General features: G+C 43.5%; 5 protein-coding genes and 4 long non-coding RNA genes across 16 annotated transcripts; 4 read left to right on the top strand and 5 right to left on the bottom strand.

Annotated features, from left to right (window-relative positions):
• The first annotated feature begins 11,058 nt into the window (after nucleotides 1-11,058).
• Nucleotides 11,059-37,002, top strand: TMBIM1 (transmembrane BAX inhibitor motif containing 1). Of its 4 annotated transcripts, none has more exons than XM_072617765.1 (12): nucleotides 11,059-11,126; nucleotides 26,427-26,653; nucleotides 31,329-31,429; nucleotides 31,747-31,811; nucleotides 32,065-32,118; nucleotides 32,688-32,738; nucleotides 32,993-33,032; nucleotides 33,272-33,309; nucleotides 33,571-33,658; nucleotides 33,966-34,061; nucleotides 34,983-35,036; nucleotides 35,459-37,002. In XM_072617765.1, the coding sequence occupies exons 2-12, from the start codon at nucleotides 26,464-26,466 to the stop codon at nucleotides 35,603-35,605; spliced, it is 924 nt and encodes a 307-aa protein (XP_072473866.1). In that variant the 5' UTR covers nucleotides 11,059-11,126; nucleotides 26,427-26,463; the 3' UTR covers nucleotides 35,606-37,002. The 4 variants fall into 4 exon arrangements, with proteins under 4 accessions (XP_072473866.1, XP_072473865.1, XP_072473863.1 ...); XM_072617764.1 differs by lacking the exon at nucleotides 11,059-11,126 and adding an exon at nucleotides 11,453-11,576; XM_072617762.1 differs by lacking the exon at nucleotides 11,059-11,126 and adding an exon at nucleotides 11,902-11,999.
• LOC140509813 (uncharacterized) lies at nucleotides 23,816-25,537 on the bottom strand. Its single transcript, XR_011968928.1, has 3 exons — nucleotides 25,409-25,537; nucleotides 24,733-24,894; nucleotides 23,816-24,175 (listed from the first exon to the last, which is right to left on the bottom strand). It is a non-coding gene; the product is annotated as an uncharacterized lncRNA (long non-coding RNA).
• Nucleotides 37,003-37,844: 842 nt separating the features above from the next.
• Nucleotides 37,845-39,723, bottom strand: PNKD (PNKD metallo-beta-lactamase domain containing; the record flags this gene model as incomplete). Its single annotated transcript, XM_072621520.1, has 3 exons — nucleotides 37,845-38,204; nucleotides 38,620-38,773; nucleotides 39,216-39,723. Coding segments are annotated over 3 exons (855 nt in total), but the record flags the coding sequence as incomplete, so codon positions are not given.
• On the top strand, nucleotides 39,615-44,216 carry AAMP (angio associated migratory cell protein). 2 transcript variants are annotated; one of them, XM_072617756.1, is made up of 11 exons: nucleotides 39,615-39,846; nucleotides 40,242-40,400; nucleotides 40,504-40,623; nucleotides 40,715-40,854; nucleotides 41,037-41,181; nucleotides 42,092-42,175; nucleotides 42,315-42,430; nucleotides 42,711-42,814; nucleotides 42,961-43,051; nucleotides 43,214-43,368; nucleotides 43,749-44,216. In XM_072617756.1, the coding sequence occupies exons 1-11, from the start codon at nucleotides 39,726-39,728 to the stop codon at nucleotides 43,822-43,824; spliced, it is 1,311 nt and encodes a 436-aa protein (XP_072473857.1). In that variant the 5' UTR covers nucleotides 39,615-39,725; the 3' UTR covers nucleotides 43,825-44,216. The 2 variants fall into 2 exon arrangements, with proteins under 2 accessions (XP_072473857.1, XP_072473856.1); XM_072617755.1 differs by having other exon boundaries at nucleotides 39,628-39,846; nucleotides 40,239-40,400.
• A 409-nt stretch (nucleotides 44,217-44,625) lies between these two features.
• On the bottom strand, nucleotides 44,626-47,533 carry GPBAR1 (G protein-coupled bile acid receptor 1). The gene is made up of 2 exons (XM_072617761.1): nucleotides 47,422-47,533; nucleotides 44,626-45,769 (listed from the first exon to the last, which is right to left on the bottom strand). Exon 2 carries the CDS (start codon nucleotides 45,722-45,724, stop codon nucleotides 44,735-44,737), a length of 990 nt encoding a protein of 329 aa, XP_072473862.1. The 5' UTR covers nucleotides 45,725-45,769; nucleotides 47,422-47,533; the 3' UTR covers nucleotides 44,626-44,734.
• Nucleotides 45,995-46,544, top strand: LOC140509816 (uncharacterized). Its single transcript, XR_011968931.1, has 2 exons — nucleotides 45,995-46,076; nucleotides 46,331-46,544. It is a non-coding gene; the product is annotated as an uncharacterized lncRNA (long non-coding RNA).
• A 12,699-nt stretch (nucleotides 47,534-60,232) lies between the features above and the next one.
• On the bottom strand, nucleotides 60,233-99,597 carry ARPC2 (actin related protein 2/3 complex subunit 2). Of its 3 annotated transcripts, XM_072617758.1 has the most exons (11): nucleotides 98,935-99,358; nucleotides 91,478-91,512; nucleotides 89,823-89,935; nucleotides 82,082-82,127; nucleotides 78,808-78,994; nucleotides 76,563-76,656; nucleotides 66,535-66,661; nucleotides 64,521-64,621; nucleotides 63,935-64,035; nucleotides 62,433-62,559; nucleotides 60,233-60,711 (listed from the first exon to the last, which is right to left on the bottom strand). In XM_072617758.1, exons 1-10 carry the CDS (start codon nucleotides 99,006-99,008, stop codon nucleotides 62,445-62,447), a joined length of 993 nt encoding a protein of 330 aa, XP_072473859.1. In that variant the 5' UTR covers nucleotides 99,009-99,358; the 3' UTR covers nucleotides 60,233-60,711; nucleotides 62,433-62,444. The 3 variants fall into 3 exon arrangements, with proteins under 3 accessions (XP_072473859.1, XP_072473861.1, XP_072473860.1); XM_072617760.1 differs by lacking the exons at nucleotides 62,433-62,559; nucleotides 98,935-99,358 and adding an exon at nucleotides 99,465-99,597; XM_072617759.1 differs by lacking the exon at nucleotides 62,433-62,559.
• On the bottom strand, nucleotides 95,374-98,653 carry LOC140509815 (uncharacterized). Its single transcript, XR_011968930.1, has 2 exons — nucleotides 98,565-98,653; nucleotides 95,374-95,464 (listed from the first exon to the last, which is right to left on the bottom strand). It is a non-coding gene; the product is annotated as an uncharacterized lncRNA (long non-coding RNA).
• A 30-nt stretch (nucleotides 99,598-99,627) lies between the features above and the next one.
• Nucleotides 99,628-101,764, top strand: LOC140509812 (uncharacterized). Of its 2 annotated transcripts, none has more exons than XR_011968926.1 (2): nucleotides 99,628-100,032; nucleotides 100,712-101,764. It is a non-coding gene; the product is annotated as an uncharacterized lncRNA (long non-coding RNA). The 2 variants fall into 2 exon arrangements; XR_011968927.1 differs by having other exon boundaries at nucleotides 99,662-100,043.
• Nucleotides 101,765-107,338: the final 5,574 nt, after the last annotated feature.

Here is a 107,338-nt window from a genome sequence, read left to right as displayed (position 1 = left end):
TGTAACCCTAAATGCGCTCCCCCAAGGGCAGGAAGGTATCTGAGGACACTGATTGTTTCATTTGTCTTTGTATGTCCCACAGTGCCTGGATACAGGCTCTGATAAATGCTTGTAGGTTTATTGCTTGATTGGAACTGGGCCTTGAAGTCTTGGAAGTAAATCAATGAGCATTTATTAAATGCCTACTATGTGCCAGGCAGGCACTGTACTAAGTGCTTGGGATACAAAGAAGGGCAAAGAACATTCCTCATCCTCAAGGGTTTCATGGTCTAATAGGGAAAAATAATGTGCAAACAACTATGTATCAATAAAAGGCAGCTAGGTGGTGTAGTGGATAGAGAGCCAGGAGTCAGGAAGACTCATCTTGGGGAGTTCAAATCTGGTCTCAGATACTTACTAACTGTGTGACCCTGGGCAAGTCACTTAACCGTGCTTGCCTCAGTTCCTTATCTGTAAAATGGAGAAGGAAATAGGAAACCATTTCACCATCTTTTCCAAGAAAACCCCAATTGGAGTCATGAAGAATCAAACACGACTGAAAAATGACTAAACAACAACAAAATGTATAAATAACCCCCACACCAGATAAACTAGAGATAATATCAGAGGGAAGGCATTTAGCATTAATGGGGTATCAGGAAAGGCTGATTAGAGCAAGTGGGATTTTAGCTGGGAGTTGAAGAAATCCAGGGATGCCAGGAAGTGGAGATGAAGAGGGAAAGAATTACAGGCATGGGGGACAGTCAGTGAAAATGCCTGCAGGTGCTGGAAGCCAGATGTAGCTGCAGCTACAGAGAAAGGGTACATATTCTCTCTAGGCATTTGGGGTAAGGGAAAGACCTACTTGAGGGAGTGGAAAAGCCTTTAGCCCCAAACACTCAAATAACTGAGGCAGTGGTCCTTCTGGGTTGTTGTTTGCAAAGCTCTTTGCAAACGTTAAAAGTGTTACCTAAATGCTCGTCTTCATAATTATTAGTCATCCAGAACTTTAACAATTCTTGCTTACAGTGTAGAGATTGTTAAGCTAAAGTGGTTGAGTCCTGACCTCTGCTGATCCTTTCAGGGAACTGCTCACAGCTAACTTTGGACCTGCTTCCTAATATTTTGTTCTGGATGCCAAATGGCTCTAGCTTCCTATGACTCCCAACTAGATTCCTTCTTCTCCTGGCAGGGCCCTTCCTGTGTACCAGAACACACCCTTCGAAATCAGAGCATTCAGCTTCACAGAGTAGTCCTTGCCTTTTACATATACCGGCTGTATGACCCTGGGCAAGTGTGACCCTTTAGGGCCTTTAGTGCCCAAAGGCAATTCTCTAAGACCATAAATTGCAGCGAAGGGGCTGACCTTCATTGGTTAAATAAGAATCTCATTGGTCCCATCTCTGCCAAATTTGCCTCAGTAAAGATAGAAAGAACCACTTGATCTTCCATCAACATTCTGTAAACCTCTGTTAAATAAAAAGATAATTTACTGGAAAGAAGTCGAGGAGTCCACCTGCCCTCAAGCAATCGATAGTTCAATTGAAAAGATACAATATACATTTCTAGCATCTAGAGATCATAGATTTAGGCAGATGTCATTGGAAAGGATCTCAGATGCATCTAGTCCCATATCTCCATTTTACAGATAAGGAAAGAAAAGTTCAGAGATTAGTTGACTTTCCAGGGGTCATAAAAATATTGAGGAACAGAGCTCAGATTTGAAATCAGTATAGGACCCTCTCACTCCAAATCTAGCACTATGGATGATATTTAAATGAATATGGACTATTATATTTCCTTCTCACTCAGGTGCTACACCCACCCCTCAAAAAAAACCACTCTGGTTTGAGGTACTTGGTGTTTTACATCCACTACAAAAAACTTGATAGCCCCTGAGCCCTCACCAATGTGTTTACTTTTACTTTTCAGACAGAAGACATTATTAGTTCAAAGCAAAAAACATTTAAGGAAAGTACGAAGTATAAGAAAAGTAACAACAGACCATCTCCCCCTGGTATAATGTGGTATAGACTCAAAAATGATGTTTGTCTTGTGAAAAGAGCTGATACGCACTAGTATGACACAGGAACGAGAGAGAGAGAGACAGAGAGAGAGAGAGAGACAGAGAGAGAGAGAGACAGAGAGAGAGAGAGAGACAGAGAGAGACAGAGAGAGAGAGACAGAGAGAGAGAGACAGAGAGAGAGAGACAGAGAGAGAGAGACAGAGAGAGAGAGAGAGACAGACAGAGAGAGAGAGACAGACAGAGAGAGAGAGACAGAGAGAGAGAGAGAGACAGAGAGAGAGAGACAGAGACAGAGAGAGACAGAGAGAGAGAGAGACAGAGAGAGAGAGAGAGACAGAGAGAGAGAGAGAGAGAGAGAGAGAGAGAGAGAGAGAGAGAGAGAGAGAGAGAGAGAGAGAGAGAGAGAGAAAGAGCTTGTGTAGCCAGGGCACATGAAGGGTTAGCTACGTGCCTGGTACTAAGCACACAAGACTTTTATGGATCTGAAGTGCCATACTTCTCCTTAGCCTGCAGTTCTGTAGATGTCTTATGCAAATAAAAGGGAGGGAGAAAAGCAATGAACACAAATCTTGCATTCAAAGTTCCTGCCTTAATTATGTTCCCGTGGCCAGAAACAAGCCTCCCAGGGTTCTAGGGCACTTTACTTAAATGGAAAGTGAATTTACAGGAAAAGGTCATATAGGAATTGTCAGATAAGTGAACACTACAGAAATTCAGAGGAGGAAGAGGTCACTATGGACTGGAATAGTTGGGTAGGATAGGATTAACAGAGAAGGATGGAGTCTCCCTTTCAGCTTTCTTTTTTGTGGCTTAAGTTCAGTTCTTTTAATCTTATCTGCCTCATTCCCCACTGACCCCCCCCTCCATATCTCCTGCTCTTTAGCAACCCAGTTCAGAATTGCACACAGGACTCTGACATAAGTCTGGGCAGGGTTGGCTATAACAGGAAAATTACTTCACGATCTTTTCATAATAGTGTTGCAGCTCTGACTCATGGTCAGTCTAAGGTCAGCACTATAGTGCCCTTTGACAATTCAGACTGTGGGATCATAGATTTAGAGCTGAAGAGACTTGTGAGGTCATCTGGTCCAACCCTCCTCATTTTATACAAATTAGGAAACTGGAGGCCAGAAGGCTAAGTGATTTGCCCAGGATCACAGAGCCAGTAAATAACAGAGCAGGAAGGGGAACCTAGCTCCCCTGGCTTCAAAAACAACACACTTTTTACTCTACCATGTAGTGTTGTCTGGCCCAGTTCAGGGGTTTGACCCAAACATAACTGAACATTGAGCAAAGAAATAATGTGGTGTAATTTGGGCTTTGAGGAGGGTGCCGTAGGGCATGGGGCACTAGGCTTGGCATCAGGAAGATCTGAGTTCAAATCTGGTCTCAGATACTTATTAGCTGTGTGATCTTGGTCAAATCACCTAACTTCTGTTTGCCTCAATTTCCTTATCTGTAAAATGGGGGTTATAATAGCACCTACCTGTTGGGTTGTTGAGGATCAAATGAAGTAATAACTTAGTACAGTGACTATCCCACAATAGGCACTATATAAATGTTATGATGACGATGACGATGATGATGATGATGATTTCCCCCAACCAGTCCTGATATGCCATGAACTCTGGTTGCCACCTTCTTAACACTCTCCAGTTTATCAATGTGCTTCTTAAACCCTGGTACCCAGACCTGAACATGATACTATAGGTGGGGTTTGATGAGGGCAGAGTACAGTAGGACCGTAGGAGTGAAATGCACCCCAAGATTACATTATACCTTTTTTGGTGGCCATGTCACAATAACAGAAGCATATCATAGCTGTAAAGATGAAGAAAACCCAAGCCGTGCCTTACTTTGCCAAGAGATCTGAACTTGTCACTTGATTAGAAAGTGGAGATCAGAGGTGAATGTAAAGATGTCCCACAGACCTGGAGAACTGTCTTTACCTCCCAGGGCAGTATAATGGGTATGATCAGTCAATTAGAATTTATCAGCTGCCTACTATGTGCCAGGCACTGTGCTAAACTTTGGGGATACAAAGAAAAGCAAAAGATAATTCCTGCCTCTAGGAGGTCAAAATACAATGGGGATCAATGTCCTATGGTATAATGGCAAGCAAAGTAGAATCTTTTGCTGTTTTTGTTTTAGTATAATCAAGTGCCTCTGATTGAATCTTGCCTTTATCAACCAAGAGTCTTTACTAGGAGTAAAGTACAGAACTAGAAACAGTATAGGTATTTGTATTGTTAATTATTTTAATGTGATTAAAGATCATACCCAACCATTAATGGGTCTTTGTAGGAAGGTCTATACCTTTCGTTAATGAGGCACTGGTTCTCAAGGGTTGTGATGCCCTCTGACTAAAAAAAAATGTATAAATACTCTGAGCATCTGGTTTTACTTTGGGGTTTACTGACTAGAAGTGTTTGTTTGGCCAGAGGAGACTCTGGGAAGCCACTAAGGAAACCCCCGGCTTTGAAGACCCAGATGTTGGTGCTTCCCTGTCTAGTAACTATGGTCAGAGAGTTAGATCTGTTTGTTGATCTACAATGTATGTATTGCTTATGTCAGACATTGGAAAGCATGTCTGTTTATTTTCATTTCTCTGTATTTTCTCTGAAGTTTAAGGTGCTGATTTTTTCCCCTGAACTAAGTGATTAGAGTGCTTGTTGACCCCTCAAAAGGTGGCTTTCCTTTTATAAAAGCAGATCTAAGAACCTGTGATAGCAGGCTCCCCCTGTGTATGTCAGGGTGCTTACTGTTACAAATGAAGGTCAAAGTCCAAGGGAGAAGATTACACACAAAAACTACATACATATGACAAATACAAAGGATAAATTAGAGGTTGTCTGGAAGAGAAGGTATAAAGATTAAGGACTAGAAAATTCTTCTAAAGCGATGGATTATTGTTTTATATTTTAAGCATTGTTAATGCACTTTGATGATGAGTGGTTTTTATTTTAAGAATTTTCCTTGTGTGGTAGAATTGTCTGAAACTTGGTATCTACAAGTATATCTTTTCTAGAAAGAATATAGGTTTTGTTTTGGTTTCTTTTAGAGGCCACTGGGTCCTTATAATTTCTCTTTTAGGGGAAACCCTACACGTGAACCATCCTTGGCTTTAAAGAGTTGGGGCACAATAAGCCAGTATTCATGAGAAGAGCCTAACTTTTCTCTCTTTGGGGTCAGGTTCACCCAGGACTGAATCTAGCTCTACTCGAGTCCAGAACTGACTTTCCTCTTATGGGAAGGTGCCTCTTGGTGCCCTGAGTGACAATGAATCATTGACTCACAGAAAGGAAACTGTGGTAGGCTTAGGAAAACACCCGGCCTGCATCAAGGCTGGATAAAAGAATGAGAAGAAAGGAGGCTGGCTAGTCATCAGGAGTAAGAAAAATTTCCTAACTGGGAGAAAAATATGCCCAGAGTTGGGCGGCTGGAATGAAATGGGAGAAGAAGGGAAAGTGAGAACAAAGGTCCAGGGAGTAAAAGAAGAGGGAGGTGTCAAAATAGTCATTCCTGTCCTGACTTGGAGGGCTCCCAAATTAAAGCCTACAGAATTTGTTGGGCTAAGGTAATAGGGCAGCCCAACCCCTGAGGTTGGGAGATGGGGAAAAGAGGGCCAGGCAGAATTTTCATTAGTTGCAAATATATGACCCCCAACCAAGGAAATTCATTAGCAAACTCATTACATCAGCCCGCTTTACCCTTCCCCAACCAATTAAAACAACCTTTGCTTGAACGGAGGCCTCCAGGTTTAGGGCAGCTTGCTAGGATGACGTGTTTATATTTTTCAGGGATGTGTGAAAAGCAATGTAACATGCTTAGTCAATATTAGCATAGCACAAACTGGTGGAGAGAATCGAAACTTAGCCCTCCCTTTATGGAACACACTTCCTGATAGCGAACAAATCAAAGAAGGCCTGATCCACATTAAAATCTGCTCTGCTAAAATTAGCTTTCCAGTGACGCATAGGCTGGAGAAGACGGGATGAAGAAGGGATAGGGGAGAAAGCTCCAGAGAGTAGGAGGGAGTTGATGAGGGCAATCCAGATCAGTGGAGTCCCCCATGGGCTCAAAGAAATGACCTGATGTAAGCAGCCAAGAACAGAAAAGTTGACATGTAAAGGTGTGCCTCTTTCAGACTTTGATTGGCAAACTCGTACATAAAAGATCCTGGAGATCATTAAACATTAGCAGAGAGAATGAACTGGCCCCAGAAATTAAAAGCAGAGGAATTGAGATCTGGTGTCAATAAAAGTCTCCAAACTTTTTCAATTCCATACTGTTTTCAGTTAAAAAAAAAAAAACAAACTTTTGAGCATGAACTCCAAAATTATATAGATAGACATCATTGATATAGACATAGATAAATATATATAGATATGTATCTCGATAAAGATATGTATTTAGATATAAACACACTTACTGATAAATTTCATTTAAATGTACTATTGTGCAAATTAGTGTGTACATTATAAAACACAAAAAGAGAAATTAAAAAGGGGTGACAAAGATGAAATATCTGATCCCAGAATCAGCAGGGAACCATCAGACTTTCTTGAGCAGGTCAGTGACAGTTAGACATGAGAGACCTTTAGGAAAAGCAATCTGGCAGCTGTGTGAAGGATGTTTTGGAGAGGGGAAGACTTGAGACTAAGGGATAGATTAGGAAGTTATTTCAATAATTCAGGCTAGAGGTAATAAGGGTTTGAACAACAGTGGAAAGAAATTGCGTAAGAGGAGGGGAGAGATGGGAGAGATGTGGTAAAGGCAGAACTGATATAATTAGGCAACTTTTACGATATGTGGTATAAGAGGGAGCAGTAGAGGATGACACCAGCAGTACAAACTGCCAGGAGGAGCCCCAGAAAGGCATGGAATGTGATGTGTTTCTTGGTTTGCTAAACTGTTTTCCCCCTTTCTTTACAAGGGAAGGCTCACAGGCTGAGGAGAGGCCTATCAGGAATAAGTGTGACTTTTTTTTTTAAAGCATCAATAAAACTTAAAAAAAAGAAAGATCTCTGGAAACCAAAACCCTAACCTTGGTATACCTGCTACTCACATCTTAAACTCCACCACTCCATATTCATTCCTTTGACTTAAGATCGTCTCTTTTTTATATGAGACAGCTAGGCAACTCAGTGGATAGAATATTAGGTTGGGAGTTCAAATCTGACCTCGGACACTTTAGTAGTTGTATGACTCTGGTAAGCCACTAACCTCTGTTTGCATTAATTAATTAATTAATGGCAGGCTACACCAGTAACTTGGACAAGAAAATCTCATGCCCCTTCAAGCAGAGTTAGACATGACTAAAAAGCAGCAGCAAACAAAAGCTGTTGGGTAAAGGTCCTAATCAAGCACATCTCTTGGTTAATCAATTATTAACATTTTATCAATAAGCATTTCACTGAAGAGATTAGCACACAGAGGGCCAAGCCAGGGATACACCCGTGAATTGCCATGTGTGTTTGTGAAGCGCCTCAAACCCCCTGGGTTCAATTAAGCATCTTTATGAGTGTGATTCTCAGATGCACATACATAGCCCTAAGTTCTCTTCTGAGTTCTACGTAGTCTCACATCAACTGCTTGTTGGACATTACTGGATGTGTCATAGGCATCTTTTTTTTTTTGGAGGAGATTCAAGTTACAAAGCTAGTAAATTGTCTCATACGCACCTTTTTTGGTGGTGGTAGTGCGGGTGTGGAGGCGACCCAAGTTAGGTGATTTGTCCAGGGTTACACAGCCAGTAAATGTTTGAGGCTGGATTTGAACTCAGGTCCTCCTGATTTCAGGGCTAGTACTCTATCCACTGTACCACCTAGATGCCCCCTCACAGGCATCTCAAACTCAACATGTTCAAAGCAGAACTCATTATCTTTATCCCTAAATTGTGTCTTCAGTTCAACTTTTACTGTTGAAGGTACTATCATCCTCCCAGTCACTCAGGACAGTCACTTGACATTGTCCTAAACTCTTCATTCGCTCTCTCCTCCTATATTCAGTCTTTTGTTGAAACATGTCATTTCTACCTTTACATCTCTCAATTATGCCTCAACATAGCCAGTCACATAGTCACCACCTTGGAATGTGCGGGCCCTCATCATCTCACACCTGTACTATTACAATAACCTTCAGGTTGATCTCCCTGTCTCATCTCTCTCCATCTCAATTCATCCTTCAACTAGTTGTCAAAGCAGGAACAGAAGTGAGGCTGGTGACCTGCACAGCCCTCCCTCCCTCAAAACAAAGTCAAGTGCAAGTCATGTCATCATTTCTCTGATGGCATGGTCTTCTTTGGCAACGAAGGACGAACACAATCTTGTGAGTAAATGCAGCTGGCTGAATGGGGACCCAGCTAGCTGAGTAACTCACCTCTTCCTCTCCTGTCTGCCTCCCTCCCCTTCCTTCTCCTCTTCAAAGGAAGGTAAATTTGGATGCCCAAAAGATGCCCTGTTGACTTGGGAAGGACTTCCTTCCCTTCCCTTCCCTTCCCCTGTGCTGTCCTCTCCCAAAACCTTTAACCCATTGCACTCTGAAGTGGCCCTCCTAGCTTTACAGTCATTATCAATAGTAACTGTTGATGTTTTCCTCCCAGACTGATGCTCTGTCTTTTTCTTGGCCTTATTAAAAGGGTCATTCCCTGGCTACTTCTTAAACAGACCTATTCAATGAATGGCCATTGGCTCACTCCAACTGAATACCTGCAAAGACCTTGGCCTAAAGGGTCCAAGGTCTCCCAGTGCATCCTGGGTCATCTCCAGTCATCCTGATGAAAATCTGGTCACTGGATTCAGATGGCTTCTGGAAGAGAAGTGAAACTGGTTACCTGCACAGCCCTCCTTCAGTCAAAACAAAGTCAAATGCAAGTCATATCATTTTTCTGATGGCATGGTCTTCTTCAGCAATGAAGGAGAAGCACACAGTTGTCAAAGCAGTTTTCCTAAAAAACAAACAAAAAACCAAAACACGTTGGACCATGTCACTCCTCTATTCAATAAATTCCAATGACACCCTATCACCTCTCGGATCAATTACAGAACTGTCTGATTGGCACTTCAAGCCCTTCCTAGGAGGTGGCTCCCTCCTAATGTTCTAGTCATTTTATCCTTTGCTCCCCTCCACAGACATCCAGCTACATGGGCTGACTCGTTTCTTACACACAACACTCCATCTTCTGATTCTATCCCTTTTACTGGCTGTCCTCCATGACTTGAATGATCTCCATATTCCCCTTTGCTGCCTGACTTGCTGGCTTCCTTCAAAACCCAGCACACACCTCACCTTCCATGGGTGGCACACTCTCCCTCTCTTCCCCACTCGGAGATTACCTTGTAATTTCATTGTATTTATATGGATGTGCAGAAGTTCTGTAAGGGCATGAATGGAGATTCTCATCTTTCTTTGTTTGCCTACCACTTAGAACAAGACCTAGCAGTAACAGGAACTCCATAAACATTTGCTGACTCCTGCCTACACACAAAGGAGACGTCACCAGGTGTACAAAGGAACAAGCACAAAAGACAAGCTATCTCTCACTTCGAAGTTGTGCCTATAGCCAGCTAAGGAATCTGAGAAGGAACTGAGACAGGTAGTAGAAGCAATAAAAGAAGGTAGTGTCACCAAAACCAAGGTAGGTGGAGGGGCTGATCAACAGTGTCAAAAGCTGCAGAGGGGTTACAAAGGAGGAGGACTGGGAAAAGGTCATTGAGTGTAGCAGATCTTTGGAGAGAGCATTTTTAGTCACTTGGTGGAGTCAGAGGTCAGGCTGATTGAGAAATAGCTGAATGACAGAGTAGGAAAATGAGGACCCATTTATCCAGCCCAATGGGTAAATGAGGTTGGGGAAGGGAATCTAGGCCCTGGATGTTCTCAGAAAGAATAAATAAATAAGTAGGGTCATGGCCACTCATCCTTATCTATATCTCACAACTGGACCCCGATGGCTCTGGAGTAGAAAGTGAGGCTGGTGACTTTACACAGACCTCCCTCACTTATATCCGATTTACTTGCCTGTCATAGCATCACCTCTCTGATGTTATAGTCCTCTTTGAGAATGAAGGACAAACAATATATAAAGGATAAATAAATGGATAAGTTGATCAGTGAATAATAAAAAAAGGATTGCATACAGTGCAAGAGATGTCTAGGGGATAAAACTCAACCATCTCAAGAGGCATTTGTGAGGTACAAAATGAAGGTCTCTAGTCTCCCTAGATTGCCTTCTAGTCTTTTACTCTGTGTGCTCACTGGTGTTCTGCAGGTTTGGGGTCTGAGGGGATGTCTGCATTAGGTGAATGTATCTATCGTGCAAACAAAAAGTATCATGCTCTATGTATTACACGTAACATATAAAGAAACCATATGTAATATATTGTTGTTAGGAACCTTAGGGATCATTTAACCCAATACTTTCTATATAAAATCATTGAAACTCTGAGAGGTGAAGTAATTTTCCCAAGGTCACACAGCTAATCAGTAGCAGAATCTAGCTTTGCTCAAGGTTGAATTTTAAAGGGTGCTGACAGAATGTGTGTCTAGTTAACAAGAATAACTCCCTCTCTCCACTCAGGGATCTGGCAGCTTCCCAGGTGAGGTCTTCACTAGCCCACCATTTCTGCTTCTTCCTCTCTTTGGCCTCCCTTGGCAGCTTTGAGGACTCTCCCCCATGCTGGGCAAACAGATGCCTTTCATGTTGCTTTCCCATGGTCCCATAATTTCTAGTTATGGCTTTGCTCCCAATAGAGCTCCTTTGCTTCTAAAGCTGAGGCACTTTGAACTACAGCTGCGTGGCTTCTGACTTGCCCTTGGAGAACCAGAATCAAGGGAACATTGAGGGAACCACTCAGTGCTTTACCTTCTTTGGCCTTTCTCCCTGGGTGGGGTGGGGAACTTGCAGCCTCAGGGTCACCGTGACCCTCTAGGTCCTCAGGTTCGGCCCTTTGACTCCAAACTTCACATCTCCACCCCTGCGCCGCACTTCAGGGCCTAGAGGGCCTCCAGGCCGCAGGTTCTCCACCCCTGCCCTAGAGGGTGTTCTTTTTATCTGGCTCAGCTGAGAACAGGAGCCCAAGGGTAGAGACTGATCATCGCTTTTACTAGGAAACGATTCCGGTAAGCAAAAGTTGCTCTGTGATTCTCAAGTTGGGGGAACCCCTTTCTATCCCGGGGGAGGGGGAGAAAGGCTTTGCTGGGAAGGTCCCAGCGACCGAAAATTCCTAGCTCTAGTTATAAGGACGGTCCTTATGCGCTCCTCCTCAGCTTGGCTGGCGTCAAGGAGGGTCTCACTGGAAAGAATCTTCTAGGAAATGCGCAACAGGTTTCTTGCCCTGCCCCAGTAATTTGGGCAGCCCCCATGGAACGTGTGTACGTGTCCCCCAGCTGGTACTCGAAAGCAGCTTTGCGGATGGGATCTCCTCTGCGACCCCTTTGGCTGTGTGCGGAAAAGTGGTAGCTGGAGTCCCTGGAGCCTGGGAGCGTACATTAAGCGATGGCCGTGGCTGGGAAACGGAGCCTCCAAGAAGAAAACCAGACTTGGAGCAGTTGGCTTTGATGATCTAGAAAGTAGGGGAAGGAGCAAAAGGGAGGGACGGGAGGGAGAGTGAATCCGCGGGCACGGGTGGGAAAGACGACCACAAAAGGCAGGGGGAGGGCAGCAGTCGGTAGAGCCGGCTCTTGGCACTCCCGGGCACACACAGGGTGCAAGTGACGGGGCCCGCTGGCACCACCGGAGGCGCGGCCGGGACAGTGGGGCCGCCGCAACAAAGGTCCGGCTCCCTTGCGCCCTCTGCGGACCGAGCGGAGGCCGGCTGTGGCGAGAAGGGCGAGGGGGAGCCGCGTGGGCCCTTTGGCCCCGCCCGGGCCCTTTGGCCGCGCCCTCCTTGGGGCGGCTCCGTGGGTGGGGGCAGCGGAGACCTGGATCCCAAACTGCCCCCAGCCAGAGCCCGAGTGCCGGGAGCCGTCGAGAGCAGCCAGGCCCACAGCCAGGTAGGAAGGGGCTTCCCGGGGGTCAGCCTGGGCAGTGGGAAGGGGCTTCTGCCAGCTGGGCCTCCCCAAACTTTTCCCAGTGCAGCCGCCGAAGTGATTTTCCTAATGCTCAAGTCTGATCACGTCACCCTTAACTCCTACTTCGTAAACCCCGGTGGCTCGCTGTTGCTTCTAAATATTATGAAGTCCTCTTGGTTAGGCCCTTAAAACACCTGGCAGCTTGGCCCCCTCCTCCCTTCCCAGACTTCTGAATACTTTCCTCCATCGACTCTAGGGACCCTTCAAACTGATTTTCTTGCTGGCCTTCCCCCACCCCCAAAACAAAACCAAATTCTCCATTCTCTCATCCCTACGCCACGAAGACGCTGCCCTCTGCCACCGCCTTCTCTTGAAATGCCCAGTTTCCTCTCAGACCCAATTTCAGGTGCGTGAGTCACCAGCTGCTGGGGCGCTCCCTCCCTGGGCTGCTCGGTTTCAGCTTTATCTATATCCCCATTTCCGTGAACGTGGTCACTTCTGTTCGAATATAAGCAACTTGAGGGCAGGGACTTTCGATTGTCTGTGTGCCCCTCTGTGCTCGACTGGCCATCGAGGCTTAATTATAACTTGTTGGCTGATTGGAGCTATGTATGGGAATGAGGCAGGGAAGGGGAAAGGAAAGGGGAAAAGGCCTGGGACGGGTTGCATTTCTCAGCCCTTTCCTTACTCGGAGGGTTACCCAGAATTATATTCAGTCTTCATAAGAGCTGTCAGGAGAGAAGGGGTTCTGGTGTTTGCAAGTAGGGGCTGGCTTTCTCCGTTCTTCTTATTCTTTTGTTTGGATTTTGGGCTTGGATCGGTCGTTCTCCAGTCCTGGGGGCCTCTGGCCTCGAGTCGTCTAGGTGTGTGCTTCTGTGTGCGTGCGTGCGTGTGTCTGTATATTTCTCTGGCTAATATGTTTCTCCCTCTCCCGCAGTCTTTGTTTTTATTTTGTTGCTATTATCCTGTTCCTTTGCCTGACTGGCAGGGTGTGTCTGTCTGGGGTTTTATGCGTCTCTTAGCTGTCTGACTCAGGCCATCCCGTCTTCGAGCTGAAGCTTGGTAGGCTTTAGAGCTCTGGGAGACCTGGTCCTGCCTTTTCATAACGTAGAGCTAAAGAGATGTACTCAGAATCTCACAGATACAGTCAGAATCAAACTCTGGTCCTGGGACTACAATGTTAGTGTTCTTTCAAGGAAATGGGTGTTTGAGTATCATTTTGTTTGTGTGGGATTGGAATGAGAAGCTCCTCACAGACCAGGGAGGAAAGGGCAGTAAATGGAAAAGCCTCAGTTCTTGGAGTGGGCAGGTGGGCACTCCATCATTTGGTTCCAGATTCCAGCCACCCTGGAATGGACTCAGCCTTGGGAGAATGATGCCCTGCTTAGCTTCCTGCTTGGCAGAATTAGGGGTCTGGAAGCAAGTGGAGAAGTAGTCAGGGTAGAGAAAGAATATATAGAAGAGAGGGACTGTGGGTAACTCAGGCTGAATGGAGGGCACATTGTGAGGCCAGGATGAAATGGCTAATTCAGCCCTGATCGGTGGAGTTTGCTGGGGTCTTAATGAGTCAGCATTCAGTCCTGACTCCTCCTCTCCTGGTGCCTCTTTGTAGCTCATTCCCTGCCCCTCCCCCCACCTTAGGTTTGTGTGTGTGTGTTGGGGGTAATGGGGTCATGGCTCAGAATGGGCTCCGTGACTGGGAGCCAGGGGCAGAGTTCGAAGCCATGGAAGGCAGCTCTGGTGTCTGGTTCTCTGAGGCCTAAAATATTCATCCTATGGGTCAGATTTGGTTTCGAGGCTGGTGACTCTGGCCTGGTTAGTGGCTGCCCAAAGAGTCAGGTACTTCTGTGAGATTACTTTGTATTAGTCTGAACATGATTAGGGGGACTCCTTCCCTCCAGTCATAAGAACCCCAGTCTGTAACCTGGGAAAAGGTAGTCCTGTGTTGTCCAGCATCAAGAGTTATGATTCTTGACTTTCTGTGTCTTTACCTTTCCTCATGTCTTGTAAAACCAGGATTTGTAAAATAATGACAGGGTCTGGTGCTTGAAGATCCTTAGATGTCAGAATGAGTTGGGAAGTAATAATCACCTCTGTGGAGTCACCTTATACCTGAGAATAGAGAGAAACTCCAGCTAAGAGTTCACTTTATCAAAGGGAGTATATTCCATTTATTCTCCTTCAAACCCCCAACAAGTGTGTGTGTGTGTGTGTGTGTGTGTGTGTCCGTCCCCACAGTAGCATCTTTGATGACCCAAGGGGTAGGATGGTACCTACACCCATATACCAATGATTTGTGTAGTTGAATGAAGTTAGATTGCCTTAGCAGGAGACATCACCTGTTTCCTAAAGGGTCTAGAAATCTAGATAACAGCATCCAAAATACCAGCTGTTGATTGACTGAGAAAGAGGCAGACTACAGTCATTATGCAGGGAATTTTAACATGGGGTCTATGAACTTGTTTTTTAAAAAATATTTTGATGACTATTTAAAGAGATTTGGTTTTCTTTGTAATCCTATGTATTTTATTGCATGCATTTAAAAATCCTTCTTTCATCCATTTCTTGGCTAACTCTGCCTTCAGTTCTGTTCTTGGTAGAATTGGGGAGGCCAAACTCTTCAGGAATGGAGAAGGGGTGAGCAAAGGGTATTGTTTTCTTTCTGTTTTGTTGTCCATGATGGCCATCCATCCTTCCTACCTTGAATAAGTAAGTGAAGGGAAAGAAGCAGCAGAAATCAGTGGAAAGAATTCAAGTCAGAGGACCTGAAGTTTGAACTGGACTTACTACTTGTGTGCCATTGGTGAAGCCGCTTTGCTTGTTTGGGCCTCAGTGTCCTGATCAGTTAAAATGAGGGACTGGAACTAGGGGCCTGCTAAGGCCTTTTCTAGTTCCCAATTATAGGCTTATGAGGTTCGAAGTTGGAAAAGCAGGAAGGTAGATAGATAAAGAGTAAGCATCGTAGTTTCCCAGTATTTTAGAAATGGCATACAGATAGATCCCTGGAATCTTGGCTTTACCAGTTTGTTGTCAGCGTTCTGTCTAGAAAACTGCCCCTTTATCCTGCAGATTTAGACATTTAACTTCATTGAAAACACCCTGCATGGCCTCACCCCTTCCTGTCCTTATTCAGTCTTCTCTTAAGGCTTTGGAAAATAGCGGCTGGGTGGGAGATGGGATGCCTGTTTATTGGTGGGAGGGGAGAGACACCCACAGTTATACATAAACAGACCTTTCTGACCCTTTGTCAAATAAATGGCTTTAGGCCAGAAAAGGACTGAGTTCTTAACTGAACCATAAATAGTATTAGAAGGAGTGAAGACAATCCTAGTGGTGCTAAGGGGAAGCTGTGTGTTTTTGGCCCCTACCTCTGCCTGTAGTAATTTCTTTACCACCTTTCCTGAGAAGTCTGTTTCCTTTTTTGGGAACTCAGTCTGCTTAGGGGAACCGTCTCTGCTTCCATCTGGGCTGGAGGTAGGACCTCCTTGTCCGTGGACAGAAGATGATTTTTGGAGAAGTTGGGAATACTGTGACATGAGCTGAGGGCAGGAACCAGATGGTGAATACCAGGCTTTAGCCCTTAGTATAGGGAGAGGAACATGTCTGAGCAAGAGGGACACGTGTGAGATGGAAGAGTGGGTGTCTCCCTTCTGGGCAACATTCCTGGCCTCTCCTGGGGGGAGGGGGGAAAGAGAGAGAGAGAGATATTTTTTTTTCAGATTTTGGCCTGCCCTGGGTTGGAAGTGAGAGGAACTTATGGCCAAAGGGATACTTCCTGTCCTGGATAAGAATTTCCAAGCCCCCTGTTTTCCCTCTATCATTTTTAAAAACACTTTTTCTAGATTCTAGGTTCATATTTGAGCCAGGAACTTCATAACCATTCCCCAAAAACTTTATTCGATATGGTTGGCAGTGGGCTTGTGTGACCTGCTTCTGACTCCTTGTGACTCACTTTACCTCCTTCTAGTATTCTTTGTACTAAAGGCAGGTGTGGTATGGTTTGAAATGACGTATTGAGGGAAGTGGGGTAAAGTACTTTGAATTAGGGAGGAAGAATGATCTGTAGGGCTGGGGCCAGGCTTAGGCTTAGGGCTAAGCTTTTCCAAAGGGTAGAGAGGGGTGGAGTTTTTCTGAGAAGAGCTGGTTGACCATTCTGAGCAGCTCTTTCCAGTCCCACCCTGGACATCATGTTTTTGGCAAGGAGGTGGGCAGTTTGCCTGGATGGCTTGGCTGTTCCTTTCACTTCCTCTCATATGCCTTCTTTCTAAACACTAGAAGTAGAGTCCTTATTTAGCAGATTCTAGAACAATAACTCTTCATGTGCCAAAGTTCTTGGGGCTTCCTCTTTCCTACTCAGAGTCCAAGACTCCAAAGAGTCACTGACTTCCCAGGCTGGTTTGGAGACCAGATCACTGTCGTTTGGGAACGTCAGTCACCCCAGATCCCTTCTCCAGGACCGGGAATACAGAGACATTTCTGAGAATGAGACTTTGCCTTTATTCCTTCTTCCATAAGCCTTATGATCTTTGCCTTGGGAAGTTAGTTCTTCCTGCTGTCCAATATCTATCATTTCTGCTGCAGTCGGAGCCTACCTGCTTCTCTTTCAAAATCAGAGAATCTAGAATGTCAGAACTGGAAGCACCATTTGAGATGCACTGACCTGACCATCCATCCTTCCCCTGCCTCCCTTGCCCGTTTGTTAACTCAGGAACTTAAGGCCCAGAAAAGTGACTGTGTAAGAGGAGATAAGAAAACAAAAAATGTCCTGAAGCCTAGTACACTTTCTTGTTCCTTACATTTTTTTTATTAATTAATTCTAAATTCAATTCTTAGCTTAGAGAAATGTCCAAACCTGCATAGTCCTCCCATGTTCTCTCTTCCCCAAGATAGTTTGTGCTAATATTTATAAAAATCTTGACCAGGGGAAAGATCACACAATGTGTTAAAATTAAATACTGAGTTAGCATTCCAGAATAGTCACTCACTCTTCAATTGTTTCTAGGAGTGCGGTTGAGAAATCGAGGAGAAATTTTGGAGGACAGTGTGAGGGGATGGTAGGATATAATGAAAGAAGGAAAGAGACTTGGGCATGTTTTTAGGCAGCAGGGAAGGAACCAGTGGTAAGGAAGAGATTGGAGGTTAAAGAGGGACAGTATGCTGGAGAAGTGGAGAGAGAATGGGATGAAGGGAAAGCATAGAAGGGTTGATCTTGACAAAGAGAAAAGCCACTTCGTTATCAGAGGATAGAGGAGGGGGGGTGGTATCAAGGAGAAGAGAGAGCTCACAGCAATTGCAGGGGAGGTCCTCAGCTGAGAGGGTCGAGGGAAGGGTGGGTGTAGGTATTTGAGAAAAGAGAATTTTATAAACAGGCTTTGTGGGGAATGGGATAGAGCTGAATCAATATTGGAAGAGTAAAAGAATCGTCTTGTAGTGAGGGCCCAGCAAAAGTCAGAGAGCTTAAGTCTTTAGTGGCTTCTGTTGACCAGCCTTCCTCAAGTCCCATTCAGCAGCATGTGAATAAGGAGCAGAGAAGGTTGATATAATTGTAATCCAGGTTTCCGGTTTAGTAAGTCATGAGTGTTCTTGAAGTTCTTTCTTTTTTAACTCATGGACTTTCCTTGTGGGGTAGCATGATGTAATGAAAAGGGCACATGAACTTGCCATGTGATCTTGAATAAGATTAAGATAAGTCTTAAGTAAGAGTATGTTCTCCAGTCCTTGGTTTCCTTATCTGTAAATTGAGGCAGTTGGACAATATGATCCCTGAAGTCTATCTCAGCCCTAACATCCTATCTCTCTTAACTGGCTCAACAGCTTCCTTCTTCCTGCAGTTACTTAGGACATTGTGGGATTGTGAGGATGTCAGCATGGCTGAACTTTCTCTTGGGCCTCTGCTCTTCTGTTATTTATTGTCTCACCCTCAGTATTTTTGCAGCAGCTTGAAAGAATGAATTGATTTCTATGGTAGTGTCACCAAACATATAGCTTTGCTGTTAGATCTTAAGATTTACAGGTGAAAGGGACATTCAAGGTTATTTAGGACAGTCCTCTCCCAATCCTCCTCCATTTTTGAGATAAGAAAACTGAAGCCAGCAAGTGAGGTGATTTGTGAAAGGTCACCCAGGTAGGAGTGGAATTCAAGTTTGGAATCTGAGTCTTCTGTAGATTCCCCATGCTCTTTCCCCATTCTCTTTCCAGGATATTACATTTCTTAACTGACTCTGGTGAGAGGGCTCCAGGAACTGGCAGCCTAGGGCTAGAGCCTGTCTTTTCTTCACTGGTGGTTCCCAGTTCTGGGTCTCCACTCCTGTCACCAATCATTGCTTCTAAGGTCTTGTTTTCCCAAACTAGAAAAGTGAGAGGAATAGGGAGGGGCTGAAGGGATCCTATTATGAGTCAGCAGCCAGGACTGAAGCAGGAACTGAACCTGTCATTCCAGAGGTTAGATTTAGAACCTAGAAGGACTACGGAAGTCATTCAGTCCGAATTTCTCATTTTGTAGTGAAGAAACTAAGGCCCAGAGAGACGAAGAAATTTGCTCAGGATTTCATAAGCAGAAGAATCAAAATTTGAACCCATATCTTTTGACTCAAAATCCAGTGCTCCTTTCACCATGCTGATTCCCCTCTATGATATCCCTGACAAATGACTATTTATCCCTATCTACCCTTTCCCAACAACCAAAAGACCTCCAGAGATGGGAACCTACTAACTCCACTGGGACAATTAGAAGCCTAAATAAAATGGGTGCCAAATGGAACTTACCATTTTCCCCTAAAACATGTTAATTCTTCTGATTTTATTATTTCTCTTGATGTCATTATTAACTCTACCAAGAACTCAGTAAGACCCTTAAGGTTCTTTTAGTCTATGACTTCATTAAAAAGGGGAAGATGGCAAATAACAACCAACAAAAAAACCAAACCAAAACACTGGAAAGTTGGTTCAAGGATTAAGAAAGGACCCAAAGGCTAGCTAAAGGTCTCCCATCTATGGACCAATGGTTTTTTAACCTTTTTTTGTATACTGGACGCCTTTGGCTTTCTGGGGAAGCCCATGGACCCATTCTCACAATAATTAAATACACAAAATAAAGTATACAGAATTACAAAGGAAACCGATTATATTGAAATATAATTATTAAAAATATTTTTAAAAGTTTACAAATCTCAGGTTAAGAACTACTGCTATATAGTACTTTACAAATACCTCATTTTATCACAACTGCCTTGGGAGGTAGGGGCTATTATTGATCCCATTTTACAGATCAAGAAGCTGAGGCAGAGGTTAAGAGACTTATTTGTCCAGGCTCATGAATAAATGTACAAGTTATATTTGGACCCTGGTCTTCCTAATTCCAAGTCCAGCACCAAAATACAGAAGAACTTACAGTCATGAACATTTTCTCCTAGAAGAGAGGGAGTCAGTCACAAGTGTCAAACATTACCACAGGAAATAAATTGAATATATGTTAACAGGAAATAACTGGTTCCTGAAGTGATAGATATTTCCACTTTAGCTTGTTGGAGCAGAGATCAAAATTGATAACAAATGAGAAAAATAAAAATGATAAAAGTGTGGCAGGCAATTAAAATATGACCTAGTTAGACAAGCTGAGGATGGCCTGGGCAAAACTTGTCCCTGTTCCTTCCAGCATTCAGCTCTGTGGGTCACCCCAGGCTTTTATTGGTGTGTCTAGGAATAAGTTTACTACTGTTTTGTCTGGAGAAAGAAGGCTGAATCAGCCTCTAGATAAGACAGTATCATGATCCTTAAGAAAATGTCTAATCACAAAATGTTGGAGCTGGAAGGGATCTCAGAGATTGGTCCAGCCCCCTCATTTAACAATCAAAGAAGCATCTTGAAGGCCTTAGGAGGGAGAGCATTTGCTTTATCCAGGAACACACCACTAGTTAAGGCCAGGGCTGGTAAGTCAGCTTTGTCCAGACTCTAGAGTTCTCTGCAGTGAAACATGGCCCATGAGACTGGCTGCTCATGCACCTCTGCCTTGGAAAGAAGAACTCCATATCTTTGCGGGTAGCAGTTGTGACGTCCCTCTGGCGGAATCTTTAGAGAAGAGTTGGGTTTCCTCTTGGCTGTGCTCTTCTCCCAGGGGTTTTGGGACACCACTTTTTCCTCTATCTCCCTACCTGTCTGATTGTTCTCCTCACTCTCCTTAGCTGGATCATCGTCCATTTCCTAAGGGATGCCATTGCTTGAGCCTGGAACTTCTTTTTTGTGCATTATCTTTTGGTGGTCTTATCAACTCCCATGGATTCAGTTCTCATCCCTATGCTGACAACTGCCAAATCCACACATCCAGACCTCCTCCTTCTCCCAAGATCCCATCCTTCATTACTGATAAATGATGGACATCTTCACTTTGATTGCCTGTGGGACATTCACCATGTCTAGAGTGAACTCATTCTTTTTGCCTCTAAACCCACATCTTTTTTTCCATCTTGCCTATTTTTGTCAAGGGCACCACCTTCCTTCTGGTCATCCTGGTTTGCAGCCTTAAAGAAGATAGCTTTGATTCCTCATTCTAAAATCATCCACTTTATCTATTCAGTTGCCAAATCTTCTCGGTTCTGTCCCCCCCAATCTCCCCACCATCCCATTGTTTCCAACAGCATTGCCCCCACCCTTGTTTAGATTCTGGTTACCCCTTTCCTGGTCTCTTTCAGTAGTTCTGACTGTCTTTTGCCTTTCTTCTCTCCCCACTCCAAACCCTTCTCCACTCAGCTACCAATATGATAGTCCTGAAGCCCAGGTCTGATGGTGTCACTCCTTTGTTCAAGAAACTTTAATAGCTTCCTGTTGTCTTCCATGGCAAAATACAGAATTCTCTGGCATTTAAAGTCCCTCACACTTTGACTTCAGTCTGCCTTTCTTCTTCGACTGTTTTCATTTCACATTATATCCTCTCACAAAGTCTACATCCCAGCCAGACTGTCTCTTGAGCTATTCCCTATACATAACACTTCATTTACTGACTCCACGCCTTTGCATGGATGAATGCTCTTTTCTTCCCATATCCACTTCTCTGACTTCCTAGCTGTCTTTAAGACTAGACTCAACTGCTCCCCTGCCCAGTAATTTACTTTTTTGAAAGAAAAAAAAAGCAGTATGTATGTATATGGTGATGTGTGTGTGTGTGTGTGTGTGTATGATGACGACTGTACATGCATTTTTATTTTATTTTATTTATTTAGGAGACAATCAGAATTAAGTGACTTGCCAGGGTCACAGAGCTTTAAAATGTCTGAGGCTGGATTTGAACTCAGATCCTCCTGAATGCAGACATGGCCCTCCATCCACAGCGCCATCTATCTGCCCCTTGTACACACATTTTTAGAAATGTACTAATCAGTGCACGCCTTTCCTCTCCTCTCGTTGCAATGTAAGGTCTTTTTTTTGGTTTTCATATTTTTATTGCCTCCAGCAGTGCCTGAAACATTATTGTTGTTCAGTTGTTTTCCAGTCGTTTCTGACTCGTTGTGACCCCATCTGGGGTTTTCTTAGCAGAGATACTGGAGTGGTTTGCCATTTCCTTCTCCAGCTCATTTTACAGATGAGGAAACTGAGGCAAACAGAATTAAGTGACTTGCCCAGGATCACACAACTAGTATGTGTCTGAGGCCAGATTTGAACTCAGGAAGATGAGTTTTCTGAACTCCAGGTCAGGCATTTTATCCACTCAGCCACCCAGTTGCCGTGCCCCCCTTCACTCCCAACACATAGTAGACATTAAATGTATGTTAAATTTAATTGAATAGAAAAATTGGATTCTAGGGAACAGCTGGGACTAGGAGAATGTCTGTGGAGTAGGAAAGTGCTGTTTCCACTAAGAACTCCCTGTGAGTCACCTGTGACTTTTGTTAGGTTTCCCCATCCAGTTGAAATGCAAGAATAACCACCCCTTTATTAAGATAAGTATGGGAGGATGGCTTTCTGGGAGAAGGAAAGGAGAAGAGATACTAGGGGAAATCTAGATGATGTAAAAACAAAAGCTATCTACAAAGATCTATTTTTAAAAAGATAATTACAGATCCCCCACCTATATACCCTGCCTCCAGACCATATTGTCACAAATGATTTCTGGAGATTTTAGAGATAAACTAGAGATCTGGAAGAGACCTTAAGGTCATCTCCAACCCTCATATTTTACAGGGGAGGAAACTCTTAGGCCCAGAAAAGGGAAATGACTTCCTCAAAGTCACACAGTAAATAAATAGTAGAACCAGGATTGGAGCCCAGATTCTCTGACTCCAGATATTATTTCTCCTTTGCCTTTCGTTTTCCTTTTTCCACTAATCCAGACAAAGGAATGGGGGGGGGGGCAGTCTGTGGGGAATCCCAGGTCAGGGTGGGATGGATGGTCATGCTCTCTAGGATATAGAGATTTCATGGGCTTTTTAGGGGGAATAAAGGAGAAAAAGCAGTTTTTCTGCCTTACTATGTGTCAGACATCATGCCAAGCACTTTTACAAATATTATCTTATTTGATCCTCACAATAACCCTATGAGGTGGTAGGTACCCATTTTATTAAATTACTCATTAAGTTACAGTAGAGGAAATTGAGGCAAACAGAAGTGAAGGGGTTTGTCCAAGGTCACACAACTACTCAGTATCTGAAGTCAAATCTGAACTTGTGTCTTTCTGATTCCATGACCAGTGCCACTAAACTACCCGTTGTTAAATAAACAGAAAAAAGTACTTATTGTTGTGAATACTTGAATGTTTTTTTGTTCCGCCAAACACTTCCACAAACACTAAATTAATGACAGTTTGGTAGGGGTGGGGGGTGAAGGGTATCTTTGGTTTGCGGAAAGAACTTTGGGAGTTAGGAAGACATGCTTGTAGTCCTGGCTCCACTGTTAACTGGTTCTGACATGGAGCAAGGCACTTAGGCTCTCTTGGCCTCAGTTTCCTCACCTGTAAAATGGAGGTGTTGGATGATATCTAAGGTGCCTTCTACTTGCTTTGGTGGTCTGTGGAAGCAAAGCATTATGGGAGAAAGACTACTGGATTTGGAGACCACGGTGGAGGTTTTGAATCCTGGCTCCGACACTTGATTTCTTGTGGGACCTTGGAGGAGTCACACGAGTTTCCCTGGGCCTCAGTTTCCTCACTGTAAAATAAGAGTGATCCTTTGAGGCCCCATTTGGCTCTGTATGGTTTTTATATCTCAGTTACTTCAGGTTTTCATTCTTGTTTTGTTTGTCCATCATTCTCTGTAGTGCATTCTACCCTCTTGGTCGGTCCATCCTATGACATTTAAAAAGTTATTTTCTTATGTATTTAGGAGTTTCTTTGGTGAAGATGCCAGAGCTTCCTTTCATTCTCTTGTCCTGGTGTCTCTAAACGCCTTGTATTAGGAAGTCCTTCCCCTTGTTTCATCTTAGTGGGCCTGCCTACTCTGACTCTGGCTTATTTCCTCAGAACAGAAGGATGACAGCTACCTCCTGATAATACCCATTCAGAGACTCAAAGGCTGTTATTCAATCTCTTCCCTCCCTCCTAGCCTTCCCTTCTCTGAATCATACCAGTTACTGTGAGTTAGGAGAGAAGAGATGAGATAACCCATTTTTTCGTGAGAGGCTTCATGGAGACCTGGAAAATTATTTCTTGCTTTTTTTATAAGAGAATATAAGGATGGAGCGCTCTTTCTCCCCCTCCCCCTCCCCCTCCCCCCCCCTTCCCCTATGTGTATGTATATATATGTATATATATATATATATATATATGCCTATACATAAACACATGTATACATATACATATACATAAATACACATAATTTTTAAAATGTATTTTATTTTTTCTTCATTATGCTCAAAAAATTAATTTTTAAAAAATTTTGCTTCCAAATTCTCTCCCTTGCTTCCTCCCCTTAAGAAGGCAAGCAATCTGATCTAGATTGTACATGTAGTTTGTAAAACATTTGGATATCAGTCATGTCTGCAAGGATATTTAAAAAATTTTTTTTAATGTACAGTCAAAGTAAAACCACATGTTCAGAAAGTTTGTGTCTTGATGTGATCCCTGAGGCCATGATCCGTCAGGTGCTAGGCAGTGTGTTTCATCTGTGGCCCTGTCGTTGTCACTGGCAAGGTCACTTTCATGAACTCCAAAAGTTTTCCACAAGATCACAGATCTAGAGTGGGAAAGGTTCTGAGAGCTCATCTAGTCTAGCCTCCCCATTTTACAGATGAGGAAACTGTGTCCCAGTGAGGTTAAACGCCTCTTAAGTGACTTGACCAAAGTCACACAGTTAAATGTAAAAAAAGAAAATCACACGCAGTAAATGGCGGAGATGAGATGTGAACCCAGACCCAAGGACTTCAGATTCATGACTCTTTTCATTGTACCACGGTGCTCTTCTGAGGGTGGCCCGTACAAGCGGAGCTCTGTACTAAATCCATGCGCCTCCATCAGAAGGGCTGAGCAGGGCAGATGTTCCACTTGTAAGGGTCCCAGAAGTAATTCCTATTCGGGATGGTCACTAAAATGGCCCAGGGATTTCTCAGGCCTCTTCCTGGCCCCTTAGGCTATTTACATAACAAGGGTGGGAGAAATCGAGACACCTGGGAGGATATCTTTATCTGACAGAAGTAGCTTTGGGAAAGGAATCCTGGAGCCCAGGACCTCATCCCAGTAACCTTTTCTCTGCTCCAATCCCCAGGCCTTTCCCCAGCCCAGATGGCCTCTCACCTGCTGGAAGATCGTTAATATCTTCTTGCAAGTCGTCAGTTGTTTCTTCCAGCCCAGGGTGAGGGCCACATAGTACGGTTGTGGACCATGGAGAGGTTTGCCATGAGCATGGCATCTTGGCATCTTCTCCAGGGTAGTCATGTGTAGTTGTAGTGACTACGACTTCCATGACAGAGAGAAGAGAGATACAGAGAGAAAGAAATGAAAGGACCCTGGCTCTGAATCTCTGGGCCTTAGACTCCCTTGGGCATCATCTACCTTCTAGTCCATCCTCCCCACAGTTGCCAAATTGTATTCCTAAAGCAGTTTTGATGTCCTTCCCTTGCTGAGGGAGCAAGCTTCGTTAGGAGTAAGGTGGTTCCCTGTTGTCTCCACGATAACACAGATTAATCTGTTTGGGTCTCTAGATATCCTAGGTACAGCCCTAAGTAAAATTGTGGGTTCCGTACCCCACACAAGTGACTACTGACACACCCAGATTCAGAGGTGATGGGAATGTCTGCCCAACCTTAGCTTAGCTCCAGCTCAATATTAAAATTATTCATGGAAATAGATACCCCCCTCCCCACCTCCAGTCCCACCCCCACATGCCTGTCAGTTGAGTCACATCTGTTATTTGAAGAAACCAGAAAGTCTTGTCCCAGCCCTACCCTTCCCCACAAACCCCATCTCTCACCTGCCCCAGCCTTCTCAACTGCTCTTTCCCCCAGCTGCCACTTCATGGGTCCCTCCACTCCTTTCTGCCATACCCCGTCTCTGACTAGGGCCTCTCCCACCCTGAGCCTGGAGCTGCTTCTCCTCTTTCTGCTAGACTAAGAGTCCTGGCCCCACCCCAGGCCTGGCTCCCGGCCCTGCAGTTGTCTGCCAGCTGCTGTGGGGGCTGGGCTGAGCCCTTCCATGGGCCTCAGCTAGCTCTGGGATTCACTGCTTCTCCGGGCCAGAAGAAACTGTGACTTGACTGTGGCCCCCCCCCCCCCCCCCCCCCCAGCTTCTTAAAACCCTGCCCTAAGTTGTTTTGGACGTCCATAAGTAAAGCGATCTCATTGACTCAGTGACTGTTGTCTCACGTCACTTATGTTCAGGAATTTTCCACACGTCACCTCCGTCCCATTCTTGCTATTTTCTTCTTGGCTAGCCCAGAAAACTGCTTGGTACAATGGATGGGAATGCCCAGGAAGAAGCTGGGGACCGGGGGACTTTGGGAGAGAGGATTTTGGATTTGGGGGAAGGGATACTGGAGTGAGTGTCAGAGTCTGTGGAGTCCATGAGAAGGAAGCTAGGAGAACACTGAGGCAGTGTCTAGAAAGGATAAGGGGTGTGTGTGTGTGTGTGTGTGTGTGTGCGTGTCTGTGTCTGTGTGTGTGTGTCTCTGTGTGTGTGTGTCTGTGTGTCTTTGTGTGTGTGTGTGTCTTTGTGTGTCTGTGTGTGTCTGTGTGTCTCTCTGTGTGTGTGTCTCTGTGTCTGTGTGTGTGTGTCTGTGTATCTCTGTGTCTCTGTGTGTCTGTGTCTGTGTGTGTGTCTGTGTGTCTGTGTTTGTGTCTCTGCGTGTGTGTGTGTGTGTCTGTGTGTCTCTGTGTGTCTGTGCGTCTGTGTGTGTGTGTGTGTCTGTGTGTGTGTAGGAAAAGCATAGTGGGGAGAAAGACAAATCAGGTGGGGCTGGATACTCATGATTTCTCTCATTGTCTGCACTGTAGGTACAGGAGACTGAGGCCCCCTCAGTCTTGAGCAACCATGTCAAACCCCAGTGCTCCACCTCCATATGAAGACCGAAACCCCCTTTATCCTCCTCCTCCACCAGCGGGAGGTTACCCTGGGGGAGGTTATCCCGGGGGTTATCCAGCCTACCCCCAGCCAGGCTTTGGACACCCAGCTGGATATCCTCAGCCTATGCCTCCCATCCATCCAATGCCCATGAACTTTGGTAAGCTGGTGGGGACGGGAGGGCTGAGTATGGAAGTAAGTGTCTCCATCTGCATCTGTGGCTTCATTCAGACTTTCACCTTTTTTTCTCTCTCCTTTTTCCCTATCTCCCTTTCTCTTTTCCTGTCTCTCCTCCTCATCTCCTTCCGTTCTAGGCTAGAGCTGCTACTTTGTGGGGCAGGTGCTCCTCCCTACAATCCCTCTCCTGTGCTCATTGTGGGCAGCTCTCTGCATGTTCTCTGTAAAGATTACAGTCTCTTTACTTCCAATCAACAAATGTCTGTTATACCCCTATTATGATTATATATTAGCAGTCTATAGTTAGGATGTGATAAATGCAGAGAAGATAAAGAAAAACATGAGAAACTCAAGGAGGGGGAGAAGGATCATGTTTGTGATGACCATAGATTCAGAAATGTGGCAGCAGGGATCACTGAGCCTGGGTCATGAAGGAACAGAAGAATTCTGGCAGACTGAGAGATGGCTTGAGGCCATTCTAGGATGGGATAGGGGAATAATTGGTTTGCCCAGAACATAGAGTATGTGAAAGATAATGCAGACTTCAAAAGCCTGGAAAACTTTAAGTTGCAGCCAGATATGACAGGGGTCATATTATGATTTTTCCTGTCACTTCTGTCGTCAAGAAGAAGTGCTTGGGTCACCTGATCCATGTGACTGCTTACTTACTCCATGAAAGCTTTCTAAGACTGAGCAGAGGAGAGGTGATCACCAGCCTCCCATAGATGTCCCCATCCCTTTCTTCAAGACTGTACCCCATAATTTTCCTGCTTTTAACATATGTGCAACACATAAGGACTGGTGTAAAAAGCTATGACTCACACCTGTATAGTGGGGTGGAGACCAACACTTAGTAGTAGCTTGATGATGCCCGGCCTTCACATATGCTCAACCTTAGTTTCTTCATCATTAAAACTGGGGTAAGAATTGAATTCAATTTAATAAATCTTTATTTAAGTACTAAGTGTTTAAGACAGTGGGGGCTTGTTTAGGATAATAATATTAAAATTTAAATTAATTTTAAATTAAAGTTAAATTTAATGAATGAAAATATAAATTAAATTAATTTTAAATTAATTAATATTAAATTAAAATAATTAAATTAATATTAAAATTATTATTAAAAGGAACTTTTCAAGCCTTCTAGGAATATGCCTTCTTTTTAATTGGCCTACTGGGGGTTGTGAGTTAGAGGCTTTGTTTAACTCTAAATTCCCTAAATGGAAAACATGTCTACAGATAAGTGGATACAAAATTGACGTAAGGTAAATCCAAAGTGGTTGCCAGTTTGGCGCAGGCAGTAGAGCATTGGTGTTAGTCAGGCATGTATAGGTTCAAATCCCATCTAAAACAGTCAGCCCTCTAAAGCTACCGATTATGGAGCAAGTGCAGATCTGCACTGGTAGAGGGAGATTGTAGCAATGAAATCAGAAGTTCAGCTCCCCCCCCCCCCCCACCAAAAGGGCCCTATGTAATTTGGAGAGTAAAGTAGCTTTAACAGCTGAGATGTCTAGGCTTGTATCCTAAAGAGACTTTTTTTTTTTAAAAAACAGGAAACAGGATCTAGTTGTACAAAATATTTATAGTAGCCCTTTTTGTGGTAGCAAAGAATTGGAAATTGAGGGGATGTTCATCCATTGGGGAATGACTGAACAAGCTGTGGTATATGACTGTGATGGAATACTATTGTGCTGTAAAAGAAATGATGAGTAGGATGATTTCAGGAAAACCTGGAAAGATTTACATGAACTGATGCAAAGTGAAGTGAGGAGAACCAGGAGAACATTGTACACAGTAGTAGCAGTATGTTATCATGAAGAACTGTGAATGACTGTTATTCTTAGCAATGGAGGATCCAAGACAATCCCAAAGGACTCATGATGAAAATCCTATTCACCTCCAGAGAAAGAAGTGATCATTTCTGAATGCAGATCAAAGCAGACTATTCTGTGCTTTATTTTTTTGTCTATTTTCTTTCACAACATGACTAACATGGAAATATGTTTTGCATCATCACATATATATAATTACATGAATTGCTTGCCTTCTCAATGAGGGGGTAAGGGAGGAGTAAGGGAAAGAATTTGGAACTCAAAATTAAAAAAAAAACAGGTTAAAATTGTTTTTATGAGAATAAAATAGTAAAACTATATTGTTAGGGGAATAAACAGCTTAAGGCTCTCGGGAAGTCTTTCTTTCAAGGAATGAATCCTTGAAGGGAGCTAGGGATTCTAAGAGCGAGCTGGAAGTGAGGAGGGAGAAAATTCCAGGCATTGGGGATTGAACAGCCTGTGCAAAGGATTGAGCCCAGAGATAGAATGTCATTTAAGAGGAACAACAGGCAGGCCAATTTGGCTGGAATGTAAAGTGTGTAAGGGAGGTAATGTGATAGCAACCTGGAAAAATAAACTGGAGGCAGATTGTGAAGGGTTTTAAATCCCTTTTTCTCATGGAGGCAATAGAGAGCCATTGAAGCTTTTTGAAGCTCCCTGTAGTAATTACATAGTTAGAACTGTGCTTTGGAATATCACTTCGGTAGCTGTGAGGAAGATGGACTGGAATGGAGAGAGACTTTAGGCAGGGAGACCATTTGCAATAAGACTGAGTGAGAGGTTCTTGATTCAGGGCAGAGGTAGATGCAAAAGGGATGTAGACCTAGAATTGGCGCTGCCTTTAGCGTCACAGTAGTCTAGGTTTACACATACTTTCTAACACAATATTAATAAATATCCCTTCAAGCAAAACACAACATTTCTGGAGTGCTGTGAGAGTGTCATAACATTCCTGTGAAGCAGGTTCTCTAGGCACTATTATTCCTATTTCACTGATGAGGAAACTAATTCAGAGAGGTCATAATGTCACATGGCCAGAAACTGTAAGAGGTAGGAGATAATAATAACTCATATAGCTCTTTCTAAAAGGTTTGTTGAGCACTTTGAAAGTATTACCTCATTTGGTCCTCACAACAGCGTTTGAAGATAGACGCTATTATTGTCCCAATTTTACAGATGGGGAAACTGAGAGAAACATGTTAAGGCACTTGCCCAGAGTCATACTGCTGGTAAACACCTGAATCTCATATTTGAACTCAGGTCTTCTGACTCCAGGTCCAGTGCTCAGTACACTGTGTCACCCATCCAGGCTTAGCCCAAGTCTCTCCTCACCCAAGGTATGGTGTTTTCCCACTGTGCTATACTTGTTCTGATCTTCTGATAGCTCCCACCATCTGTCCTTGAGCAGGCCTAGGCAGCACAATGATGAATGAATCCTCCAGTAGGCACCTCCTATCTTCCCCCATCCTCCCATTTGCTTTCCTTCTGGCTTCTCTAGTTTCTGGCAGTAGAGGAGGTTCAGGAATCTCTAATTTATTCTCCAGTTGAATTCCGTTGCATTCTGGGTGCATGCAGCTTATTCAGGACCTGAGCCACCAATTTAATTGTCCTTCATGAATGAACTTAGAAACCTACCACTGAACAAAACATGAAATTTAGTGCATATTGTTCCTATATATAATGGGACTTCCTAATAGTACTGACTGTCCATCCAGTATGCCATTGTTACGTATTGGAATTCCCAAACATCTATGAGACATCTTTAATTAGAATCATGTCAAAGGTCAATTTCTAGCTTATTATTTTTACCAAATCTAGTCTTAAAATTATGACTGGTGATTTTTGGTGAGCTCTGTTTTTATCTGAAAGCAGAATTCATATATCCCTTAGCAACTTGTGTGAAAAAAATTATTCATAGAGACAAATTGATGCATAAATTTTCCAAAATATAGCCTTTTATAAATAATTTTGTGCTGAAACTTAACATTTTACTTTGAGTAGATGTAAGAAAATAAAGAATAAAAATTTTTATGATTTATATCCCTGGGATGATCTTATACACATCAGTATCAGGATTGGTTTTGGCATCAGATTCAGGCCCTCCATAGTTATACCTATAGGTATATAACCTGTAGGTTGCTTGCTAATCTACTATTGTCTTCCACCCAACTCTGGGTGGGTCGATGGGAAAATCTGAGTCATTTCATACCAGACTTATTCTTCCAGCCTCCATTTAAGATTCACTTTCTCCACAAAGCCTTCCTCAGTTTCTCTAACCTATAGTGATCTTCTCTTTATAGGTCCTTTTACAGCATCAAGTGATGACCTCAAAAATTAGACTTAAATGGTTAGTTATTTTCTAATTATTTTTAGGCCAGTCTCTCCAAATAGATTATAAGCTTCCTGAGGGAAAGGCTGCCTTATTTACAATGCTGGGCACTTAGAGGAGGCTGAGGATCAAATGAGATAATGTGTGTAAAGCACTTTGCAAACCTTAAAAGGCTAGCTATTATTGTTATAGATAAGGTGGTGGGTTTCTGTTGTTTGTTTTTATTTATTTTTTTGGACAGGGATCTCGGCTTGCTTGACTTGCTTGGCACTGGAGCATTCCCAGGCCTTTCCAGCAGTACTTTTTGCTTCAGTATTTAAGGAAAATTTCTGAACAGATAGAACTAGACAGGAAATATCCAGATGTTGAAGGGACTTTTAATTTGGCTAGAGAAGGTTGTGTGGTAGTGGTGAGAACAGAGGGTTAGTAGTAGTTGGGAGTCTGTGGTCTGAAGGCATGTCTCAGCCCTCAGATAACTTGAGGGACTGTCTCTACAGGCAGAGCTGAACCCTATGGGGGAGAGGAACCAGCAGTGAGTGACAACTTTGGGACTGGAGAATGGGAGGACAAGAAGGTCCGACACCGCTTCATCCAAAAGGTAAGAAACAGGATGGGGAGAAGATATTTGTTTCCTCTTTGTGGGCCCAAGGGAGGAGTTCCTTATTCCTGTTCATTTGCATAAGCCACCATCTTCTAAGCATGTAATTTAATGCCAACCTGCACCAAAATTCCTGTTTCCTCTCCCCCTGTTCCTCTTATTCCCCTCCTGCTGATCTTTGTATCAAGAATCCAGTCTACAAAAAATGGTTTGCCTCTCCTGACATGTTTTCAATCTCCAGGATAAAAATACTACGTCCTAGGGAAGGTCTTCTGGTCATAGAAGTGGATGACCATCTCACCTCTGATCTGTTTCAGGTTTACGCCATCATCTCAGTCCAGTTGCTCATCACAGTGGCCATCATTGCTATTTTCACCTTTGTGTGAGTCTCTGAGGCTTCTTACCCCATTTTTTTACTCTCTTCCTCCAGTTTTTGAGTTTCTGGGGTTCTTGGCCTTGAGTAGTCCCCTCTCAGGGAGGGAGGGCAGATACTTTCAGGAAGGGGGAGAGTGATTGAGGATTGGAGACTTGATGAAGAGGCCACAAAGAAAGTGGTTGCCTTTGGTAAATTGCCCAGGACAGGGCTGTGCTGACTTTCCTCCTGGTTCTCTCTTTCCCCTTCCTTCACCACACAGGGATCCTGTTCGTGCCTTTGTGAAGAGAAATTTGGCCGTCTACTATGCTTCCTAGTGAGTATGCCTTCTTTCCTAGGCCTAAGGTCAGGTGAGTGGGGGAAGAAAATCCACGAGGCAAGATAGTATGCCTTCAAGTTTCAGTCTACTGATGTGTCCCTTTCTGGTGGTTTATCATCCATCTCTACCACCTAGCTTAGCCATTAGACTTTTTTGAGTGATTTTATAAAGTTGCTGTTGCTGGGTCTTATTCTTAAGTTGTGCTGGTAGATGGGAATATGTGGCCACTCTATTTCTAAAGAAGAAGACTGAGGTGGAGTTCAATGAACAGTCCTGCATGTCATGAAAAAATGATCACCAGCCACATTTGGCATATCTCCATTATGCCAACCCTTCTTCCCTCACTCCTGTGACAGCGGTTTTGAATATTTTCTATTTGGCAGTCTCATTCCTGTGGCCACTATCTTCCCACAAACAAATCCTCATTTTCCAAAGAGCTCCCTGCATTTCAGCCCTGTGGGACTAGTGAGGGCTAACCTATTATATTGGGGGAGTGGGCTGGAAGGGGATTAGAGAAAGCTCAAGATGGGAAAAACAGACTGCTACTCCTTTTTTTTTTCCTATAGTGCTGTCTTCCTGGTTACATACCTGACCCTTGTGTGCTGCCAGGCACCCAGGTGAGTCCTGAGGTTTTGGGGAAAGTGCAGTATGTGTGGTAGTGGGAGGGAGAAGAGAAGGTAAGGCTAGCAGAGGGTAGGATATCTGAATTAGAAGGGGGCCCAAGACAGAAAGGGGTTGATGAACAGATAATCAAGTATGAGAAATGAACCTTGGCCCTACCCTAGGCTTATCCCCCTGTGGACTATGGAAACCTGTTTTTGTTGGGAAAGCATGTGCCTGACTCCTGACCCCTTTTCCTCTTCCATCCTAGGCGCCGATTCCCATGGAACATCATCTTATTGACCATCTTTGTGAGTCTAGAGGAATGGGGTGGGATGGGGAAGGGAGTCTGGGGGGATTAGGCAGAAAGATGGAGGGGAAAGGTTGACTTCTGTGCAATGCCCAATGGGAGAGGTGCTTTGAAGAGGGTCTCTTGTCTACCTCTTCTCACATTATCAGATGATTACCTAGCTTTGATGACCTGGAAGTCATTTTTCTCTCCCTACCTCATGTCTTAGATGTCTTATTCTCCTCTCGGTCTCTCTTTTAGACCCTAGCAATGAGCTTCATGACTGGCTGCATAGCCAGGTATGTATGTTTGGGTAATAGCTCCAACCCATTACCCTTGGAAAATGCATGGTTAGGGGGTGTTAGCTTGAGGACCATGGCTCATAACGTATCCCGAGGCTGGAGAGAATAGTGCCTAACCCTGCTAAATACCGCTGAACTTCTCCCACTCTCTTATACGTACAGAACATAAAATTTCCTGTTTTCACACTGGCCTGGTGGACCAGGAGTGATTTACATGATGGGTCAATCTTTTGGTCAATAATTTCTCTCTTCCCACAGTATGCACAGCACTAAAGCAGTCCTCTTGGCTATGATTATCACTGCCATCGTCACCATTGCTGTCACCATATTCTGCTTCCAGACCAAGGTGAGGGCATTGCACTCTCCTTCCTTGGGCTCCAAGATGCACCTTCCCTTGAGCATGCTCACTCCATTCCCCAAAATCCCAGAGGTGGGAGACAGTCAAGGTTAGGGGATACAAAGGGATCTTAAGTGTAGTCTTAAGATTTCCCTGTCTCTCCCCAAAATCCAACCACTTAACTTTACATAAAGTGGTCCCACCCCTCTGTGACATAGCAACATTTTTTATTGTGATGCAGCTATGAAAGGCTGAGTGTGAATTCATGGCCAGGGTGATCATTTAATAGCTTCCTCCTTTCTGTTTTCTTTGGCAGGTGGACTTCACATCATGTGCAGGGCTTTTCTGTGTGCTTGGGATTGTGTTGACAGTGACTGGGATTATCACTGCTATTGTGCTGGCTTTCAAATATGTGAGTATGATTATCCTCCCTCCTGGAGCTAAGAACAGGCCTGAGTCGAAAAACAGGCCTTAGGCACTGCTGGAGTATAAGAACTTGCCTGTTTGTTGTGAATTTCAGATGTTATAAATAATTGGGAAGTTTGTATAATTGATAAATTGCTTGCCTTCTTAATGGGTGGGGGAGGAATTGGAGGGAGAGAATTCAGAACTCAATTTTTTTTTTAATGTTAAAAATAATCTATTTTTTAAAATCTGAAAGTTTTAGGAAGGCATCTCCCACCCCCACCCCCCATCCCCATCCCCATCCCCACAGCCTTCATTGTTGGTCTGCCATAGGTTTTTTTCCCCCTGAGGCAGTGGGATTAAGTGACTTGTCCAAGGTCACACGGCTAGTAAGTATGAAGTGTCTGAGGCCAAATTTGAACTCCTGACTCCAGGCCTTGTGCTCTAACCACTGCACTACCTAGCTGCCCCCATAGTTTCTTAAAAGACATTATTAGAGGTTTATTCCTTTGGATATAAGACAGAATCTTAGTTTAAATTAAACTTATCAGTAATGCTGTACTAGGAAATAATTTGGATTAGCTGAGACAAGGTGTTGGATTGTGGTGGCACTGAGAAAGAGGGTCAAAGCCTTGGGAGTCAGGCTTGGGTTGAAGGACCCTAAGCTGGCAGGCTACCTGAGGGCATGGGATCTATGGGAGGAGGGGTACCTCAGGAGGGAAAGCCGAACACTAAGAGAGGTATTAGGATAATGAGACAGACTGGGTTTGGAATGACTGGAAAAAGATCCATCTCCCTTAGAGAGAAGTATTGTGGCCCCATTATCCAGAGAGGGGACATGATTTGGTAATTGGTGGTGGGGCTGGCCTCTCATTCCCACCTCCCACCAAACCGCCAGGCCCTTAGCTCATGCCCTTTGCTTTTACAGGTGTACTGGCTCCACATGCTGTATGCTGCCCTTGGGGCTATTGCTTTTACTCTGGTGAGTGACCCTCCACATCTTACTCCCTAGACCCCAAGCCCAGTCCGAGATTCCTGCTTTATTACCCCCTGGACAGCACACTTGTCCCAGCCTTGCATCCTTGCTGAGACTGCCCCCAACTCCTAGAACACATTTTCCTCTGTCTCGCCCTTAGTTTTCTTCCAAGTCTCAGTTCAGGCACCAACCCCTCCCTGCAGCCTTTCCTCATCCCCCAGCTCTAAATTACTTTGAAAACATTCTCTCTGTACTCCTGTATTTGTGTTATTTCCCTCAACAGAAAGTAGAGCTTTTTCAAGGAAAAGGCTGTTTTGTTTTTATCTATTTCCAGTGCTTGGCACATAGGAGATAACTTTGCTGACTTGGGGGAGAGACTCCCGGTCCTTGTGGAGTGGGGGTCCTCATCATTGTTCTTCTCCTTGCAGTTTTTGGCATATGACACACAGCTGGTCTTGGGGAACAGGAAGCATACCATCAGCCCAGAGGAATATATCACGGGTGCCCTGCAAATCTACACAGACATTGTCTACATCTTCACCTTTGTGCTGCAGCTTCTGGGGGATCACAATTAAGCGGGGGGACTTCCCTTCTTGCCCATGCTCCTTCTTTCCTTTCATTCTGGGTTAGCCAGTCATTGCCATGGCTCTTTTCTCTCAGTAACTTCCCCAGGAAAGGTTCCACTTGTTGCTTGTGAGATCTGGGGGAGCAGTCCTGTCTGGGGCTTGTCTGTAGGGAGGGACATGCTGGACTGGAAGCCAGTGAGTGGCTTACTCTCTTCTGACTCGTCCAAGGCTGAATCCTAGGTTTCTTCTCCTTTTTGTCAATACTGCCCTTTCAGGGGTGAGTGATGAGATCATTCTGTCTCAGTAACTAAAGGGAAACAAGGTGCAGGGATGATTTCAAGGAAATGTGATGTCCATTCTCTTCAGGGGATTCCATTCTGAGCTGCTACCTATAATGCTCTTCTTCCCTGGCATTTCCCCCTGTGAGATTGGAGAATGGGGTCAGTGCCTACTCTCTCTCTCACTCTCTTCTCTCCCTCTCTTGCACTAAGCTACCAAATCCTGTCGTTGTCTTTGTCTTTTCCTCACCCCCACCACCCAAACAGTCCTTCCCTCTCATCCTTTGTACAGACACGATCCACTGATGTGTATATATTGTTTAGTGGGGGTTGGGCACAATACATAACAGTGCCCAGCCCTAGCCCTAGCCCAGCTATCATAAACTGTGACCTCTGCCTAAGGCCAGAGGGCAAACCTCAGTCTCTGCCCATCTCCATCTGACTCACCACCTCGGCCCTGGAATTGCTTCCAGGTGGGTGTTTGGCCAGTGGGAGCAGGGATGGTGTCTTCTTTGATCTTCATCTCTGGCGTCCTAGACTTGCAGTGAAGGGATGTGTAGCATGAGTGGGAATGGGTCGGTAGCATGACAGGTGTCCCCCACCCCCACTTCTGAAATCTCACTCGGGGCTCCTGAAGAGGTGGGGCCAAGTGTGGAGCTGGCAGGATGGACAGAGGCTCTCCAGCTCCTTCTCTGGGCTCTGTTCTTCACCCAGCCCCATCCCAGGAGTTTTTGCCTTGGCCTCTTCTCGCAGAGACCAGAGGAAGAACCTGAGGCCCACAGGTGAAATGGCTTGCCTAGACCTCCCGGAGCACAGAGCTGGGCTGGGTGTTTCTTCCTACCACCCTTTAGCCGTGGCCAGCTGCTGGGGGAGACACGGCCCCCTTGCTCTCCCTCCCTCTCAGCACGTTAAAGCTGAATCCCCAGCAGGCCCTCCCTTCCTGCTCTATGAGCAGACTACTGGCTAATCTTCTGACACCACGTGCCTTAGGGGGAGAGGGCCTCGAGGACGGCGCTCTCCACTCGGACCCGCACGAGGGTCCAAAGAGGGCTTTGGCATGTGATTCTTCTGGAGTTTGGAGCACCACGCACAGTTGTAACAGGAAGTAATAAAGTTCTACGTTAGAAACTTGTGCTTCTGGTTCTTCCTGAAGGGGGCAGGAGGGGCCTTTGGCTGGTGGGCTCCGGCCTGGGTTCTCCAGGCCTCCTGGAACATCCCGACTGACCGCTCCGAGCGACCCCACGTGGGCTCTCGTGGCCCAGATGCCGGGAGCGGCCGCTTCCTTCTCCAGCTCATTTTACAGGTGAGCGGTCTGAACCTGGGAAGAGGCGCTGCTCTCCGAGAACGAAGGCCTCGCCGTGGCACGGAAAGCGCCCCGGAGCCTGGCCAGAGTGGCCTAGGGGACACCCGGCACCCCTGGAAGGTGGATCAGCGCTTCCTGCAGAGAACGTGCTGCCCGGGTCGGCCTTGTGTTTCCGCTTCCGGTCCCCTCGGTGGCTCCCCCCCACCCCGGGCACAAGCAGGGGGTGGTGCGTCTTGACCTTCAGTTCTTCCAACAGAAGCTTCTCCACTCCCTCCGTTCTCCCTCTTCTCCTCCTCCCCAACCCTCGGCCCTTCGGGACTGGCCCAAGAACAGCCACGAGGGCAGAAAGGGGCCCGGGACACGGTGGGGGCGGGGGTGGTTCAGGGAGGCTGGTGACGGCGCAGAGCCGGGACCCAGACCGTTACTCTGCCCCCTAATGCTTCAGTTATAAGGGACGTGAAAGCGCCGAGAAAAACACTCAAAGGCCTTATTTGATCAGAGGCCCGTGTGCCTCAGTTTACCCGGGGACCTCGAAAGCTCTCTTCCGCTCTGGGGCAGAAGCCAAGGTAGCTCCGCCCCCAGAGGGCGGGGCGGCCGCGGAGCTGAGAGGTTGGCCCCGCCCCGTCCCCTCTGCCCTCCCTCCCCGGCCCGCCGGGCTCCGGGCTCCTTTTCTGGGAAATCACTTTATTGGCCTGGCTCGCCCCGCCCCCGAGGGCGGGGCCTGGACCGAGCACCTGCGCCCGCACGCCCCCTGGTGGATCGAGGGAGGAGCACAGTGGAGGGCGCCTCCCGAGTCCGCCCACGTGGGCAGTCAGTGCTGCGGTAGGGGCCGCCTCAGGACTGCACTCCAGGTCCAGTCGGGGCCGTGAGGGTCTCCGGGGCCGAGGCCCTGAAGCGCTGCCTCTCGTAGTCGCCGCGGTTGGCGGTGCGCATGTTCTGCAGGGCCTTCATCTGCTTCACTCGGTTCCTGTCCACCTCTCGCTTGGCCAGAAGAAAGAGGACGATCCCGCAGGGAAAGCCGATGGCCCTGGGGGCGGGGAGATGGGGTTCAGCCGGGTCAGGAGGCTCCCCCCCGGCACCGTCCTGAGAGCTGTGCATTCAGAGAGCACCGGGGAGGGAACTTGGGGCCGAAGCCAAGCTCAAGGCAGTATGGGGGGGCACTCCCCACTCTACAGTGGCAAGTGCGTGACACGTGCCCGACACGTGCTGACGCGGCGGACAGTCGCTACTAGAGGCGCCAGTTCTTTCTCAAGGGCAAGGGGAGGTGAGAAGGGGGCCAAGGCAGATTTTTGCCTGGAAAAATAAAACTGTAAAAAACCTCAAACGTGCTTCCGGCGCTTCCTAAATTGGGCCTTTCTTAAGGATCGACCAGGGCCCGGACCCCAAAGGCAGCCCCCCTGGTCCCCCCAGTCTGGACCAGGCGGCTCCAGGAGCGCACTCACCACGCCAGCCCCACGGCCTTCATGGGGTTCTTGGCCTTCTTCTTGGGGATGTACTCCAGCCCTGGGGGCCAGGGCCCAGGCTCGGGCTTGGACGGCGGCAGGCCGGGGTAGGGCCGCAGCGGGTTCCTGCGAGCCGGGGCTCTGCTAAGAAAGCCTGCGGATGGAGGAGGGGAGGGGCAGTGAGTGGCGGAACGGCCCGCGGGGGAGGCCCCGGCCTAGGCCAGGGCGGGGGTTTGGCCAGCGTCATGCCACAGGGCGGTGGCCCAGGTGAGCGCAAGAGAAAGGGCTTCCAGGGGAGGGAGGAGATGGAGGGGATGTCACAGAGACAGACTGCCATGGGGGGGCCGGGAAGACGCGCTAGGGGATAGGGGCAGGGATACGATGACCTCTGACCCCTATGATCGCCAGGGGCGGGAGTGGGGTGGGCGGTGCATTCCTCGGAAGCAGGGGCATGGCCTGGATGACCCCTGGATGAGCGTTTGCCCCTTAGCCCATGATCCTGCAGGGAGGAGAGAAGAGGGAACGGGACCAAGGGCCTCAGACCCGAGAATGGAGAGGATTGTCCGGGAGCCTGGCCCCAGCGCCCCGCCTCTTACCCCCGCGCACCACGGCACCCCTCAGCGCCGGGGCCTTCAGCGCAGCCACCACCGTCGCCATGTTCCCGGTCCCCAAGCCCCTCCTCGTCGTCTGCTGGAAGTTGTAGTTTAGGCGGCGCGGATCCCGCGGGATCCTCGCCCTCTGCTCAGGCCCGCCAAGGGGACAAAGACTACGCTTCCCAGAATTCCGCGCGGCAGACTCGAGAAAACTACCCTTCCCATAAGCCTCTCCTGGCACGCAGACTAGGTTGTGGGCGTGAGGGGGTGGAGCGGGCTTTCGAAGTCTTCCAGTCCGCCCTTTCACCCCGGCGTCGTTGACCAACCGCCCCTTTTGATTGGCTGCTCCGCCGGCCGGGCCCCTTCGCGATTGGAGAGATCGACGTCGCTCGGCGTTGAAGCACCGCCCCCTGCCCCGTCTCGATCTCGGCCGGACCGTGGTAGGTGTCGTCGCGCGGCCGTGGCTCTGGAGGCGGCTGGGCCCCGGCTGCTGGACCGGCTTCGTTGAGTCTCATGGAGCCCGATCCCGATCCCGGGCCCGAGGACGGGGCGGCCTCCCCGGAGGCCCTGCACTTCCATGGCGACGAGGAGATCATCGAGGTGGTGGAACTGGGTCCCGGCCCTCCCGACCCCGGTGAGAGCGGGATGGGGGTGGGGGCGCCCCTTGACGGAACGGGCAAGGTCCTGACCCTTGACCTCACCCTGGTTCCATCACCCCTCCATCCTGCCTTGTGCGGTGACCTAGGGCCACTCCCTCGGGACATTTGGACCCTTGTTTTCCACGCCGTAACTCCCTTTTCTTTATCCCACTGTCACCTTCGAGATGTGGTGTCCTTTAACCTTTCATCTGATGCCCCTTGAACTTTAGTCTCGCTCTCCTGTTCTTCCGTTTTTCTCCCCAGCCGTCTTTAGCGTTCCCTGCCTTCATCCCCATTAAATTCGTGTTTCTTCCCATAAGCAGCCAGACCCCGCCCCCCGGGAAGGAGGAGGGGTTCGGTTATGTGAGCGTCTCCCCTGCCCCCCCAGCAGATGACCTGGCCCAGGAGATGGACGGGGTGGACTTCGAGGAGGACGAGGAGCTGGCGGGGGAGGGGGCGGACGAGGCCTGGGGGGACGAGGTGGACGAAGGCGTGGACGGCGGCATGGAGAGCCCGGACGACAGCGAGGTCACCTTCGGGCATCACTCAGGTAGCTCCCCCCCCATCGGGGGGTCCTCGCGGAGCTCCCAGAGATGGGGAGGGCCCGTGCCGGGGGGCCGTGCTGAGCCCCGCCTCTGTCTCTGTGGGAGCAGCCTCCGTGTTCTGTGTGAGCCTGGACCCCAAGACCAACACTCTGGCGGTGACGGGGGGCGAGGACGATAAAGCCTTCGTGTGGCGGCTCAGCGACGGGGAGCTGCTCCTGGAGTGTCCGGGTGAGCGGGCTGGGTGCTGGAGGCCTGACCGGCCGGTGGGGGCCCGGGGCAGGCCGTGCCCGGCGCTATTCCCCACCATCCCTTCTCTTAGGCCACAAGGACTCCGTGACCTGCGCGGGCTTCAGCCACGACTCTGCCCTGGTGGCCACCGGGGACATGAGCGGCCTCCTTAAAGTGTGGCAGGTGGACACCAAGGAGGAGGTTTGGTCCTTTGAAGTGGGCGACCTGGAGGTGAGAGCTCTGGGGGGCGCAGGCTGGGAGCTGGACACAGAGGAGGACCGCCTCCTTCTGTCATTGTTGTCCTGACGGGCCCCATCACCTATGGACTGGTGGGAACTCCCTGAACTCTGGGGAGGCGGGAGCTGGGGGGCTGCCTTGTCTAACTGCTCTCTCTCCTTTTCTGGCTGGCGCAGTGGATGGAGTGGCACCCTCGGGCACCCGTCCTCCTGGCAGGCACAGCTGATGGCAACACCTGGATGTGGAAGGTGCCTAGTGGTGACTGCAAGACCTTCCAGGGGCCCAATTGTCCAGCCACATGTGGCCGAGTCCTCCCTGATGGTGAGAGCCCCTTATCGGGCACCCTTTCCACATCTGAGAGCCCAGGCCTTGGTGTGTTTAAAGAGTTGTCACATGCCAAAGAGATTTGACCCATTCTTCCTAGCCTCGGAAGACAGAACAGTGGACGGGAGCTGGGAAGAGACAGGCTTAGGCTTGAGATCAGAAAAAGCCTGCTGAACAGTTAGAGCAGGGGTGGGGAAACTGTGGCCTCAAGGCCACACTTGAGGACCTAAAGAGCCACATGTGCCATCGAGGCTGCAGGTTCCCTACCCCTGAGTTAGAGCAAGGCAAAAGGAGAATGAGTGTGCATGAGATGTAATGGGTTCCCCTTATTGGGCTCTGGAGGCTAAAGCTGCTTGACCATTTGTCTGGGATGTTGGAGAATGCTTTCCTTCTGGGTATGGGTTGAAGTAGATGGCCTTTGACACACCTTCCAGTTCTTAGTTGCTGTGCTTTTGGTGTCTGAGTCCCAGTTAGACCACTTGTTAGCTTACTCATTTACTAACTTTGTGGCCTTGGGCAAGTCATTTGACTTCTTTGTGTCTCAATTTACTTATTTGCAAAATAACGGTTATAAGAATACCTGCATAGTCAATTTCACAGTTTTTTTGAAGATTTAATGTGTTAATGCACTTATAAAGTGCTCCACAAACTACAAAGTACAATGTAAACGTCAGCTGTGATCATCATCATCATCACCACACTTGTTGTCCCCAGATTCTTTTCAGGACCTAAAGCTCCCAACAATCCTCTCTGGGCTTTGTGGTCCTTAGCTTCCCTTCTCCAGGGCCACAGTTCTCCCACCCTGCTGCTCACTCCTGGGGCAGTATCTGGCCCTGCACCCTCTTGTTCTTGAATACCTGAGAGCCTGTTTTCTCTTTTTCTGTTGGCTCTGTCTGTGGGGCATCAGGGAGGAAAGCCGTGGTTGGTTATGAAGATGGGACTGTCCGGATTTGGGACCTGAAACAGGGAAGCGCCATCCATGTGCTCAAAGGTACGGGCACCACAAGTGCTTTTGGTGGGGCTGGACAGATCAGATGTAGAAAGCCCCCAAATCTGAGGAAAGGGTGCATGGGGGATAGGGGAAGGAGGCAGCCCCTGCCTTATTTTTCATCCCTTTCTCTCTGTTCCAGGAACCGAAGGTCACCAGGGCCCACTGACATGTGTGGCCACCAACCTTGATGGGAGCCTCATTCTCACCGGTTCTGTGGACTGTCAGGCCAAGCTGGTCAATGCAGCCACTGGCAAGGTGAGTGAAGGAAATTCCTTTACATGGAGTCTGAAGGTCCCCAGAGTAAGCCTGCCCCAAGTCCTGCCTTGGCTACCCTGTTCCCAAAGCTTCCTTTCCCTGGGCCTTTCTCCCCATGTTGGATCACAGGATCATCAAGTGTTAAACCTGGAAGGAGCCATGGAGATTATTTGACCCAGCTTCCTCATTTTACAGATGAGGAAACCGAGGCCAGCTGGTGGGAAGAACACGTCCAAAGTTTTTTATGTCTGACTGACTCTGGCATCTTCTCTTTTCCTAGGTGGTAGGTGTTTTCAGACCAGACCCCGTGGGTCCACAACCTAACCCTGGGGAGGATGAAGAAAGCGAGTCTAATTCCGTGGAATCCTTGGGTTTTTGCAATGTGTGAGTGAGATTGGGTCTGTGAGTGTAGCAGCTCAGGCTAAAGTGGAGGAGATGGTGGGAGATGTGATAGCAGAGTGGAGAGGAGGGCTTCGTAGTGTGGGCAGATGGGTAGAGGTACTTCTGCCTGATACTGCTCCTCTGCCCAGGATGCCGCTGGCTGCTGTTGGCTACCTTGATGGGACCTTGGCCATTTATGACCTGTCTACACAGAGCCTGAGACACCGGTGCCAGCATCAGGTAAGGCACCTCAAGTCTGGGGGTAGGGGAAGCCAGCCTTAGCCTCTTCTCTCCCCTCCTGTTCTCACCCCTTCTCTTTGCTACCTTTCTCTTCCTTCGGGGAGAAGGTAATAGCTCCACTGGCTGAGCAGTGGTTCACGGCCTCTGCCCTTTCTTTTGTAGTCGGGCATCGTGCAGCTGCTGTGGGAGGAGGGGGCAGCTGTGGTGTACACCTGTAGCCTCGACGGAGCTGTCCGGCTCTGGGACGCTCGAACAGGACGCTTGCTTAGTGACTACCGAGGCCACACAGCTGAGATCCTTGATTTTGCTCTCAGCAAGTGAGTGGACATGGGGAAAGGGGATTCTTGGGAGTCATGAGGATCCTGGGGCACCTGACCCCTAAGGGGAGCCAGGATCCCTGGATCCTGAAGAGGCCAGTCAGTCATGTGACATTTATTAAGCAAGCACCAAGGATATGAAGAAAGGTAAAAAAAAACCCAACAACCCTGCCCTCAGGGGGCTTCTGTTTGTAGGAAGCATTGAGATGGTGAATAGAGAGCTGGCAGGAATATTGAGGGGGCCCAGGAAAGGCTTCTTGGAGGAGGTTGGGAAGCTCACTGGGGGCAGAGATGAAGAGGGAGAGGAGCCTTGAGTGCCTGAGGTGGCTGCAGTACCAGCCCTCTCCCCCCAACACTCACTTCTTGTCCTTTCTCTACAGAGATGCCTCCCTGGTGGTGACCACATCTGGAGACCACAAAGCCAAAGTGTTCTGTGTCCAGAGGCCTGACCGTTAGTGTTGATGCCTGTCCCTGGGCTCTCATTTTATAGGGAGAGGGGGAGAGGGAGGGGGGCTGGCTCCCCCCCACCCAGGGGCTGCCAGGGAAGCTGCCCTCTGACTTCATCTCCTAGATGCTGCCACCTGCCCCCTTTCTCCACGTAGACACTGCCCCCCTCTCCTTCATGTTGACTTTCCAGGGGGAAGTTGAGCCTCACTGTTCTCATGTTCCACTTGTGGGGTTTCTTGGGGCTCAGATCCATTCAGGGGTTGTGGGAGATAGGAGCAGCTCATCAGCTCTTTCCTTCTCTCCCCCCTCCTCCAAGGCCTGAGGTGTGGGGGTGGGGATGAAGGCAGAGGGGCTATGATCACAGAGATTTTAAGAGATGTAAATAAAATATGATTCCCAGAGCTGTCGTCTGTAGGAAGTTGGGAGGGGCGGGGAGAAGGGTGGTGGGGTGTATGGGTTGGGGTAGGGTGTAGGCCCTAGCCCTGATGGTCCCCAGCGCTGCTTCACAGGTCCTTTCCCTGGAGTCACCTACTTTCAGCAGCACTGTGCTTTCTGCTGAGGGCTGGTCGCTGAAGTTCTCCTGATTCACCCAGCTTGGAAATTCCATTGCTATGCATACATTGGCCTGCTTCTCTAGGGTCTTTATCCTGAGACACTCTATTCTTTCAGAACTGGGCACTGGGGAAGGCAAGAGAGCCATGAACTCTTCAGGGCAGTGCAGCAGACAGGTGGATAGGCAGCTACATACATGGGAGGGGTGATAACTCAGACTCTGACCTCTTCCAGGGAAAAGGAAGGAGAAGTCTTGGGGGAGATGCAGGAGTCATCAGAGGGAGATGGCACCTTGGAGGTGGGAAATGGAGAAATGTCACAGGGCGCCCCACAGCAGGGTCTTTGAAGTTGCCCCTTGACTCCTGTCTCAGTCATTTCCCCTGCGTGGGCTGCTATCTTGGCATGTGACTCTAGGTCCAGGCTGGGGTCTGCGGTGGGTTGTTGTTCTCTGGATTACTCTCCAGAATCTCAGCATGGCTTTCCTCCAAGGGGCTGTGTATTTCCGGTCCCCAAGCCCCATGGCTACAGGTACAACAGCAGCACTGGTACTGCCCAAAGAGTTGAGTGCCAGGAGGGTGCCAGGCCCAAGGGGAGGTCGATTCTCAAATGCCAACACTGAGAGGAGGAGTGCAGCAATGTATGGGCCCCAGCACAGCCCAAACAGTAGTGTTGCACCTGCCTGTGCCCTCGCCTGCCTCCAGGCTAGGGCCCGTGCCAGTGCTGAAGGGGCATCACGACACACTGCCCTCTCCAGGCGACAGATATCCTGGAGCTGGTGCCGGGCAGTGGCCAGCACCCGGGCAGAGAGGAGGGCGGCAGCCACCACAGAGGGTAAGAGAAGGCCATAAACTTCGAGGTAGAGATAAGGGGCAGGGAAGATGGCCTGGGATGTACAGTTGGCATCAGGTGCCCAGTGATTCCAGCCTAAGGCAGGCAGGCTGGCAAAGAGCAGGGGGGCCGTCCATGCCACCAACAGGGCCCAGCGGGTTCCTCTGGGAGGGCGGAGGGGCCTCAGAATGGCCAGATAGCGTTCACTGTGCACCAGAAGAAGGTTGGCGAGCAGAGAGAGGAAGGAGAAGTTGGGGGCAAGGTGGAGGAGAAGGCAGGGCCAGTAATCATGCCTACTCTGACTCCACAACCCTGGCAGTGTGGGTAGGGCCAGCCCTGTGAGTAGTCCGGCCATCAGCAGGCTTAGGAAGAAACAACCTGCAGGAGGGCTTCGGAGGCGGCGGTCCCGGGCAATTCCCACTGCCAAGAGTAGGTTGGCACCAACAATAAGGCCTGCCAGTGTGAGGGAGAACCAAAGCCCAACCTGGAGCATGGGGCCTGGCTTCTCCCTTGTGGTGTTAGATGCCATCACGGTGCCCAGGGATGGGGGCCCCTGGAGCAGTAGCTACAATTCCTGGGGAGGAGGAAGGGGCCACAGATTAGGTGTGAGGCATTAGTCTCTAATTCTGCTAGAGGGCTAGTTTCCTGAGTAAGGACATATTCCCCAACCATTTTTTCTATTCATTTACTGCCCATCAGGATAACTTCTGAGCCAGGAGAGGGGCTTGGGGCTTTGCTAATTCCTGTTAAAGTCAAGAAGGGACTGATAAGGAAGAAGCCTGAGTCAGGAAGATGAGCTCGGGGACCGGGGCTGTTCCTGGCACCCTCCCCCCTTGCTCCCCACGCTCCCAATGTGTCACAGATCATTGAGCAGCCTCCAGGTCGGACTTCCAGCCCATAAACCTGGCTCCACAATGTACTAGCAACGGGAACAACACAGGGCAGTCCCTGGGGAGGTGGGGGCCCGGAGGGGGAGAGAGAAGAGCAGCAGCCCCGTGGTTCCTGGGTGGAGACCTCAGGGCGGGAGTGGAGAAGTTGAATCTTCCTGATGTGGCCTGACATCCCCATCTGGGGCAGATTCACATGAGCCTGGGAGAGATGGTGCCTGCATCTTATTTCTGTTGTGTCTGACCAGATGGACTCCTCTCTCTGGACCTCAGACCTCCCACTTCTCCCTGATTCCATTTCCTGTGCTTTCTTCGGATGCTCTAGCCAGGCTGACCTCATCCTGGGAAAGCAGGGACCTTGCCATCCCCTCTCTGCCCAGGACGGAGAGTTCACAGCTTCTGTCAATAGGAGGGTAACTGCGTTGCTGGGAACAAAGTCAATAAAACTAGAGTTTCTATACTCCCCTCATTTCCTTTTTAAAATGGTCCCCTCCCTTTTCCTGTTCCCCCCTCAAGTCCATCAGAGAACCAGAAGTACCCCTAGTTAATGGATGGGCAGGCTGTTCTCCTGCTTCTCCCCATCCTGGTCCCCGTCTCACATCCACAGCTCAAACTTCTCCCATGTCTTCCCCTCCAGGGATTCCCTGTCTGGCCTGGGATCCGGGGGCCTTGTGGTGTTACGCACCCCAGTCTCCTTACAAGTATCCCACCCTTTTCTCTTTCTTTCCCACTCAGTCATCCAGGTCTGTTCCTACCCTTGCCTCAATTCCACCTTTGCTCCAAGCGTTCCCCCAATGAGGTCCCACAGAACACTCAGGGGCTCCCACCTTACGTTAAGGTGGAGAAGGGAGAGAAAGTATTCTGCTGGGTTCAAGTGAATCCACTGGAGAACACAGCCACAGCCTGGGCTGCCCTGGCTCCTGGTCTGATTTCTCTCCTCTCCATTAAATGCTACCCCACTGACCTCCCTTTATCCACTTCCTGCTCTCTCTCTCCCCCTTTTCCCCCCAAGGCAGCAGAAAGGATGGAGATTTATGTAATCTACAGCTGGAAAGGGAACAAGTTCAAACCTCAATTTACAGATAAGGAAAACGAGGCTGAAAGAAAGGAATCAGTTTGTTCAGATGGCAGAACGGGAATCTGAATCCTGTTCTTGTGACTTCGATTTCAGGCTACCTTCTAGCGTCAGTTTAGGGACTCCCCACAGATAGGCCCTATGCTGCTGTGTTGGAGGAAGGGGGGGGACCGGTGACAGTGACCTCTTCAGGATCTCATCTGGGATTTTGGGGTAGGTGTCATCTCTCCAGAGGAGTCTTGGGGAAGGAAAATGGATACTTACAAGCCTCAGCTGATTGGAGCTTTGAGTCCTGTTCTCCAGGCCCCAGGGTGCTGCCCTGGGCTCCATCTGGCTGCTGGTACCTTAATGAAGACAAACTGCTGCGTGCCTGCCGGCCTGACTGCCTGGGCTCAGGCTCTGGACTGTGCTCAGCTGCCTCCCAGGCCCCCACCATGGAAGGAGGGAGGGAAGGAAAGGTCCGCCCTTATGAGGCGGGGTGGGGGGTGGGTTCAAGGGAGGAGGCATTGGAGGCATTGGGGAAGGATCTGGCCTCTGGCTCACCCAGGGGGGTGAGGCGCCAAAGCAGCTGGTAGCTGTCCAAAACTGGGCAAACCTGTGAAGCAGGTGAATATCATTGTCCCTCCATCCCTGCTCAGGGTCCTCTCCATTCTCAGTGGCCTGGTTTCCAGCTCTTTCCTTTAGCACTCCAGGCTTGGACCTTTCTGGCCCTAGCTTATAGTATTAAAGCCTGTCTTCTCTCAGGGGACCTACCAGGTGAATGGTTAATTAAACAGATTAATTTCAGTCAGGAAAAGATAAGGTTTAATGTGTTAACTCTTCTCCTTACCCCCTCCCTCTGCCCCAATACATTTATTTCTTAGAATCAATATCTTAATCCAAAAGAGTGATGTGCAGAGATATTTGTGGAGTGGTGACTCTTACTGTCCTTTCTAGTCTTCTATGATGAGGTCTTTGGAGGCTAAGAGAGAGGGAGAGAAAAGGATCTAAAAAATTAGATCAGCCCCCATGACACAGACCAGGGTAAGGTCTACAACAGGAAAAGCAGGCTTGAAACCAGAGGAGGAGGGATAATAGTTGCCTACTTAGATCCTCACACTCATTCCATGAGTTAGGTAGTGAATGAAAATATATGATGATGCCCATTTTACAGATGAGACTGAAATGCTGAGAGGTTGTGACTTGTACAAGACTACACAACTATTAAGAATTAGAGCAGGAATTTGAATGCATGCTTCCCCAGAGCCAGGGTCTTTCACTGCACCAGTATTTTTCTGAAAGGAGATAGGAAAGTTATCTGATTTCTTTTCCTCTGTGCTGAGGGAGGGGTTGAGGCTGGATGAGACCCCTGAGAAGAGTCTTTTTAAATAAATGATAAAGAATTGTGTTAATCATTGGTAAGAGTTCTCCATAGGGTCTGGAGAGGCAGATAAGAGAGACAGGGGTCTGAAGAAAGTGGGAAACAGTTCCAAACATGAATTGGGAAAGAAGAAAATTCTCAGATCTTTACTTATTTTCTCGAGAGTCTGGTGGGTAGGAAGATTGTGGTTCTTAAGAGATGTTCTTTATACTCTCCCATCACTGGATTAGGAAGAAGATGATCCTGGGAAAGTCTCGAATTTAGATGTGGCTCTGGAGAGAAATGTAGGGTATAGGGCTCTTGGATCCCAGGGATAAACAGACCTCCCTCTATTTCCAGCCTTGGCCTCTATCCTGCTGGGACTCAGGATGTCTGCATTTCTTCTCTGCTGTTTAAACATTGTGTGGAGGGTGATGTGGAAACACATCTGACTCAGGGTGCTCCGAGCCAGCCAACATGCTTGGGTTCTGTTCTGGTCTTTGTCCTTCCAGACTCTTGACTGGTCATCTACATGATTCAAGTCTCATCCTCTTATATCTTCTGGAACTGGCTCACCCACCCTTCTCCTGCTGGAAGGACCACACATAGTGGGTTGGTTAAGCTGCTTTCCTAGATGCCAACCTTTCGCCCTTTAGCTTCTCCCTGGTTCCCTCCCAAAGTTAGCTGTCTAGCTGATAGCTGCCAGGGCCTCTATTCCAGACCCAGGTCTTTTGCTTTCTTCTTTGATAATCTCTTTTCATTTTCCTAAATATTTAAATTCCTCTGAGCCATCTGGTTAAGCTTGGGGACTGACTGGGATGTGCTGATGTAATCAATATTGACCATGAAGGACTCTCCCAAGGATTCTGGTTGACGCACATCTCTTAACACAAGAAGAAGTCTAGGGGGAGGGTTGTTGGGCAAAAACTTTTCTGTTCATTAGGCAGTTACTGGCTACTCTTCTCGCTTTATTGTTATGGGAGAAAACACTCTTATAGGGTTCCTGAAGGGAAGAGGAGAGGAAAACATGAAATTCTAGGAGGTCAAGGAGAGGCAGAAGGAAGTAGACATCCATGCCTGTCTGAAAGATTGAGAACATCAAAGGGAATGAGGTTCTTCTGAGAGATGACTTAGGGGAGTAGCGCCCAGAATACCCATAGCTGACATTTCACAAGGCTAAGGTTAGGACTTCATCATTCCCCAATAGATAAATGGTCAAATGATATGAACAAACAATTCTCAAATGGTAAGTTATGAAATATTCACAACCACATGGGAGGATGCTCCAAATGACTAATTAAAGAGGAATGCACATCAAAACAACCCTGAGGTTTCCCCTCACACCCTGCAAACTGGCAAAAATGACAAAAATATGGAAACAGTCAATGCTGGAGGGGTTGTAAGACAGGCACACTAATACATTATTGATTTTGGAAAGCAATTTAGAATTATGCAAAGTGCCTAAAATGCCATACCCTTCAAACCAGACGTTCCATTCCTGGGCTTATATCCCAAGGAAGCCATGAACAAGAAGGTCCCCATGTAATTCAAAATATAACAGCACTTTCTGCAATAGTTAGGAATTGTAAACAGAGTAGATGCCCATCATTTGGGGGAATGGTTATATAAATATATATTTGTGGTACAGGAATGTAATAGAATGCTACTGTGCCGTAAGAAATGATGTGTGATTACAGAAAGGCATGGAAGAAACTATATGAACTGATGCAGAGTGAAGGAAACAGAACCAAGAAAATAATACACTCAGTAACTACAACAATGTAAATAGAAAAAACAACTTTAAAAAATTAGAAAATCAAAAGTAAACGTAACAAAATTAGAGATCAAGCAGGTCTCACATGAAGAGATATGGAAAGACACCTTCAACCTACCCTTGGTGAACGTGTGAGGTTCACAGGTGTTATAGATGGCATTTTTTTTTCTTCTGGGATAAGATAGTAACGATAACAGACAATTTTTTAAAAACATTGCATGTTTTCAGACTTTTTCTAATGTATCGATCAGTTGTGCTGCCTTTTTTTCTCCCTAAAAATACTATCTTTCATGTGGGATGGTCTGGGGGAGAATACTTGGGTAACTTTAGTGATTTAAAGAATACAAAATATCAATAAAAACTTTTTTTAAAAAGATAGGGTTTTAAAATTTGCAAAGCAATTTTTTTTTTTGCATTAGCTCATTTGGACTTCACAACAAACTTGTAATTTATATGAGAGGTATTATTATCCCTCATTTTACAGATAAGGAACAGGCTCTGAGAAGCTGTGACTTGCCCATAGTCAATCATTTATTAAGTACCTAATATATGCCAGGCATTGAGGATGCAAAGACAAAATGAAACAGTCTCTACCCCCCAGGAGGTAACATTATACCAGGGAAAGCAACATATACATCACTAAGTCTATATAAGAGGTATACAAAAATAAATACAAGGTAATTTTGGAAGGGAGGGCACTAAGAACTGGGGTGGGGGTGGTGAGGTGGAATGGAAGTTAAGAAAGTTAAGAAAGGCTTCAGATAGAAGGAGATAAGGAATTCTAAGAGGCAGGTCAGGAGGGAGAGCATTCTAGGCAATTGGTATGAAGACAGGGAGATGGGAGATGGGCATCACATGGGAGAAACAGATGGAAGGCCAATTTTACCATGATGTGGGAACAAAAATGTAGAAAGACAGGAGAGATCAGGTAGGGGCACACTGTGAAGGGCTTTCAGTGCCAAAGAGAGGAATTTATATTTTTTTGGTGGAGGCAATAAGGAATCATTAGAATTTATTGAACCAGGGAATGACAAGTTTCCAAATTTAACATTCTACTGCTCTGCCTCTCGAGAAAAGCTTCCTGAGTTTGAGCAGGATAGATTTTGATTCATTCTTAGTGGTTTGAGACCAAGCCTGACTGAAGCTTTCTGGGGAGGTAAAGTAGGGGGTGGGATAGCACTAGAAAACTGCAAAGGTTTAATAAGCCCCAGAAGGGGGCAGTGTTGTCCTAAACTATCTGCTTAATCTTTTTTCAAAGTTTCAGTTTAGGAAAAGGCAAAGTTGCTGCTGCCTTTGGTGAGGAAGACCAGGGTTTGAATGCTACCGGCCATGTGAACCTGAGCAAATCCCATAATCTCTCTATGCTCTAAATTGCAGACTAGATCTTGCTGCCTGGCACTGGCAGAAGAAATTGTTCCCTGGCAATTTGTAGTATCAGTGAAATCACTGGTCCTCTCCCTATCCCAAATTAGCCAAGAAAGGTCAAAAACCAACTCTTCCAGATTAAACAGTTTGCAAAGATCCCTGAAAACGACTTTTAAAAAATCCATGCAGAAAATGATCCCCACTAGTGGTAGAGACTGACTTTTTGGGGTAGCTAGGTGGCACAGTGGATAGAGTGCTCTGCCTTAGAGTCAAGAGTACCTGAGTTCTAATCTGACCTCAGACACCTACTAGCTGTGTGATCCTTGGCAAGTCACTTAACTTCAAGGGAGAGGGAGACTAAACCTAGGACTTTGTGGTTCTTGGAAAGGAATGCTGAAAACTCTGACTGGGGGGTGGTGGTCGTGCAAAAGTCACAGGCTGTGCATAAACACACATATTGCTTACTGTCAGTAAGACTGCCTATTATATTCCTCTATGCTCAGTTTCATTTCATATGACAACCATTTTTCAATCACTGACTGCAGAGCACTTAGACAGTGAGAATGTGATTCAGTATACTTTGGACAGAGCATCGAATATGGAATCACAGGAGCTTGTTTCAAATATTGCCCCTTCCTACTTGTGTGACCTTGGTGAGTAAATCAAGCACTGGACTTGGAGTCAGGAAGACCTGAGTTCAAATATGACTTCAGATATTTTAACTGTGCCTTTGTTTTCTCACCTATAAAATGTGGATAACAAGAGCACCTCCATCCCAAGGCTGTTGTAAATGAGGTAATATTTGTACAGCACTTTGCAAACCTTAAAGCACTATATAATACTAGCTATTAGCTAAACCACTTAAGCTCTCTGAGTCTCTTTCCTCATCTGTCAAACGATGAGGTTGAATGAGGTCTTCTAAGGTCTCTTACATACAAGAACTATAATTTTATGTTTTATGATTGTATGCCTATAACATAAGATATTGTTCCTATCCTCAAAGAACTTATTGTTGTCCATCATTGTTCCTGACTCTTGGTGACCCTGGGGACCATAGCACTACAGGCTGCTGTCCATGGTGTTTTGTTGGCAAAGATACTGGAATGGTTTTGCCATTTCCATCTCCAGTGAATTACCTTTGACCAGAACTCTCCACTATGGCTTGTTTGTCTTGGGTAACCCTGCTCCTAGTTTCACTGAGCTATGCTAAGCCCCTTTGCCATGACAAGGCGGTGTTTCAAGAACTTACAGCTTGGTAAAGTGGATGTGATACAACAAAACTCAACTTTTCAAGCATGTATTTAGCACCTGTGTGGTTCATAAATGTTTATTGATTGATTGCCTGTGTGCACAGCTGGGTGCTAGGTAAGATAGGGCTTTAGAAAAAGAAGAGCCCTGCCTGCATGAAATTCCCAGTCATACGAATGAAAGAGGCAATGTAAAACATTTATTAAAATGTTTACTATGTGCAAGGCAGTGTAAACATGTATATAGAATGATATACTATATTACATGATGTATGTTAGAGAGGTCCTAATCAAAATGCTATGAGAAATCCTAGGTCTGAGAGGTCAACACTATTATCAGAATCAGCAAAGGCTTCTTAGACAAGTCTGTATTTTGAATTCTGCTTTAAAGGATTGATGAAAATTCAACAGCTGGAGAGGAGGAGGACTAACAACTAAAAATCAATCAGAATGCTTTGGAGAATGGTTCTGTTGCCAAGGTTAGAACCCAGTCTAAGTAATAATGATAATGATGATGATAATCTATCACACCTACTGTGTGCCAGGCACCGGGCTAAGTATTTTACAAGTATCATGTCATTTTATCCTCACAGTTCTGAGTTATCATCTCCATTTTGCAGATGAAGAAATGGAGGTAGACAAAAGTTAGGTGACTTGATCAGGGAAACACAACTAGATAGTGTCTGAGCCCAAATTTGAACTCAGGTCTTCCTGACTCCAGGCCCAGCACACCACTGCTCTATCTAAAAGAGGTGAAAAGTGAAAAATCCTGTCAGTTAGTTGCTAAGTGCCCAGTTTGATGCCCACCTAGGTCCCCCTAGCTGCTAGGGACTTCCCCTTTAAGGTTACACTGTATTTATTTTATATGCATCTTATAAATAATGATATATGAACATGTCTCTTCAGAATGTAAGTGCCTTAAGACTGGAATTAGCCCTAGAGTAGGTACGATGCTTAGCATATATTAGGTACTTTATAAATTAACGATCTGGGAAACTTTCTAATAGTTGTTTTGGCTCAGGGAGAGGGAGGGATGCTAGCAAAGTGACAGAAATGGGGAAGCACAGGATATTTTTCTTCCTCCTTCCCTTCTTCCTCTTCCTTCCTTCCTTCCTTCCCTCTTCTCCTCCTCCTTTCCCACCTCCTTCTCCTCCTCTTCCTTCTTCTCCCTGTCCCTCCCCCTCCTTTAGTACAGTGCCTGTCATATAATCAACATTGTTCATTGAATTGAATTGAATAGGTAGGAGCATAAGAGCAGGAAAAAGAATACAATTTAAGCACATAGATTTAAAGCTGGAAGGGAACCTAGAGGTCACCTAATCAACCCCTCTCATTTACAGATGAGAAACTGAGATCCAAAGACATTAAGTTAACCTGCCCAATGGGATATCCTCTGAGTCAAAGCCAGCATTCTTTCCACTACATCGCATTTCCTTCCAATCTGAAGTGCTACAGCTGAAAACATTTGGATTAAATATTTGTAGTAATAGTAGAATATCCTGTCTTTACAGTTTACAAAGCACTTTGGGCAGCTAGGTGGTACAGTGGATAGAGCACCAATGCAGGAGTCAGGAGGACCTGAGTTCAAATCTCACCTCAGACACTTGACACTCTCTAGCTGTGTGATCTTGGGCAAGTCACTTAACCCCAATTGCCTCATCCTGGGCTATCTCCAGTCATCCTGATGAATATCTGGTCACTGGATCCAGATGGCTCTGGAGGAGAAGTGAGGCTGGTGACCTTGCACAGCCCTCCCTCACTCAAAAACAAAGTCAAGAGCAAGTCATGTCATCATTTCCCTGATGGCATCGTCTTCTTCAGCAACGAAGGACGAACACACAAAGCACTTTATATAGTTTATAAATATTTTGACTTCCATAATTCCATTCAGTCTTCATAATCTCACTCCCCCCGTCCTCATAAGCAAGACAGAGATTATCAAATGAGGAAATAGAGACTGGGAAAGGAAGTCAATTGATTTCCACTGTCTGATAACAAATAGATACTAAGTGGCACAACCAGGGTTTGAACCTTATCCTTTGGACTCCAAGAGATCAGTATTCTTGTTACTATACCAAGTTGCCTTTCATATGGGTTTAAACAATCATTTGCTTTTGTGTCTGTCTTCTAATTGTTACCAGTTCAAACCAGTATAAAAGAGTTTATATGAGTTCAAACCAGTATAAACCACAAAGTATAAACCAGTTCAGTTCAAACCACTATAAACCAAATCAGTATAAATTGAACCAGTATAGGCCAGTTCAAACCAGTATAAAACAGGAATACATACACATATAAATGGTTTATCATATTCTTTTATGCTGGTTTGAACTGGATTAAGCTGGCTTGTGCTTTTTTTGAACTGGTTTAAACTGATTTGAATTGGATTCCATTGGTTTGAACTATTTTATAAATTTTTTATATTTCCTTATCTGTGTATTTGTTATTTTCCTCCAGTAGAACATAAACTTCATGAGAGCAGGGACTGTTTTGTTTTTATTTTTGTATTCCCAGTGTCTAGCACTAGCCACATACGTGGCTTTTAATAAATGCTTGGTGACATGAAATTTATTGAAATGTTGGATTGACTTTTTAAAAATCTTTTTATTTTTAGTTTTCAATATTCAATTTTATAAGATTTTGAGTTCCAAATTTTCAAAAAAAATCAGAAAAGGGAAAAAACGAGAAAGGAAAAATAAAAACAAAAAAAGAGAGACGCTAGCTGAAATCAGGTGACCTCACTCTTAGGGAAGGAGACTTGTCATGGAGGTGAGAGCTTGGTTGGGGGGTGCAAGGAAGAAGACTTGGAAACAATCACTAAGGGGAATGAGGAAGGGAGCTCATGATCTAATCTATGCAGAAACACAACTTAACAAATTCAGCAGATGTTCATTAATTGGCTACTATGTGCCAAGCAATGTGTTAAGTAGTGGATGGTGAAAAACCCAAACAAAAATAGCCGCTGACTTTACTGGGAGATAATAGTGGAACGCTATCTCATAAACACAGACAGCTTCTGTAGTTGAGAGGTACCACTCTGGGCTGGACCTTTGTCTGAAGGGAGGGGCTCCACTGGTCTGATTTCAAGACACTGAAGAGGCCTTTCCCATTCCCCCAGCTGTCAATTCCCCCTCCTTGAAGTCAAATTATCAACCACCTTATAGATGAAGAAACCTAGGACCAGAGTTTAAATGCCTTGCCTAATGCCATACAGGTAAACCAGTGAGCTTGCTGGTATATTCGACCTCTGCCTCTGAGTTAAAGTCCACTGGCTCCAAATCCGGCCTCTTTTCCACTGAACCATATTCTTTAAATTTACACATCCCCAAACAGGATTCCCCCCTTCCCCCATAGAATGCAAATGCTCTCTGAGGGCAGGGACTAGTTCCTTTGTGGTTTTGCATCCCCAAACTTAGCACAGTGCCTTACACTTATTACTCACTTAACCAGCATCTGCTGAATTGAATTTTTTATTGGATATAAATCTTTGTTTTCTTAGAATTGTGAAAAAGTGGGTCTCAATCTTCTTCTTTGTTCATGTAATTCATTGTTACTTTGGCTTTTTGGTAAGGAAAAGCCAGATAATGGCCCACTTTTTCTGTTATTCCCCCTCTTTAGTCAGGTGGGTCTGGCCCCTTTCCTTCTCTCTCGTTTCCTGATCTCAGGCTTCAGATGCTCCTAAACCCAGAGTAATTCATAGTGTGTTGCCTTCAGAGGCCTGGTTTTTAACCAGAGAATGAACAGGAGGGCTAGAACGGCATTAGAACATTTTGAGTGCTCCTGTTAGCTCTTAGATAGAGCCTAAATTGCTAGCTCTTTGATGGTGTTTCTTAAGTCTTCTCCGTCTTCCTGCCTTCTCCTGGTAGGTCTCCTGGTTGTCTCTGGACACAGCCAGGTGCTCAGGACAGCACAGGTAGGGAGCAAGGGCTAATAGGCCCCCTCCAGGAGTTCTGGACTGAGAGGTGAGCCACTTTAAAAAGGGTTACAGAATCTCAGCACCCTCACAGCCACCCTCCACCAGCCCACTGTTGTATGTAGATGGCATAGGAAAAGACCATATTAATTTTTCTTTTTCCCAGGATGAGTAGTGATAACTGACTAAAAACTCTCTTTTCCATTGTGGACCTGGCACTTGAAGCCTAACTGACCAACCCAAACATTCCGTTTACCTCTGCATGATCAATTCCTTCAGATAAAGACAAGATTCAATAATGTCAGGGTTTACACTAGCTATTCCAACAATGATTTAGTCAAGGCACTTAAATAAATATTTTTAGTTTTCAACATTCATTTCCACAAGATTTTGAGTTCCAATTTTTCTCCCCATCTCTTTCCTCCCCCCACCCCAAGACAGCATGCATTCTGATTACTCCTTCCCCCAATCTGCCCTCCTATCACACCCCTCCCTTCTCTTATCCCCATCTCCTCTATTTTCTTGTGGGGTAAGATAGATTTCTATACCCCATTACTTCTATTTCTTATTTTCCAGTTGCATGTAAAAACAATTTTTAACATTCGTTTTTAAAACTTTGAGTTCCAACTTCTCTCCCTTCCTCCCTCCACACCCATCCCCACTGAGAAGGTAAGTAATTCAATATAGGTTATACATGGGAAGTTATGCAAAAGACTTCCATAAAAGTCATCGTGTAAAAGACTATTATTTCCCTCCATCCTAAACTGCCCATTTATTCTATTCTCTTTTGACCTTGTCTTTCCCCAAAAAAGTATTTACTTCTAACTACTCCCTCCTCCCATTTGCCCTCCCTTCTATCATCCCCCCCACCCACTTGTCCCCTTCTCCCCTACTTTCCTGTAGTGTAAGACAGATTTTCATACCAAATTTACTGAGCAGGTTATTCCCTCCTTAAGCCAAATGTGAAGAGAGCAAGCTTCACTTTTTCCCTCTCACCTCTTCCCTTTTCTCCTCTATTGAAAAAGATTTTTCTTGCTTCTTTTATAAGAGATAATTTCTCCCATTCCATCTCTCTTTCTCCTCCCAATATATTCCTTTCTCACCTCTAAATTTTATTTTTAGATATCACCCCTTCCTATTCAACTCACCCTGTACCCTCTGTCTATATGGATATAATCCCTCCAACTACCCAAATACTGAGGCATCTCAAGAGTTACAAATATTATCCTTCCATGTAGGAATGTAAACAGTTCAACTTTACTAAGTCCCTTCTGATTTCTCTTTCCTGTTTACCTTTTCATGCTTCTCTTATTCTTGTGTTTGAAAGTTAAATTTTCTGCTCAGCTCTGGTCTTTTCATCAAGAATGCTTGAAAGTCTTCTATTTTATTGAATGACCATTTTTTTCTTTGAAGTATCATACTCAGTCAAGGCACTTTTAGAACACGTTTTTGTCTTTGCCTAAGGATAAAAACTGTCTAAAACTGATGCCCTCAAGCATATGATCATCACATGCCACTCCCCTACTTGATAAATTCTAATGATTTACTATTGCCTCTACAAAAAAATAAAAAACCCTTCCCAGCCTGGCCTTACCTGATCTCTCCTGTCTCATTCTAAGTTATTCCTGCTCTTCACATGTTAAAAGGAACAATCAGTGGGGAGAATCAGCCAGTGCCTCCTCCATTCTGGGGTGACAAAAGTTTTGGACTTTCTCTGAGCTGTCTCTACCCCCACCCATTTTCTCATTTCCCACTACACTTCAGGTTTGTCTAAGTTCTGGTTAACTTCATTGTGAACCCTGGCTCCATTATGACCATATCTATCTGTCTACAAGCAGTTTGGGGTTAATAAAAGGCCAAGTTTGGTAAACTTTGGTTCCCTGTAAATTTCCTCTGCTCCTGTGGAGAGCACAAGACATCACAATCCAGCCTTTTGTAGCATTGTTTTCAGTGTAAACTCTTAGAACGCAAGGGGCCATCTTTGGGCCCTGTGGAGAAGAGGGAGGACAAGTGCTTTTGGATCATCTGAGATTCCCCCAAGCCAGACTGGTACCTGGGCTTCCAATCCACCACTGGTTTCAGGATGTCTTGACTGCATGTCCCTATCATGTTTTCCCATTCTGTCCTCTCCCCTCAATGAGTAAACATACTGGCTCCATCAAATTTCAATATATGTACTCTGGGCAGGGGAACAGAATGCACACACAAGGCTCCAATGTCTTACATGAAATCAGGTGCATACTATAAACAACTGATCTTAATGTAAATGGAATGGCACCACTGATACTGTTAACACTCTAAGACATCTCCTCACTTGGAACCTTGGTTCTCCAAAGATAAATTTATAATTATGGTCTTTGGAGAGCTGTACTCAACAGGGTGGAAGGGTAGACATCATCTTACGTGATACTCAGCAGCAAGTGTCTGTGGGGAAAAGAGACCCCCCCCCCCCCCCAAATTTCCCCCAAAACCTAGACAAGGTTCTTTCTACTCTTAAAGAGTTGGTTTCTGGGCCAGTGTTCTTTTAAGAATGAATATTCCCTGGGGCCAAGATGTTTTGATGAGTGAGAACATTAATTAACCAGCTCTAGGCAGCCCCAGGCCAGACCATACTCCTGTCACCTACACATCTACCTTGGCAATCTTGCCATCTGTCTGGCCACTACAAACATCCTCCTTCCCACTTTCTGCTCTGGGCACATTCATCAAATCAATGCATCAATACTACTGCTGCTGTAGAGGGCATGGCTAACTGGTTGTTCAGTGGACTGCCATCCTAGGGACTCTAGAATACGACTTTCTTTCCTCCTGTTTGATCATAAATTCTGAGAGAACAGGACTGCCTTTTAAATGTGTATTTCCAGCACTTAATACAGGGCATACAGAAAGCTGATGTTAAAATAGGTTTACATTCTGGTTTGTCAGCTTCATGGAAGCCTGGGCAGAGGGACTATTCTAAATGGAAGATAACAGAGTTGGGGGCAGTGAGAGTGGATGTTTCTAGTTGGCTAACCAACTGGCCTTCTCCTGCAGTCTGGAGGCCACCTGTGGTGCAGCCTTTTGACTGAGTCCAAGTTTTACAGAACAAATCCTTTTATTAAGGGAATTCCCTATCCCTGCTTTAAGATTACTCTAAACAGCTTTATTAGCTAGCTACCTTCAAGTGGCTCAAGGCAAATTCAGTCTCAAGTCCAGCACTCCAGGATCCTAACTTTAGAACTTGAAGGGATGTGAGAGGCTTTAGTCCAACACTCTTGTTTTATAGATGAGGAAAATAAGGCTCAGAGCTAGGTTTAGTGACTTGCTCCAAATCACCACAAGCAACAGAGCCAGTATTTGAACTCACTTTCTAATTTCAAATCCAGTATTCTTTTCATTGGATGAGGCTCCCCTTCCCAGGTCCCTCTGCTTTGCAATCAGACCAGAAATTCATCAACTTCTTGTTTAAGATAGAAAGATTTTTCTTTATTAATGACCCCAACCGTATTTTTAGATACAGGAGTTTTAAACTCAAATACTTAGGAGAAAAACAAGTTAATATTGTACTTCCTGCAACTCATTACCAGTAACGTATTGCAAAGCGAAACAGCTTGGAAAGAGGGTGAGATAGAAGGGAGGGAGGTGATGGTGGTGAGGGAGAGATAAAGAAAAAGAATTAAATTGATCAAAGTGGAATTCTTTTTTTTTTTTTTTTAAATTCTTGGGAACTATGAAGTCCTTGCAAGCACAGCTCGATTCTGCAGATTATTTTCCAAACGTGTACAAAATAGAACCAAAATGGGAGAATTCCTTTAGAATCTGGAGAGGTGCAATATTAAAAGCTACGATTATTCGGTAGCAAGTGCTCCAGCCTTCTGTTGTCAGTCTCCTACTCCTTCTGTTCCCATGAGTTTAGCGGGATGAAAATGTCTTCCCCCTTGGAAAAGAGAAGAAACATAAGGGCTGGTCCCTTGCTGGTTGGTCATCCCACCCCATCATGTTCTTAAGGTGGTCACCCAAGATAACACAGGAAAGAGAGAGGACAATGTGAAGAGAAGAGCCAGGCTTCTTGAACAACCTTGGGTAAAAATGTAAAAGGCATCTGCGTATGAGGTATGTTTTCACTGCCATACAATCAGAGCCAGAGGGAATTTGGAGAAGGTTTTTACCAGCCTTTCCCTCTCCTCACAGAGTCCTTTTCTGGTGCTGCTGAGGCACCTCAGTGGTTTCAAAGAATGACCATGAGAAGCCAGAAAAGATACATAAGGGCTTTAAGACAGGATGGGAGGAAGACTGGGGACAACTCCACATTGGAATCATACATATTTTGGACTGCAACCATCTGTCTTTCTAGGACTCTTTAGTCTTTAAACCAGTTAGGGTATACCCATTTAGTCAGTGTGTATATATATATGTGCACAAATGAGAGATGCCAGTCTTGTATCTTTTACTGTAGGGACAGATATAGGGTTGAAAGGTACCTCAAAGGGGGTCATCCAATGTTATTAAAGAATGAGTTCACAACTCTATATAAGGATGTCATATTGTCATTATTTCTGACTAGCAGATTTTGAGGAAGCCAGCTCTACGAAGGAGCCCCAGATGGTGACTGAAGGGTCTCAGGCTATCTATGGATCTTGTCTTCTGTTCTTCAGTGCTAAAAGGAAGCTTCCCTCTTCCCCATGATTGTGACACAGACTAGGACTGAAAGCACTCCTTTTGTATGCCAGTCTGTAAAGCTTCTCTGCTGAAGCTGAAACCATGGGAAGCCAGATCTTTAGTGCTGTGTACAGTGCCTTGTACTCAGCAGATGCTCTACTTATTTTGATTAATTACTTTGAATTTAGGCCTCATTAAACCTCCTCGACAAAAAAACCTACCCCAAACACATTTTTAAAAAGTTTTGAGTGCTAGATGCTAGTTCAAAAGATCCAGAGTAGTTTGCATCATCCTCTTGCCCCAGTTCCATTTGTACCAAAGAAAGGCCACCCTCTCCTCTTTCCCTTGATTTCCATAGCTGTCCAGTCTCCCTGGGGCTAGACAAGCTGTGGAAAAAGGCTAGCTATGCCTACAAGGCTTCTGTAAGAATTATGTTTTCTTCCAGCTCAGGAAAAAGTCTGCATTTCATTAAGAGGAATCTTATTTTTCATGTGTCTTCAGTCTCCATCTGGGAAGTATATCGTCTGACTCCTAGTTAGGGTCAAATAGTTTGGGAATTACCCATTTCTCTTGCTTCCTCCCTAATTATCTATTGCCATTGTCTTTGACATTTTCCGATTTGTTAGAATTTTATTCAGAATGTAAACAGAAGAAACTGTTACTCTTTAATAGCTTTTGTTAAATGTTTGGTGGGTAGAAAAGTGAAAACCATTGGTACTTATGGGACTTGTGGCCCCAGAGAATACTTGATGGCTATGTGGTTATGTAGGGAAACCTTCTGGAAGGGAGAAAATTTCCATTAAGAGATGCTGCCTGTTTACTGGTTGGCAAAGCAGGTAGTATCTAGTGAGGTTTACATCTGGTCTTCCTCCAGGTGGACAAGCTGTTACCAGTGTAGAACCATCCTGAAGGCAATCCTAGAACTATCTACTTACGCTACCCGGCCTTCCTGTCTGGGTCTTGACAGGCTGACCGACACAAGCTTCCCTTCTGCTGTACCTATCTGCCGTCTCATCTCCTGGCCTCAACTGAACTGACTGGCTCTCCACTGGGCCCTGAATGCAGCTCGAAGTTAGTGGCCTCACGACTGAGGTCACCCATGTGGTACTTGGTGAAATAGGAACTCCTGTGAAGCAAGCAGGGAGAGGGAAAATTGTGAACTTCAGGAAGGGATAAGAACTGCAACAGGCAGTGGTAGGAGTCTGCTTCGGCTACAGGGTATAGCTTATCAACTCCCTATTCTCAGGCATAGATAGGTCACATTGCCTGTCCGGGGATCTGTCCAGAAGTAGCAGACAGGACATCCTGATGTGCCTGCATCAGCCCTCAGTCATCGCTTCAGAAGGATCTACTTAGATTTGGGTGGCAAGTCTACTGAAGCAGGCTTAATTAAAAAACCTGAAAAAGTCTCCCAATATCAATTTATTGCTGTCATAAACTGAACACCCCCTATTCCCCAGAGGTCAAAAATTAAAAGAGTGCTTTGGTCAGAATTCCCAGCACTTCTGTCAATGAAAATTCCTAACATAAACCTCTGATACTGAGACATGCGGTAGGGTAGGCACACTCTTTACCCCAATCAAATGGCAGAAGTAGCAGCTTCAGTTAGAGAGAGCTCATCTCATATCCAGAGCAAGGGGGTGGTGGTTGAGATGGTAGAGTTGGGGTAGGGGAAGAAAGCACACCCCAGAAAGGTCCTAGGCATGTGTCCACTTGCTCAGCAGGTGTAGACAAGGGCAAAGTAAGAGGAACACAAAGATTCAAGTGCAGTAAGGGATAAGGCAGATTCAGTTTACTTTAAACGTCTCACCAAACATGCCTGAGGAGATGACAGCTCTGATAATAAGTCCATACTAGACCACCAACTCCTTGAAGGCAGGAAGCAACTTTTTCATTTTGAATTTTCCCTCCACTACACGTGGCAGGTACTTAATACTTGCTAGGGAAATCTGCTTCTGTTATCTATGGGGCAAACACTGCTGGCACTCTGTAGACACACAGAGGGCTGCTAACTTTTGGTTAAGCCCCTTCGGGGTACCAGTTGACTCTCTTGAGGCTACATGACCTCTGTCCTGAGTGCTGTGACAGGGAGCTTAAACTTCTACTCTGCCTTATCTCCTGTTTGGCAGCAGCAGAAGAGTCAAATATCTTCAAGGGAAAAAGACTTCTTTAGAGCAGTAGCCTGGCTCAGTCCTAGGTGCCAGCCTTGTCAATGAGTCTACTCCCTTGAAAAGGCTTCAGTTCTCCAACAGCCTAAGAGCTACTCTTCAACTGAAGAATGCCTAGTTTATTAAAGAAGGAGCACACAAATTCTCTCTATTTCTCCTTAGTTGATGCTTGAGTTTGGGTACAAGCAAGCTCAGCCTTCCCTCTAAATGTTATCTTAAATCCTTCTTGCAGACTGTGCACCCAAGTCCTAGGAAAGACAGTCAATAGACACAATGTTCTTTTCTAGAGAATGAAGGACAGAAACCCTGCTGATGTAGACCAGTCCTACTTACGTGATTGTTTTCATTTCCTTTTTTTCTGCATCTGGGCGTGCACGATTCAGCACCTTGAGGAAGTCAGATGTTTTTGCCCGCATTCTTGTGTGAATATAAGCCTGAAGGCAAACAAATTATACACTGAAGGGGGGATTCAGCTTTGAAATAAAAATTACATTGTTACCTTGATTATCATTAAGGAAGAAATTTTATGGGATATCTTGATACTAGGAAGTAGTATTCCCATTGGAGTTCTTTCTCTTGGTGACTTTGTCTTTCTCAGATAGATGGGACCTAAACTATGGCAGATACACCTTGGGGTTGACATGGGTTTGGAGATCTGTAACAGCTCTGAAGACATGAGATCCAGGCTGAAGTCTCTAAGATGGAGGTATTTGTAGGAGGTAGGATAGAATAATGCATAAGGGCAAGTGGGAAAACTTTGACAGGAAATAGAAATTACTTTTTGAGGGACTCTATATTTTCCTACAGTTAAGAATTCAAGTCAGTGGCAGGGAAAGTTTCTCAGACTGTCGATGCTGCAGTCTGGAAGACAAGAAAATTTTCTCTTGCTGCTCATTAAGTCCTAGTGGGTCTCTCTTACCTTAGAGCATTTGATGTGATAGTGCAGGTAATCCCGGAATGTGTGAATCAAGTTAATGGTGTTGTCTCTGGCATTAGCATTGGTATGGCGGGGGAACAGCACTGGAGAAGGAACAAAAGAAGTCACCAGTATGCTCTGTAGGATCGCAAGAAGTGTGGAAGGAACAGAAGCTTTCAGCTTGATCCCTTTTTTCTTTCCTTAAGCACAACCCACTCACTTAATCACATCAAAGCTATGGGGGCTGCTTCCTAGGTAATCTCAGTTATTCCTTGTCGCAACGAATGGCTGCATTCTGAAGAGAGGGTAAGGAGGAAGCTCTGTGGATACCAAAGGCAAAGGGAAGCCTAGTTCAGAATCGAACTCCACAAAGAGATGGACTTTCTGTTCTGAACTATCATTCTAGTTCACAATTCTAAGAATGCGTATTTCTTTTTGGAATTTGTCCCCAATTTATGCCAGGGCTACTGGTTCCCATAGAGGCATTAGACAATTCTCTGTGGGGTGGAGGTAGCGTCAGACTGATTTCATGCGAAATAATCTACATTAATCACTCAGGAAAAGAGTCAAACCACATGTCTAGTTATCTTGTCACTGAAGTAAGGAAATGCTCTTGGGAGATACTGTGTATATCCTTTAAAGTTCCATTAGTATTCCCCAGGATCTATGATGAAAAATGTTCTTCACCTCCAGAGAGAGAGAACTGATAAACTCTGAATGCAGACCACAGCATACCTTTTTAAACTTTATTTTTTGTGTTTTCTTTTGCAGCATGGCTAATATGGAAATATGTTTTGTGTGATTTCACAAGTATAATCAATATCTAATTGCTTGCCTTCTCAAGGAGGGGGGTGTGGTAGGAGGGAAGAAGAATGAGGAACGCAAAACTTTTAAAAATGACTGTTAAAAGCTATTTTATATTTAACTGGGAGATAGTTAACAAAATAAAAAAAAATATTAAAACACCTGGAAACCCTACCTAGGAAGGGGGCAAGAGGCACAGATAGCTTGGAGGGCCTTTTACTCCTGTGGTACAGCCAGAGACCTCTGTAGGGCCTTGGTCTCAACTTGGTCTCTTGTTCTTATTTATCTAATGCATCCCGTGTCCCAGTTATGGGGGGTGGGGGGGCCCCTACCCTTTAAGTCCAGGCAATTACCGAAGTGCTCATTTTTGTAGCTATTTATGGTAGGGTTTGGCTTCTACTTTACTTCTGTTCTTTTTTTAACTCCATTGTCAAAACAGTCTTTTCTGTGCTCATGCAAAAATCTCTGAAGGTTCACCTTTTCAGGCATATTAAACACAATTAAATTCCTCCAAAGAATGATCCATGAGAATCGACTCGAGATTACCGTGGAATAACCTTCCAGTTCTAAATGAAAAAGGAAACTGCAGGAAGGGTAGATTCACTACTTTAGTGAAGGGGTTTGGGGTGAATCAATCCTCGCTTTAGGGAGCAAAAAACCAAAACTCTTCAGCTAGGCAGTTATTTTATACATTTCTAAAAGGGAAATAGTTGTAGCTCAGAAATGGTCAGCAGAGGCTGGCAGTTAACATTTAATATGCCCAGCGGATTCAGTGATCAAGTCATTAAAAACAGAGACAGGTAATATGGCTAGAAAGGGGCTTAAAGGACCCCCTGACACACAGAGTATGTGTGACCTTCAACAAATCACTTGTCTTAGGGCCCCATATGGAATGGTCATCTGACCTACATCAGGAAATGGGAGAAGGAGCTTTCTTAGGACTCTGCTATACTGATGAAATCGTCCTGGCTTCCCATCATTCCCTATACAAAAAGTTAAGATTCTCTCCATGTGGCAAGTGTGCAAAGTGGTTAAAGATAAACAGCCAGAGCACTAGGCCTGCCAACTAACTGGAGACTCTTTGCTACAGATCCCCTTCTCCTGGCTATGAGGAGATTTGAGAATTCTTGCTGTTGTCCACTTTGCTGTGAACAAGCTCTATCAGTGCTCAGTATTCTGAGGTTACTTTAGGTCCCAATTTTGTCCAACTCACCAAAAGTGATATAGCCAATATTGTCGCCCACAGCGGCATCTGTGTCTTTCAGTTCTAAAGGAGGTTCCCTGTGGCTGAAGAGGACCTGTGGAGCTGTGTGGCTAGCCCTGCGTCCTTCTTTGAACTCCTTCAAAGATGAAGAGAAGAGAAAGAAGATAACTTAGCATCAGATGGGAGGCAAACCTCCTGAAACTGTTCAGTTAGATGGGGCAGGGAAGGGAAGCAGTTATAGGTTTTTCTGTCCTTTCTGAGAGTGTCACTGGAAAAACTTCTGATGTCTGCTTGGATGTACTACAGGCATACCTCATTTTATTGTGCTTCACTTTGCAGATAAAGCTTTTTTTTTTTAAACAAACTGAAGACTCGTGGTAAATCTGTGGCAGGCAAGTCCATTGGTGCCATTTGTCTAAGAGAAAGCACTCATATCATGTCTCTGTGTCACATGTTGGTAATTCTCACAATGCTTCAAACTTTTTCCATTGTTATTATGTCTGTTACGGTGATCTGTGATTTTTGATCTCACTATTGTAACTGTTTTGTGACAAACTGTGCCCATATAAGATGGCAAACTTCCCTGATAAATGTGTGTTCTAACGGCACCAACAAGCTGGTCACTCATCTTTCTCCCATGCCTATGGTTTCCCTACTCCCTGAGACACAACAATACTGAAGAAAATTACAAAAACTTAATTGATAAAGAAGTGGCAAAGTTCTAGCATCACATGCTACAGAGAAATCTTTCAAGAAAGGAAGAGTCAATCAATGTGGCAAAGTTCACTTTTGTCTTATTGTAAGAAATTGCCACAGCTACCCCAACCTTCAGCAACCACCACCCTGATCAGTCAGTAGCCATCAAGACCCTCCCCCTCACCAGCAAAAAGATTACGACTCACTGATGGCTCAGATGATGGTTAGCATTTTTAGCAATAAGGTATTTCTTAATTAAGGTACATATTTTTTTTAGACATAATATGATCGCACACTTAATAAGACTACAGTATAGTGTAAATACCACTTTTATATGCACTGGGAAACCAAAAAATTCACGTGACTCACTTTATTGTGCTATTTGCTTTACCGTGTTGGTTGGGAACTGAACCTGTAATATCTCTGTATAGGTTGACCACTAGTCTTCTGTTTTTTAAAGGAGAATACAAGTTAAAAACCAAGTGTTTAACAATCAAAGGCTTTTGGACTTCAGGACCTTGGTCAATACAAAACGGAGTAAATGCCAATACTATATCCCAGCAGACTACCAACAAATTTAAAAAAGCCTGTAAGTTCTAGACTGTAATTATCTGCTACTTTTACTTGAAGCAAAAGGGAGGCCTGATTATATTACTCCTCCTGATGGCTCCCAAAATTTCTAGGACAGAAGTTTTGAGTCAGAATTCTGGGACCTATGAACTTGTCTTTTTTTTTTTTTTAATTGCATGCTGTATTTCAATATATTTCCTCTGTAACTATATGTATTCCAAACATTTAAAAATTTGATTCTGGGAGAGGGTCCACAGCTTCACAGAACTGCCATGGGTGTTCAGACACACAAAAATGTTAAGAACCTCTGCCCTAGGATCAAATATAAACCAACTCCTTGGACTGGCATGTGAAACTCTTCTTACCTTCCCAGGCCTTTTCTACTTCCCTCCACTACTCCCATCCTGCATTCTCACTCTGCTGACCTCTTGAGTTGCAGTGGCTTAGGAAATAAAAGATGCCTTAGGGGGATGGGGAAGGCACCAGGTGCTTCCATCTCCTCTCCACTTCCTTACTTCTAAACCTTACAAGCTGATTTAAGATGCCACCATTCAATTTAAACCACCCTCTCCAAGGTTACCAATGATCTCTTTCAAATTAAAAAAAAAAAAGATCCTGGATATTGTTTTTCTATCACTTTTATAGAGACTTCCTCTGTAAATCTCCTCCCTCTTTCCCAGAGAACCATGTCTCATAACAAAGAATTAAAGGGAACAAAACCTCAGTAAAACCAATCAACACATTGAAAAAAAAAAATGACATTACTATGTGTTGTCCAGCGATCTAAGTGCCAAATCTAATGGTCTTTTTCAATTCTGAGCCTTCATGAGCTCTCTTTCTCTGTAGCCTCTGATATTATTTATTCATAACCTTCTCCTTCTGAAGACTTTCCTCTCTTCAGATTTTCTTAACACTGCTCTCCTCTCTCTGTTCACTCAACCCCTCTTTTCCCCAGGGTCTGATTGTTGCTGGTTCTTCATTCATGTCAGGCCTGTTAAATGTAGTCATCTCCAAGATTCTGTCCTGGGCTCCCATTTATTTTCATTCTAAACTATTGCTTGGTGACCTTATCAACTTCTAGGAGTTGAATTCTAGTCTTGCATCACCAATTGCTTTCTGGATATCAACAGCTGGATGTCCCCATTTCAAACTCTACATGGCTCACTATTACCTCCAGGATCCCTTTTTTCCTATTTACAATTTACTCTCCTCCCATTGCTCTACATTATTATGGTAACACTGGTGTACCTGGAATCCCTCAATCAGGATGTTTTACCTCCTATTCTATTATCTTCGCCTTGGCCACCTCTCATTCCTGGAACAACTGAATGCCTCACTTCTACCTCTTGGTTATCTGACTTCCGTCAAAGCCCAGCTCAAATCAGGTTGTGCCTTCCATCTCCACCATATATATCTCTTGCACACACCCTACTATTTACATGCTGTTTCCCCTTAGAGTTTAAGATATTTAAGGCTGTGATTTTTTTGGGGGTGAGATGGGGAAGGGAAGAACTTGATTTTAACTAGTGCTTAGCGCAATGGTTTGGCATATAGTAAGCACTTAATAAATGCTTGTGGACTTGATTTGGGCTTGTTTGGTTTTCTTTTACATGCATTCTCTCCTCAAAGGAAAAAAAATTTCAGAAACAGGCTCACATTTCTTACTCAGCTGTTTGCTGGAAAGGGAACTGCTTTGAGAGAGAGGGAGTTAAGTTGACTCAGAATGGAAATTCCTGTGGCATGGGGAGTAAGTTTTTACAGATGCTTCTGAACAGCTAAATAAGTTTTTCTTGGATTTAACTTGCTCTAAAAAACACATTTTTATTCTGCAAAGGTCTAAACAACTTCTTAACTTTTATTCATTCCCCCTATTATCTGCTAACAGCAGGTCCACTGGCTAAGATTCAGGTTTTGGGTAAATTTCTTTTTGAGTGAGGAAAAAAGTAGTTAGATAAAAGAATAGTGTTAGAGAACATTTCATGTACAGTGGACAAATGGCAGGACAAGAAGTCAGAAAAATCTGGTTTTGAATCCTGCTTCAGTTACTTAACAAACGAGAAAATTTCCACACCTGTAAAATGGAGATAACTCATCTTCTTTATAGGATTATTCTGAAGACTAAATAATATAAAATGTATGTAAAGGACTTCAAAAATCTTAAAGTGCTATGTAAACCTAAGTTAATATTAACAGGATTTAGGTTTTTGGACCAGGACTTAAGATAAAGAAAAGACCAATCAAGAAGAATTTGTTAAGTGCTTATTATCTATGGGCCAAGCACTGCATCATTACTCTATTACATTTAAGAAACTTTAAATATGAAGAAATACAGAGATGAGAGGTTAAGAATGGTTTCAACATAACTAAAATAATAGGTATAAAAATGTGGAATGAAAACTTAATAGTATTATGTCAAACTTCACACAGATATTAACTTCAACTGAGGTTGCAGTTGTTAAGAAACGGAGAGACATTATTTTTTAAAACTCACTGTAATTCCAGCTTTGTGTTTAAACATTTTATACATACACATGTGGATATGAAAAGCAACAACAGAGCCTGCCCTCAAGAAGTTTAAATTCTAAGGAGTACCATCATGTGTATATGAATTGGTTTGCAGAAGATAAGGACAGATTAGATGGAAGGAAGCCTTAGAGGGGAAGAAATTAACAGCTGGGGGAATGGGGAAAAACCTCCAGCTACAGAAGCATTTGATCTGAGTTACTCTTGTTTGGGGATTGAAAGCAGTAATAAAAACTGATGGAGGCATGCAGGTCTGGTCAAGAAGCCTTAAATGAAGGGTTCTTAACTTAAGAGTCCACAACCTTCTTTTAAAATATTTGAATAATCACTTCAGTACAACTGGTTTCCTTTGTAATCCTATGTATTTTATGTATTTAAAAATACTCTTCTGAGCAGGGGTCTCTAGGCTTCAGGCTGCCAAAGACTCCTTGTAACAAGAACAACACTGACTTTAAACTCAAAATAGAGAGTGAAGTGCAAATTGCCCATAAACCTCTCCTAAGTCAAGTACAAACAGGAAAAGCTAGGACATAGGAAGAAGACCATTACTCCAAAGGAGACAAAGACCTTTATTTCCAATGTGACAATCCACAAATGCAGAGGAAGAAAATTAAATGAACTAGAAATCAACACAAAAATTAGATTCAACATCACTGGCACTAATGAGTTGTCTGGATATGACTGGTGACTATAACATGACAACAAAAAAGCACACATCTTATACACAAGAAGCTGGATTAGCAGTGTACCTCAGGAGATGTACTCCTGTGAAATACACATCCACAAAGAGAAAATACACAGTGCACAAGGACGGCTAACAGGAGGAAAAAGTGCTGTTCTGATGGGAATGCAGGTGCTGGAAATGCAAACAGGAGAAGAAAGATGCTGAGCTCTGGAAAGAGACCACAAACTAAGGAAGCAGGACAGAGCAGTGACCTATTGAGACTTTCTGCAAAAAGTAAGCTGTGAATCCAATTTTGATGCTTGTACTCTGTTCATTCTCTTAAAAAGGTTTATTTTTATCCTGAACTTAAATGCCAAAAGATCAAAGTTCTGTAGACACAGAACACAAAAAGAGGATTGTATATGCCATTTCATACCACTGGCTTTTTTGGGAAAAAAAAAGATATAATGCCACATATTACTTTCAAAATAGCCCTGCTTGTCCTTGCTCTCTTCTGAGCTTGTCTGTGCACTAAAAAAAAGTTTTTGGGCATCTCCTCTCTCCCCTCCATTAAAAACCCAGAGAAAGAAAATTAGAACCTCATAATAAATAATTGTCAAGTAAATCGAAATGCAAAGTGGTCAGGTTAAAAAAATGTATATCTTGTTCTCTATTTTGAGTCCGATGCCGGTCAGGAGGTAGGTAACATTTTATCTAAAGCTCACTGGAGACCTAACTGGCCATGCTGTTGCTGATTAGAGTTAAGGCCTTCAGGTTGTTGTCCTCACAGAAATTATTCTGGTTTAGCTCTGGTTTACTTCAGTAACAAGGGGAACTGCTATTCTGTACCAAATTCTGGTCAACGAGGAGGAATTGATAATAGAAGAAATGACAGAATTTTAAGTATGATGTGGCACTCCTTTCAGTTTGTGATTGACAGGGTAGGAAAATAAAATAAAATAACTATGATGGGCATGGATGGGTTGAAAACTGCTTCACTGGAGGGAGCATTCAAATTGCTGAGATCACACATGCCTTTGAGCATATTAGGGGTTAGAAGAAGAACCAAGTAAGAATAGGACTGACTGCTGCTGCTCAGAATGGGCAGGACAGAAAGAACAGATTAAATAGACAGAAAAAAGAACAATCCAATTTACTTTACTGCAAGCTCAATATGATGTCAACTGTTATACAGCACGCAAAAAAAGCGAATGTTCAGTCTGAGGTCAGCCCTGGTCAGACACTGACATGCTGAGGTATGAAAACGGGTGCCTAGAATAAAGACACTCAAATGAGGATAGGAGAAATGAGGCCATTTAGCTTAAAGAAAAGTACAGAGCAGAAACAGGGGGAAGGACAGTTGGGAACAGCTATGCTATTGTGGAATGAATCTAAGATCTGGAAGTAAAAAGTTCAGGCTATAACCTTTCCTAGCTGAGTTAATAAGGGAGGTAGGTGGCACAGTGGATAGAGCACAAGGTCTGGAATCAGGAAGACCTAAGTTCAAAACTGTCCTCAGACACTTACTAGCTGTGTGACAACCCTGTTTACCTCAGTTTCTTCTTCTGGAAAATGGCAAATCAGTCCAGTATCTTTGTGAGTACCTTGTGACCCTCAAAAGGGGTCAAAAAAAAAAGTCATGAAGAGTTGGACATTACTGAAGATGACTAAACCAGAGCTTCTTCTACTGTGTGAGAAGAGCTCACGTGGCTGAAAGTAAAAAAGTTTAAGAAGACCTGGACTAAACAACAGCAGCTGGGTTAATATGAGCAAGTTACTTAACCACTAGGAGCCTCAATTTCCTCATTTGTAAGAAGAGATAATTATACTATCTTATTATAAGGAATTCTGTAAAACCCAGGTAAATCTGAGCTTTTCAGTGATCCACCAGTTTCAGTTTCCCTGGTAGCAGGATTCTAGGCATACGCCACTATGTCTGGCTGATTCTATAAATAAAAATCTATTTGGACAACTGCTGAAAATATAGCATATGGTACTGGCATGGACACTGTGCTCCTGTTTTCTACCAGACTTTGTGACTGATCTCAGGTGGGAAGCATCCAGGAGATATTTCTGGCTGGTAAACATTACTGAACTTACTCACAGGTCTGCAATGAAGTCAGGAACCTGGCTGAACTATCTGTTATTTCCTACAGCAAGCAGAATTGAAATAGCTCAAAAGAAATGCAAGATGTGCAAATTTAGAGATGCCACCCCAAATGTTAACGTGGACTATCCGTGCTTGACTTGTGGTAGAACATTCTGAGCTCATACTGGTCTGATCAGCCACAGTCGGACACACTGTAACTTGACTCTAGCACAGTGATGTCATTTTGGTCCTCTTCGAGAATGAAGGACAACAACCAACTAACAGTGAACACTTGCTATAAATTATACTCTCAATCTGCATGGCAGAATAAGTGACAACACCCTTCTGTTGTCTTCAACTGAAAAAATCTACTAGGAGAAAGAAGTTATATATGTGACTCCATTCTCATTTTCTTTCTCCTCCAGATTTCTTGGTTATTCATTTTATTTTGGTAAGTAATATGTAAGTTCTGGTGGGGGGTTTTTTCCTTACAGGGATAGCCAGGCTTTAAGAATAACTGCTGCTGCAGATAGAACGAGAGAGCTACAAAAAGCTCAAAATAGAACCCAATCATTTTGTAATCATGACCAGCAGAAACAGAACTACAGATAGAATTTTTTGGTAGAGGGATTTTGGAAGATAATTGGTATAAATAGGACATGAAAGTATATTACTACAGATTATCTAATGGGATACACAAATAGTTTTGAATACAAAACCCCTTTGGTTGCAGTAGTGCTGCCGTATCTAGGTACCTGGGAAGAACAAGATGCGCTATTCGAACACAGGAAAACTTCAGCCTTAATATCTTGGCACTGTAACTCAATTACAGTCTCAGTCTGAATTCACATACTTGAGGCTCTGTGATTCACCATGTCAATGTCTTTTGCCTTGTACACCTCAAGACTCACTGACACACTCAGCATTTATGTTCAGATGCAGAGATGTTTGTAAAACATTAACAACTTAGAAATCAATTCTATACATTTTGAAATATACAGAAAGTCTTTGTAAGCACTCCAATCTACTTAGTGTCATTATTTTTAAGTCTTCTATGTGGTTTCCTAAATCACACACTCTCCTCTACTTTCCATCTATTTCTCACTGGCATACTCCACTGTAAACCTGACAATTTACCACTATTCACATTTGGGTACAATATGTCATCTTTTTCCTTCTCCGAAACTGCTATGGCATAGTAAACCTAAAAGGAATTCATTTCTTTAATCCTAGAAGAGACTAGCAGCATTTTTCCTAGCTACTGTAAATTCACTGCACTTTATGATATAAAAGGAAGCACAGCTAACTAAGCCCTAATCTTTAAACACCACAAGACTGTTGTCTCTAAAATTATGAACTTTTTAATAAAATGAACATTTATCAGATTCTTCTCTTAGGTTCCAGATTCCAATTTTAAGTTAGTTCTGCATGACTACAAAGTAAATATACCAAAGTGGAACACTACGTCATCTGAGATAGGGTTAAGAGCATGGAATGCCAGGCCCTTTTACTTTAAGTACAATGAAATGCAACAAAGAGTTCAATTAAGGGGCTCAAAGCAGAAAACTAAACTGTGAGTCTCTGACAAATGATAAGGTCAATTTATTTTGCTCAAGATGTATCCAGACAGCAGTAGGGTAGCTACAAAAAAACCCAGCAGGGACCCTGTCTGAGTCCAACCACATGATTCTCTTGTGCAGCACATCTATCTTTCTCATCTTAAATATTTAAAATACCAGAACCCAGAAGCAGGTTTCGGGTGGATCGTTTTAAAGACTAACCAAACAGCAAGAATGTCTTTTGGTCATTACCAGTAAATTCACTCAGTTCTCTGAATTTGCAGAGAGCAAATGGACAGAAAACTTTATGACAACTTCATATCCATGTTTCCAGATGAGTTTTTTCAAATACACCTCAAAGAAGTTATCAACAAAATGCAAGCAGTTCTTTCTTTTCTTTTAGATAACTATTCTAATGTCCTCACTTTCAAAGATGGGATTTAAACTTATAGACAGAGGTTAAGTATTCCAAATCCTTCAAAGGACCTGATCGTTGATAAACCATACATGGTAAGATCTGTGTAAAGTACAAATAAATTAAGATGTCTCCTGGAATAAACAGACAGGACTGGTAAATGCAGCTAATTCTAAATAGGCACTGAAACATATCTGTGGCCTTTAAAATTAGCCTGTGGTTCTGGATTTAGCCCAATGCCTATGTTCCTGGTCTTAACTCCTCCATCAATTTTGAATAAACTGCTATAAACTGCATAAACAGCCAAGAAGCTATCTTCTAGGTCTGAAAAGGAATATTCACCTTACTTTCTTGTTTCACAGTGCTGAAGTATTCACCTCAATTTTCCTAAATATGGAATGAAACATCTAAAAATATTAGAATTTCTGAGTAGCTCCCCTTTCTGAAGAGAAAAAATAAAGCTGACAATACATTGAAGCTGTACCCAATGGCACTTTTCTCGTTCAAAGAAGAACACATAAATTATTTTTATTATTCTTAATGCAGTTACTTTAATATGCAAGTTTCCCAGTGGCAGAACTAGGTTCCTTTACCTTTCTAAATCTTATCACCTTGTCATGTAAATAAAAAAAAATAGTACTATTTTATTTCCTTAGACTTTAACCACTGTATTGATATCTAAATGATGTTCTATCTAAGAAGAAAAAAAAAGCTTAGATACATGCATTCAATGAGTGACAGACACTACAACAAGGCAGTCATGAGCCTAACGGCTGAGCTTCATAGTACCAAGAATCCAATTATAAAATATCCCACTAAGCCTTTTTTAATCAGACCAGTTTTGTTTTTTTTGTTTTTTCCTGAGGAGGGTGATTCAGTATGCCCTTATGAGGATCTCATTAGAGCTCAGGCTACATCTGTCGAGCAATTCTGCCCTCTTTCTTATTTCTGTGGTGTGTGCTGCTTTATGTGAATATTTTAGAGAATCCTCACATAGGACTGCATTGAGACGTAGGCACACTTTAACAGAGAAATAAAGAACTAGTAAGAAGTAATTCTGGTGGCTTCCTGGGCTCCTGAGACATCACTACCTGGAAAACAAGTTGTGCTGTTAGGTGGGGTGGGCAGGGCTATATCAACTGGTGCTACTTCCAGAACTAAACCCCTAAAGATAAAAACTTGGTCTTTAATAACAGGGTAAACTACTCTTGCTCTAAGGCAGTGAGGTGGCACAGTGGATGGCATACAGGGCCACCAGTCAGGTATCTTCCTGAGTTTAAATCTAGTCTCAGACACTTACTAGCTGTATGACCTTGGGTAAGTCACCTGACCTCTGTTTGCCTCCATTTCCTCATTTGTAAAATAGATAGGAAAAGGAAACAGCAAATCACTCTAATATCTCTGCCAAGAAAACCGCAAATGAGGCCAGGAAGAATTGGACACAACTGAACAACTGTTACTCTGACAGTATAAAAGCATATCCTTGGGGTGCCTTATTTCCCCCAAGGCTATTTTCCATACCTGCATGAACACCTTTCCAATCACCACATCGTCATCGTCCTTAAATACTGTGCTAAAGACAACGGTGACTCGATCCTTCTTTGACTCAACATACCTGAAGAGAAGAAAAAAACAGAATGATGAAAAAAGCAAGAGTCATCAAAGGGCCATTTCAAAGATTTTATCAATGAAGTAAAGTAGGTGGAACTGTGGAGAAATCATGAAGGTGACAGCCAATTTACTTCCACAAACTACAGAGTATGCTAAAAAGGTGACATCAAAAGCTTTTCTCTATTAGACAATAGTGAGATATGTCTATGCATTAACAGAGCTTGGAGAGAGGGATTATATGATAAATCACTAAAAAAAGCAAATTTTCATTTTATATGCACATTAATTATGACTATAAATGAGCTATATTAAGGAATGAAATCTCTTAAGATCTTTAATTTTGAGTTGAGTAAAAATGTAACTTTGACAGCACAATAAGAACGTCCAGGCAAGAAAGCAAATCTAAAAACCTGTAAGCTGACAGAATACCCAGAGTCAATTTGATTAAGCTGTAATGCCCTGGAAGCATAGGCAGCCCACAAAAAGAACCATCCATGCTTCCAATTAACCTTCACCTTAATTAACATTTCTATAGAAAATTAAGGTGTGTGAAGTGCTTATATATACAATGGAGTATTCAGTTGCAATTTAATTCTGATGCTATTTTAATGTTTCTGAAATAAAAACTTTTGAACATGTGGTTAATTTCAGCTAATTTCTTCTCACACTAAAAGTGGTAGTTTCTATCAAGAGAAGGGCATTGTTTTTCTATATATTTTAAAGGCTGTTCAAAAGTTTCTGTTGAGTACAAAGTAAATAAAATAACTGAAGCTGTTAGACTTGGATAGTAAAAAAAGGTATGGGTTTTTTGTCTTCAACATGGTGTTATTAGCAAACTGGAAAGTTCTCAAGTACTCTAGGGATTCACTTTCTCCAAGAAAAAGTTTGCCCACCAACTGCTTGGATCTGATTTTTGAAGACTGAGATGGAAGGCACTTGCACAGATGCTGCTGCTACTGGACATGGAACTCAAATTCTTTTTGTGGTAGTCAGGGGTTGCTAAAAATGAAGTGAACCACTGGACAGGCCTGCTATCGTGTTGCTTGTTCTTACTTCTTGTAATGATGGAGGAGCCTTGGTTAGGAAGCGGGCTGTGGGGGACTATCACAGGAGACCTGGCTTGGGAGGAGCTCTACATTGCAGAGGTGGTCTGTATTGCCTGCATGAGAGAGCACCATATATCATGGAAAGTGATATACAGTGTTTAGGTTTTCCAGCTTTATTTTTAACATGGAATCTGGGATTAACTCTTCATAGCCCTCCACATGTATCCCTTTGTGGCACATCAATTCAGGCTTCATTTTTCTATCACAACAACTGACGTGGTAGATTTTCCCTATAGCTTTCAAGAGCTTCTGATACTGAGTTAATATTCAGAGTTCTCACAATATGGGCTCTCCAAATGGAAATAACTTGTTTTACGTAAGTATTAATCAGCATACTCCCTAACTTTTTCTCTTCTACCAGCAGTGACTCAGAAAATTTCCATGACACAGAGATAAAAATGGCTTCATATGAGACTATAAAATTAATTCCTTTATTCTTGTAAGGGTTATCAGTCATGTATATCCTCTACACTAACTAATGCATTTTACAACGTCACACTAGTCCTCTTCTCTCCCCACATGGCACTGTAAATGACTATCAAGAGTAAGTTTGATAATTCAGAACCTTATTCAGTAGGTATGATTCCAAGGTACTTGCGGTGAAGCATGCTATTCAGCTCTCCAGAGAGAAGATTAAGACATATTTATTGGACACTGCCAAAGTAGGGATTTATTTTGCTTGACTCTGCTAAACACATTGCCTGATGCACAGTAAATACTTTTTACCTTGCCTTGACAACCAAAACCACTAATAAATGGGTTGCTCCTAATATGACCCTCTGGCATATGTGAGAGAGCACAGGGCAGGGGAAATAGAAAACAAAGGTATCAAAGCTTAAGACGTCAGGTCAACCATTTTAGCTAGAGCACTTTTGGTCCCCCATGGCCACAGGAAGAATAACTTAAAAAGTAGTGACTTCCCATGTGACTATTATTTTGATAGATACACGTTTCCCTATGCGAAATCACCAATAACTTCATCTTCTTAGGGTCATTCCTTAGTCTTTAACTGTAAAGAGCAATGTGAAGGCATGATGGTCTATACTCACATTGTCTCATCATCTCTGTAATGGATTACTGCCCTGTTCTCGCCCTCCTTTCCCTCTTCCTGGAATTTGAAGTATTTCTCAAAGACGGAGGCAAAACAGTTTCGTTTCAACATTCCAGCCTGATGCACGATGGAGTCCTTTGATGCAGGTAGGTTCTCAAGGTCATATAGCAAAGAGACATTGTATCCTGAGGAAGGGAAATCCATCAGTTGTAATCTTGTTTAAAATGTCTATCAAAGGATTCCAACCTATTAATAGCCATGTGAAAAAAATTGCTTCAAATCACCGAGTTAGAGAAATGCAAATTAAAGCAATTCTGAGGCTTTGTCTCACACTGATTGTCATGTCAAAGGTAAAGAAAAAAAGGAAAATGAGAAACAGAGGAAAACAGGTACACTAATAGACTGTTGATGGAACTGTGAATTGGTTCAATTATTACGGAAAGCAAATTGCAACTCCGTCCTAACATTTATTCAACTGCATACATATGCTGTGATATTACTGTTAGGCCCATAATCTAAAGAGATCAAAGAAGCAGGAAAAGGACTGATGTATAAAAATATTTATGCAGGTTTGTTTTTTTTTTTTTGTAGTGGCAAAGAATGGGAAACTAAAGAGATACTCATCAAACGGAGAATGGCTGAATAAATTATGGTATGTGAATGTAATGGTGTGGTGTCCTAAGAAATGATGTAAGGAAACAGTTTCAGAAAAACCTGGAAGATTTGTATGAACTGAAGCAGAATAAAGATTCTGCAGAGCTGAATCAGAAAAATTTTACAACAACAGAGAAAAAAGAAATAACTGAAAGATTTAAAAATTCTGAACAATGAAATGATCAACCACAATTTCAGAGTACCCACGCTGAAACTTTGCTAACCACCTCTGGACTGAGAGGTGATGAACTCAAGAGTGCAGAATGAAATGTTTTTTTGGACACAGTCAATGTGGGAATGTTTGGCTTGAAAGGAAGTGGGAGGGAAAATATATTTTCACTAATTGAAAAAAACTAAATTTAAAAATAAGTTTACCAAACTCTCCTCACTAATCTCTTGACAAAAGCTCTAGAGTTTTTACTTAATTCTGGCCTAATTTCCCTATGTGTAAAACAAGTAGAATATTACCCATTTCCTTTTTACCACACTAGGCTGACTTAAAGTTAATCTCATATTCTTCTAAGATGCTTACAAATATGAAAATACTTGACAAATATAAAATAAAAACTTTAAGCAACACCAAAATGCCTCATAGCTGAGAGGACTGGTATCAAGCCCACAAAGAATAAGGGATTTACTAAACTATACATAAGGATCCTTGCAAAAGGTGGCATGTTGATTTAGAAAAGCACATATTAACATTCTATTCATTTTAATCTGGTTCTCTTGAGTGTTACTGACATCATGTTTGACACCTCCAAGTTTAGAGCAAAGACAATGCTTCCAAGAACACAATCTGGGAATTTCAATCAGAAATTTGGCTTGTTCCAGAGACACTTGTGAAAAAGGAACATGCCATTAAAAACCATGAATATAAAAATAAGTTGATAAAATATATCCATAAAATATTCCTTTAGGTTCAGGGTAAGTTAAGAGACATTTTCTTAGCAGGGAGCATGCCAAGAACCTACATAATTAGCATCTAATAAGCATTCTGAGAATTAGGAATTGCATGAACTAATGATTAGATATATGTTGTTAATATAAGCCAAAAGGTCCAAATGATATGGAATTGTGTATAAAAGAACATTTGGGTATGAATGAGACAGGACTTAATAGAGCTGATTCATATCCTAGGCAACTGAAGAGAACTGGGCACAGAATAGGTTTCTGCCAGCATGGTAGGAATTTCAAATTGCTGAATGTACCAGACTTCTGTGCTGTTACTGTTTCTTCTCTCCAAGGGTGTCTCCATTCTGATCATGAACTTGAAGGCCATGTGTTTTTCACATTTCTGTTCTGGACAGTGTTTAGTATACTGCTGGCACTCTAACCTTAAACAATTACAATAACCTGCCATTCTGGGGTACCTGGGAACCAGATAAACAGATGAGCTTGGAAAAGATAAGAAAGGGAGTATTTTCAGAGCTGCAGTAAACTGAGTTTTAGAAGTCAGACAAAACAAACATAGGCAAGATTAAAACAAGTCTCAGACTTTAAGGAAGGCAATGTGGTGAAGTGAGAAGTCAGTACTGTATGGTTAAGATTTCTAAACTGGACTAGACAAATGATCCCAAAGGAATGGAGGAAGGTACTTCAGGTTTTTTTAAATTTGGCATTTAATAATATATTGTATAAAGTTTCTGTAGTAATTATATACATTATCACATAGGAATCCCATAGTCTTCTGCCACTGGTGTGGGGTGGGGAGGAGCAAAGATCTATCAAAATCAAGTTTTTGCTTGTGAATTTTGACTTTCCTATTTTATTTGGTATTTGGTAATGAAAGGAGAGGCTGGCACAATAAGTTGTTTTCTTTTGTGTGTCTATTTTATAATAACTCTAGTTACAAAGAGTTTCAATGACACTTTTTTTTGTCAGAAACTATACTGCCAGACATAGTAATATAACAGGCTGCAAGGAATACATTTCAAGACAGGAAAGGGGTGAGAGTGGGGAATTATAGGTGTTATAATCTTTTAAAAAATCATGAAACACAAGAATACTGTTTTGCATTATTCCCATTTTTTTTAAATATTAAAAAGTAGCCAACTTCATTTCCTGAAGACTTTTAAAATGAGGCTTAATTGTGGTATTACCTGAATACCAAATGATGATCATATTTCTGAAAATAGCTTCAGCTTTACAACTTAAAGATATGGGAATATAATTCAATCACAGATATAATATAGTGATCCGTTCTGCCCAAGAGTTCTAATAACTCACAGCTGTGCTCATCAAAGTGAGTCACAGCATTTTCAACTCTTCTGGAGCCAGTCCATGGTTGATCATCAATAGTAGGTTAAGAGAAGACAAATATTTTCCTCCCAATTTCAGCTACAATCTTCCTCCAACTGTGTAGTAGACAGCAAAGAAGTAGTAAAAGAGAAATCATAACAGGCAAACAATGGCATCCTTCAGACTGAAAACCTAGGCAACAGCTGTCTATACTATTTTTTTGGTGACTACCAATATTGGAAAGAGTAGTCCCATCAGTGCTATTTTGTATACAGAGGAAAAACTGGGTCCATGAAATGTAAACACTTAAAAAAAGGGAAAGTTACAACATTCAGATTAAATCCTTTAGTAAAAGCTAAAGTATAAGTACAGAAACTTACCTGCTTCTGGATTTACCAAGAAACTTCCATATACCCTCTTCAACAACTAGAAAATAAAAAAAATAACACATCATCTCAAAGCTTTTTTTTTAATTATTTATTTATAAAGTTCAATTCAACCCATTTATTAAGGGTCTATTATTACGCTGTAGGTCCTGGGGAGACAAAACTTGCTTTCCAGGAATTTAACAATTTGGTGTGAAGGGAGATTGGAACAGGGAAGACATTTTTATTAAAGTAATTAGAGGAAAAAATATATACATGTATGTGTACGTACACACACATACATGGTGCTCTGGGGAGTATGAGAGATTTGAGGAAAAGAAATAATTTCAAAATGAAGGGGAAAAATCAAGTCATTATTTTTGCTGGAACAAAGGTCAGTAATCTCACCCTCCAACTCTATTTTATGGGCAAAGTAGGAGATACTCATTCAAGAATAACCAACCAAGACAGATCTGAGACTGTCTTCTCACAGAGTCTTGTCACCAGTCCCTTTAGGACAGTGTCTCCCCTCTACATACATTGTGCACTTTTTCTCCAAGTCCTACCACATTATGCAAAACTGTCCTCTAACCCTGAGTGTGAGAACAGATTGTGTTACTTATCAAATGATGGAATCAATCCACTAACTCCAAGTAAATGCAAAAAAACCAAGATCATCCAGACTGATTTCAGTTAGCAACTTGTCTTGTGTTCTAAAATTATGAAGTTGTAGTCAGAAGTCATCAGTTTAAAAATAAGGGGCATAGACAGCTGGATCCCAGCCATTACTGTTCTGTCTTTGATAGCTTATATTCCCAACAAATCTACTTTTAAGAAACCAAGGTTTGGGTTCCAGCACTGCCACCCTGGGCAAATCACTTAACTTCTATCAACCTGTATGGTCATCTGTAAAATAAGGGGGTGTACTACATGATCTCCTAGGTAAAATCAGGTAAGATTCTAGTTCTAACAATTTATAGTCAACATTCAGAGATAAGGTGAAAATATATCTGACGCACATACACACACACATTCAGGATCTTTCTATGGCTTCTCCGAGCACCATCTTTCCTCAGCACCTACTCTGACCTCCTCCCTTGGTGAACTCTGACTGCTCTGAAGCTTGCAGATGGTCCCCATGGCATGGGGGAGGCTGTTCATCAAGTATTTATGAAGTGTCTACTAGGTAACAAGCAATAGGCTGTGCTAGTTATACTTTGGGTCACAAAGACGAGGATGATACGGTTCCTGACCCTAAAGTTTCATTTTGGAAGATGTGTGGCTTTGATTAAATTTAAGTAATGCTCTGATGTATAGATTATTCAATTTAGAAAAGCCACTATTTGTGAGGACCCAGGAAATCCAAATCAGGTTTGTCTGTTTGGTTTTTTTTTTTTGGTGAATTCTATTTATCAAACTAGATACTTTACCTTTTGGGGTTCTAAGTTTAATTATTTTTTCCCAAATTTACTAATTTGCTTTCAGTTTTCACCAATCACTTCCATGAATTCCAAATTTTCTCTCCCTCCCTCCCCAAGACAGCATGCAATCTTATATGGGTTCTACAAACACATTCCTATTAAACACATTTTCAGGTTAGTCATGTTGCATAGAAGAATCAAAATGAATGGGAGAAGCCATGAGAAAAAACAAACAAAAACAAAACATAACACAAAAGAAAACATTCAGATTTATTCTGCATTCCACCTGTTTGCCATTTCTTATAGCATAATAGTATGCCATTATGTTCATATATCTGTTCAGCCATTCCCCAATTGAGGAGCATCCCCTCAATTTCCAGTTCTTGGCCAACACAAAAAGAGCTGCTATAAATATTTTTGTACATGTGGGTCTTTTCCCCATTTTTATGATCTCTTTGGGATACAGCCCTAGTAGTAGTTTTGCTGGGTCAAAAGGTGTGCACATTTGTATAGCTCTTTGGGCATAGTTCCAAATTGCTCTCCAGAATGGTTGGATCAGCTCACAGCTCCACCAACAATGAATTAGTGTTCCAACTCTCTTACATCTCCAATATTTATCATTTTCCTGTTTTGTCATGTTAGTCAATATGACAGTTGTGATGTGGTATCTCAGAGTTGTTTTGATTTGCACCTCTCTAATCAATGGTGAGTTAGAGCATTTTTTCATATGACTATAGATAAAGCTTTAATTTCATCCTCTGAAAACTGCCTGTTCATATCCTTTGATCATTTGTCAATTGGGGAATGGCTTGTGTTCTTATAAATTTGACTCAGTTCTCTAGATATTTTAGAAACGAGGCCTTTATCACAGACACTAATTGCAAAAATTCTCTCCCAGTATTCTGCTTCCCTCCTAACTTTTCAATTTAATGTAATCAAAGTTATCTATTTTGCATTTCATAATCTTCTCTATCTCTTGTTTGGTCATAATTCCTCAATTCTCCATAAACCTGACAAATAAACTATTCCTTGCTCCCCTAATTTCTTTATAGTATCAGCCTTTACACCTAGATTGTGTACCCATTTGGACTTTATTCTGGTATACAGTGTCAGGCATTGGTCTATGCCTAGTTTCCACCACCCTATTTCCCAGAAGTTCTTGTCAAACAGTGAGTTCCCATTCCAGAAACTGTGGTCCTTGGGTTTATCAAATAGTAGCCTGCTATAATCATTAACTATTGTCTTGTACCTAACCTATCTAACCTTTTCTACTGATTTACTCCTCTATTTCTTAGCCATTATGATCAATTATGCTGATAGTTTTCCTAATAATGAACCAGCCCTGCATTCCTGGTATAAATCCTACCTGATCATAATATATTATTCTTGTGATAAGTTGTTGTATTCTTTTTGTTATTATCTTATTTAAAATTTGTTCAATTTCTTTTTCTGAGATGAGATTATTTAAGTTTTTTACTTCCTCTTCTGTTACTCTGGGCAATTTAAATTTTTGTAAATATTCATCTATTTCACTAAGATTGTCAAATTTATGGGCATACAGTTGGGCAAAATAATTTTTAATTATGGTTTTAATTTCCTCTTCATTGGAGGTGAATTCACCCTTTTCATTTGATACTGATAATTTGGTTTTCTTTTTTTCCCCAAATCATGTTTTTAACCAACACAAGAATTTCCCCTCCATACTTGTGGAAGACAACAAAGAACAGAACATGATATCTTAAAACTGCAGTGACGGGTTGACTTTTCAGAACCATCACTACTCAATTCCTCCAAAGACCTTCAAGGACTGAAATGTTTCCTCCAATGGTCAGTAACAATCTTAAATGTAACAAGGGCCATTCTCCTTAGGTGGTGCCTATCACTGAAGGCAGGTGGGGAAGCAATGACCCTACTAACAGAAGACTTAACACAGATTGGACACTAGGGTTTTTAAGATAATGCCTCAACAGTGAATCTGGTTGTAGGATTTGTCCTGAGTTGGGTCTAGGCAGGTTATTTAAATAGTTGTTTTCTGTCCCTTTGACATGTTATAACACTTTCCTCCCTAGATCCAGGCAACTACCTTCCTGCAACCCTCAGAAGGTACCCAGCCTTGCCCCAAACTGACACTGTCCATTTGACTCCCATCTCCAACTCAGCTTTATTAGCACAACGACCCTGACAGACCCCTTTCTCACACATTTCTAAAAAGGAGGATAGGTGTAGGGCAAGGAGAAGGTAAGGGTGGAAGGGAAGAGCCAGAGGAAAAATGTAACTTCTGGGTGCTGGAACAAGTTAGCACCTGGTCTGACTCCTCATCCTCCACCCCCATCTACGCAGCTGAAGGGACTAGGACAGCAAGTGTTAATTGTGGGAACTGAGTAAACCACACTGACTCCACCTTGTAACTCAAAACTGGAGCTAGCTCGGTTCCCTTTCTATTCAATTATGGGTCTAGTACAAATTCCATCTTGTGAGAATACTTCATTTAGTTGCAGGAATTGGAAGAAAATCTTATTGTATTGTTTGAATTTAGTCCTGGACTGCTGGTAAACTGGACCACCTCTCTCTGCTGCTTAGAGACCCTTAACTAAGGACCTAGGTCATGCTGATCAGAAACCCAGTCAGGTCCAAAGACTGATGCAAGGAGTTTTCTCACAACTGTACATCTCAAGCAACCTTTATATCTTACCTGAAAACTGGCCCTGTACAGATCAATCAGTTACTGTTCCTCCGTTTATATGGTTCCTTTGATTTTATACAGACTCTTGGGGAGAATGGAATGCTTCTTTTTCTGATTTTAGGTAACTGTACGTGTTTGCTCTCCCCCTTCCAATTTGGATAACTTTTCATACAATTAGAAATCAGATTATCTGATGTTATAGTGTTTCCTTTTAATTGCCTTTCTAATGTATAAAAGTCTGTCTTCCCCTACATTTGGGGTCCAGTTCTAAGTTGAAGAAGGGCCCTGGTCCTGCTTCGTCAGGCAACTGACACACAATGCTTAATAAAATGCTATACTCAGAAGATCAAACTTTTGTTTTCCTCAGTCATTTCACTGTTAACCCCTCCTTCTTGCCTCTTTCTGACCATGTGCAATTGAAAGCTTTGATGTTTTTAAGCAGAGTAAGCAGAAGTTTCCTTTCACTGCTGTTTCTGAGAGGTAGAACGAAGGGAAAGGGGCACAAGAGAGAAGTAAAGCAGCTATAGTCGTTTCTTAACATTGGCAGGGTGTTAGAGGCACAGGACCCCTACAAATGTGAAAAACAGGAATAGTTCTAGGCCCCACCCCAAACTGTTATTTTTAATAATTCTGATCATGTTTGTTTAACATACAAAACAAGTAAAACAACACACTGCACTCATAAAAAAGTTGGAGTTTCTATGTGAGAGAGATTAGTATCTAAAGCAGTATGCAGAGTCTTTGGAGACCCTATTGTAGCTGTAGCAACTGTTTCATGAATTTTGTTCTGCAAGGAAAAAATCACAAGTCTTATTCTGTATGGTAGAGAAACAAAGTTGGGGGGAGAGGTGATCCCAAAAGACAGTGCATGGCCCATAGTTTTTTAATGCACTGAAACTTTTAAACAAAATTTAACTGTTGATAATAAATTTATGTCTGTATATAGTAGTAAATGATAATTAGATTAAAGATGCATCATATTTATGCATTTATGACTTACTAATTTTTTTCTAATATATGTGTGGTGCTGCAAATCTCCAAAAATTCCCATTTAACCAAAACCATGACTGTGAACTTGTCAATACGAAACCAGAAAATGCTGAGGGATGACTACATTTGGAGATGGAAGAGACATCAGTAATAAAGTTGTCAAGAATGTAACAATTTTTTCAGTAATCTCTGGTCTTTGTAACTAAATAACATTTTGCATTTACAATGTAATTCATTACATTATACAGACAGCGCATATTTAACCCTAATCATTGCCTCATGTGGTAGATAAGGGGAGGTAATTATTCTTTTTCTAATGGGTGAAATTCAAATAGTTTTAATCAAACATCAGTGACAGAAAGGATGGGAGGCTAGATCTCTATCTTAATCTCACTATATCCACATTAACTTCTTCAGGTTCATGGAAATGTCCTCTCCTTTTGAAGGACCAGGTCAACAGCTAACTGGTACTTAAAGGCCTCTGTAACAGCAATCCACTAAGAAATTCAGAGATTAATTTAGTGAACATATGGCCTTCTTCGTGACATGTAGCTAAATGAGATATGCAGTTTGTCTCTGTATCCCCCAGTACCTAGTACAGTGCCACAAGCACATGGCAGCCATTTAATAAATGCCTCATACTGAATCTCTATTCTTTGGGTTACAGAAGAGAAAGTGAAGTAAGAGCCGTAAGGTCACATGCTTTTGAACTGACCATAAAATTCTCAGACCTTACTCTTAAAGTATTTGAAAAATAAACCATATGTATATTTAGAGGATTAAGAGAAGCTAATAAATTATAATTCGATCCTCTAAGTACTTTATACTCTTCTCACTTCCTGAAAAATGTGAGAAAAAAGTGAATGAGAAGTAGGCAAAAAACGAATCTCAAGATTTAGCTAAGTTCTACAAAGAACTAACAGGTATTCAAGATCCAGTTCATACCATATCTAACCATTCTATCTTAGCCCCTTTCCTCCCATTTCAGCAAACCTATTGCCTTCTTAGCACGATTCCAGAAATGCACTTCAACCATGATTCACTTTTCCAAGGTGACATCAGGAGGCAGCCTGTCACTATCACATCTTTCCCCATCACTGAGAAATGACTTCTGTTCTGAAGAAGCCTGCTAGGCCTGAGATTCTCAGACATGGAACAAACTGATTCTCATTATCACACTCTGGTAACTGTTTAACTGACTCAGTGAGTGATTCCTTGCTGATGAGGCTCCAAGACCATGAAAGTTCCTCACTCCACCCAAGCAGTAGGTGTTTGTTCTTTGACCCCTGCAGTTAAACAGAGCAACCTGCTCTAAAGTCCCTCCCGCCCAGGGTAATGGAATAGGACAGGACCCTGAAGAATCTGAGCTCAGTATTTTTCCCTTTTCTTCATCAAAACCATTACAGAGAGATGGTTTTCTATGCTGGAGAAAATTATTGCACAAGGTCTTTCAGCTGCCTGATGCATTTAATAATTCTGCCAGGTAATTCTGTGACAGTAAAATCCTTTCTCCTGAGAACATCAGCCCATTTCTTGTGCTGCACTCACAGGAGAGAAGGCTGATTAGAACTTCCTATGACAAACCTGTACTCAAAGACTGTGTTTACCTGTCAGTTTCCCCTTTCCTTATCTCTTTTCTAGGTAAAAGAACTGTACTGTATAAACATTTTTTCCTCTTCAACTTCTCATGATAGAGCAAATCAGGACCACCAAGGGAAGTGACCACCTTTACTTCACAGAACATTCAAATTTGAAGAAAAACATTTAGACAAATACCAGTCTATTAAAAGCTATTTAGAATTTTTAAAAATATCATTTAACCCCTTTTTGTGATCCTTTTAAATAATTTGATAATTATTTCCCTTATCTTGAAAGAAAGAGAAGAGAAATAGCTACATCTTTCTTCAATACTGCAAGGACTCAGTTTGTTAAAACTATCTGAAAACTAATTCAGGAACTGAGTCATACTTCCTGCTTTGAAACCCAACCACAGCATGCATACAGTAATGTAAAAGCCGTTTCTTTCTTCCATAAATGGCCCTCCCCAGAGCAAATATAGTTCAACAGGAACTAACCCTGTCACTGCAGAGATCAGCCAACAGCCAATGAACAAAGTATGGCAGTTAAGGGTTTCACAATGCCTAGACACCCCATCTTACTTCCTCTAAGACAGCTAAAGTCAGAAGGGATTCAGGCACAAAGAATGCTCAATTTGCAAAACCAAAAAGAAAGGGGCTTTTCTTCTAACTTCTGGAATGGGGAACTAAGCCTAAAACTCTCCTATAAAAAAAATCATAACCAACACATCTTGTCCTAGGGTACTCTTTCTTCTAATGGTCAAAAAACATGGAAAATGCTGATCTTCAAAAGTCAGTATATCATTCAGTCTTTGGTCAATCAATTCTCTTAGAGACCATCAAGTTCTCCAGTTTTTGGAAGGGGTGATTATTTAAAAAAAAAAAAAAGATACCACACTTCATTATGAGATAAACAGTTTGATAGCCACTGGTTAGGTTGGGTCAACAATCCAGAATGGCCTTTGCTAGGTGTGACACATTGAAGAAGGTGGAGTTGACTTAGCCTACACACTGCTCTGTGGGAAGCTGCCAATGAGAGACCAGAGAGAACACAAGAGTCATGAGGAGAATAGAAGGGCACTCACCTCATCAGCTCCATGTGCTTGCAGTTCCTTGTAGAATTTCAAAGAAATACTGACCATCACTTTTGTTTTGTCCCCATTGGGATTTGAAATATGATAAAGGACTCCATCAAAGTCTGTGGGAGAAGCACAAAGTGAGGATGTTTAGCTGGCCAGGGGGCACATTACTCAGCACATTCTCCTTGAAAGCTTTGTGATTATTAGCTTATCCTTATCCAAGACAGGTCAGCATGAAATGAAACAAAAAAATGAAAACTGGAATAAAACATAACATTTTACTTTTATGTGGAAGTCAGAGGCAATACTATGATTAGAAGTTCTAAGTACTCGCCTCCCTAATCTTATCTAAATCTACTAAGCTATTCTTATACTATTCACACCTTGTTGCTTGGTAGAAATGATAATAAGTCATTTGCCAGAAAGAATATAAGACAAAAAAAGCCTTTCCAAGCTCTTCAGTCCTGGCGGCTTTCCTTATTTCTGACCTCTTCCAAGCTACTTTGCCTAGTTTTAAAGAATTTCCCTTTTCACGAAATGGTTCATTGTATTTTGGCTTATAGAAACTGAACAGTACAACTAAACCAGTTCATGAAACTAAACCAAACCATCTTAGGAAGTACTACATTGTAGTATGGTTCATAAAACAAGATTGAATGACCTAATTCTGTGAGCCACAAATATATCTTAGCTACTTTTTAAAAGATACAACAAGATTCATAAAGAGACTAGTAAGGTATTATCAAAGCCAGTCAACTCATGATTTATCTTGTTAGAACCAGAATGTACTTGAGAGTTAAAACTCAGTAGTCATTATATCCCCAAACTTCCTCAATAGTGACAAAAATGTTATCTCAATTTTCACGGGCAGGTATAACATTTTTGGATACAGCTTAAAAAAAAAAAGGAAAAATTTCTAACTGGATCAGAGCACTCAAGAAGGCAGTTCATATTTGAACAAGAAATTCAGAACACAAATAAAGGTAGGAAATAAAAGTGTAAATGTAATTCAAAGGTACCAAATTTATAGGTGGTAAAGAAAGGAGAAATCCACCTGTTTTAATGAACCAGTAGATCTTAGCTATGTAAGTACCAGGAGACAATGGACCAGCAATCCTAGTTTACAGGATATTTAGGTGAGGGAGCATTAGAAAAGCCTGGCAGATTAAAAGAAGTCTTCAGTTATAGTCAGGTAACCTTTTAATTGTGAATTTTTTAGTGAAGATATCCCATTTGCTAGCTTTGTACAACATTTTCTGGGATGACAAAGACCAGGAAGAGATTTAGTTTGCAACACAGAATGAAGCCTACTCTGCCAAGATAGGTAGTTAGAAAGTGCTTTAAAGATGATTTAGGGTAACCTCTTCATTTTACTTTACAAAAAACAAAGGTGAAAAGTGACTTGCTCAAGTCATATGTGTAGTAAAGACTGAATTAAATCTTATGCCTTCTGTGTTTTTTCCAGTATGCCATGATACTGATGTTCATTAATATCTTAAATTTTCTCCTAAAAACTTCTTCTGATTGTTGGTGAATATAAGCTGATTGCTGGCAAATGTATTAAGACCTCCAGTGTTTGTTTTACAAATGGTTCTGTTTTACATATACACATATATTTGTCTTTCACTTTCCCATAATACAACAGAAGTTATGAAACTTACCTGCAAATGTTACTTCTACTGCCTCTGGTTTGTTTCTGTAAAACAGAAAGAAATTTCCCAAGTCAATTAACACGGTCATCTTGGTTCACCTTTAAGAAGATTGGGAAAAGAATCTGGTTTTCCTCCACATCTAAAATAAGCTTCTGAAAAAGCTAGCTATGTGAATCCTTCAAATTATTACTGATCCTACCGCACAGCTCACTGCCTCTGTGCTCTCAGTCTCTGTATATGGTCAGTGCTTGAGGTGGGGAAAAAAGGAAGCATGATTACTTCAGGGTCTTCTCAAATATTGGCTGCTACTATTATGTTCCTTACTTGGCTGATGTTGAACCTCTGCTCTTAGTTCAGTATCTGAGAGCAGGATAGAGGTGCCAACAATTTGAGAAACAAAAAATAACATACAACAAAATCTTGGTTGCTTTTCCAACCCCACCTGTGATAAGAGAAAGTATATTCTAACAGGCAGTAAGATAATTATACAGGTACCATTCCAGGATTATTTAAATTTAATTTCAAAACAAAACAGCAAGGTGATTTATTTCAGGCTACAAGATTCCATTTCACCACAGTTCAAAATGCCCACTTCACTCCTCTTTACCAAATTATATCCTTCTCTTTGGATCTGCCCCAAAGTCACCACCATCTTCACAAAGTCTTCCCAGACTATCTCTACTTCAGTAATCTCTGCAGAACTTGGACAACAGTTTGCTCCAGAAACACATGCTACACTTTGCATTCATACTTCTATGTCCATATGCTTTAAAAGTCCTCCATTTGCCTGACAAATTCTTAACTAAGATTTAAAGCCCAACAGAAACAGCATCTCTTCTGATCTCTGAGTCCTCCCTCCAAAGCAGATAACCTTTGTTTTCACAGTATTAGACACAGCATTACAGCTATTTAGCTTTGTGCCTTATGCCCCCCTACTAGACTGTAAGGTCCTTGAGGACAAGAACTACATCTTGTTTGTACTCTGAACCTCCTCATACTTAGCATAATGCTCTTACACACAGCAGGTGCTTATTAAATATCTATGGTATTAGTGTTCTATTTTTGGGAAAAATAAGGTGGTATCTTCCAATGGAAAGAAACTAGTCTAAAAGTCAATACTGTATAAATTTTGGTACCAGTCACTCCTGATTGATGGGATGATCACAGATAGGTCATTTAACACCTGGACTTTAGCTTTTTCCTTCTACAAAAAGGGTATAACAACAGCTTCCTTATCTCGTTCACATTATTATTGAGGAGAAAGTGAGAATGAATATGAAGAGTCTGATAAAAATCTTTAGGGACACCCTGTATAAATGTAAGGTATTAAGTTCTCTATTTTTCATGTTTTTTCTAAACAAAAGAAGAATGGATATTACTCAATTTTTCTACTATTTTCTCTGTAGTGCTCTACACACAGTAGGCATTTGATAAATACTGGCGCATCAGTTAGAAAGCCCTTTATATTTCTCAGTTGTAAATAACTGATGATCATTCAACACAGTAGCTTAACAGAAAAGCTATTAAGAATGACTGAACTGTTCTTTCTCCTTTAAGTATAATGATAGGACACAGATGAGAACACACTAGTCAGCCTTCTCAACTTCCTGCAGTGAAATCAGTTTGCTTGCCAGTTTGCTTTCCAAACTGGCAACATGGCCAGGAGAGAAGAAATCCAGGTTCTCACTTAGTCCTTCACTCTAATTTGCTCAATCACACAATTAAGTTGATAACTTCTTTTGTATTGTAGCTGCTTCCCCTGTAAAATGGACTAATACTCAGGTGCCTTCCAGTACTATAGGGGAATAAGAGAAAATAAAGTGGTTTGTAATTCTTAATGGAAACTGAATCCTACTAAACTAACATTAAATGATCACTTAGCCTTCTTCCAGTTCAAAATCTTATGCTTCTATATGATAGACTTATATTAAAAAGGTAAAATGTATTAATTGTACACAAAGCTACATTGTATTTATAGCCTTTTCTGGAGTCCTAAGAATGAAGGTACTAGGTAGGACCTATAGCACATATTTAGCAGAACCTGATTGAGATTCCCTTTAGAAGTCGAGATGAAGAGAGTTAAAATATAGTGGCTACCCTTTTCAAGAATAACAAATACAAAGGATGAATAATACAGATAGCCAGTTGGTTAAGAAGCTGAAACTTGGTCTGTGGCAGAGGTGAGCTGTTCCTAAATGATGATTAGTGTTGTCTGGTTCAGCACAGAGGCAGGTAGTAGACACCTAACCATATGGCTTCAGAAACAGCACAAGGATCTAGTAACTGAATTAACTTCCTTTACCACCAAACAAGAAAAATCGATGATAAGCACTGCTGCAGGAAAATGGCACTAGATTTAGCGTCAGAGAACCTGGATTTGACTCCCAGAACTACCACTCACTGTGTACCTTGAACAAATAATTTAACCAACCTCCCTAGGACTTGGTTTTCTTTTCTGTAAAATGGGTTTAGACTAGATGACCTCTAAAGTCCCTTTTGGCTCTAAATCTATAGTTATAGATCTAATCCTAGTTATAAAACTCTGAAAAGTTTCTCTGGACTATAGGATTCCAGAAGTACATTTCAAAATGGTAGAAAATTCTGTGATCTATGCTAAGTGGTTTATGTCTAACTACAGAATATTTGTCAAATCACTGCCATTAATATTTCAGTTGACTATTTAAGGCTAATAAAAGGGGAATAAGGAGAGCTAAGGAGAATGATTGTAAAAAAGGGAGGTGAATGAATTTTTTTTTCAAGATCTTGGGAGTCAAAGTGGCATGTTCAATCACCAACGAAGTTTCATGATGAGTCACTCACCTTGGGAGTTACAGGCCTAATAACTATGTCCCAAAAGAAACTATCATAACTTAGGGCAGTCTCTCATTTTGAAAAATAGTTTCTAAATTCTAAAATAGGGTGCATGTAGCTTTTGATTTACCATCATGGACACAGACTGATGGAAGATGGCAAGGAGGACAAAAGGTAAAGGCCAATTCCTTATCTGGGGGAAGAAAGAAAATTCTGGACCTTGAAACTATGGCTGAAGCTTATGAGACTACCACACAAAAATGATGAAAATAGAAACTCATTTTGTGTCAGATTATCCGATGACTAAAATATATCACTGAACAGGAAAGGTTCTCATGTGACACTAGTCATTCAATTCATTCAAAAGAGTTTCCTGAACTATTATTAAAACCTCTTACAAAGAAGAGTTCACCTTCCTTCGTAGGGTTCTGGATTTCCTATGTATCACCGATCTGTCAATGACCCTGGCAATTAAATCCAGAAGATAATGTGTGTGTGTGTGTGTGTGTGTGTGTGTGTGTGTTCATCCTTCGTTCCTGAAGAAGACCGTGCCTTCAGAGAAATAATGACATGACTTGCACTTGACTGTTTTGAGTGAGGGAGGGCTGTGCAGGTCACCAGCCTCACTTCTCCTAGAGAGTCATCTGAATCCAGTGACCAGATATTCATCAGGATGACTGGAGATGACCCAGGATGAGGCAACTGGGGTTAAGTGACTTGCCCAAGGTCACACAGCTAGTGAGTGTCAAGTGTCTGAGGTGAGATCTGAACTCAGGTCCTCCTGACTCCTGCACTGGTGCTCTATCCACTGCACCACCTAGCTGTGCACAGAGGATAACATACTGAAAGTTGAAAGGCTTTTGTAAGTCATCTAATTTAATGCCCTCATTTTACAACTAAGGTCACAGAGCTAGTTAAGACACATAGCAAAGGCAGAAACCCATATCCCTGGATGCCAGATCCAATATTCTGGCCACTATAATGCAGTGTACTATCAAAAGAACTAACAACTTAGCCTTTCTTTTAGGGGCCATGGAGATGTTATCCCTAAATGCTGGTCCATTTGAAAATGTACAGTATCAGTACATATATACCTTTTATTTGCTGTTCCTTGAAGCTCTTCTCACTTTAAAGGTTTCTGATCATTCTCGCTTCCAAGGTGACTGTACTTGCACACAGGTAGGCCTTGAGTAAATAGTGTGGAACCAAATTTTTAAGTGCCAAGAACCAGAGCCTCTCAAAGCAGCACCACACCCATTGATGAACCACACCCACACCCCAAAGCTGCCAAAACTAAGGGCAGAGTCACAGAAAATCAGAGAGGAGATAAGATTTCTAAAGAGGAAGAAGCTGGACTCTACGATCCATGAGGTCTCAGGAGCCTAGAATTAGGATGGGACATTGGAGGTCCAATGCTCATATCTTGGGGATTGTATAACTAAGGCCCAAGGACGTTTAGTGATGTTTCCAAGGTCACAAACAGGCAGAGCTAGAATCTGAACTCAGGTCCTCTTAATCCAAATCCACTGGTCTTTCCACAATATTACCCCTGCCTTCAATTGCAAGTTTCTATGAAATGGGAGTAAGTTCACTTGGCTCTATCCATTCTATATAAAGTCAACTCAAAAGAATGGATGAGGCTAGGGTGGATGAACCTGAAGTTCAATTAGATTATTTTCTCACACATCTACCTAAGTCAGTCACTTTATTCCATTTCTCCTTAAGTGTTAAACAAATTTCAAATCACTCCAGGTCAGACTATTTCTCAGAGAACATCTACAGTATGTTTAGAAATGAAAATAGGGAAAGATAACAGCAGAATTTATTCTTTGATCAAATTTGTCTTCCCACAGTACTTGCCCACCCCAATTGGCACTGCTGTTTGCTGAGTTCCCAAGCCTGTTTGTTCCCCCTCATATAACCAAAGCTCCCCCAACTATACACAGGCTGTTGCAAAGAGCTCATGTGTACATAAAATCAACAGCCACCCTAGCCATCCTCATCTGACAGAATTTTCTAAATTTTGGACTCAAGCTTCAGGCAAGTTGAAAGCCAGACTTTTCAGTCTTAAAAGATTCTCATGGTATATATAACGATGAATAGACAAATATTTGCTGTGTAATCTCTACTTGGGTTGGAAGCCCTTCCTGCATGCAAAGGATGCTCTCCAAAAGTAGGGCAATCCTGCTTGATAGGATGGGAAGATATGACCTGAAAAATGCCATTTACCCAACATCCAGAATAGTAGAGGGAAAGGCGATGAAAAAATCTATGCTAATTTTCATGGATATTCACAATAATTTGGCTGTAACTTTCTAGCCAGTCATGTCATCTTAGTTTAAAGGCTATCAAGAAGATGACCACTTACAGATAAAAGTGTGCTATTTGGGGAAGAAATTTGGTTGCCTCTAATATGCCAATATCCACAAAATTAATAATAATGAAAGGTAAATTGGTTGGAGTGAATGTTGGGCTTTATTTGCATGACCTCCAAATTAAAAAATTTCTACTACTCAAATGTGTTCATTTAAACTGTGTGATAACAGTGCTCTAAGAGATGAGAATTCAGATATTTTCTGAGATCATTATAATAAGCACTGGGTGACCTGAAAAATGATTCACAAAAAGGGAAAATTAGGATAACTGAATTTTGAATAAGAATTTCTAAGAGTTCTTCTGGTGTTTCTTGTGTTTAAATAGTCCAAATACAAGATTCACACTTTGGAAAGGGCTATGAATCAGGAGTTCCCCATAAACAGTAAGAAGAATCCCAACCTGTAGTTTTCTAGGTGTTTTTCTCTGACCTTGCACTTCAAAAGACCATCCTTCCAAACTCTTGTAATTTTGTCTAGGAGTTCTTTCCCCACAACATGTCTCTTTTCTGTCCTGCCTGTGGTTAAAAGCACTGCTAGAACAATATAAACGTTTATGGCAATTATAGGCGGCAGTCTTTGCTGGAAGTTCTGGTAAGACGTAAGTCAGAGTAACCACTCTACTGTTTCATGTCATCTCACTCCACTAGTATGTCTGGTAATGCACAGTAGGTCTGAGGTGCTATTTGGGAGGTGCTTGCCTTGGCAATCTCAGAGAACCTATATCCTAGGAGGCCTGAGGATACACTTCTTTTTTATCCATCATTTTTTCCATCATTTTCACTAAACATTTCAGCAGAATCTTACCAGTTTTGATCCTGGCTGCCTTCCACACCCCATTTGTCCTAAGTCATATTGCTCAATAAAAGTCAACTTATGTTGTGCTACACCTCATCTTTGTGATCAATGCTTAGTTACCTACTTAATGTATTCCCAATTTGTTTTGGTCCCTCTGAAACAACCACCTGCCATTTGTAGCAGTAGTTTTAAGAGAAAAATAAAAAGCTAAAATCTGAATAATGGAATGGTTCAATCATAAATTAAAACGTAATTAGAAGTAAATGCATTCCTTCACCACAAGACATGCCCCTGCTTGAACGAACACACACACACATCACACACATCTACACATAACCAACCTGCTTCAGCTTCAAGCCTGTCAAGACCTGATGGCATTAAGATCAGCTGTAAAAATGCAGAAGTTAATTCAACTTCCTTCTATATGCTAGACTGCTCAAGGTACAACAGTCACCCAAATAAGAACTGGAGCTGATTCGCTTACAACTTTTAAATGCAAAACCGGCTTATAAGGGAAAACTGAAGGCATGAAACTAACCATCTGATAATTAAACCGAAGAATTTCCTTCAGAGGCACATATATTCATTTTATGTATCACTTCAACAACCACAAAATAGATGCTGTGCTTTATAACGATAAAACATACGGGCTCGCTGTATGGACAAACTACCGTGCATAGTATACTAGACTGAAACAAGGGGTTGAAAATACTTCTTTTCATTCCTTCTCGAATTAGCTTATTTTAAACTGCTTCTATCTCCCGACTGCATTTCTTCCGTGAATCTCAAACCTGACATTTTTAGTCCTTAAGTCCCTAAGGGGATTTCTTTGCCCATTTTTTCCTCCATAAAACAGATAACGAGTCGCACAGCCGAGGACACAGGTCCGCAAAGACAGATGCTACAGGTCACACAGGATTAGAACCCAATTCCCTGGCCAGATGCTCTAAATATTAAGAGCAACCTGATTTCTCTCGTGGGGGGGGGGGGGTAGCTTCCTGCCATCGGCGGCTTCTCAGAAGTGCCTGCCTTGGAGAGATGCTATCCACCCCACGTTTACCAGACGCCTACAGGACAAGCCCCACTTTAAAAGGTCCAAAGGGGAGGAATGTCACCTAGTAACGTGACCAGAGCGGGGGAGAGTGTAGGCCGGGCGGGCCGGGGTCTAGCAGGCTCTAAGGAGAGACATCACCAGACGAAGGCGCTGGGGGGGGAAGGGGCAGAACCTCAGAGAGAGACAAGGCCGGGGGCGTGCGGGGCGTGCGGGTGGGCGGCAGCGGCAGGTTTGCCTGCCCACGGCAAAGTGGAGCCGGCGGCAGGGCTGCCCCGGGAGGGAGCGCTGGGGGTCCCCCGGGTCCTCCCGCAACCCCTCCCCCAGAACCGGGACGGGGTCGCTGCTCCCCCTCCCCCACCGCACCCGGCGCGCCTCCCGCCCCTCCCGGCGGGGCTTCCCGACCCCGGGGCCCCCCCGGCGCGCTCACCCACCCGGCGGCCGCGTTCTCGAACTTGAGCGCGAGCGTCTCCTCGATGATGCGGTTGTTCACCTCCAGCAGGATCATGGCGGCAGCGGCTGAGGGGGCTGCCCCGGGCCGGGGAAGGAGAAAGGGCGGGTGAGGGGGGGAGGAGGGAGCAGCGAGGCTGCCCCCCGACCCGGGAGGTAGGGAGAGGGAGCGGGGCTAGGGGGGAGGGGGCAGGGTGCACGCCTCCACACACGCGCAGCGGCTCCGGCCCTTCTCCCCTGTCCTCCCGCCTCGGCGACCTGGCCCGCACCCGCCCGCCGAGCAGCCGCCGGTGCCGCTGCCGCTGCCGCCGTCTCACCGAGCGCCCCCGGTCCCCGCCCAGCCCCGGCTCTAGCCGGACACTTCCGCTCTCACACCCACTTCCGCTCGCCGCCGCGGCGCGCGCCCCCGTGGCTCTATTTCCGCTCTTCTTCCCCCCATCCCCTCCGCCCCCCCCCCCCCCCCCCCCCCCCCCCCGCTCTCTGCCAGCCTCCGGGAGCGGGCGGGTGCACGCACCGGTGGCTCGAGCCGGCTGGTCTCCGCCCCGCTACGCCCAAGCCTGGCGCGCGCGGGCCACGCCCGCCAGCACCACCCTCCGCGGCCTGCTCGGAGGCGCGCACGCACGCACGCACGCCTCCACTTTCCCACCGTGCCTCGGGGCCGCCCCCGCCCTTCCAACTGTCATTGCGGAGCGCCGCCTCCGCGCGCTCTCCGGTTCCTTCTTCCGGGGCGGCGGCTTAGCCGCCCGCCGGCCCGGGGAACCCATGCGGGAAGAGCCGGAGCGGCCCCGTGCCGCGGCGGACCTTGGGCCTCCCCTCCGGCCAGGCCGCCGGGTGACCAGCGCCCCGATCTCCCGGCCTGGAGGCTGGAAGAGAGAGCCGAGCTCCAGCCTTCCCTGACCCTGGGCTGGCCGCCGCCGGCTTCCAGCGAGAGGCGTGTAAAACGCGGTCTCTAATACAAATAGGCCTCTCTTCCTCTTCACAGGAAAAGCTCGCTTACTGCGCCCCGGGAGCTTCACAAATATCCTCTGATCCCCGGTGGCAGCTGCTGGGATCATCCCCGTTTTACAGATGGGGAAACTGAGGCGAGCGCAGCGTGAGAGCTGATTTTCCCAGGGTCACACGGGCCTAGATTTTAACTTGGGTCTTCCTAACTGGAGTTCGGGTGCCCTGGCCCCCGCCCTACGTGGCTTCCTTCTCTCTCTCCCCCTCTCTTTGTGTACAAAGATGGATGGATGGATGGGTGGGGGGATGGGGGGGTGGATGGGGGGATGGGGGGATGGATGGATGGATGGGGGGATGGATGGGTGGGTGGATGGATGGATGGGGGGATGGGGGGGTGGATGGGTGGGTGGATGGATGGATGGGTGGATGGATGGATAGATGGATGGGTGGATGGTAGGTGCATGGATGGGTGGATGAATGGATGGATGGGTGGGTGGATGGATGGATGGGATGGATGGGGGGGGTGGATGGATGGATGGGATGGATGGGGGGGTGGAGGGGTGGATGGATGGATGGGATGGATGGGGGGGTGGGTGTATGGATGGGTGGGTGAATGGTTGGGTGGATGGGTGGGAGGGTGGGGGAAGTGGATGGATGGATGGATGAATGGATGGATGGATGGGTGGGTGGGTGGGGGATAGATAAAATGAAGGGATTACTAGTCTTTAGTATTAAGGATTTAGTATTAATTAGTATCTAATGCCTTCTTCAGAAGTCACAGCCTGCTAATGCCTTTTTTTTTTTTTTTTTTACCAAAAGGTATCAGAGTGCGCAGGGAGTCTTCCTTGATTCTCTTCCTAGACCTCATGACACATTTTCCACCTTTTGCAGAAAGTCCCTGTATTAGAATTGCATCATATAGGATGTGCTGTGTAAGGTATCCTGAACTTGAGTCTTATACTTCTGCTAGGTCTATGAGATCCTTGAGGGAAGGGACCAAGGAATGACCAGAAAGAGGATTGGGAAAAGTACTGGATGCAGAAACAAAGGCCTGCATTCTGGTCCTGCACAGCCTCACAGGGACTTCAAGGGAATAGGATTAGATGTTCCCTTAAGACTTCTTCCAGCCTGAAATCCTGTGATTTTGGCTTACCATGTGCAGTTGATTGTGACAAGACAGGGGAGACTTTTCGTGTATCAAAACATTAAGGGAACATAATATATAAGGAACGTATATATATGTAAAGAGACATGGAAGGAAACATTATGGTGTATTAGAAGCATAACTGGGTTACTAGGTTCTTGACTATGGACCTAGCTGAGCTCCTTGCCTCAAGCCCCTCCCACTTTAGTCCTTCATCTGCCACCATAGGAATTTTTCCAAACCACAGATATGATCATGTAACACCCCTCCCCCCCATACACATTCAAACTCCAGTGGATCAAATGTGAATTTAGTTTGACTTAAAGCTCTTTTCAACTGGACCCCTTCCTGCTTTTCCAGTTTTCCTAGATATTATTCCCTTCCACACACACTATGGTCCCTTCCTCTCTGCTTGTCCCACCTTCTGTCTCCTTGCTTTTGTATTGATTGTCCCCCATACCTAGACTATTCTTCATCTCTGCCTTTTGGCACACCCTTCAAAACTCAGTTCAGGTGCCATTTTCAGGAGACTTTTCCTGGTGCCCTTAACTTCTAGTGCCTTAGGTTAGTTACCTCATGTGCCTTACATATGTCTTGTATATACTTATACAATGCATGTTGTCTCCTCTGATAGAATGCAAACTCTTGGACCACAGGGACTGTTTGTTTTTGTATCAGCGAGAATTAAGCCCAGCAAATGCTTAATAAAGGTTTATTAATTGACTCAATATCTCTGAGCCTCAGTTTTCTCATTTTAAAGGGGATAATAATACCTCTTTGCTGATTTTACAGATGGCATGATCAAATGTAATACATGTTAAGTATTCTGTATGCTTTAAAAACTATGTCAGCTACTCTTATCAGAAATGTGTGGTGCTTTGTAGAGAAATGTATCATAAATGTCAAATGAATTATTCTGAATGGGTGGGTTATGCATCCACTCCCCTAGAGAGAAGCATACAGCTGGAAGGAACTCAGAGATCATTTAACCCTTCAAGTTTTCCAGATGTGAAAACAGTCCCAGAAAGGACACTCCTGAAGTAGGGAGAAACTTGGACTTGGAGTAAAAAGACCTAGGCACCATAATGTGCTAGCTAGACCACTTTTTGCTTCTGTGACATGGAACAAATCAGCTTGATGTAATAGACTTGGATTCAGAAGAATTGGTGGATTCAAATCTTGTGTGTGCTTTGTGAACTTGTGCTAAATCCTGTTTCACTGTGTGTAAAATGGAGTGCTATATAAATATAAACAAAATTCTAGTTAAATCTGCCGGTAGCCTCTGTGTCTCATTTTGTCCTACCTATTCCAACTCCTCTTAACGCCTCTTGCCTGAAGACATTGAGTTCATTCCACAAATATTTATGTAATAAGGAATTCTGGAATGCAGCTAATTCTGCCCTCAAGGAGTTTGCAATTGTAAACTGATAATAAAGTTCTATAGCTGAGGTAGTGAAACTCCAAGAGCTTATGAAGAATGGCTAAAGGAGACTTTAGGTTACCGTAACTGCTGGGACCAAAGTGTCCAGTCCATTCTCATCATTTTACAGAGGAGAAAGCAGAAACCCAGAGATCCAGAGTGCTTACATGAAAATAAATCACCAGACAATGATTGAATGTCTACTATGTGTTAGGCAATGTGTGGGGTAGAGTTAGGGACTTCAGGAATACTTACGTTATCTGGGCCAAAGTATCCAGTCATCAGGATTGACTTTCTACTCTTTCCTCAGGCTATTCAGTCAGTACTTCTCACTTAGGAATAATAATAATTGCTCATATTTACGTTTTAATGTTTACAAGAAACTTCTCACAACAACAAAGGTAGTAGGTAGTACAGGTTTTATTATCCCCATTTTACAAATGTAGGGGTTAGTCTTGGCCCTCTGGAATCAACTTGATGAGTTTATTGGGATTGAGCTTTTGTTCTAAACTTCTGACTGATTCTATAGAGGGTACAGACATGCCAGTTGGCACCTTTTTGAGAAGCCTCCAGACATCTGATTAAGTCTATGACTTGGGCAAAACCCAATAATAATGGGCTCCTGGGAGGTATTCCCCTTCTGTGCTGGACTTTAAAAGGGAACCAGTAGACGTGTGTGTGTGTGTGTGTGTGTGTGTGTGTGTGTGTGTCTCATTCTCTGTCTGTCTCTCTTCCATTCTTGGGGAATGTGTGGATTGAGACTGACAGCTTGAGTGTGTTTGTGTCTCTCCTTCCTCTCTAGCAGCAGCTATGGAGACTGCACCAACATGGCTGCAAGATTATATACTTGATTGGGTGAGCCTAGGACTGGATCTCAAGTCTCTGACTGCCTCTTCTGCTTTGTTTCTTTTCCTGATCCCAGGTGACCAAGCAGTGATACTGAGAGTTGGATGTTCCCATCTTTGGCAGCTGTCTTGTGGGCTTAAGAGGTCTGGAATCACTGATAGATCTATGCACTGGTTGCCCAGAGGAATTTGCTATACCTTTCTTGGAGGAGAGGATCACCAACGGAAGGATGAGTCATGCATGTCAGGCTAAAAAGAAGATTTGCACCTTGAGTGAACTGGCCAAGCAATATACATCTGAGTGAAATACCTATTCAGCAGTTGCAAAGGTGTTTCATGTTTTAAATATCAGCCTCCCAGAAGACCTTAATGGAAGTGTTGGGTTACAGATTCATGTTTAACTATCAATGCACACTTTTGAGTACATTTTAAGTATTTCTTTTGTGGTGAGAGATAGAAATAGATGCCCTATACCTAATATCTTCTGCTTTGTACATTGAGTAACTTTCTCAGAAGGGAGTCTTGTTAACCCCTTTTGTGGAGAACCTAGACATGGGTCAAACCCAATCTTTATTTAAAGAGATTTTCTTAGAATAATTCAACGTGAGTCAGAGATGAGAGAAAAACTAAGACCCTTTTTCTTTTGAGGTCACGCTCCCCAGGATTGATCATGGTCCATAGAAGTGTAACAACTCAGGCCCTCCTGACTCTGGGTACTCTATCTACTGTGTCTTCTAGCTGCCCCTAAAAAAAAAAGGCTTAAGGGTAGGGATAGTTTTGTAAGCCCCTCCCTCAACCCCAATCTATCTGCATACATAAGTGTTTGTTGATTAAAGGACTTTTCTCTATCGATTAATATTGTGTCATGCATATCTATCTATGTATATATTAGATATATTTAATTAATTTTATATTTATTATTTTCTTATAATGAATCATCCTGGTGTTCCTATTGCAACACATACTCTGGGCTCACTCCCTCAGTCCCTGCTCACACTAGCAGTCTGGATTCCCTGAGCCAAGACAGCTACTTCTTCTCTCAGGTTCTAGAGTACCCTGAGGGGTTGGATTGATTTTCTTTCTAATTAAAATTACATTTTTATTAATATCTTTTGCTTTTACATTGCCTAAATTTCCCCTTGCATGCTTCCCCTTCTTCACCCACAGAACCATCCTAGAACAAATACTATTTTGAATGGGAAAAAAATTGAGGAAAAAAATAATGATCAAAACTCATCTATCCATTGAAAATATTTCAAAATATATGCAGTCTTTCACATCTGTTGACCTCCTACCTCTGTAAAGAAGTAGGGGGAGGTGTTTTTTCATATTTTTTCTTTGGGACCATACTTGTTCTTTGTAATTTTGTAGTGTTTACTTTGGATTTGTGTGCGTGTGTGTGTGTGGGGGGGTCTTCTAGCTCACTGCTGTGCTTTCACCATTGATTATAACTTGGTAACCATCAATCAGCCAGAAAATTAGCATTTTAGAAAGTATTTACTAAAGTGGTTTTATTTGACACAAACATCTCTCCAAAATTAGGCTACACTTGCCCAAAAGTGCATGTAGAATCCAGGGGAAGATGGGTTCAGACCTAGAGCACACAATGTGACAAGGGGGTGACTAACTCACAATTCCAGGAAGCCGTTTTTCCTTAAGTGTGGTTTAGATTTCTCCTGTTCATTGCTCTCTCCAAGATGCTGCTAGGGCTACACTGAGAAGTCCAAATCCTCCAGTCCTCTCAAGTTCATGATCTGTAGTTAACAATCAATAAACAGTAAATATTAATTAAACACTTACAACATGCCAGAGGCACTGTGCTAAGTGCAAAAAGAGAGACAGTCCTAGCCTTCAAGAAATTTAATTACTGCTTATTGAAGTGAATTGAATTGCCGGTGTAGCTGTGTTTCTCTGCAGTTGTAATTGTATGCAGATGTAGTTGAACAGGAGAGGAGGATGATTTGGTAAGCCAGAGTGCTTAAGAGGACTTTAAAGTATACAAATTATTTTATTTTTCTCATTTTTAAATGATATACAGGTGTTGTTTATATATATATGCACAGATTTTAAACAAGTCTTGATATTATCAGTAATGTGTACCAGAGAATTCTGAAATGAATCATTCTACAACAATGATCCCTGTAAGTTTTTTATCTTTTAAACATTATTTGAATAGAAGTAAAATATCTGTAAATGTGAGGCTGACTGTTTTATTTAATCAAGTCATGGTTTCCAAGTGATAAGATGCCCAATCTTTAAGTAAAATACAAAAGGACCTTGGAACTAGAATTATCTTGCACCTGACTAGTATATCTGATAGGCTGAGAAAACTTGGTCATACCCCAGGGCTTCTTTAAAAATAACAAGTAAGCTAAGAACAGTATCATCTGAGAGATTCCAATGAATTGGGTATTTAAGTAAAACCCATGAGGTGATCTGCTTCTTGGATATGGGACGAAAAAAGAGGTCTTAGCTTTGGCCCTGGCCTACATGACCTTCCTCTCACTCCTTTTGGCTGGAGGAGGACTGTTCAATATTCAGAGGGTGAAGACGATGTTGGACTTTCTATCTTCCCATGAGTGACCTGGTAGTGTATCTAGATCAGCCATTGACAGCAAATGCATTGGGAACTGTGGAAAGACATGAACTTAGGTTCACAACTCTATGAGGAAGTTAGTAAAGAAACTGCCTTTTTCTTTTCTTTCTTTCTTTTTTTAAAATTAATTAATTTATTTAACTTTTAACATTCATTTTCACAAAATTTTGGGTTCCAAATTTTCTCCCCCTTTGTCCCCTCCCCCCACCCCAAAACACCGAGCATTCTAATTACCCCTATCACCAATCTGCCCTCTCTTTTATCATCCCTCCCTTCCCTTGTCCCCGTCCTCTCTTTTGTCCTGTAGGGAAAGATAACTTTCTATACCCCTTTACCTGTATTTCTTATTTCCTAGTTGTATGCAAGAACAATACTCAACATTTGTTCCTAAAACTTTGAGTTCCAACTTCTCTTCATCCCTCCCTCCCCACTCATTCCCTTTGGAAGGCAGGCAATTCAATATAGGCCATATCTGTGTAGTTTTGCATATGACTTCCATAATAGTTGTATTATGTAAGACTAACTATATTTCCCTCCATCCTATCCTGCCCCCCATTGCTTCTATTCTCTCTTTTGATCCTGTCCCTCCCCAAGAGTGTTGACTTCAAATTGCTCTCTCCTCCCATTGCCTTCCCTTCCCTCATCCTCCCCACCCTGCTCATCCCCTTCTCCCCCACTTTCCTGTATTATAAGATAGGTTTTCATACCAAAATGAGTGTGCATTTTATTCCTTCCTTTAGTGGAATGTGATGAGAGTAAACTTCATGTTTTTCTCTCACCTCCCCTGTTTTTCCCTCCACTAAAAAGTCTTATGCTTGCCTCTTTTATGAGAGATAATTTGCCCCATTCCATTTCTCCCTTTCTCCTCCCAATATATTTCTCTCTCACTGCTTAATTTCATTTTTTAAAGATATGATCCCACCCTATTCAATTCACTCTGTGCTCTGTGTGTGTGTGTAATCCCACCCACTACCCAGATACTGAAAAGTTTCAAGAGTTACAAATATTTTCTTTCCATGTAGGAATGTAAACAGTTCAACTTCAGTAAGTCCCTTATGACTTCTCTTTGCTGTTTACCTTTTCATGCTTCTCTTCATTCTTGTGTTTAAAAGTCAAATTTTCTTTTCAGCTCTGGTCTTTTCATCAAGAATGCTTGAAAGTCCTTGATTTCATTGAAGAAACTGCCTTTTTCTTAAGCAGAACTTCTTGAGAACCCCATGAATGTGAGAAAAAGAACTTTCAGAAATCAGAAACTGTGAATTACCCCTTTGCCACTTGTAATCTCTGACCTCTGACCCATGTTTCCTTGAGCCTACTGTCCCTTAAAACAACCCATCTCTTGGCTATCCCCCAAAACCCACTTCAGTAAATATCCTTTCTTAAAAGCTGCTTAAGTCCGGCTGATTGAAATGATTCTCAGTAGATAATATTGGGGAGAACA

The sequence above is a fragment of the Notamacropus eugenii genome, chromosome 6, assembly GCF_028372415.1.
Source record: "Notamacropus eugenii isolate mMacEug1 chromosome 6, mMacEug1.pri_v2, whole genome shotgun sequence".
Lineage (NCBI taxonomy): Eukaryota > Metazoa > Chordata > Mammalia > Diprotodontia > Macropodidae > Notamacropus > Notamacropus eugenii.
This window is presented reverse-complemented; position numbering and strand designations above follow the sequence as displayed.

Excerpts from the sequence above, each read along its gene's own strand:
- TMBIM1 (XM_072617765.1), top strand. The coding sequence starts at position 26,464 with ATGTCAAACCCCAGTGCTCCACCTCCATATGAAGACCGAAACCCCCTT. Across the intron at positions 32,119-32,687 it reads GCCGTCTACTATGCTTCCTA|TGCTGTCTTCCTGGTTACAT; the intron begins GTGAGTATGCCT and ends TTTTTCCTATAG. Across the intron at positions 33,310-33,570 it reads ATGACTGGCTGCATAGCCAG|TATGCACAGCACTAAAGCAG; the intron begins GTATGTATGTTT and ends CTCTTCCCACAG.
- ARPC2 (XM_072617758.1), bottom strand. The coding sequence starts at position 99,008 with ATGATCCTGCTGGAGGTGAACAACCGCATCATCGAGGAGACGCTCGCG. Across the intron at positions 66,662-76,562 it reads TTGGAAAGGTGTTCATGCAG|GAGTTCAAAGAAGGACGCAG; the intron begins GTATGGAAAATA and ends TCATCTTTGAAG. Across the intron at positions 62,560-63,934 it reads AAGGAAATGAAAACAATCAC|GAGTTCCTATTTCACCAAGT; the intron begins GTAAGTAGGACT and ends CTTGCTTCACAG.
- GPBAR1 (XM_072617761.1), bottom strand. The coding sequence starts at position 45,724 with ATGGCATCTAACACCACAAGGGAGAAGCCAGGCCCCATGCTCCAGGTT.
- AAMP (XM_072617755.1), top strand. The coding sequence starts at position 39,726 with ATGGAGCCCGATCCCGATCCCGGGCCCGAGGACGGGGCGGCCTCCCCG. Across the intron at positions 40,401-40,503 it reads CACCTTCGGGCATCACTCAG|CCTCCGTGTTCTGTGTGAGC; the intron begins GTAGCTCCCCCC and ends CTGTGGGAGCAG. Across the intron at positions 43,052-43,213 it reads GACACCGGTGCCAGCATCAG|TCGGGCATCGTGCAGCTGCT; the intron begins GTAAGGCACCTC and ends TTTCTTTTGTAG.